Source organism: Salmo salar, chromosome 01 (assembly GCF_965601325.2).
Source record: "Salmo salar chromosome 01, fSalSal1, whole genome shotgun sequence".
Lineage (NCBI taxonomy): Eukaryota > Metazoa > Chordata > Actinopteri > Salmoniformes > Salmonidae > Salmo > Salmo salar.
The window spans coordinates 35266517-35388412 of NC_138291.1; the positions used below are offsets into that span (position 1 = coordinate 35266517).

At 42.3% G+C, this 121896-nt stretch overlaps 6 protein-coding genes and 2 long non-coding RNA genes across 10 annotated transcripts; 3 read left to right on the top strand and 5 right to left on the bottom strand.

Moving 5' to 3' along the window:
* The first annotated feature begins 48061 nt into the window (after positions 1-48061).
* Positions 48062-53923, top strand: LOC106601376 (uncharacterized). Its single transcript, XR_014391949.1, has 3 exons — positions 48062-48893; positions 51206-51261; positions 51660-53923. It is a non-coding gene; the product is annotated as an uncharacterized LOC106601376 (long non-coding RNA).
* Positions 53924-55531: 1608 nt separating this feature from the next.
* Positions 55532-65500, bottom strand: LOC106601354 (uncharacterized). Of its 2 annotated transcripts, none has more exons than XM_045717153.2 (6): positions 65364-65500; positions 58100-58166; positions 57776-57845; positions 57562-57669; positions 57359-57448; positions 55532-56705 (listed from the first exon to the last, which is right to left on the bottom strand). In XM_045717153.2, the coding sequence occupies exons 1-6, from the start codon at positions 65498-65500 to the stop codon at positions 55813-55815; spliced, it is 1365 nt and encodes a 454-aa protein (XP_045573109.2). In that variant the 3' UTR covers positions 55532-55812. The 2 variants fall into 2 exon arrangements, with proteins under 2 accessions (XP_045573109.2, XP_045573104.2); XM_045717148.2 differs by having other exon boundaries at positions 58022-58166.
* On the top strand, positions 62787-65629 carry LOC123742474 (uncharacterized). Its single transcript, XR_006769650.2, has 2 exons — positions 62787-63180; positions 65373-65629. It is a non-coding gene; the product is annotated as an uncharacterized LOC123742474 (long non-coding RNA).
* A 10120-nt stretch (positions 65630-75749) lies between these two features.
* Positions 75750-77143, bottom strand: LOC106600848 (membrane progestin receptor beta-like). Its single transcript, XM_045694699.2, has 4 exons — positions 76903-77143; positions 76467-76705; positions 76166-76381; positions 75750-76061 (listed from the first exon to the last, which is right to left on the bottom strand). Exons 1-4 carry the CDS (start codon positions 77141-77143, stop codon positions 75750-75752), a joined length of 1008 nt encoding a protein of 335 aa, XP_045550655.1.
* Positions 77144-78292: 1149 nt separating this feature from the next.
* LOC106601367 (interleukin-17A) lies at positions 78293-79931 on the bottom strand. The gene is made up of 3 exons (XM_014193546.3): positions 79839-79931; positions 79127-79302; positions 78293-78732 (listed from the first exon to the last, which is right to left on the bottom strand). Exons 1-3 carry the CDS (start codon positions 79869-79871, stop codon positions 78510-78512), a joined length of 432 nt encoding a protein of 143 aa, XP_014049021.1. The 5' UTR covers positions 79872-79931; the 3' UTR covers positions 78293-78509.
* An 18830-nt stretch (positions 79932-98761) lies between these two features.
* On the top strand, positions 98762-100345 carry il17a/f1 (interleukin 17a/f1). The gene is made up of 3 exons (XM_014192555.3): positions 98762-98913; positions 99209-99447; positions 99790-100345. Exons 1-3 carry the CDS (start codon positions 98881-98883, stop codon positions 100028-100030), a joined length of 513 nt encoding a protein of 170 aa, XP_014048030.3. The 5' UTR covers positions 98762-98880; the 3' UTR covers positions 100031-100345.
* On the bottom strand, positions 100341-105358 carry LOC100196046 (stathmin-like 4). Of its 2 annotated transcripts, NM_001141075.1 has the most exon segments (7): positions 100341-100976; positions 101862-101879; positions 102276-102467; positions 102722-102927; positions 103144-103233; positions 103325-103385; positions 105241-105289. In NM_001141075.1, coding segments are annotated over 6 exon segments (528 nt in total). In that variant the 5' UTR covers positions 103338-103385; positions 105241-105289; the 3' UTR covers positions 100341-100967.
* An 11308-nt stretch (positions 105359-116666) lies between these two features.
* On the bottom strand, positions 116667-120650 carry gpn1 (GPN-loop GTPase 1). Its single transcript, XM_014193502.3, has 13 exons — positions 120392-120650; positions 120008-120101; positions 119658-119764; positions 119492-119529; positions 119267-119345; positions 119074-119168; positions 118876-118921; positions 118531-118677; positions 118232-118314; positions 118110-118149; positions 117889-117979; positions 117618-117716; positions 116667-117404 (listed from the first exon to the last, which is right to left on the bottom strand). Exons 1-13 carry the CDS (start codon positions 120569-120571, stop codon positions 117313-117315), a joined length of 1191 nt encoding a protein of 396 aa, XP_014048977.1. The 5' UTR covers positions 120572-120650; the 3' UTR covers positions 116667-117312.
* Between the last annotated feature and the right edge of the window lie 1246 nt (positions 120651-121896).

A 121896-nucleotide genomic window follows, 5' to 3' on the forward strand; every position in this document is an offset into this window, starting at 1 on the left:
ACTCTCCGGACCATTGACCGTCACTGGAAGCTCCAGACCGTTGACCGTCATTGAAAGCTCCGGGCCGATGACCGTCACAGAAGGCTCCGGACTGATGACCATCACAGAAGGCTCTGGACTGTTGACCGTCGCTGGAGGTTCCCAGACTGTTGACCGTCGCTGGAGGTTCCGGACTGTTGACCGTCGCTGGAGGTTCCGGACTGTTGACCGTCGCTGGAGGTTCCGGACTGTTGACCGTCGTTGGAGGTTCCGGACTGTGGACCGTCTCCGGAGGTTCCGGACTGTGGACCGTCGCCGGAAGCTCTGGACTGTGAACCGTCGCCGGAAGCTCTGGACTGTGAACCGTCGCCAGAAGCTCTGGACTGTGGACCGTTGCCGGAAGCTCTGGACTGTGAACCGTCGCCGGAAGCTCTGGACTGTGAACCGTCGCCGGAAGCTCTGGACTGTGAATGCGCACTGGAGGCCTAGTGCGTGGAGCCGGAACACGTGGCACCGGACTGGTGACACGCATTGAGGGCGAGTGCGGGGAGCTGGCACAGGACGTACCGGACTGGGGAGGCGCACTGGAGGCCTGGTGCGTGGAGCCGGCACAGGTGGCACCGGACTGGTGACACACACTTCAGGGCGAGTGCGGGGAGCTGGCACAGGATGTACCGGACTGGGGAGGCACACTGGAGGCCTGATGTGTGGAGCTGACACAGGTGGCACCGGACTGGTGACACACACTTCAGGGCGAGTGCGGGGGAGCTGGCACAGGATGTACCGGACTGGGGACACGCACTTCAGTGCGAGTGCGAGTAGGAGGCACAGGACGTACCGGACTGGGGAGGCACACTGGAGGCCTGATGCGTGGAGCCGGCACAGGTGGCACCGGACTGGTGACACGCACCTCAGGGCGAGTGCAGGGAGCTGGCACAGGACGTACCAGACTGGGGAGGCGCACTGGAGGCCTGGTGCATGGAGCCGGCACCGGTGGTACTGGACTGGTGAAATACACTTCAGGGAGAGTGCGGGGAGCTGGCACAGGACGTACCGGACTGGGGAGGTGCACTGGAGGCCTGATGCGTGGAGCCGGCACAGGTGGCACCGGACTGGTGACACGCACTTCAGGGCAAGTGCGGGGAGCTGGCACAGAACGTACCGACTGGGGAGGCGCACTGGTGGCCTGATGCGTGGAGCCGGCACAGGTGGCACCGGACTGGTGACACACACTTCAGAGCGAGTGCGGGGAGCTGGCACAGGACATACCGGACAGGGGAGGCGCACTGGAGACCTGGTGCGTGGAGCTGGCACAGGTTGTACCAGACTGGTAACATGCTCTTCAGGGCGAGTGCAGAGAGCAGGCATAGGACGTACCGGACTGGGGAGGCGCACTGGAGACCTGGTGCGTGGAGCCGGTACAGGTTGTACCAGACTGGTAACACGCTCTTCAGGGCCAATGCGGTGCCGAACACACCAAACCAACATCTCTCTCCTCTCTCTCTCTCCCAACTTCTCCATTGCCTCCCTGACGGTCTCTGGCTCTTCAGGGCGAGTGCAGGGAGCAGGCACAGGACGTACCGGGCTGGGGAGGTGCACTGGTGTCCTGGTGCACAGATGGTACCGGGCTGAGAAGGCGCTCTTCAGTGCACCTGCACGGCAGCATACTCCTCGCCAAAACCTCTCTCTGGTATCACTCGTTGAACTCCTCCAGAGTTTGCCATTCAGGCTCTGACACTCCCTGCTGCTCTGCCGACCACTCCATGTGCCCCCCCAAAAGAAATCTTGGGGTTTCTGTGGCCGCGGTCCCCAGCGTCGTCGCTGTCCCCCTATGCTCCTTGGCGACTCCCGCCAAGGAAGGGTCTCGTGTCCTCTCATGTCCTCCCAAGTCCAAAACTCCTTTACCTCATTTACACTCTGCTTGGTCCTTTCTTGGTGGGATATTCTGTCACGATCGTGTGGAGAGACGGACCAAGGCGCAGCGTGTGTAGAGTTCCACATCTTTATTTAACGTGAAACTTCTTCAACCAAAACAATGACCAATCAACACAACGTGACCACGTGGTGCAACATGCACCAACTCAAACAAACAATATCCCACAAACACGGGTAGGAAAAACGGCTACATAAATATGATCCCCAATTAGAGGCAATGATTACCAGCTGCCTCTAATTGGGAACTATCCAAAACACCAACATAGAAATATCAACTAGAACACCCTCTAGTCACGCCCTGACCTACTACACCATAGAGAACCAAGGGCTCTCTATCGTCAGGGCGTGACAGATGGTCATGCACTTCAAGCGGTAGCAAACTTTCAAAGAGTGTTGAGGAAGTTTCCTACATTGCCTGTGGTATAGATACAAGCCCAAGCATATATAATTGAAATTGTTCCCCTACTGTACACATCAACCACAACAACAACAACAACAACAACAATAACAACATCCCCACCTTCAATGGATGGCGAGGGAAGTAATGCCTCATTACAGTCTTGAGTCTCAGTACCATCTAAAAATGTACAGTATACATTCATAAACATCAATAGAAAAAACTGATGTCAATATGATGAAAAGGGTTCTGGTCCTTTTGTTTGTTTGGATGCATGGACGGCAGCATCAACGAGTCGTATTGCCTGAGAGTAGGAAGGACAAATGTATACGTAGTACAGTATTGCATAACTTAGAAAATATTTACAGTGTTATATGTCGGCATGACAGCATCCAATGAAATGAAGTGGATTTTTGCAGTCCCTTTCAATAGTGCTGCTAGATAACCGGATGGCATTGTTTTGTGTAATTTTCCTCAATACTTGACTCCACCTTCCCCTTGAAATTAGGTTTGTTCCATGATTGTGTTGTTGTTGATGATGCTTCGTTATACAGTAGTCAACAACAGCAAAGTGTTGCCTTGACTCTTGAATTTAAATTCAACAGATTATCGTGATGTATTTCAAACAGTTTATGAACCACGGAAATATATGTGCTAGCACTAACCATCAAGGGCAGTACAGTATTATGAGGATTATTAAGATACAAACTATACCATCAAAGAGCTTTTCGTACTTAATATGGAGATCAAGCACTGGGTAAATTGAGAAAAACACTCAGTGCATACAGTGAGGGAAAAAAGTATTTGATCCCCTGTTGATTTTTTACATTTGCCCACTGACAAAGAAATGATCAGTCTATAATTTTAATGGTAGGTTTATTTGAACAGTGAGAGACAGAATAACAACAAAAAAATCCAGAAAAACGCATGTCAAAAATGTTATAAATTGATTTGCATTTTAATGAGGGAAATAAGTATTTGACCCCCTCTCAATCAGAAAGATGTCTGGCTCCCAGGTGTCTTTTATACAGGTAACAAGCTGAGATTAGGAGCACTCCCTTTAAGAGTGTGCTCCTAATCTCAGTTTGTTACCTGTATAAAAGACACCTGTCCACAGAAGCAATCAATCAATCAGATTCCAAACTCTCCACCATGGCCAAGACCAAAGAGCTCTCCAAGGATGTCAGGGACAAGATTGTAGACCTACACAAGGCTGGAATGGGCTACAAGACCATCGCCAAGCAGCTTGGTGAGAAGGTGACAACAGTTGGTGCGATTATTCGCAAATGGAAGAAACACAAAAGAACTGTCAATATCCCTCGGCCTGGGGCTCCATGCAAGATCTCACCTCGTGGAGTTGCAATGATCATGAGAACGTTGAGGAATCAGCCCAGAACTACATGGGAGGATCTTGTCAATGATCTCAAGGCAGCTGGGACCATAGTCACCAAGAAAACAATTGGTAACACACTACGCCATGAAGGACTGAAATCCTGCAGCGCCCGCAAGGTCCTCCTGCTCAAGAAAGCACATATACATGCCCGTCTGAAGTTTGCCAATGAACATCTGAATGATTCAGAGGACAACTGGGGGAAAGTGTTGTGGTCAGATGAGACCAAAATGGAGCTCTTTGGCATCAACTCAACTTGCCGTGTTTGGAGGAGGAGGAATGCTGCCTATGACCCCAAGAACACCATCCCCACCGTCAAACATGGAGGTGGAAACATTATGCTTTGGGGGTGTTTATCTGCTAAGGGGACAGGAAAACTTCACCACATCAAAGGGACGATGGACGGGGCCATGTACCGTCAAATCTTGGGTGAGAACCTCCTTCCCTCAGCCAGGGCATTGAAAATGGGTCGTGGATGGGTATTCCAGCATGACAATGACCCAAAACACATAGCCAAGGCAACAAAGGAGTGGCTCAAGAAGAAGCACATTAAGGTCCTGGAGTGGCCTAGCCAGACTCCAGACCTTAATCCCATAGAAAATCTGTGGAGGGAGCTGAAGGTTCGAGTTGCCAAACGTCAGCCTCGAAACCTTAATGACTTGGAGAAGATCTGCAAAGAGGAGTGGGACAAAATCACTCCTGAGATGTGTGCAAACCTGGTGGCCAAGTACAAGAAACGTCTGACCTCTGTGATTGCCAACAAGGGTTTTGCCACCAAGTACTAAGTCATGTTTTGCAGAGGGGTCAAATACTTATTTCCCTCATTAAAATGCAAATCATTTTATAACATTTTTGACATGCGTTTTTCTGGATTTTTTGTTGTTGTTATTCTGTCTCTCATTGTTCAAATACACCTACCATTAAAATTATAGACTGATCATTTCTTTGTCAGTGGGCAAATGTACAAAATCAGCAGGGGATCAAATACTTTTTTCCCTCACTGTAAATAAACCTAATAAAGAAAGAAAAAGTTGGTGTTTGATTTTGGTCAGACACTGGTTATAGAGTCGTTTTTTGAAGGGGGCTTGAAAGATAATTGTAGAATTGATTCAACTAGAGATTAGGTCTAACACATGCCTTTTTCCATATTTGGTCTATTGAGTAATAACAGTGCACATTTCACCATCTGCCTCTACACACTCTACTTAGTTACAGGCTGCTAACCCTCAGGTCTGTTGATCTCTTTCCCCTGTATGTTCATTGGATTTACCTATTAACTTTTTATCATTGAACAAAGGCAGGTATTGTTTCCATAGGAGAAGCATGGTGAATCAACCATTGAAATGCACACAGAGAAGGGGAACAAACATGTTGGTACATCTGTCTTGGATGCAAACGGATGCAAACCCCATCTGCCAAGTCCCTGACAAATGATCCATGTGGTGGAAGATATTAACATATTGAGCATAGGAAACATCTAGCAGTGGGATTACATCAACACAATCCTAGATTGTTCAGGAGATCCGGGAGTATTAAAAATAAAATAAGACATTTCAGAGTCTGTTAGTGGACTGCTCCGGTCCACTCATGGCAGATGATTTAGGTGGTTTAACAATGGTACTGTACTTCACATTCTCTATTCTTCTCTTTTCTTTCTCTCTTTTTCTATTTCTCACCCAGGGATTCGAGGCCATGGGTTTGGCAAGATCTCAAGCCTATCCTCCAGATATCCATCCCATCAATACCTCAGTAGGTTCTGTATCGACTCTAGCACCAGAGACTGGCTGTCTGTGTTTAGCCGGGGGATATTTGGAAAGTTTGGGGCTGCATGGGAGATGGAGTCATGGCAAACAGACCTCCAAACATGGTGAAGAAAAGCATTGAGACACCGTTGAGCAAAGACTCCGCCTTTCCAGTTCACAGCCACTGAAATACAACAAGTTTTTTTAAAATTTCAACAGTGGACATTAATTAAAACCTCACTGATTTCAACCATTTGAGAACTCATACATTATAATTTTATTTTAACAGACACTAACTTCAGAATAATTTTTTGAGATCTGAGAATATTAGTATTGGTATGAAATACAGCATAACATCTCCCTGATGGCTGATAAATGTGTTTTTTCAACACTAGGTGCTCTATGAAAGCAAAAAAGGAATCACCATTTATTGGGTGCTCAATAAAAAAGCCTGATATGTCAGTTTTGAAATGATAAACTTTTTTAATCCCCTGTACTTGACACAGTGCTGAGAATATATGCATGAGTGAATATGCATGATTAAAATAGCCCGTTGGAGCTGCTCTAACGCAATAAGCAGAGGGGTTCTCCATGTTAATCTGCCAGGCATCCCCTAGTGCTGACTGTGCGTGTAGCAAAAGTTAAAGGGCTACATTCAAGTCTTATTACATAATCATGTGCAGCGTTTGCATATTTCATAGCTGGAAATGTACGGGGCTCCTGGTTCTCTCCTTACTGTGTTACTGTACCTGTTCTTGCCTTCCACAATCTGTCCCCACTAATGTCTCCTTCTATGGCTTCCATATCTAGGTATCTTACACTGTAAAAGTGTGTAGGCTATTATCCTCAATTGAAAATGATGAATGCAGCAATAAAATATCACCATCAATGTCATATGTTCCTAATAGGTTATCTTTGTAATATAGGGTAGGTAGATTGATAGATATAACAGATAATACAATGCTCATGTTGATGATAACATTAATAACATGTTAATGACATGTTAATAAACTGTTATAAAATGCATTGTTGACTATATTTAGCAAGTTGTCAAAGTTGTGATAGCATATAGCAGTTATATAGTGGTATTTAACTACTTTTTCATTGTAATTCTTACCAGTACCTACCCAAACAGTGTTGAGTTTGACAGCACAATTTCACAGCATTAAAATTCTAAACTTTTTTTCTGGACAGTTAGTATTGCCCCAGGACAATGTCAACGCAGAGCCCAATTGATGAGCAAATATCTTTATTCACCATCATTATATAATGAATCTCTAATATGTCCTGAAAGTTTTAAAACATCTCCTGCGGTGTTAGAAATGGGGGAGTTTAAATTCTCTCCACGTCTTCTGTCTCTCCCTCTCAGACAGAGCTTTTGAGAGTCTTGAAGCTCACTGCTCTATCTACTAAAAGTGTTTTCATCAGCAGATTTAAAGAATTCATTAAGGTCCTTGGGTCACGTTGACTGTCATATCCTGCTCTTATAATTTTATGGAACACCATTAGGAGTGTTTATCAATTTTCAACCACTTTCTCCTTGGTTAATGAGACTTACTGCTCTCAATGGAATAATCTAAAATGTGTACTCAGTTTCTCGTCTAGTTTGTCAATATCTCCTGCATGAGTTACATGTCAGTACAGTATGTCAAAATGTCAAATGAGTTTAACATTGGCTGTCATAGGTGGACCAACAATAGGCTACTGTTTCCCCAAATTAAGGTACAACTGTTTGTACTGTAAACCAGTGCTCCTATAGGTCTATCAGAGTAGCTAAAGCAGATCAAAATCCACTGCTTCTCTTTACATCCACATTAAAGACTCAACATGGGCACAGTAAGTTATGACCAAAAAGAAGATTAACATCACAATATGGATGCATCACAAACATGACACCATCCTCTCTCTCTCTCTCTCTCTCTCCTCTCTCTCTCTCTCTCTCTCTCTCTCCCCCTCTCTCTCTATCTATATATTTCCCCCCCCTCCCTCCTTCACTCTCTCTCTCTCTCTCCCCCCCCCCCTTTCTCTCTCTCTCCCTCCTGCCCCTCCCTCTAATCTTATTTCTCTCCCTCTTCTCTCTCCCACCTCCACCTCTCTCTCCACTTTCCCACCTCCACAGATAAGATGTTGATGCATAAATATGCATTAAGGGTATTGGCGCACAAGTCAATACATCGCATTCGAGGCAAAAAAGTTGGTGATAGAGCTGCAATAGGTAAATTAGTGAAAGACTCGGACAGACAAACAGACAGACATATCCACTCACAGACAGAGAGACAGACAGGCAGGCAGGCAGACAACCTTTAAACTCAACCCCTAAACTTAACCCTAGCTTCATGTCCACAGCCCTGCTCAACCCTAGCCCTCCACATCTTGGCTAGACATAACCCTAACCTTAATACAATTAACAATTAATTCATCTGCCCCTGCCCCCACTACATAATTGGCACATGCCCCCACTACATGGCAGAAATGTAGGCCTCACTGGAAGACTGACCTAGACTTAATATGCTTTTGAGTGACATCGGCAGAGCAGTTCAACCAGGAGGTGGAGATGAAGTGAGGGTTAAAGTTAGGGGAAGTAGATGAAGGGCCTCCTTGCCAAAATCCAGAATTATCCCTTTAATGTGCTTTTGAGTGACATCGACAGGATGGTTGAGGCTAGAAACAAAATTCATGCATGGGATTGTTGCTCCTGATGAACGCAAGCCTACTGTACATCTGACCATGTGAAATTCACTCTTCACCCTGAAAACCTGGTCCCATAGAGAACAAGGTCTTTCTTTCATTACCTACAGCCCTCACATGACCATGACGCCCTCGTTGACTGTGTTCAATCTAGGTAACCCTCCTTGCACACAACCAATCATGACTTTATAGGGATGCCCGGTGTTGAGGTTCCTGTGGCAACTGGAAATCTTAATTCATCCTCAACACGGTCCTTCATTCTCTCCCTGCAGTAACACAAAAACACTGTCTTCCATCATCTGTAGAATGGTCAATTCTTAACGTAAAGACTTGAAACTCAGAGCATCGTTAAAGGGCACCCCAGGAGGCCGTACATTACTTTTCGAAGGGTTAAAAAGATTTTATCTTACCAAATTTGACCTATTCGTTAGCGGGGAACCCAGTATATAAAATTTGAAGTCAATCGACCCAAAAGCATTTTTGACCTCCATTTGACACAATGGTCTTGCAGTTATATAAACTAAGAGACTTGTTATGAATTCTTGAATGAATTCTGAAGAGGATATTGGTCTTTTTTTATTGACTTGAGGGTGGAAGGGGTGCAAGAATGGTGAGGGAGAGGTAAGAGAATGAGGGGTGAAGGACACTAATGACACTAATCTTTTCCCATTGACTGCAATGTAGAGAAAAACATCAACCCTGTGACACTCATCCCTTCCCATTGACTGCAATGTATTGAGAAAACTTTTCTTATGATATCATGTTGGGAGTAAACGTTACAAGACAGGTCTAGGAGCCAAAGGGAAGCAGCAGTCAATATAATGTCACTGGTGTGTTAGCTTTAAGCTTTCCAGATTGTTTTCATGATAGACAAACTAAAAGACCTTCAAAAATGTGTGTTTACTGAATATTAAGATGCTATGTTTGCCACCTTTAAAAGAGGTTGGAAATAATTAAGCATCATATAAATGTAAATATTATCAAACATGATAAGCATTGCTAGTGATCTTGAAATCACTTAATCACATTTACATTTTATTCATTTAGCAGACGCTCTTATCCAGAGCGACTTACAGTTAATGCATCCATCTTGAAGTATCTAGTTGAAATAACCACGTATCACAGTCATAGTAAGCGCATGTTTCCTCAATAAAAAACGCCATCTATAAGGAAAGTATCTTCTCAAAATAGTCTTCATGGAGGATCTTAGAATAAGTAAAAAGGTTCATTAAAGGAAGCAGAAAACATTTGGGGATTTCCCAACATCACACCAAATAAGACATTATAGATTTTATATTTTCCTCAATTGTCATCATTGACTAAGATATCAGTTTACTGTCATGTATGACTGTGTGCATCCTAACCAAGGAAATAGGTTTTGACATGTTTTGAAAGACACAACAAACCATGACCGCTAAAATGCTACGAACTCATATGAAAGTTCAAATTATTGAAAAATTATTGAAAATTCTTATTGATTATTATTATCGTTATTATTATTGAAAATTATTATTACAAATTATTGAAGTTGAAGCCCCTTATGAACCACATATGTAGATGCATGTAGAGGTCAGTGATGGCCTGGAGGCTTTTTTCTCTCTCTGTACAAAAAGGGGGATTGGGTCAGGGAGGGCGGGTTATGACATGAATAATAAATGAGAGAATAAAAGTGAGGATGTGGGCTTCCTTCCTCTACAGTACTGCAGCCTTTTTCATTTTTTGCTTACTTTGATTTAATACTGTCTTGTAAGCACACCTAAATGTTAATAATTCCAGTGCTTACAGCTGCATTTCTATAGCGTCCACCTTCCTTTTCTTGCAGATGCGGAGGCCTTGGACTGTCAGTGTCTTCCCTTTCAAACGCCAATGTAGCAACTCTCTGATTCAGCAGCTTTGATAATCATCTGACCTCATCGGGTTTGGTCAGCTGGAATATTCAGAAATCCCAAATTTCACAGCAACCTCTAACATGTGAAAGATATCCTCACATATCCAGTCAGGTAGGCCAACACTATGTGTAACGGATTCAAGTACAATTAAACATCTTTTAAGTTCTTTTTCAATAATCTGAAAATTCACACTGGAAAAAAAAGCAGACCACTTGTATATTTTTTATTTTTAAGTTTGAGTGACCAACAAGCGTTGGCCATTTTTTTGTAAGTCAAAAGCTTTGCATGTTATTTTCTCAGTACATCAAGAATTATCTTAACATCTAATGTATTTTCTTATCACACTGTGTCCTTTAGATGAGCCAGCTACATCCTGGATTGAAGCCATCTTCTCCCACTGATCAATACAGGGGCTCCTGCATGGAGCATCGGTCCAAGGCACTGCATCTCAGTGCTAGAGGCATCACTACAGACACCCTGGTTTGTATCCAGGCTGTATCACAACCGGCCGGGATTGGGAGTCCCATAGGGCGGCGCACAATTGGCCCATTGTCGTCGGTTTAGCCGGTGTAGGCCGTCATTGTAAATAAGAATTTGTTCTTAACTGACTTGCCTAGTCAGTTAAAAAAAAGTACAGGCTAACAGAAAGAGTTGACAGTAATAGCAGCATGGCTTGACATGAGATGGCACCCTCCATTCCTTATGCCCTCCGATGAAGACCACCCTGCTCACAACAACATTAGAACAACACAAAAAAACATCACGTTGAAAATGTGTCACAGTGTGCTAACAATGGATATTTTGAGACAATGTATAAGTGTTTAAACATAATCCTCCAGGTCACATTGCCCATTATATTTATTTTGAATTATATGGAATTATCCATTCACCAGAACCTCCAGTTGAACACTACATGCTTTCACTCAGATGTACTTGTACTTGCCTATTCAACAAATTAAATTATGTCAAGAGAAATCTCTGTTGGCCCAACCCATTTCAATGGCCTCTCCTTTAGATACGTAGAAATGATGTAATGATTGTTAAGTCCTGATATATTTCTCTCTCAAAACTTCTTTAGAATTTATTTTGTTCTTTAGAATTTTTAAACAATCTTTACAGCTGGAGAGCCTATATGTTTTCTAATCTTTTACACACGTATTGTACCCTGAAACTCCTTGTCACATCTGTGTTTTATGTAACCCAGCTAAGAGCAGCCTGTAGCTGAAGGTTGTGCCACTTCATCACACCTCTGCTTTGTGTTTCAGCTCTCTTGGCCACCTGAGAGGATGGTTTAACATACAAAGATGTGAATGGGATTATGTAACTCGGTTGAGAGGAATATAACCTACAGGAGTCCAGTCCCAGCTAGCACGTTTTGTTCCTTGTAAGTTGTGGGTACGTTCAGGGAATGTTTATTTTTAGGTTGCAGGGAGGTTCTGAGAACATTTTACTCTGGTTCCTTGAAAGTTTTCCTGAGAGGTTTTATTAACGCTCTGAGAACAAAAAATGATATGTTATTTGGAGGTTTTAGAATAATTTCTTTAAAACATTCACTGAATGTTTAAAAATTACTTTTAATAACACTGCTATCTTATTTTGAGTTAACTTTTATGTAACTCCAAGCACAAGTAGGACACATGGAAATTCATTTTCTTAGGTATTAATCATGCATCGCAAACACATTTATTTTTTATTGTGAACGGGCATCAGTGAGATTCAAACCTATAATATTCTGTTCTTTATCCATGGAATTAGGCCACTGCACCACCCACTTGGAGCTAGCGTGCCAGGTTTTTTTACGCATACAAAATTGTTCATTCTAGTCTATTCAAACAGACCCCATTTCTAAGGAAACAAGCACTCATTAAGAACACACTTAACAAGATAATAGGATAGAGAAAGTTTTGTTGACACTGAGAACGGAATGTATATGTTTTAAAATAACATTCTTGGAACGTTCTCTGGATGTTATTAAAGTTTTCTTGTGGTTTTTATTGAAAGTTTTATTCACGTTCAACTAACAATTTGAGAACATGACATTACATAGAACCATGAGGAATCCTGTAGGAAATGTTATGCTGAAGTACTGAAATTCCCACTGAAGAATGTTGTTTATTAACATTCTCTGAACAATTTAAGAACATAACTTTAATCAGAACTACGAGGAAACCTGTAGGAAATGTTATGATTAAGTACTGAAATTAACCCCAGTCAATATAGCAATGACATTTTACTAGTGTTTGTTTGGAGTGAGAATGTGCTGTTCGCATTCTCTTAAAAGCCAATGGTAAATTGTCATTCTATCATATAAGGAATATTTGTCAGATCAGTGGCCAAATTGTGGATATATATTATTTAAGTGATAATGCCAAAGAAACTGGTGTTTGAGACCATTATCATTTTTATACAACGGGTTGCCAACATATTCAAATAATGATTGACATATTTTCATTAAAAACGTTATTTTTATGAATTTATTCATACTATTTGATCCTTCCGCAAGATAAAGTCCCGACACAAATCCAGGGTTGCTACGCAAGCCGGCTGGTTATTCGTTCTATCAGTTCGGTTGCTAGAGACGCGACCCAGTTGTTCAGTCTTTTTGTTCTGTATCTATGGACGCGACCCAGTCGTTCAGTCTTTTTGTTCTGTATCTATGGACGCGACCCAGTTGTTCATTCTAAATGTTGCATTGCCGTACTGGCTGGCAACATTCTTATCCCTTGCTTCCTAGCTAGCTAACTACGGCTAACTTATGGTCACGTCAAATACCAGCAAAGTAGCTGCATTAGATGTAGATGCTACAGTAGATGCTTTTTATAGTGGAGATCAAGTTTAGAAATTGGATGGGCTGATGAGACAGTGGATTGTGCAGTCAGATGGAACAGAGTATAAATCAATTTTAACGTCATAGATTTAGCCTGTGGTAAATTGTGGAATAGACACCGGCAGGAATGCGGTTTTAACCAATCAGCATTCAGGATTAGATGCACATGTTGTATAAATAATGATAGATATATAATACTGTATGAAGAGATACTGCATCACATTTTGGGTTGGAGTATTCTGTATAGGTATGTTTAGTGTTGTTTTGGTACTGTACATCAGGTTGAATAAAGACATAAGGACAGGTGTCAACGTGGGATTGGGCCTGATGTCATTGACAGTTGCGATCACTATGGAAACACTTCCTGTCGCACCCCAGTGGGTGTCATTGCCATGGAGGTCCCTGGCAGGGTTCTGTGTACCTCAGTGCTACAGTATGGCAGCCTGACTGTTCCAGGCCACCACATTGTTTCAGCTATGATTAATTACTGTCCTGATGAAATGTAATGGCTCTGAAAATGTCACGGGATGACACAGGCTCATCAACGCGGGGTGGTAGGGAAGTGCATATCACACACAGACATCTGGAAGAAACCATCCGCTCGCTGCCTCTCAAAGGCACAGAGTCTCAACTGTATTTTTCTTCCGTTTAGAGTTTATTTCTATGACTCTTCTTTTCTATGACTCTACTTTCAGCTTTATAATTCGTTTTATAAGCAAATGCCAACCTACGTAGTGATTCATTTCTACAGAATGAGCTGAGCTGAGAATCTATAGAAATCAGTATACTGTAGATACCCGGCTGGCCAGAGGTCAATAACTGCCGTAGGTAATTATGTGGCTGATTAATCTATCAGTGGCACATTGGTGTCACAAGTTCACAACTTGTCGGTACATGACATTACTATTATGTAAATATACATACTTCCCTTGGAAATAAGACAATAGAAAGTCAATCTAGTTAGATTGGAGGCCGCCTTAACAATGTGTCTGTTTTTCGTCCATCTGTATTTTTTATTTGGCCATTTCCTCTCTTGTACATAGGATTTATCAATGTCAATTCATCAATTTATCAAGTGTTCCATCCATTTGTGGTCATGAGAAAGCAGGGCAAGGTATCGCTTGATGAAAAACACAGACGACTCACTACATTTCCCTGATGAATTGGTCCATTTACTGAAATAAATTGAATTGATGTGAGAGATCCCAGAGGTACAGAAAATTGTCCAGTTAAAGAACTTACCTTACACTCAGCTTATTTATATTACACATAACACTTTTAAAGATGTGCTGACGACTTCTAGTTTCCGCACCTCTGTGATTCCCTTGGGTTCAAGTAAAACATTATAATTAAAAAACAATTGTCAATTAAAATATCTGATTTCTAAAATATGACCTTACTCATTTTTCTCAGAGTAATGCTTGCTTGGAAAATCAAAGGACAGAAGTGTGTTGTTCAGGAGAAATTCGAATTTAAGGATCCTCATACAGCACCTGTTTATTATTTCATTCCATATGTACAAGGTGAACCCCACACAGGAACACACGGTATCCTTATGCTAAAGCAGATTGGTATTCACTTTATAAGTAAGTAGCGGTGCATTCAATAGTCTTGATGATTGGGCAGCCATATCTTTTAGTTCAGGTAAGCCATATGTTCGTTTCAGCAAAGATGAGTCTGATTAGTGATGTCTTATTAATGTAAATGTAATATCAAGGATGTACAGTACTATTAATATACAGAGGAACTCCAACATCTAGGGAATAGGTCTACTTAGGCAACATATTGGAATGTTTTTGTTTGTATTTAAACAATCCTCCCATTAACAGTAGGCCAGGTTTTGTTTCAGTAGAAAGCATATGGCCCATATCTCCTCCTGATTATTTATATTGTGAGCAGATGTTATTGGTTGATTAAAGTCCAATTGATCTTAACTGATGACTGTCCATCAGAGCATTTCTTTGTTTGGCTTCTTAATTAGATGGGTGCTAATGTGGCACTTTCCCCTCTCCTCTGGCATTGTGGGTAATGTATAACTGGTTCCAGATCAGTGATGTCACCAGCACAGGGTTACACTTTATGGTGTGGGAAAGTTTAAACTACTTTTCATTTTCAATTAGTATGTTCTTAGTTCATGATGCTATGTCCAGTATTTCATCAACATTGTTGTGATTTTTGTAGAATTAAGACATTTGTAAAGTTTTTTTATATATGTTATTTGATATGTATATGTGTAATGTTATTACTCTTGTACAGTTTTTAGCCATGTCATTCAAATGGATTAAAATGTGTTTTCCATTCTGTATTTTTATTGTATTTAAATTTTCTTCCTTTTGATCATAGTCAGACTCTTGTAACCCATGGCCTATTTATGGAAAATTACAGAGAAGAGGTCATTGGAGATCACTTGCTGCTGTGGGTGAATAGATCAAAGACAATAACAAGCAATAGACTAACAAGCTCCCATCACGATCATTTAACTACAGATTTATTTCCTAATTTTCCAGTCTTGGTTACATCAAACGTCTTTGGTGGTATTGATCCAAGCAACTCACTGAGATGTCTTAATCATCTGTGGCTTTGGTCCCGTGTGGCTCAGTTGGTAGAGCGTGGTGTTTGCAACGCCAGGGTTGTGGGTTCGTTTCCCACGGGGGACCAGTACGGGGAAAAAAAGAAGGAAAAAAAAGTAGTATGAAATGTATGCATTCAGTACTGTAAGTCGCTCTGGATAAGAGCGTCTGCTAAATGACTAAAATGTAAATGTCGCTTGTAAGGACATAATATATGAATCACCATTAAAGCACATTAAGCTGTCTATTTGTCAAACCATTGATTTGCTATGCAGTCATCCAATATCTTCTATCAGACCACTTTATGAAACCACATCATTTATGTGGGAAAGTGTCTTACAAAAACCTTCCTTCAGTTTTGGCAGAATTAAAAGATTCTGCCTTTAATCGTGATCATTTCCAACCTTTTACCAACATCAAAGAGAGTGTAGGGGCAGAAGTCAGATAGTTAGCAGTATTCTCAAATTGAAAAGAGAGAAAATATCTGATTTAAGAAGAAGAATATTCGGGCAGAAGGAACATTTGCTATTTTGGCCTCGGATCGGGTGTGACCCCATGGCCCTCTGTTTTGAAATTCTCTTCTGATCAGTGGAGGTCATACAGTAAGCACAGAAGACTGTAGAAATGTTCCTAACACTCAGAAGACTATGCTGGCTCTCTGTTTGATCTCTTAATGAGGTGATACAGTTACTGTATATTTACATAGGACTGTAGCCTTCCTACTACAGGTGTTACTGGTACACAAGGTAGACCTGATATTGGCAGGTGGAATCAGCATACTCTATATCAATTGATTCCCTTTGTTTGAATAAATTATGGGGAAAATGGCCTTTCATTTTTGAGTCAATACGTGAACATCCTGTCTTTATTTTTTATAATATTTAAAACATGTACGTTACAGAGCATGAGTTCTTTAGTCGGAAATGTTTAAACAATTGGCAACTTGGTATTTGGGCTGCAAGGTGAACAAATCAATTTAGAGTGCATCTATGCTGTTACACTGACTTAATGGCTGCTGTCCCCCATGCGTGCATAGAGACATTCAAAACTAGCTGACACACTTCTGTCCTTGGCCATAGTATATGGTGGTAGAGGGAGGAAGGAGGGGTGGAGAGGAAGGGGGATGGCAAAGATTGTGAACGTGTCTTATGAGCTTTTTCATGTTCGTGACGACCATGAGAAAACAGAGGGTGCTGCAGAACAGAACAGCAACAGAACAGAACAGAACAGAACAGAACAGAACAGAGGTCTGCTGCCCTGGTGATTTGTGTTGAAGATCAATGATCATCCATCTTGGCTGAAGAGCTGGAGAGCCCCAATGGCAGTTTTTGGAAGGCAGGATTACTGACTAAAGGATAGGACATCTGTGATTTGACCAATAGGGGCTCTGTGTTTGGGCACCACAGCACTTCTTTCCTCTGATTTTGTCTGGAACAGTGCATATTATGGCGTGAGACTGAGTGTTTGGATACCAGGACTCAACACACACTTATAACAACTGCAGACAGACAGAGACCATTGTCCTCAATACCTTTTGTCGCTCATCTCAATACCTCAATACCTCATCTCCTTGCCGGAAACATGACACTCGAGCTGAGATAGGTTCACTATCATACTGTCTTCCGCATTTATTAAAATGTCTGAGAAACATGAATGCAGAAGTGTATAGAGTCTGTAAAAGTGAGTTTGTAGGGTCACACTAATCTTTCCCTCTCTCCAAGAGAGCTTGAATAAGTTATGTAAATGTCAGACAATATGCAGCAGTTATCATCCTCCACGAGGCCTCAGTGCTTTGTTTTCAGACAGAGTGTTTAACTGTTACCCAGAGTGAACCACAAACAGGCTCAGGTCTGCTTGACTGGATACAAGGGCACTTAGCAACATGATACTAATTGGGGGCGGCGTTGGGCTATAAAATATACAAACGCATTTAACACAGGAAGCATCACAGACCTAATAGGGCAAAGCAGTAACTCCTCACTTACCCATTTAAACTCGCTGCTGAAGAGTAGATTCTAGGGCTATGATTCCAGATGACAGTTTCTTTACATTCAGTTGCAGTAAATCTGTGGTTCTCAGTCCTCTCCTCTACCCTTTCATCCAATATGCTGAAAGATAGAAATAAAAGCAGAAGAAGATATACCATTTGGTAACTATTACAGCCACTATATGTCATCCGTTTTTTCGAAATGTATTAAAAGAAAGACAAGCAAGGTAATACATCCCTTTAATTAGCCTTGTCTTTTTTCCTTCCTCCAAAAAATAACAGTTATTGTCACGAGGGTGTGAGGATCCTCTTATGTGTAATTTTTTGGGGTCTCATTCACCATTTTTTACCAATGTCTATAAATACTGAGCAGGTTGTAGTTAAATACCCCTTTTCGTTTTATTTTAATGCTCAGGCAGATGGTGTGCCCTGCTCCAGAACAACGCTGACTTTATTGAAAATTGCTTTATAAAAAGCTGTGTGGAACTCACTAGCTATACATCCCTGTGGCAAACATGTGAAAGGGAAACAGCTTTGATGTTTAGGGAGAAAAGAGACAGGTGCTTATTATGGAGTCAGCGTTTAATAGCACACCCGCTTCAAGCTAAAATCCTTAATTGAAACAATATCAAAGTGTATACCCCGTCTCTGTTTTGGTAAAAAGCTGAGGGATGGGCCTGGAAAAATGTAACCATTCTCAAATTCATAGACGGAGTTATGGATGCAACGATTGAACATACATGATATCAAAATTATAGTTTTAATAATGTTCTGAGGCTAAACAGTGTTTGTTTACGTTTACATTGTTCACAAACATTGTAGTAAAACAAACTTATATTTTGGGTTCTGATGCGGTACGACAGTTGAACGAAGGCATTTATCAGTCATATTCTTCAAGAATCAATGGGTATTCTGTATATCATTCATTTATAAATCCAACAATGTATATAGCAATTCAGGATTCTAGCTTTAAGTTAAAAAAAAAACAATTTGATTTTCATTGTTGGAAAATGTCAACTCTTGATATGCCAAGATGATATCAGTATTAGTCATGATTTTACTCTGGATCACCATTTCCAGAGTCAAATCAATTAATCCGTGTCATGTGTTTTAGACTAATCTGAGCACTTTTTCTAACAGATTGAGAGGTAATAAAATCACCAGATGGCTCCACCGAGTGTCCTAAAGGTCTGCACTGACCCAATGCCTGCAGTGTAACACTTCAGCTCCACTATACGAGTCGCGCTGTCTTGCCATCAGCATCGACTCAATTTGACTTTCCGCCTGCTACACAGAGCGCGTTGTTTTGAGAGCGGGTAGTAGCAGCAGGGAAGAGCGTCTTTATTCTATTTCCCCCTGCTGTACTGTACCATATTCAGCGATTATTCGTAAGTACAATAGGCTTTGGTCCAGATTTTCAAGAGTACTCATTAAATTGTTGCTAGTGGATGTACTAAATGATCCTCTAATTACACAAGTCGCTTTTGTTTACATTGTGAACATAATCCATAGTACATACTGTAGCTTCTTGACTTCATAAATCACCTTTGGTGCATAGTCGAGACCATATGCAACCAAAATCAAATGTATTTCTCATTCGTTTTATTCACAAGATAGAATGAACGTGCTCGTCAGCCATCGAAAATTGAACCTCGGTCATTCTTGAGCTTGAACGTGATGCAACGCAGGCGCAACATCAGTATAGCTACTCTCATTGATTTCAAAGGAAACATTCCCTCAATGGCTGATGGCTGATGGCAATGCTGGATGCCCAATGGCTGTAGCGTAGCAGGGCCATAACTATACTGAAACAGTTCACCCATAAGTAACTTTTCCTTTCCTTATGTCTTTATTTTAATGTTCAATTGATTCATGCATCTGGTCTCAGCTCAGACTGTGTAGAGAAGTTTCATTATGTATGATGAAACAAACGTCAGTTCCCTGGAGTGTTCCAGAGTGGTCCTCGGGATTCAGGAAGAGAGAGGCGAAATTACACTATTTCAATTCTCAGTGGTCCACTTATTCCAGACCTCTAGGAGCAAAATGAATGACAAAGAAATTAAACTTTTGTCTAAGACTATAGACTGAGAATATGTAAACAAGCTGTTGTTATTGCGTGACGAACATAGACGTTCCCCATGGCAGCGAGCGGCAGTCCTTAAATATGTATTAGTTCTCTGACACTCACAGGCAGACATGGCTGCAAAAGGTCCAGATCTTTTATTTATCAGGAATGATCCTCTTGGTAACTACGATGAATACTAGTTAACTACTACGCTATAAGCTACTTAGAAACAACTCTTGATAGTTTTGTCATGGGTGAAAGAAGGTAACTGTTCTTAGTCATATGGACATCCTCAGCTGGGCTACCCCACACTCCATATTCCATACCATGTGTGTCCATCCATATGTCCCATGTACTGCGGGCCAATGAGAGTGAAAGTTAGACCCAAACTCCAAGGTCAGACCAAGGCCAGCTCAGCCCAGGGAATCACTGTGGACCTCATCTGGTCCATGCTCTGGATGTAAGGAGGAACACAGCTGGACCAGCAGGATGCCAACATCATAATAAGAGTTGCATAAGCTCCATACAACAGGAATGCCCTATACCAACTCCTGTTAAGAAGGAAGTGTTATGGGGAAAGAGACTATGTGTGCGTACTGTGCGCATGTGCATGGACAAAGACCGCCAAGCAGATAAGTACATCTGGTCCCACGGGCACAGTCTTAGTTTTTTAGCGGCTGTTTAAGTTTACAGCATACTGTAAAAGAGAAACTGTTAGCAAATGATTCACGAACGGATCACTTATCTGCATCCTCTCATCCTGGAGGTTGTATGTATGATGACTCAAGCGTTCCCTAAAGAGGTGTGAATCCTATTAAGTTTTTAGGGGACCATTCCTTATGCTAATGCTTGTGTAATACTGCAGGCTTCAGCCCGCTATCTGACAGCCACAATTCCCTGTAATTAAGGCTGACGCTGGCCACCAGTAACGCCTCGCCGCAGGGATTCACTGTGACAGTACACTGAGGAATTTAGGCAGAATGAAACTTATTTAGCCGAATTCTAATGAGGAGCAATGGTCTCTTTTGATAGGTGAAACGTGTGCTTCGTCTTTACCAGGTAGATACAGTATGTGGGCCAATGAGAGTGAAAGTTAGAACTACTATAAAGTTAGGTGAAAGTTGGAAGAACATGTATCTCTATGATGACTTTCATTACAATCTGTCATCTACTTTGATAAACTGTTTAGTGCAATATTACAGCATCTTCTTAGGATCAACAGTTCCAAATTAAAAGATTGTCCTACTTAGTTTCTTCAAAGCAAGCTAAAATGATGGCTATCAGATCACAAGCTTGTGTCTTTTTCTGGGTAGATTGTTAAATATTAGAGAACTTCATAAGAGGGAGGAAAAAGTAAGCAGGTAAAGTAAATCAATCTTTTCTTTCACCAGTTCTGAAGATGAAAGCACCTGTCTTTTTGTTCGATGCAAGGAAGAGATTCTGACAGACAGTATTTTTTTGTATTGATAACTACAGGCAAGATATAAAAGATGAATCAGAGGTCCCTGTCGAGAATGAAATCAGTCAAGTCAGGTTAGAGTAAGGAGTAGATACTTTTGCTCTTTCTCCTCTCTCTCTTTCTCTTTCTCTCTATCATTATTACATGTTTATTTCATCGAGACAGAAAACTAGACATGGTCAATGGTAGACAAAGTGAGTTAAATAAATAATACCAAATTATGCCGAAAATTGGATTATGCAATCTAACATGCAACCAAATCTCTTCATAAAATGTGTGTTGGCCCATGAAGCGGTAGACATCGAAAGGTCAACCACAATAACCTGAGCAGCGTTCCACTAAAGGCTGTCGTGACCTTAAGAGAGCGCCATTCTGGGAAAGGGGGGGCCATTATGACATAACTTAATTGAAACGTAGCCTTTTGACCATTGTGATTACATGTTTTAATTGTTACTTCATGAAAAGGAAAAGGTCAGTGGATGATGACCTGCGGTTCGTTCATAATTATCTGTGATTTATATGGAATACTACCGCTTTTGTTTATGGTGATCCTGTTGTGGACCGAGAATCTCTGTTCCAGCACCATCTACAAAGCACAGCGCAGTGAGATATTATACTCCCGGGACTGACTCCTTTCCCTGCTCCCCTGAGTCTCGGAGTGCTCTCGAGTTCTGGAGCCACCGCAATCTGTACCTCCCATTCCGAACGAGATTCTACGCAAGCCCTGGAAAAGAGGAAGCCGTGGCGGGGTAAAAGCTAGGCTAAGGAGGCGTCCAAACAGACCACCTCTAACCTCAATAATCTTCTCAAATATGTAATCACTGTGGAATAAGATGGATGAACTTTAAGCAAAAGGACTGTATTCAGGGAAGCCTGTGTTATCGCTCTCTGTGAAACCTGGCTGGATGAGCGGTTCTCCAACCAGGCCATACACCTTGATGGCTTCAATGTGTTTCAAGCAGATAGAACTAAGGAGTCAGGAAAAGAGAGAAGAGGTGGTGTATGTATGTACATTAATACCCGGTGGTGTAATAACATTACATTGCATGAGCCCAACATCGAGCTGCTCACTCTATCTGTGCACCCATTCTATCTCCTACGCGAGTTTCCAGCTATCGTGTTCATGTGTAAAAGTCCCACCTAGGGGCAATGACAATACAGCTGCAGAGACCATAGCCAATATAACCCAGTCCATGATTCCCCTGCTCCAATCTTCAGTCAGGAGGAGGTGTATGGGATCAATATCATGCCAAATGTATTGTGAACACACAGCATGCATTTTGTATTTGTGTATCATGATCTGTACAAATAAGTACCAATCCACAAATGTAAATCACATTCCACAAATGTTAATCACTTTCCACAAATGTAAATCGCTTTTCACAAATGTAAATCACTTTCCACACATGTAAATCACTATCTACAAATGCAATTCACTATCCACAAAGAAACACCTTTTGATTTGTATTTGTAAATCGATATATTGCATTAGAATTTTTTTATAACTGCAGATATGCAGGTAAATCCCAAAGGCCTTAAGTAAAATGATTGCCATAAAGATTTGCACATAGGAGAGATATGGGCAAACATGACAGATATTGCAAACCTGCAACTCCATATTTGGAAAAGCTTAGGTCACCTAACTTTTGGGAGGGATTTGACAACAAGAAAAATGCAGCCTTTAAAGGCAGGCATCAACATGGCCGAACGAGAGGCTGCCAGCAATTTATAGAAATCGCTTTCTATGGGTACAAACCTTTTTTCTATGAATACAAATCACTTTCTGCGTGTGAGAACTTTTTGTATTTTTCTTGTCAAAATCCCTGCCAAAAGTCAGGTGACCTAAACGTTCCAAATATGGAGTTGCAGGTTTGCCATATCTGTCATGTTTGCGCATATCTCTCCTTATGTGAGAATATTTATGGCAGTAATTTTACTTAAGGCCCGTGGAAATTACCTGCATATCTGCAGTTATAAAAAAAATTCTAACGCAATATATCGATTTACAGATACAAATCAAAAGGTTTTGCTTGTGGATAGTGATTTACATTTGTGGAAAGTGATTTACATTTGTGACTCACGACCTGGTTTCAGTCTTATGTAGCAAACTTTGAATTTCTGTATTTTTACATTGGATAAAAGTTGAGACTCAGAGCTACAAAATGGTATATCATACACTGCATTTGAGGAAACAATGGGAAAGTAATTCTGCTTTGCAAGTTGATCAACTTGTAAACTCACTTTTGAGAAAACCGTCTTTCAATGTTTTGGTACTACTATTGGAGAGCCCTTCTTTGTCTACACCCATTTAGCATTGTTCATACCTTCTTAAGCCTTAGCCCAACCCATCTCTTTAAGGGTTGATCCAAGCGATCTGTACTAACTTGCCAGCTACTTCCAGATATCTAAGAGAGAGAACAGATCACTGAACATTACTCGCCCTAGCAGAGCTGGTTAGGCTGTTTTCATGTTATCCAGAGCATTGGTGGCTAACTGTGCTGCTGGCAACAATTGAATTATGCTTTGTTGCCAACGTTTACTGACACCGGACATACTCAACGGGTGTTGAGCATTCAAAAATGTATCAGTTATTCTGCGCTCTGGCACACTAAGACGAGAGTCTTTTGTTAAGAAATGTAGCTAGATAGCTAGTTAGGTAAACAATAAATCCCAACGCATGACGTAACATTAGTTAACGAAGTCAGCCAGCTAACGTTAGCTAGCTAGCTAACAGTACACTTTAACTTGAAATGAAAATACTTTGTCAAAATTAGAAATAAGTAATATCTGAAAATGTAGCTAGCTAGACTATCTTACCTGTGGTCTGAAATCGTAGTATATAGCCAGAGCAAATTTACCAGCTAGTACGTCTATCAACAGTTGCAGTGACATTCTATTGAAATGGATAATTGCATAGTGGAGTCTTTTGTTAGACATGTAGCTAGCTAGCTAAACAATGGACCATAATCACAACTCATGACGTTACTACCCTGCATGAATCTGCAGGTAGCTAACCAACCAGGTTCTATGGCTGTAACTAGTCAAGCAAATGTGTCTGAGATACGAAGAATTAGCCAGCTAACGTTAACTAGCTAACAGTATTCTTGAAATGAAAACAACTTTATGTCAAATTAGAAGCATGTAATATCGGAAAATGTAGCTAGCTAGACTATCTTATCCGTATACATCATGGTTGGACGTGTCTACTGTCTGATGCCATGCATGGTTGCCTTTATAAAGATGTAATCCTGACTGGTGTTTTCTCCATCTCCTTAGCTATCATACTCAAATTCCACTGATTTCAAAACTCGGTCCACCAGAAAGTGGAGAGCATACACATAATGTTAGCTAGCGAGCCAACCAGCTAACGTTAGCTAGTTAACAGTACACTTTAACTTGACAATAGGTTTCTGCAGTTTTACTACGCAATACATTTTTTAAAAAGCCGCGTACGACACGATTACCTAAACATACCGACCAGCTCCAATAGACAGACGCGTGCTATATGACAGACCATTCCAAACTCATCTCTTGGCATGTCCAACCCATTCATTATCTCAGCCAATCATGGCCAGTGGGAAGGTTGCACACTTTTTCTGTGGCTAAACCAACTAGGCTCGTAATTTAAAAACGTTATTCGTATTTACAGATGGCATACAAGTTTGATATAAAGGCACACAAGTTCACACAGCATTTCTGGCAAAAAACGCATTTTGATAAAAAAAATATTTTTTACGTTTAAACGGCTCTACGATTAAATCGTGACTTGCGACATACGCCTAATTTCCTGAATCGGGTCACATTTGTGGAATGTGATTTACATTTGTGGATTGGTACTTATTTGTACAGATCATGATACACGTCACCCAAATGCATGCTGTGTGTTCACAATACATTTGGCATGATATTGATCCCATACACCTCCTCCTGACTGAAGATTGGAGCAGGGGAATCCTGTTTGTGGATTTCATCTCTGCCACCATCCAACAGCACACTATGATCCAGAAGCCCAATAACTTGGACGTATCTCCCACCACCATCCGCTGGATCCACAACTGTTTAAGTGGCAGACCTCAGGCCGTGAGGACAGATAACACCCAGTCCTCTGTTCGCATCACCAACTCGGCACGCCACAGGGTTGCATTCTTAGTTCGTTCCTGCACACTCTGCATACAAATGACTGCCAAAATATGGACTACAATACACTCCTTTTCAAGTACTCTGATGACACAGCCATCCTGTCCCTCTTGAACGACGCCCCCCCCCATCCCCTCCTTCCAGCAATATCAATCATCCGTTACTCAATTCAGTGAATGGTGTTGCAATAACTACCTGAACTCAACGTCTCCAAAACCAAATAAATGACAATGACGGCAATATCGTCATCTACAGAGAGGCCGTCGAAATGGTTCCTTCATTCAAATATAGACCAAAGACTCACCTTCGAACAACACACCACTGAAATAACTAAGAAATCACAGCAAAGTCTGTCTGTCATCAGGCATATGCGCAACCTGTCCGTCAAACACAATCCCCTTCTTCTACTGTACCGGAGCATAATTGAACCACTACTCCTCTACGGCAACATCTGTTACCACAATGCGCTCAGTCTCACGATGCAACAAACTTAAAGACCACAAAAATGGCATCAAAACTGATTGGCCTCCCCACTCCTCAACTCTCCCTTCTGAATAACCGCAAAGCCTGCCATATCATCTCCAGCCTGATCCATCCACTTCACCTTTGCTTTGATCTCCTCCCATTTGGTCGGAGATACCAGACAATTCTGTGATGCACTATGCGTTTTGGGAGGAGTTTCATTCCGGGGGCTATCACTATACTATTTATGCCCTGACTGTTGTTTGTTTCTTCTGTGTTTTCATATTTGTTTTATGTATTCATGTATGAGCTGTGCCAAGGTTTTCCTCTTGTAGGACAATGATTCTGATTAATCAAATAAAATAAAATGTTATTAGTCACATGCACAGAATACAACAGGTGTACCTTACAGTGAAATACTTACTTACAAGCCCCTAACCAACAATGCAGTTTAAAAAATACAAACAAGAATAAGAAATAAAAGTAACAAGTAGTTAAAGAGTAGCAGTAAAACAGCAATAGCGAGACTATATACAGGTGGTACCGGTACAGAGTCAATGTGCGGGGGCACCGGTTAGTCGAGGTAATTGAGGTAATATGTACATGTAGGTAGAATTATGAAAGTGACTATGCATAGATAATAACAGAGTAACAGTGGTGTAAAAGAGGGGGGCAATGCAAATAGTCTGGTTAGCCATTTGATTAGATGTTCAGGAGTCTTATGGCTTGGGGGTAGAAGCTGTTTAGAAGCCTCTTGGACCTAGACTTGGGGCTCCGGTACCGCTTGCCGTGTGGTAGCAGAGAGAACAGTCTACGGTGGCTGGAGTCTTTGACAATTTGTAGGGCCTTCCTCTGACACCACCTGGTATAGAGGTCCTGGATGGCAGGAAGCTTGGCCCCAGTGATGTACTGGGCCGTACGCACTACCCTCTATAGTGCATTGCGGTCGGAGGCCGAGTAGTTGCTATACCAGGCAGTGATGCAACCAGTCAGAATGCTCTCGATGGTGCACCCTGCTCCACTACAGCCCCATTGATGAGAATGGGGGCATGCTCGGTCTTTCTTTTCCTGTAGTCCACAATCACCTCCTGAGGTCAGGGTCACATACAATTGTTATTGTTCTCTGGCCACTAAACCCTATAGGGGTCACTTACTTGGAACAGACACCGTCATGAGATTGATCTCATTCTTTTTGTGTTGTACACTATTGTAGTAAAAAATATTAGCAGATCACCCTGACAACCTTAACTATTCATATAGTCCTAAATATGGGGCCGGTTTACTGGACCAAGATTAAGCCTCCTGCTGGACTAAAAAGCATGCTCAATTGAGAATCTAGGCATAATCTGGGTCCAGGAAACTGGCCAATGATGTTTATAATGGGATTCAAATGGTATATAAAGGCCCTCATCGTAAACAAAGTGTCTCCATGTAATCCTTGCCACATACAAATCAAAGGCTGTTTTTGTGGGGGAATAAAACGACAGCGAGGGGAGGCCTGCTCTATTGCTGCTGACACCCAGGGTAATTGCATTACTCCACAGCTGAAATGTCACGCATCCTTTTATCCCAGGTGGGTCATCCCATCAGCTAATAAATGTTATTCCCCAGACTCCCCCTCTCTCTCAGCTCCAAACACTGTTATATTATATAACAGCAAAAATAGAACTCTTAACTACTGTGTAAGATAATAAAATGTGAGGGGATTAACTGTAGGCTAAACATGGAAGGCTGTTTATATGTTCATTAGCTCTTGTAGTAAAACCATATTTTATGTTATGTAAGGACTGACAAGACCGTTAACTTCAACCTTTAGGAGCAAATCTATATTATATCACTGTTGCAAAACTGTGGCGGGATCTCCTACAATTTTACGCCGGTCTCCTTCATTTTAGGCTCAAAAGAAGAATGTAATCCTGTTACAAGCCACTGGTCCCTTTATATTCCCCAGTATTTTCATTTTTTTTTCTTCAGGTAATTTTCCCAGTACTTTCCTCAGATTTTTTTTTTTCAAGAGAAAGCAATTGCCATTATCCCACAGAATATATGGCAGTTTTTTGCTCTGGGATTGAGAATGATAGCGGCATATCCAGAGTCCCAAAAGTTAAACAGATACATTTCCTAGGAGGGGGAAATTGCATTGAATCAAATTAGTAATTTGATTATTGACTTGATTTATCGCCCGCAAGGGCGGGGTGCTGCTAGTAACTTTATATTTCCATGATGTACATATATTTCAGTAGGACATTTGTAATAAAGATACTCTACAGTATTATAACAATATGGCAACTAATGTCAGTTTCAAAACACCCCATGTGGCCTGTAGTAGAGGCAAGTTGTTTATTATATGTGTATATTCTATTTCATTAGTAGCTCCTTGTCAAGCTGGGAAGCCGTAACAATCCTCGGGGATCTAAAACCTGGTAAACACAAGGGCACAAAGGAATCTTATCCGAGAAAATTCAAGACACCGGCGTCTCCTTCCTGAGGGACAACTTTCTCCAATGCATGGCTATTTGGCTTTAATTTGCACCAGCAATTACCGAAGCCCTTATCTCATTTATATGGTAATAATGCCACTGATATCAGCTCAACTGGTGCAGATCGCAAGCTAATCAGGTTTGGCCTTTTGTGGCGAGGGCTTGCTCATTCTCTTGCCTGAATGCCCCTGACTATGAGGCAGTCAACCTGTAAGGGTCCTGTGTGTAGCTGGTGTAGAGAGTCAGGCGCAGAACAGCATATATGAGTAATCAACGTACTTTACTCAAAAAGACAAATTTACAAAGTAACATCACGAGCCCACAAAGATGGACCGAATACAATAAACAATCACTCACAAACACAACATGGGGAACAGAGGGTTAAATAATAAACAAGTAATTGGTTGAGTGAAGCCAGGTGTGTAAGACAAAGACAGAACAAATGGAAAATGAAAAGTGGATCGGCGGTGGCTAGAAAGCCGGTGACGTTGACCGCCGAACGCCGCATGAACAAGGAGAGGGACCGACTTCGGCGGAAGTCGTGACACAACCCTTGTTTAGTCTAACAGATGAGGGGATATCACTGTCTGTCAATGGCTTGAGATACAATGAAGAGCTGAGGTAAAGTTAAAAACAAGCCTTAACACAACAAAGGTTAGCTAGCTGACAAACTAATTAGCATGGGTAATATACATTTACATTTTAATAATTTAGCAGACCCTTTTATCCAAAGAGACTTACAGTTAGTACATCCATCTTAAGGTAGCTTGGTAAGAAAACCACATATCACAGTTATGGTATGTACAACTTTTCTACAATAAAGCAGCTATCAGCAAAGTCAGTGCTAGTAAAATTGAAGACAAGTGCAAGTGTAAGTGCAAGAAAGGCAAGAGTTCATTTTAAAAGTATTTTTTATTTTATACAATGTTCCATGACCTCAGTCAGAGTGGGTTATGTGACCATACAGAATTCAACAGATAACAACTAAATTGCTCTGAGAAACAAGCAATTGAAAACACATGGTAAAGGTAAATATGAACAGTCCTCAACACATCAGAGCAAACTGATACTCTGGGTAACAATTGCATACCTTACTGTGATTGTTTTCAATCAAAATGGTCAAAAAGAAACCAAAATAGCTTCTTAGCTAGAGCAATTTCTCAAGCAAGAATTTTGCTAGGACTGTCTGGGAGTGGTCTGAGTGCTTCCCACAATAAGTTGGGTGAATTTTGGCCCATTCCTCCTGACAGAGCTGGTGGAACTGAGTCAGGTTTGTAGGCCTCCTTGTTTACACACACTTTTTCAGTTCAGCCCACACATTTTCTATAGGATTGAGGTCAGGACTTTGTAATGGCCTCTCCAATACCTTGACTTTGTTGTCGTTAAGCCATTTTGCCACAACTTTGGAAGTATGCTTGGGGTCATTGTCCATTTGGAAGACCAATTTGCGACCAAGCTTTAACTTCTTGACTGATGTCTTGAGATGTTGCTTCAATATATCCACATAACTTTCCTACCTCATGATGCCATCTATTTTGTGAAGAGCACCAGTCCCTCCTGCAGCAAGGCACCCCAACAACATGATGCTGACACCCCCGTGCTTCACGGTTGGGATGGTGTTCTTCGGCTTGCAAGCCTCCCCAGTTTTCCTCCAAACAGAACTCCAAACAGAACGTTTTGGTCATATGGCCAAACAGTTCTATTTCTGTTTCATCAGACCAGAGGACATTTCTCCAAAAAGTATGATCTTTGTCCCCATGTGCAGTTGCAAACCATGGTCTGGCTTTTTTATGGCGGTTTTGGAGCAGTGGCTTCTTCCTTGCTGAGCGGCCTTTCAAGTTATGTCGATATAGGACTCATTTTACTGTGGATATAGACACTTTTGTACCCGTTTCCTCCAGCATCTTCACATGGTCCTTTGCTGTTGTTCTGGAATTGATTTGCACTTTTCTCACCAAAGTACGTTCATCTCTAGGAGACCGAATGCTTCTCCTTCCTGAGCTGTATGACAGCTGCATGGTCCCATGGTGTTTATACTTGCGTATTATTGATTGTACACATGAATGTGGTACCTTCAGGCGTTTGGAAATTGCTCTCAAGGATGAACCAGACTTGTGGAGGTCTACAATTTTTTTCTGAGGTCTTTGCTGATTTCTTTTGATTTTCCCATAATGTCAAGCAAAGAGTCACTGAGTTTGAAGGTAGGTCTTGAAATACATCCACAGGTACACCTCCAATTGACTCAAATTATGTCAATTAGCTTATCAAAAGCTTCTAAAGCCATGACATCATTTTCTGGAATTTTCCAAACTGTTTAAAAGCACAGTCAACTTATTTTATGTAAACTTCTGACCCACTGGAATTGTGATACAGTGAATTATAAGTGAAATAATCTGTCTGTAAACAATTGTTGGAAAATGCACAAAGTAGATGTCCTAACCGACTTGCCAAAACTATAGTTTGTTAACAAGAAATTTGTGGAGTGTTTGAAAAACGAGTTTTAATGACTCCAACCTAAGTGTATGTAAGTTTCCAACTTCAACTGTATATAAAACCACAGGAAAATCATGTTTTAGACTGCACTCGTCCAAATATCTTTGTTGCGTAATGTGTTCTTTTCACTGAAATAAATTTTTTGAGAAACTTGCCATGGTATACTTCGCAAAGTTGAGACGTGATCTGAATTTTGACCCAAACTGCAAAGATGTTAAAGCGATGCTACAGATGACTGAAATCGACCGTGTTTTTTTTTTTAAACCTCCCGTTTTGGACTCAATGTATAGTCCCGACATGCATTATATACCATAGTTATCTTCTAACATATAAATCCACAAAACTCCTTACGTTCAATTCTTACAAGATTTAGTGTTCCTTCATTTAGAGGTGTGTGCTCTGCTTGGAAACAGCAACAGTTATAACCAAAAGCAGACACAAGCCTATGCAACAACCAGCTAAATGAGAGTGAGAGTAAATCAAATACAAACAATTTCATGAATGCATCAGAAATTAGAAGCATTGTCACGGGTACTTAGGGCAGGAGGAAGGAGTCAAATGCAGGAGATATCGTCCAGTAGCTTGAAGTTTATTCACACCCAAACACTAGGTGATCAAAAGGCACTGGGAGTGCACAATACCCAAAAGGGAAACAGGTAATCCACAAAGGGAAAATCACGCACGAGGCGCAGCCCGGCGAGAAAATAAATCCTCCAATATAAAAACGATAGAGAAGACACGGCCACAGCGTAAACCCACTGACAAACAAACAATCCCGCACAACACACAACCCCAAAGGAACAAACTAAATACCCCCCCACTAATGACAGAAATGACAACAGGTGCAGACCTAGACAGACAAAACACAATAAACACAGAAACACAGATCGGCGGCAGCTAGTAGACCGGCGACGACAACCGCCGAGCGCCGCCCGGCCGAGGAGGGGCACCATTTTCTGTGGATACTGTGACAAGCATTACAAATTGGCAGATATAATATCTACAAGACCTCATTACTTGGTTAGTTTCATGTCTCTCTTTCAATGCATTTCACTGATAGTAATGAAAATAGTAATGGAAATACTTCTGGTGCTGGCAAAAAATAAATAAAAAAATCAAACAAATAAAATCATGGTCTACAGATGGAATTTCAGCTGAAAATAAATTACTAGATCAACCAGATCAAAACCATCTTGGTCACAATCGTATTTCTTAGATCTCTTAGCTATCTTGTTGAATTTGGGAACTATATTTCACATTACTTTCAACATACTTTCATAGAAACCCTGCTCGCCACACACACAACTTTTTATTATGTGAGTGTATTCTACAGCAGCAAATGGTTTTCACCCACTTATACCTAACTGTAATGTTTTTTTTTGGTCCTTTTTGTCTTGATAAACTCACAACATGTATTCCAATTATGAAATTATTTTTAGGATGTTTGCGGTCAGAAGTTCTCTGGTGGTTGTGCCATCTAGACTAATAAAAGAAGACATTTGAATAAATTATTATTATGTTTAGCCTATACTGTATGTGTCATCCTATGAAATTAAGATTTTATTTTATTTTGCCATAGTCTGATCTGAACATGCAACAAGTGTGGTAGCCCAGACAATCAATAGCCTACAACCGAACATGATGGACAATGTTGATTGGCAGGTGGAATCATGTCCAATGAGATTGCAAGGTTAAAGTGGGAGACGGAATCAAGTCGGCCCAGTATTGTCCAGTGAGGTAACGGGGTGGTCCCAAGCACATGCACACCACATGCACACCAGAGTTTTTTTTACTCTCTTTGTGCACACTCTGGCTCATGAACAACAACATGATACACATATGTGACGTTGTACTGAATTGTGACCATTTTTGGCTCTTGAGTGCTACTTTCAAAACTACTAGTGTAAAAGTATACAAAACGTCTTTAGCATCTCTTTAATGTCAGAGTTGTTACCTGCTAGTTGGGTGTCATGAATAGGTCAAAAGGGTCTGATAGACACAAAAATGTGATAATAATGAGACAAGAGGAAAGCTCTGTGCTCTGGCCTCGACTTGTCAAGTCTGACAACTTTTGGGTGGCAGGATTTCCACCATCTGTAATGGCAATTGCTAGCATAGAAGGGTCAAAGAGCTGGTGGTTGTCCATCTGTCTGTCTGTGAGTGAGTGAGTGAGTGAGTGAGTGAGTGAGTGAGTGAGTGAGTGAGTGAGTGAGTGAGTGAGTGAGTGAGTGAGTGAGTGAGTGAGTGAGTGAGTGAGTGAGTGAGTGAGTGAGTGAGTGAGTGAGTGAGTGAGTGAGTGAGTGAGTGAGTGAGTGGACACAGCCAGTTAACTATGGAGTCCATTCTCCAGCTAATTCCCAAACGGACATTGACCTTTCACAGGAATCATATCATTCTATGTCATCATCATCACGCAAAACAAGAGGATATTATTCTCTCTGATGATTTATGTATGCTGTAATGGCAACCAACCCTTTATGATCAGTTTTCACCCATGTTTTGAATTAGCAAGTTATCTGACAAAATGTATCGCTCTACTATAGTACAACTACACAAAACATGAATATGTTTTTAGTTCCACATTTTTTTAACGATTTCCGTTTGTCTGGCATGTTGAGAAAACCCTTTCTGTATCTTTTCTGTGAGTCGCCTGTCATCAACACAGAAGTACATATGAGTATGAGTACATTAATGAGAGGGACAGTTTTGATTTCCAATGAAAACATTCCATTGCTGTGTTGCATTTCCTTAACCGTGACTCCTTTTTCTTCTCAAGGTTGCCGGTGTAACCGGTTAGAAATGGTTAGATAGTTAGCGGTGTGCACTACAACGTTTCATCTATGATGTCACGCGCTCTGAGACCTTGAAGTAGTTGTCTAGGAGGATCACGGCCAGTTCAGTAGTAAGAGGTAGAGCTCATGGCTGAGATGAACTGGTGTTCTGTTTAACAAGGCGGAACGCCTCTCCTCTCCTCTCGCCATGGAGGCTGTATAAACAAACACACCTTCCAAAGGGGAAGCCAATGAGCCTTGTTTGATATCTGGAGATCTGCCACAATGACAGTAAGTAGTAAGTCTGTTTGTGCTTTTGAAACAGTCAAGTAGCCAAGCAGGTCAAGATTAAGTTTATTACAGCACCGTAAGAATAATAAACATTAAAACTACCATTAAACATGTGCTAAACCTGTAGTTGATTAATGTGATAATGTGATAGATGCATGATCTTACTGTTTTTCAAAGGATATCAATTACATTTTAACCTCTGCTATCGCAGCCAGAGGTCTGAACAAGGCTAGAGTGTTGCAGCAGTAGCCCTGCCTCTCTGGCTGTGAACTGGGCCCATGTAGAGGAGAGATGCTGCTGGCAGCCTGAATAATTCAAACGCTCCACTGAGCTCCGGCTGACAAGTATAACAACAGGGGTGCAGAACCTGCTGTAAGACGGTAAGAGAAGAGTGAAAATCACTCCACAATAGCAGAGAGGATGATCTCATGGATGGATTGAAAGGGTATTTTTTGTTTCTTAAATTCAGTGATAGCATGAAAAAAGAGAGCTATGAGCAGTGGGTAAATGGTGACAGTCAGGATTGTTCATTTTGGGTTTAACTACTGGCTCAGTGTCCAAAATGTTGTTGATCATACACTACTTCTCATACCACAAAGTTTGTAATACAAACACAATCTACAGTATGAGAAACTGTTGTACCCGACCCGCTTTCTATGTTCAGTGTCTTCAGAAAGTATTTACTTTTCCCACATTTTATTGTGTTACAAGGTGGGACTCAAATTGATTTACTTGTCATTTTTTGCCAACGATCTACACAAAATACTCTGTAACGTCAAAGTGGAAGAAATGTTCTATCATTTATAAAAAGAAAATGTGAAAAATTAAACACTAATATATCTTGATTACATAAGAGTTCAACCCCGAGTCAATACATGTTAGAATCCCCTTTGGCAGCGATTTCAGCTGTGAGTCTTTCTGGGTAAGTCTCTGAGAGCTTTGCACACCTGGATTGTACAATATTTGCACATTATTATTTAAAAAAATATATTCAAGCTCTGTCAAATTGGTTGTTGATCATAGCTAGACAGTCATTTTCAAGTCTTGCAATTTTCAAGCCAATTTTAGTCAAAACTGTAACTAGGCCACTCAGAAACAATCAATGTTGTCTTGGTAAGCACCTCCAGTGTATATTTGGCCTTGTGTTTTAGGTTATCGTTATTGTGAATTTGTCTCTCAGTGTCTGTTGGAAAGCAGACTGAACCAGGTTTTCCTCTAGGATTTTGCCTGTGCTTAGCTCTATTCCATTTCTTTTTATCAACAAAATGCTTGCCGATGACAAGCATACCCACAAAATGATGCAGCCACCACCATGCTTGTAAATATGATGGTACTCAGTGATGTGTTGTGTTGGATTTGCCCAAAACGTAACACTTTGTATTCAGGACATAAAGTTAATAGGTCAAATCAAATCAAATTGTATTGGTCACATACACATATTTAGAAGATGTTATTGCGGGTGTAGCAAAATGCTTGTGTTCCTAGATCCAACAGTGCAGTAATATCTAACAATTCACAACAATACACACAAATCTAAAGTAAAAGAATGGAGTTAAGAAAGTTACACTTAGGTTGGAGTCATTAAAAGTCGTCATTAAAACTCGGAGTCATTAAAACTCGTTTTTCAACCACTCCACAAATTTCTTGTTAACAAACTATAGTTTTGGCAAGTCGGTTAGGACATCTACTTTGTGCATTTTCCAACAATTGTTTACAGACAGATTATTTCACTTATAATTCACTGTATCCTAATTCCAGTGAGTCCAAGTCATGTGACTCGAGTCCACACTTCTGGCTTCCAGCGTCATAGCCAAGAAGACTCAAGGCTGGAATCGCTCCCAAAGGTGCTTCAACAAAGTACTGAGTATGGGGTCTGAATGCTTATGTAAATGTGATAATTCCGTTTATAATTTTGATCAAATTTGTATAACTTTCAAAAAAACGTTTTTTCCTTTGTTATTATGGGATATTGTGTGTAGATTGATGAGGGGGGCAAATGATTTAATCAATTTTAGAATAAGGGTGTAACCTAACAAAATGTGGAAAATGTCAAGGAATCTGAATATTTTCCGAATGCACTACACTGAGTATACCAAACATTAGGAACACCTTCCTAATATTGAGTAGCAATTCAATTATAAACAAAAACCTATTGAAAATGCATGCTTGCATTTTGTTTACTGCAAAGAAAATACCACCTTACATACCACCTGAACAATGTCATAAAGTCACATAAAGAAAATGCTGAAGTTATATAACCCGTAACATATGTTAGATTACCATAACACACATATGTTACAGATATGTAGTCACGCACAGGTTATTGACTTTTGCAATCATTCTGAACGACAGGAGAAGTGCACACGTCCTCACAATTTTGGGGGGGAAATCTATTGAGGTTCTTTCTGTCGTGGACTTTCTGCCTTGTCTGCCAGATCCAGCCAAATTAGGTATGGGTGCAGACGTGCACATAAATCTCACAAACACTGTGCTAACGCATTTTCAAGTTGCTTACCTTGTGTAATTTGTAAAAAAAGTCACAGTTACATACGGTTCTCTTTCTTTACACCCATCCTCCAAGGATAAAGCTCAAGTTTATATGCCATTATGTAGTACATACATTGGAAATCTTACTCATAGCTCAACCCATCACAGGGATATTAATGGTTAGTCACAACATTAGGTCCTTGGTGTAAAGTATCTAAGTGAGTTGTATGATTACAGTGGACTGCTTAGGGGCTTTGGGGCTCATCTTGGCTGATGGATGCCCTCAGGATTAGCGTTATGTGCTGCTAATTTTAAATGGCTGCATTTAAACTGTCAGTAAGCACTTCATTATTACAAACAGCAAGTATGAGTGTGAGGTAATGAAATATTATCGCACTTGACACACCTCTGTCCACATGCACATGGCCCATTATCTAGCCATGCATACGGTGGAAAACATTTGATTCGTCCCTGATGACTTTGGTTCAGGGATGAATCAGAATCGGTCATTAGTTCCCCTGTTGGCTGATGGGAAAGCGTAGTACACTTCCTTGTAAAGGGATCAACAAGGTTAAAATGTACAGTACCATTTAGGGCTTTTTCTAAAACAGAGAAACGCACGCACGCACGCACGCACACACGCACACACACACACACACACACACACACACACACACACAAACACAGCTGGGTGCCGCTGCCGAGCTCTCATTAGGATGCTGGAACAGTGACAGAAACGTTGACCAGGAAAAGCCTTATGGAAGTGACAAATTTAAACTGAGTTCTAGGAGTAGACTTTAACTGCATGTTAATAAAGGAAAACATTTAGTCAATATTGCTGCTGTAATTATAGTGGAGTTGATTTAGTCTCTGGAGCATCAGCAGTATACTACACCACAGAACAAAACAGCATGTTGATTGCTAACTAATTACCTGAACACAGAGATGATGCAATTACCTATAAGAGTCATTAGAGGATATTGAAGAATGTGGTTTGAAGAAATGTAACATATTGCTTTTCATACCGTGTAGCAAGAAAAGGTGAGACTCGAGTGTAACAAACTTACATAAACCACAAACTTACCAGATATAAAAGACTGGGGAACTAGCATGCATACACCCACAGTCACTTCTCTTGTTTCTCAGAGCAGAGAAACAGCTAGTGATCCAATACCCTGTCCTTTCGTCAGTTACATAAATGCCACATTCTGTCAGAGTTTCAAACTGTATTTTTAGACTGGCAGGAACAGATAAGGATGCTTGCCAATTACTGCTCCATTACATAACAGGGGGCAATGTATGGCATACCCCCTATGCTTCAATGAGGTAAAGTGTCCCTTTAGTGTCCTCCTCTCTCTGCCACACTCTCAGAAACATCACAGAGAGAGAGAGAGGGTTGCCTTATTAGAACACAAATGCTACATTTGATTAGGATTACTTAGGGTGCTCCACAAGGTCCTTGGTAAACTGCTGTGTATACTACTACAGTACTGTGCTCATAGCGTTATCTTAGTAAAATGTTTTTATGACCTCTCTGCCTTTAGCCAACTGATTGAAAAGAAAAGCAATGCTGTTTGGGTTCCTGGTACTCTATCAGACAAAATTCCTCACACAAAGTGAAATATCAAAACGTTTCTAAACCCACTTTATTTAATGGTCCATAATACTGTATGTATTTACAGCCTCAAATGTTTGTTTTTGTCAAATATTTGTGATTCTGCATTACTAATTGGGACAGAAAAAGCAGTTTACACCTTCTGGTACCAGCTTTTGAAAAGAAAGTTAGCTGCACACAATACGGTCAACATCGACACATATAACGTGGACAACAATATCAAACTCTTCTTTCCTCCTTGTTCTTTGAGAGGCTATATTATATCTGCATGCTAGCTCCACCTGGTGGTTGTGAATATCAAAGGCATATCTGTCTAACTGGTTGAGTTGTGTGAAATAAATATATATTTTGAAGTAATGCTTTGTTTTTGCCTCAGAAGGACACTATTTGAATGTTGAGGGGTTTAAGCAGCACAGCAATTTTACAAAATGTAGAGTCTTAAAAAGGTCTGTATGTCTGCAATTAACATTATCCCAGGTCAAGATCAAGACGTATAACATGGACAACAATAACAAACTCTTCTTTCCTCCTTGTTCTTTGAGAGGCTATAGTCTGTCTGCATGCTAGCTCCATCTGGTGGTTGTGAATATCAAATGGGGTTTCAGCAGCACAGCCATTTCACAAAAAGTGGAGTATTAAAAAGGTCTGTGTGTCTGCAATAAACATTATCCCAACATCAAATACACTTTTGTGTTCAGTTTTCCTCACAAGGAATGCAAAGCCAACTTCCTCTTGGGACCCCTGTAGAGCCCATAATGTCCCAATGACATGAGTATCAACATTAGAATTACATCAATCGGGCCTCCCGAGTGGCGCAGCGGTCTAAGACACTGCATCACAGTGCTTGAGGTGTCACAACAGATCCGGGTTCAATCCCAGGCTGTGTCACAGCCAGCCGTGACCGGGAGACCCATGAGACGGTGCACAATTGGCCCAGTGTTGTCTGGGTTAGGGGAGCGTTTGGTAGGCCGGGATGTCCTTGCTCCATCGTGCTCTAGCGACTCCTTGTGGTGGGCTGGGTGCCTGCAAGGTCGCCAGTTGTATGGTGTTTCCTTTGACACATGGTGCGGCTGGCTTCAGGGTTAAGCGAGCAGTGTGTCAAGAAGCAGGGTCATGTTTCGGAGAATGCATTGTTCTTGAGCTTCGCCTCTCCCGAGTTTGTGCAGCGATGGGATAAGACTGTAACTACCAATTGGGATTAAAAGTACCACAAAAAAATGCTATTACATCAATCGCCCTCTAATTCACATAGCTGTAATGTAGGAAACTGGGGGAAAGGTCAGTGTCTCTCTTTCACCAAAGCTGCACTGAGAGGGAGGGGGGTTACCATAACAACCTTATATCATGTCAAGGGGATACAATATGTTTCAGGGCCTTGCGTTGCTCCTCCATTCAGCCAATTATGTGTTAAATGTATTGGAGGACTTTCACTGGGACTAAAACCTTTTTTCCCAACAAACTGTAACGTACATACTGTCCAAGCCAGGCCCATCTGTAAAATTAAGTCTATAGAATGTCACAAAGTTTGGCAGTGATGGTGATGGTCACAAAGTTTGACAGTGAAGTGTCCTACTTCTGTGTGGGCCATGAAGGGATTTCAGATAGAGTGCCTTCAGAGAGTATTCATACCCCTTAACTTACTCCACATTTTGTTATGTTACATTATGAATACAAAATGGATTAAATAGATGCTTTTCCTCACCCATCTACACACAATACCCCATAATGACAAAGTGAAAACATGTTTTAGAAATTATTGCAAATGTATTGAGGTGTGAATACTTTCTGAAGGCACTGTATGTCTGTTATCAAGGGTAGATCAACTGAACACGGAAAACACAGCAAAATTACAACTAAGAATACTGTAATTGATTAACATTGAACAACAGATCACATAGCTAGCAAATCTGATCCCAGTAGCAGATCGTTAACAGGCTGTTAGCCAGTATCAACAGCATGGCAGTTCTGCAGGCTGTTGCAGCTTCGTGTTTATCCTTCCTGTGTAATGAACTGTGAAGGGATGGCATTCACACATAAACATACTAAGGGAGAGACATATGGAGACTAGAGTTCAGGCAGGATGGGATAGAGATAAAGATGTCATGTGTAACATTGAATGGGTTTGTGTACCTGAGGAGCTTATGGTGAGAGAACAGGCCCTGTCATAGTTTTAATGGAATACCTGTCAGTGGGCAGCTGCCTTGTTAAAAATGGCCTCAGCAGTTTTGGTTCCATGTGTGAAACAGAAAGAATAAATAATTTATATTAAGACGATCCATCACAATTCCATTGTAATAACATCCTTGTTTGAGGCTGATATATCACAAAAATGGAAAGTAAACATTTGTTTGAATATTTGAGGACAATAATTCTCATTTTGGGGGGACTCTTATTCATATGAACTTGGAGGAGGAATGGGATATAGCATCAAACAAACCATAGAAGGGGCCTCCCGAGTGGCGCAGCAGTCTAAGCCACTGCATCGCAGTGCTTGAGGCGTCACTACAGAGCCGGGTTCGATCCCAGGCTGTTTAACAGCCGGCCGTGACCGGGAGACCCATGAGGCGGCGCACAACTGGCCCAACGTCGTCCGGGTTAGGGGAGGGTTTAGCCGGACAGAATTTCCTTGTTCCATTGCACTTTAGCGACTCCTTGTGGCAGGCCGGGCGCATGCAAGCTGACAGCGGTCGCCAGCTGGACAGTGTTTCCTACTGGCCTGCTTCCAGGTTAAGCGAGCAATGTGTCAAGAAGCAGTGCGGCTTGGCAGGGTCGTGGTTCGGAGGACGCATGGCTCTCAACCTTCGCCTCTCCCGAGTCCGTAGAGGAGTTGCAGCGATGGGACAAGACTGTAACAACCAATTGGATATCACAAAATTGGGGAGAAAAAGGGGTACAAAAAAATGATAATATAAAACTAAAGGATGAAGAAAACAGGAGTAGTTATTCAGAGTTGATAAAACACTGCTTGTCTGCTCCAAACCCTAAGACCCCTATAGCTAGTGTCTTCATGAAAGGGTTTATTTCTAGCACGGCCAGAGTGGAGTAGAGTAGGGAAAACCACAGTTCTGTAGCTGGTTTGTTTGTTCTGTGGACTCCACAGCTGCAGCAGTGCCTCCCCTCTCTCTCTCTCTTGTCTGGAAGCTGTTGAGCTGAGATTCAGATGTTCTCAACCCTTCTGGGACACATAAATGTAACAGTGAATAGCAGAGAGGGGTCTGCTCAAGAACACAAACACGGCTAGAACAGAACATTTAAGGATATAGGAGGAATGTAAAAAATCCCAATATGTAAAACATTTCCACTCAACATTCAATGGGCTTTTCATCCATATTTGACAACCATATGAATCCTTTCTGAAACTTTTGGGCCAGGTGAAGGTCTGAAAAGGATAACGTTTTGTCTCTCTTGTGATAATGCATCAATGTTCTTTAACATTCTCATGTAAAAAAAAAGTGGGGAAAAGGCCAACACGTTTTCTTTATTTTTATTCCAAGCAGATGAGAAGCCAGCAAAAAGACTCTAGGCCAGGTGTCTTTGACTTGGTAACTCTCCAGCAAGCTGCGGACCAAACAAAGGCTTATTGGGGAATCTCCGGGAAGCCTATGTTGTTGGAATGGAATGCCCCTCTATTGTATAGGTCAGCACTGGACATTTAATCACTCACCATAGGATCTCTGAGTCTGTTATTCACACTACTGTTCTGTGACAGGGTCTCACATCTGTCTTGTCTTGTCCTCACTTGCCTCAATAGAATCTATTAGTGGAACACAGACATGACAATGGCTCGGCCATTGTTGCTGTCTTGACTTGGCCAAGATATATCAAACTAATTGCTTCATTCTTTTTGTCACTAATCATCCTCATGTTCGTGCTCAGAGTCAGGAAAAGAGTCAGGCCAACTGGTGGGTACAGTAGCATGATCTGTTTGCACAGTAAAATAAGTGGTGTACATTTAACTCGGAAAGTATTAAATGTACACTATTTTCAGTGAACATATACATCCCACTGAACTGGTATTAAAATAACACTTTTAAAAGTGTTAGAGATTTAACTCTGTGGCAGTGTTTCCCATTCAATTCTTACAGTGTTCAAATTAACTTGATTGTGGTGTTTGCATAGCTCTACTGTAGAGTAATAGGCAACACCTGCAGTGTAAAACATAAAACTTGATTTAGAGTTAACTGAACAGTGGCTGATGCTGCTACACTTTCTCAGTGTACGGAATTAACACCTGTAGTGTTACTGTAAATCATTTTGGGTTTTGTTTTAACACTGTATGGTGTAAAGCCTAATTAGCATTTTCCCAGGGAGCCTTTTCTTGTTGAGTGAATTGTAGGGTTACCACCAATGACTGTTTGTTAGTGACAGAGACATGGTTATTGAATTATTTCATTTTAAAAGCCGGTGGCTTTCACAAAGTGAGTACCTAGGTGAATGCTATCATAAAAAATGTACTCTATGACAATACAATACTTATATCATTAGGCCTTACTTTGATGGCTTAGTTTTTAAACTCCTGGTTTAAAGGCCACATCAGCCCGCAAGTCACAATATGCTGAAATAACATAACAATAACAAGGCTATACACAGGGGGTACCGGTACCGAGTCAATGTGCGGGGGTACAGCTTAGTTGAGGTAATTTGTAAAGTGACTATGCATAGATAATAAACAGCGAGTAGCAGCAGGGTAAAAACAAATGGGGGGGGGGAGGGGGGGTCAATGTAAACAGTCCAGTTGTCAATTTGAATAATTGTTCTACAGTCTTATGGCTTGGGAGTAGAAGCTGTTAAGGAGCCTTTTGGTCCTAGACTTGGCGCAGCGGTATCACTTGTCGTGCTGTAGCAGAGAGAACAGTCTATGACTTTGGTGACTGGAGTCTTTGATAATTTTTGGGGACTTCCTCTGACACCGCCTGGTATAGATGTCCTGGATGGCAGGAAGATTGGCCACAGTGATGTACTGGACCGTATGCACTATCCTCTGTAGTGCCTTGTGGTCAGAGGCCAAGCAGCTGCCATACCAGGCGATGATGTAACCAGTCAGGATGCTCTCGATGGTGCAGCTGTATTACTTTTTGAGGATCTGAGTACTGCCAAATCATTTCAGTCTCCTGTCTTGGTGTTTTTGGCCCATGATAGTTTGTTGGTGATGTGGACACCAAGGAACTTGAAGCTTTCAATCTGCTCCACTACAGCCCTGTCGATGAGAATGGGGGCGTACTCTCTCCTCATTTTCCTGTAGTCCACAATCATCTCCTTTGTCTTGATCACTTTGAGGAAGAGGTTGTTATCCTGGCACCACATTACCAGGTCTCTGACCTCATCCCTATAGGCTGTCTCATCGTTGTCGGTGATCAGGCCTACCACTGTGTGTCGTCGGCAAACTTAATGATGGTGTTGGAGTCGTGCCTGGCCGTGCAGTCATGAGCGAACAGGGAGTACAGGAGGGTATTGAGCACGCACCCCTGAGGGGCCCCCGTGTTGAGGATCAGCATGGCAGATGTGTTGTTACCTACCCTTACCAGCTGGGGATGGCCCGTCAGGAAGTCCAGGATCCAGTTGCAGAGGGAGATGTTTAGTCCCAGGGTCCTTAGCTTAGTGATGAGCTTTGAGGGCACTATGGTGTTGAAAGCTGAGCTGTAGTCAATAAATAGCATTCTCACGTAGGTGTTCCTATTGTTCAGCTGGGAAAGGGCAGTGTGGAGTGCAATAGAGATTGCATCATCTGTGGATCTGTTGGGGTGGTATGGAAATTGGATTGGGTCTAGGGTTTATGGAATAATGGTGTTGATGTGAGCCATGACCAGCCTTTCAAAGCACTTCATGGCTACAGATGTGAGTGCTGCGGGTCTGTAGTCATTTAGACAGGTTACCTTGATGTTATTGGGCATCGGGACTATGGTGGTCTGCTTGAAACATGTAGGTATTACAGACTCGGTCAGGGACAGGTTGAAAATGTCAGTGAAGACACTTGCCAGTTGGACAGTGCATGCTCAGAGCACACGCCCTGGTTATCTGTCTGGCCCCACGGCCTTGTGAATGATGACCTGTTTAAAGGTCTTATTCACATCTGTTATGGAGAGCGTGATCACACAGTCGTCCGGAATAGCTTACGCTCTCACGCATTCTTTAGTATTGCTTGCCTCGAAGCAAGTGTTGAAGTTATTTAGCTCGTCTGGTATGCTCGTGTCACTGGGTATCTTGCGCCTGTTCTTCTCTTTGTAGTCCGTAATAGTTTGCAAGCCCTGCCACATCTGACGAACGTCGGAGCCAGTGTAGTACGATTCAATCTTAGTCCTATGTTGACGCTTTACCTGTTTGATGGTTTGTCGGAGGGAAAAGCGGGATTTCTTATAAGCGTCCAGGTTAGAGTCTCGCTCCTTGAAAGCGGCAGCTCTACCCTTTAGCTCAGTGCGGATGTTGACTGTAATCCATGGCTTCTGGTTTGGGTATGTACATATGGTCACTGTGGGGACTATGTCATCGATTCACTTATTGATGAAGCCAGTGACTGATGTGGTGTACTCCTCAAAGCCATCGGAATAATACCGGAACATATTCCAGTCTGTGTGAGCAAAACAGTCCTGTAGTTTATCATCTGCGTCATCTGACCACTTCCTTATTGAGCGAGTCACTGCTACTTCCTGCTTTAGTTTCAGCTTGTAAGCAGAAATCAGGAGGATAGAGTTATGGTCAGATTTGCCAAATGGAGAGCGATGGAGAGCTTTGTATGCTTCTCTGTGTGTGGAGTAAAGGTGGTCCATAGTTATTTTTCCTCTGGTTGCACATTTAACATGCTGATAGAAATGAGGTAAAACGGATTTAAGTTTCCCTGCATTAAAGTCCCCGGCCACTAGGAGCGCCGCCTCTGGATGAGCATTTTCTTGTTTGCTTATGGCCTTATACAGCTCTTTGAGGGCCGTCTTAGTGCCAGCATCAGTTTGTGGTGGTAAATAGACAGCTACAAAAAATATAGATGACATCTCTCTTGATAAATAGTGTGGTCTACAGCTTATCATGAGATACTCATTTACATTTACATTTAAGTCATTTAGCAGACGCTCTTATCCAGAGCGACTTACAAATTGGTGCATTCACCTTATGATATCCAGTGGAACAACCACTTTACAATAGTGCATCTAAATCTTTTAAGGGGGGGGGGGGGTTTAGAAGGATTACTTTATCCTATCCTAGGTATTCCTTAAAGAGGTGGGGTTTCAGGTGTCTCCGGAAGGTGGTGATTGACTCCGCTGTCCTGGCGTCGTGAGGGAGCTTGTTCCACCATTGGGGTGCCAGAGCAGCGAACAGTTTTGACTGGGCTGAGCGGGAACTGTGCTTCCTCAGAGGTAGGGGGGCCAGCAGGCCAGAGGTGGATGAACGCAGTGCCCTTGTTTGGGTGTAGGGCCTGATCAGAGCCTGAAGGTATGGAGGTGCCGTTCCCTTCACAGCTCCGTAGGCAATCACCATGGTCTTGTAGCGGATGCGAGCTTCAACTGGAAGCCAGTGGAGAGAGCGGAGGAGCGGGGTGACGTGAGAGAACTTGGGAAGGTTGAACACCAGACGGGCTGCGGCGTTCTGGATGAGTTGTAGGGGTTTAATGGCACAGGCAGGGAGCCCAGCCAACAGCGAGTTGCAGTAATCCAGACGGGAGATGACAAGTGCCTGGATTAGGACCTGCGCCGCTTCCTGTGTGAGGCAGGGTCATACTCTGCGAATGTTGTAGAGCATGAACCTACAGGATCGGGTCACCGCCTTGATGTTAGTGGAGAACGACAGGGTGTTGTCCAGGATCACGCCAAGGTTCTTAGCACTCTGGGAGGAGGACACGAGGGAGTTGTCAACCGTGATGGCGAGATCATGGAACGGGCAGTCCTTCCCCGGGAGGAAAAGCAGCTCCGTCTTGCCGAGATTCAGCTTGAGGTGGTGATCCGTCATCCACACTGATATGTCTGACAGACATGCAGAGATGCGATTCGCCGCCTGGTTATCAGAAGGGGGAAAGGAGAAGATTAATTGTGTGTCGTCTGCATAGCAATGATAGGAGAGACCATGTGAGGATATGACAGAGCCAAGTGACTTGGTGTATAGCGAGAATAGGAGAGGGCCTAGAACAGAGCCCTGGGGGACACCAGTGGTGAGAGCGCATGGTGCGGAGACAGATTCTTGCCACGCCACCTGGTAGGAGCGACCTGTCAGGTAGGACGCAATCCAAGCGTGGGCCGCGCCGGAGATGCCCAACTCGGAGAGGGTGGAGAGGAGGATCTGATGGTTCACAGTATCAAAGGCAGCAGATAGGTCTAGAAGGATGAGAGCAGAGGAGAGAGAGTTAGCTTTAGCAGTGCGGAGAGCCTCCGTGACACAGAGAAGAGCAGTCTCAGTTGAATGCCCAGTCTTGAAACCTGACTGATTAGGATCAAGAAGGTCATTCTGAGAGAGATAGCAGGAGAGCTGGCCAAGGACGGCACGTTCAAGAGTTTTGGAGAGAAAAGAAAGAAGGGATACTGGTCTGTAGTTGTTGACATCGGAGGGATCGAGTGTAGGTTTTTTCAGAAGGGGTGCAACTCTCGCTCTCTTGATGACGGAAGGGACGTAGCCAGCGGTCAAAGATGAGTTGATGAGCGAGGTGAGGAAGGGGAGAAGGTCTCCGGAAATGGTCTGGAGAAGAGAGGAGGGGATAGGGTCAAGTGGGCAGGTTGTTGGGCGGCCGGCCGTCACAAGACGCAAGATTTCATCTGGAGAGAGAGGGGAGAAAGAGGTCAAAGCACAGGGTAGGGCAGTGTGAGCAGGACCAGCGGTGTCGTTTGACTTAGCAAACGAGGATCGGATATCGTCAACCTTCTTTTCAAAATGGTTGACGAAGTCATCCGCAGAGAGGGAGGGGGGGGGGGGGGGGGGGAGGATTCAGGAGGGAGGAGAAGGTACTCCACCTCAGGTGAGCAAAACCTTGAGACTTCCTTAATATTAGATTTTGTGCACTAGCTGTTATTTACAAATAGACACATACCACCACCCCGGTTTTCGATAAAAAAATTGTAGACATTAAATGCACTATGCATTATGTGGGTTGAATGTTGTAACAACACAGAATAAAACAATTATTGAAAGTCCCATGATGGTAGTGACTGCCCATTACTGTGTGTCACTTATTAACCATAATTTATTCATATTACTTTACTTTAGTAAAATATTTAAGTTGTTGTGTATATATCTTACATTTGTTTTAGGCCTACTTTATGACTTTATTGTTTTATTCCAAGTCATAATCTCATCTCTATAGAGCTGCTGCCTATGCTGTCTGACAAAATCACTGTTTTAGTAGTTCTTCAAAGTAAATAAGGCATACTTTTATGACTGCGAATACCAACTATCAATAACTTATTTTCAGGTAGAGATACCTCACAAAGCAGCTGATCTCTATCCCTCTAGATTGGCTTTCTTCTGTCTCTTCTCTCCGGCTATGACTGCACCATAGAGATATATAGAGGACTCATCTTAATATCTGTGCCATTATAGCGTCTGTGACAGCATGGGCAGCGCCATTGAGGCTACAACCCAAAGGAATCCGCACCCAGTTGACTACTTTAAAATGGCAGAAGCATGGAGGAAGCCCTTAATGGGGCTACCAATGCTTAAATGGCCTTTTGGCCACCAGAGGCCTCTATCATTTCTATTGTCTGCACCACACAGACCAGACAAGTAGGCACGCAACGGATTATGGTCATTGTAACTAAGTTAATTACCAGGCTTTGGGCGCTAAACTATGTTGAATATTGGCCTGTTGGAAACTACAACTCTCTACTACATTGCACAGTTCCAGCTTGATCTGATTTATCTCTACAGAAACTGTGCATTGCGCTCACAATTTTTTTTCATGAAATGGGATTCAAATAATTTCACTTAGTTGCTTAGCACTAGGCCTCTTATGCGATGCAATGTCATCACACTAGATTAATGATCTACTAGTCGCACACATCTCAAAAAAAGTATACCAGACATTTTTACTGTGATTTTTTTGGACATAGGGGTCAATCAAAGTTTAAAATGTTGTGAGTGCTTGAGTGTGTGTGTCTACTGTATTTGTGTGTCATGACTGTGAACACATTTTGCTTTCGCAATTTAACATTTGGCAAACAGCACCCTGGTAGGCTTCTGCAGCCTTTGCAGCCTCACTCTACCCATAATATCAAAGTCACTTTTGATAAGGCCGAAAATTAATAAAACGAATATTGAATAAATGTGCTTCAAACTGTTTGCTTGGAATAATTTGTACAGTACCTACTGTATCTCTCTACCTGACTGCGCATGAGAGCGCATCCGAATCAGTCAGGAAATACTTGATACCGTAAAGTGTTGTGTACTCGCGCACACAAATTCAGGAGGAGGCTGAAGCGCGGATGGCTTGACTGCGTTTTGCAAGCAACGGGTAGACGTCTAGATTGAATCAAATTATTCCACACTTTTTATTTGCGTTTGTATGATTCCATTGCGCCACAGACAGAAGGACCGCTTTCCCCACAGTGCGTAAGTGAACCAATTTTTTTCGTGATCTATTGAGTGAGGCAAGTTAATTTTTGACCTAACTTCTGAGTTATTGGATTACTTGGTGGGGGGGCAACGGGAACTGGCAATGGGAGCGTGCCTTTGCTGTGCCTTGTACATTTTTACAGCCTGGTGCCAAGGGACAACAAAAACATGGGTAGCGGTAGTAGTCGAGGAAAGAAGGTTGCACCTGCGAGTGTCAACGAGATAAAAGCATTCAAAAGAGATGACAACACAGCCCATGTTTCGAAAGAGGAAAGTCACTTGTTCAAACTATTGAAGAAACCCAAATTGACGAACTTAAATCAGTCACGAAACATAACGCAACAACTAGACTGCCACAGTGAAGGACACGACTCGGAATTTTCAGCAGAGGACGATGACATTGATGTGGAACTGTACCGGGTTCTAGAGGAATATGACAATCGGGAATTGCGTTCCAAAAGGAAAACTTTTGCAAAGATGCTTTTAATCGGGTCAGACTCGAATGGATTCTGTCATTCCAGACGGGTCTACAATGAAAGCGATTTCAATTCAACCCCTCACTTGCAAAGTTCCGAGTTGTCGGAAGGGACGGGGGCACATTGTCCATATAACGGTTCTGTAGGAGTCATCAACAAGGACAAGAATGTCTTTCACCACTTTTCCAAAGATACACACATTCAGTTCCCAAGCGGCACTCAGGAAAATGTAAGAATATTATTTTAGTTCATTCTGATCAGTGGTGATGGACGAGCATAATGAAATTGACAGCATTTGATTTATTATTTTCTGTTATATAAAATGTTAAAATTACTTAAACAATGGCATTGGTAACCGATTAAATGTTTTTATTGTAAAGTTTTCTGCAAACCATATACAGTGCTTTCAGAAAGTATTCACACCCCTTGACAAATGTTGTTGTGTTACAAAGTGGGATTAAAATGGATTCAATTGTCATTTTTTGTGTGAATGATCTACAGAAAATTCTCTGTAATGTCAAAGTGGAAGAAATGTTTTAAAAAAAAAATGTTATTAATTGAAAATATATATAATCGAATATATTTTGATTAGATAAGTATTCAACCCCCTGAGCCAATACATGTTACAATCATATTTGGCAGCGATTACAGCTGTGAGTCCTTCTGGGTAAATCTCGAAGAACTTTGCACACCTGGATTGAACAATATTGACAAATCTTTCTTTAAAAAATTTGTCAAGCTCTGTCAAGTTGGTTGTTGATCATTGCTAGACAGACATTTTTTGTAATTACTTCGCCACTATGGCCTATTTATTGCCTTACCTCCTTACTTCATTTGCACACACTGTATACAGATTTTCTATTGTGTTATTAACTGTACGTTTGTTTATCCCATGTGTAACTCTGTGTTGTTGTTTTTGTCGCACTGCTTTGCTTTATCTTGGCCAGGTCACAGTTGTAAATGAAAACTTGTTCTCAACTGGCCTACCTGGTTAAATAAAGGTGAAATAAACAAAACAATCGCGATATATATTTTTTTCAACTCTTGCCATAGATTTCCAAGCCGATTTAAGTCAAAACTGTAACTAGGCCATTCAAGAACATTCAATGTCGTCTTGGTAACAACTCCAGTGTATATTTGGCCTTGTGTTTTAGGTTATTGTCCTGCTGAACGGTGAATTTGTCTCCCAGTGTCTGTTGGAAAGCAGACTGAACCAGGTTTTCCTCTAAGATTTTGCCTGTGCTTAGCTTTATTCCGTTTCTTTTTATCCTAGAAACTCCGTAGTTCTTGCCGATGACAAGCATACTCATAACATGATGCAGGCACCACAATTCTTGAAAATATGAAGAGTGGTACTCAGTGATGTGTTGTGTTGGATTGGATTTGCCCCAAATATAACACTTTGTATTCAGGACAAAAAGTACATTTCTTTGCCAATTTTTTGCCTTATTGCAAACAGGATGCATGTTTCGGAATATTTGTATTATGTACAGGCTTCCTTCTTTTCACTCTGTAATTTATGTTAGTATTGTTGATGAACTACAATGTTGTTGATCCATCCTCAGTTATCTCCTATCACAGCCATTAAACTCTGTAACTGTTTTAAAATCGACATTGGCCTCATGGTGAAATCCCTGAGCGGTTTCCTTTCTCTTTAGGAAAGATTCCTGTATCTTTGCGGTGACTGGGTGTATGGATACACCATCCAAAGTGTAAAATTAATAACTGCATCATGCTGAAAGGGATATTCAAAGTGTGCTTTTTTTTACCCATCTACCAAGAAGGTGTTCTTCTTTGCGAACCATAAGAAAACCTTATTGGTCTTTGTGGTTGAATCTGTGCTTGAAATTCACCAGTCGACTTAGGGACATTACATATAATTGTATGTGTGGGGTACAGAGATGAGGTAGTCATTTAAAAATCATGTTAAACACTATTATTGCACACAGAGTGAGTCAATACAACTTATTATGTGACTTGTTAAAGCTGAAACGTAACTTTTTGGGCGACCTGACCAAATTCACATAGAAAGTGTGTTATAGATCTGTCATTCTCATTGAAAACAAGTTTATGAAGCGGTAGATCTGTTCTGTGTGTGCTATTTCTATTCTTCCCATTCTTAAGTTTCCTTTTTGCGTCTTTTACTTGCAGTTTTGTACACTAGCTGAAAATACAATATTTTTGATTATTGAAAACATATTTCACAGCAGTTTAGATGGCACAATGATTCTCTACACTATACATTGCTTGTTTTGTCACATAGACTGAAATTAGGCAAACTATTAGGATTTTAGCAACCAGGATATGGCAGAGCAATTTCTGCATATTGCTCTGCATAATTTGTAAAAAAATGTAAGAACATAATTCCACTTTGCCATTATGGGGTATTGTGTGTAGATCAGTGAAACAAAATCTAAATGTTATCCATTTTAATTTGAGGCTGTAACACAACAAAATGTGGAAAAAGTCAAGGGGTGTGAATACTTTCTGAAGGAACTGTATGGTGTTCTCTGACAGCTCTATTGTCAAAACTCTCAACAGGACTTCTTGACAAAGGGGACTTGTGTGAAGTCAGTGCCTAGCACAGAATCAGACTCGTAAGTAACCGCCGATCGGGCAAGATCAAATTCACCTTGAGCATAACAAAATACCAAACTTTTGGGCAGATCAGATTAGTTACATGTCATAAACCACTTGCAAACAACTGCTTTATTGTGGCTAATTTATAAAGATACTTTTCAACATGAGAAAATGCTATATAAAAAGATGATGATTAAATATTGAATTACACTTTGAAGTTATTGTGAAATAGGCCTAGGCTGTATTGCCTCTATGGTGCACATTACACACTGACTGTATTCATTACGCATCACAATTTGGTCCAAAGTTTCATCTATAAAACTATTGCTTTAATCTAGGACCATTTCTGAAACCCTCTCTGCAAGTCAATTTCTTGTTCTAACAATTTTGGACATATCTCTCCGTTCCTTCCCAGAGTCCCTGACGATAGCCATGGCCCCTCTCTTTCCATGCCCGTCATCCTGTATGATGGATCAGAAGTGGACCTGATGGAGACCATAGAGAGAGAGTTTAGTTGACCCCACAGGAGAGACTGGTGGCAACCTGCTCACATTTCCTGCATTCACTTTTGGAGAAGCACATTGCTCATTTTAAAGATGTACTATGTTGCTAAAATTCTAATAGTTCGCCTAATTGCAGTTTATGTGTCAAAACAAGCAAGTTTAGTGTAAGGAATCATTTTACCATCTAAATCGCTGTGAAATATATTTTCCTTAACCACAAATATAGTATTTTCAGCTGTTTGAAGCTGTACAAAACCGCAAGTAAAAGACACGAAAACTAAACTAAAGAACGGGAAGCATAGAATTGGCGCAAATAGAACAGATCTACCACTCCTTAGACTTGCTTTCGATGACAATGACAGATCTATGACACAAATTTCTATGTGAATTTGGTCGGGTCGCCCCAAAATGTACATATTGCCGCTTTAAAGTCTAAAATGGCAGGATAACTTTTGAACCAAAGAGTTGTTTTGTTGTTATGAATTGATGATAGGTGCTGTTTCAGTCAGTTGAAAATCAATACTGCATTTGCAGCACCATGCAGGGCACCCACCACCAACTAATTTACTAAACTATGAATTATCTCCATGGTTATGTCTGTCAATGGCTAATAGACAGAACCAGCCATGTCCATGTGGAATTCAGCATCAAATCGGACCACAATAATGCTGAAGAAACAATTCTTTCCACGGTCTTACAAATATTTGTCATTGAGCAATGTACTTGTGGTTTTGTATTCTTACTGTTGCATAATGTTAGAGTAAAACAGCTGAAGGACGTTGTACTCATTTCCACAAGGCTTATGGGCATGCTATACTAGTAGAAGGAAAGGCATATTTTTTCTCTCCATGCCTACTTTTGAAAGGTATGTGCTAGATTTGTGTATTTATGTTTCATTTCCTGACCACAATTCCTGCGGTCTTTCCACCCTTCCTCAGAAGGAATATACAGCAGCAGTGGTGATTTTAAAATTCAGATATTGACTGGCCAAACTCAATCAACAAAGCTCATATGCATCGAAACCAGTACACTACACTGGCAACACATTGAATGCACTTATAACCAATCCGAGAAATGAGGTTTGAGCCACATACACAAACTTTATAACATTTGGGTTATGATCAGTGTATGGCTACTTCCGATATCTTTAGCTCTTTGCACAGAAGGCCACTGTAGTCGAGTATACTGTTATGGAGTAAACTAGCTAGTCATCGCTCTGCAATATAACAACACTTTGCATGTCTGCCTGCCTGTTACAAAATAACCCGGTTAACAGTATGCAACATTGATAACGCTATTGCTTCGCTTCATCTATTGCACAGTTACAGTTTGGATATGATATATTATATATCTTATTGTGACAGGAAATAACAGATTTGCATGCAAATCTCTTGGATATTGGTGGCGCTCCGCTCCACCTGCCTCACGTGATGAATTGGCAGCAGGATTTTAGAGGAGCTCAATGTGGCCCCTTTTTTGGCAACTCACTTTCCACTGAAAGAGAGAAATCCAGTCACAGATCTTCAGTTCTACTACCCCACTGTGGTGAGATACAGGAATTGCATCTGCACACATACCCATTTACACGCAATATATTGAATTGGAACACTGATATATGTGTTGAATTTGTCCCTTCCACAATGTGATATTTCCAAAGTGGCTTAATTTCAGATTGTGACATTCACTCCCTCAATGGTTGAGGGAATTAATGAGGTAGAGATTTGCAATGTAGTATTTCGTAGTAAATGGTGGTCAACAGGATGTACTAAATACTGTTTATTACATCTGTCCTCTTATAATTCAATCTGCTTATATGTTCTAATAATGAAAATAGACATTTTACAACACAGATTTACATAGTCCATAAATCCCAAGTGGGATGAACTCCCGAGTGGTGCAGCTGTCTAAGGCACTGCATCTCAGTGCTAGAAGCATCACTACAGACCTTGGTTTGATTCCAGGCTGTATCACAACCAGCCGTGATTGGGAGTCCCATAGGGCAATGCACAATTGGCCCAGCATCGTTAGGGTTTGGCCGGGGTAGGCCGTCATTGTAAATAACAATTTGTTCTTAACTGACTTGCCTAGTTAAATAAAATAAAAAACATTTAAATGATTTATTATACCTCTCACATGGAAAGCTTTGAATAAATAAATAAACTAGCTATGGCTATTATATTGTGTTGATGTCAATTTAATGTATTAATATACATGCATGATTTATTAAGAATGCACCTGTCACAGCTGTGTGGAGAGACGGACCAAGGCGCAGCGTGCTCTGAGTTCCACATATTTTATTAAGTGAAACTTTGAACAAAACAAATAAAGAAACAACAAACCGTGACTTCAGAGGTGCTACATGCACTAACTCAAAACAAGATCCCACAAAACACAGTAGGGAAATAGCTGCCTAAATATGATCCCCAATCAGAGACAACGATAAACAGCTGCCTCTGATTGGGAACCATACCAGGCCAACATAGACATAAACATACTAGATCACCCACCCTAGTCACACCCCGATCTAACCAAAATAGAGAAAAAAACGGCTCTCTATAGTCAGGGCGTGACAGTACCCCCAACCCCCCCCCCCCCCAAAGGTGCGGACTCCGGCCTCAAAGCCTGACTCTATAGGGGAGTGTCCGGGTGGGCATCTAGCGTCGGTGGTCCCACAGTTGACAGTGCATGTCAGAGAAAAAACCAAGCCATGAGGTCGAAGAAATTGTCCATAGAGCTTCGAGACAGGATTGTGTCAAGGCAGATCTGGAGAAGTGTACCAAAACATTTCTGCAGAATTGAACGTCCCTAAGAACACAGTGTCCTCCATCTCTTCCTAGAGCTGGCCGCCCAGCCAAACTGAGCAATCGGGGAGAAGGGCCTTCCTTGATCAGGGAGGTGACCAAGAACCCGATGGTCACTGACAGAGTTCCACAGTTCCTCTGTGAAGATGGGAGAACCTTCCAGAAGGACAACCATCTCTGCAGCACACCACCTGCCCAGGGACTGCGGTTGAAAATAACCTAATAACCTGCCCAGGGACTGCGGTCGAAAATTAGCCGGCTGGCTAAAACCGGCACTTTTACTGAAACGTTGATTAATGTGCACTGTCCCTGTAAAAATAAAATAAACTCAATCAATCAACCAATGAAGCCTTTATGGTAGAGTGGCCAGATGGAAGCCACTCCTCAGTAAAAGGCACATGACAGCCCACTTGGAGTTTGCCAAAACGCACCTAAAGGACTCTCAGACTATGAGAAACAAGATTCTCTGATCTGATGAAACCAAGATTGAACTCTTTGGCCTGAATGCCAAGCATCACGTCTGGAGGAAACCCAGCACCATCCCTATGGTGAAGCATGGTGGTGGCAGCATCATATTGTGGGGATGTTTTTCAGCTGCAGGGACTGGGAGACTAGTCAGGATCGGAGACTAGTCAGGACCTCATACTGGCGCAAAGGTTCACCTTCCAACAGGACAACGACCCTAAGCACACAGCCAAGACAACGCAGGAGTGGCTCCGGGACAAGTCTCTGAATGTCCTTGAGTGGCCCAGCCAGAGCCCGGACTTGAACCCGATCGAACATCTCTGGAGAGTCCTGAAAATAGCTGTGCAGCGATACTCCCAATCTAACCTGACAGAGCTTGAGAGGATCTGCAGAAAATAATCGTAGGAACTTCCCAAATACAGGTGTGCCAAGCTTGTAGCTTCATACCCAAGAAGACTTGAGGCTGTAATTGCTGCCAAAGGTACTTCAACAAAGTACTAAGTAAAGGGTCTGAAGACTTATGTAAATGTGATATCTCCGTTTTTTATTTTGAATACATTTACAAGCATTTCTACAAACCTGATTTTGCTTTGTCATTATGGGGTATTGTGTGTAGATTGATGAGGGGAAAAAAACTATTTAAGCCATTTTAGAATAAAGCTGTAACATAACAAAATGTTGAAAAAGTCAAGGGGTCTGAATACTTTCTGAATGCACTGCATATAAATACAAATAGCATTGAGTACATAACACAAATTTGCAGTGCTTTTTAAAAGTCTGAAGGGATATTCTACGATGATCATTCCTCCATCTCTCCACTTCTTTCCGGTAATGGAGGTAAAGATTCCTCCTCTTCCTCGTCCTCTGGCGGAGGCACAGGGGGTGGGGTAGGGCACTTACTAAGCTTCCTGCTCACCCTGGCGTACATTGGATTCCACCCCCTGTCACTCAAACCATCCTCTACCTCCTCCACCAATGAGAGAGGGCTTGTCAGGTCAAGCCCCTCCCCCGGGTCTGTGCCTGTAGTTTTTATTGGCTCATTGTCAGGCAGTGTGGTTGCGCTCAATTGCTGGACCAGTTCACCTATGATCTCATAGTCTGGGCTTGCCAGGTCCGATGGCATTGTGACCATGGTTGTGTCATTGTCAGGCTGTGTGGTTGATTCGTGGACCAGTTCAGCTATGGTTTGATAGCCTGGGGTTGTCAGGTCCACTTCCACAGAGGGTTCATCAGGAGTGAGCTCCCCAAAAATCTCATAGGTGTGCTTGGGTTGGACCCCCAGGAAAGGCCTCTGGTCCTTACCCTCCACCTGACCCTCTTCTTCAAGCTGAGCGATAAAGTTGGAGCTGAATTCTGCAGGGGCCTCCAGGAGGTCAAGGTCGTTCACGATGGGGATATTGAGGGGGTCAGTGTCATTCACAATGGGGATATCAACAGGTTCAAGGCTGTTCCCAATGGGGACATCCACAGATGCAAGGCTGTGCATGATGGGGGAATCCATGATGGGGGAATCCACGATGGGGGCATCCAGCACCAGGGTGTGAAGAACATTCATGATGGGGGTGTCCAGGGTGTTCCCTGAAGAGACAGGTGGGGGTACGGACACGAGGGGGCTGTCATCTTCCACCACGGATATAGGGGCTGGTATAGAGTGGAGCTCGGGTGTGAAGTTCAGGACGTCCCTCAGGTCACCTACAAGGTGAGAAAATAAGTAAATAATAGAGGAGAGTCACTTAACCTGAAGCTTAGCCAAAGAGAGATTGAGCCCCATTAGTTTCTGCCTGTGGCTATGGAACCCTGACCCATTCACCGGATGTGCTACCTTGTCCCGGACCTGCTGTTTTCGACTCTCTCTCTCTCTACCGCACCTGCTGTCTCTAACTCTGAATGATCAGCTATTAAAAGCCAACTGACATTTACTCCTGAGGTGCTGACCTGTTGCACCCTCTCCAACCCCTGTGATTATTATTATTCGACCCTGCTGGTCATCTATGAACGTTTGAACACCTTGGCCATGTACTGTTATAATATCCACCCGGCACAGCCAGAAGAGGACTGGCCACCCCTCAGAGCCTGGTTCCTCTCTGGGTTTCTTCCTAGGTTCCTGCCTTTTTTTCCTAGCCACCGTGCTTCTACACCTACATTGCTTGCTGTTTGGGGGTTTAGGCTGGGTTCCTGTATAGCACTTTGTGACATCGACTGATGTAAAAAGGGCTTTACATTTTAGTTATTTAGCAGACGCTCTTATCCATTTAGCAGACGCTCTTATCCAATCATATCAAATACATTTGATTTGATTGATTGATAGTTTGAGAAGTGCACATGGGTGATTTGACGTAGCCTACCGATGTCGACAGTGGTGGGAGGGGAAGGAGATATAGTCATCATGGCCACAGGGGTTCCGTTGGCAATCTGCAAGGCACCTAGAGAATCACCTGCAGGACATCAAAACACACCTGTAATACTCACCCACTACCCACCACACTTGTGTGAAAGACACATGGGAGAAATGCGTAGGGAGATACAGAGAGAGTGATGAAGGCAGTACCTTGCTGATCTGGTGCCACCCTGTGGCTCCTCCAGGGATTGAGCCTGATGCCATCCTGCTCAGCAGGAAGCTGCTCTGGGACACTGTCTTCAGGAATGGGACTGAAATCTAACCAGGGAGGAGATGAAAACAGAACACATACGGTAAGACAACCCTTCTGGCAGATCTAGAGGTAGCCTCGCTTACGGCTGAAACACAGAGTTTGGTTTCCCACCTCTCTCGTTTTTTCTGATGTCATTGATCATGGGGTTCTCCCTGGCGGCCAGGGTGTCCTCCAACTTTACCTGTCAATCAAAAACACATCACAGTATACTGGGTTCATAATTTCGCTGTCATTGGTCTCAGGACAAAGTACTCTCAAAAGGATTCCATCCACCGCATCCCTCCCTCCCTTCTCTCTTCAACCCTTTGATCCCTTCTACACCTTCCTTGCTTCCTCCCATCCTCCGTATCTCCCTACCTCCTCTCTTACTGACTTCTGTGTAACCCTGGTCAGGACATAGCTGTCGTCATTGTTGTTGCTTGTCTTGTCTCTCACCACTCTCATCAGCCGTGACTGGGTTCTCTCCACCTCCCCACCACCGTCCTGGAGCTCAAAGGATTGCCTGTGGAACACAACACAAACTAGAGAATCCGAACAAGTACAACAGATATCTACTGATGCTTACAGAATTTCAAAGAATTTGGTGCACTCCCCAATATTCAACAATGCATGAAAAATGATTTACTTTTAGAATAAAGTGCACAAACAATAAATGTGGTTCACCATTAACTAATGCATATCAGCAAAAGTATCTCTAAAGAGTATATAAAGTGATTATTTGCTGATAACAGACCTGTATTTAAGGTGTGTTCATGATATATTAGTCTGTGTTTGAACTTTTGCACTCACACTTTGGTGCTATCAAATCACTGTTTGAAGGTGTTTGATTCTGGCTTGAAATATACTTATTCATGTTACTATACTAGAACCTATTGATTACTTTACACATATAAGAAATGTATATGTCAAAACAAATCACATTTTATTGGTCACATACACGTTATTAACAGATGTTATGGTGGGTATAGCGAAATATTTGCGCTTCTTGCTCTGACAGTGCTGTAATATCTAACAAGTAATATCTAACAAATTACACAACATATACCCAATAGACACAAATCTAAGTAGGATTGAATTAAGACTATATACATGTGGACGAGCGATGTCAGAGCAGAATGGACTAAGATACAGTAGAATAGTATAGAACACAGTATATACATATGAGATGAGCAATGCAAGATATGTAAACATTATTAAGTGACTAAGATACCATAGAAGTATAGAAAACAGTATATACATATGAGATGAGCAATGCCAGATATGTAAACATTACTAAAGTGACTAATGTTCCATTCCTTAAAGTGGCCAGTGATTTCTAGTTTATGCCTATAGGCAGCAGCCTCTAATGTGCTAGTTATGGCTGTTTAACAGTCTGATGGCCTTGATATAGAAGCTGTTTTTCAGTCTCTCGGTCCCAGCTTTGATGCACCTGTACTGACCTCGCCTTCTGGATGATATCGGGGTGCACAGGCAGTGGCTCGGGTGTACCTTCTGGATGATATCGGGGTGAACAGGCAGTGGCTCGGGTGTAGGTGTCCTGCAGGGCAGGTAGTTTGTCCCTGGTAATGCATTGGGCAGAACGCACCACCCTCTGGAGAGCCTTGTGGTTGCGGGTGGTGCAGTTGCCGTACCAGGTGGTGATACAGCCCGACAGGATGCTTTCAATTGTGCATCTGTAAAAGTTTGTGAGGGTTTTAGGTGACAAGCCAAATTTCTTTAGCCTCCTGAGGTTGAACAGGCTCTGTTGCACCTTCACCACACTGTCTGTCTGGGTGGTCCATTTCAGTTTGTCAGTGATGTGTACGCCAATGAACTTGAAGCTTTCCACCTTCTTCACTGCGGTCCCGTCGATGTAGATAAGAGGGTGCACCCTCTGCTGTTTCCTGAAGTCCACGATCATCTCCTTTGTTTTTTTGACGTTGAGTGAGAGGTTGTTTTCCAGGCACCACACTCCCAGAGCCCTCACCTCCTCCCTGTAGGCTGTCTTGTCATCATTGGTAATCAAGCCCACTACTGTTGTGTCATCTGCAAACTTGATGATTGAGTTGGAGGCGTGGTTGGCCACACAGTCATGGGTGAACAGGGAGTACAGGAGGGGGCTGAGCACGCACCCTTGTGGGGCCCCAGTGTTGAGGATCAGCAGAGTGGAGGTTATGTTTCCTGCCTTCACCACCTGGGGGCGGCCCGTCAGGAAGTCCAGGACCCAGTTGCACAGGGCGGTGTTCAGACCCAGGGCCTCAAGCTTAATGATGAGCTTGGAGGGCACTATGGTGTTGAATGCTGAGCTATAGTCAATAAACAGCATTTTTACATAGATATTCCTCTCGTCCTGATGGGATAGGGCAGTGTGCAGAGTGATGGCGATTGCATCGTCTGTGGATCAATTGGGGCGGTAAGCAAATTAAAGTAGGTCTAGGGTGGCAGGTAAGGGAGAGGTGATATGATCCTTGTGTAGTCTCTGAAAGCACTTCATGATGACAGAGGTGAGTGCTGCGGGCGATAAGTTCAGTTACTGTTGCCTTCTTGGGTACAGGAACAATGGTGGCCATCTTGAAGCATGTGGGGACAGCAGACTGGGATAGGGAAAGATTGAATATGCCCGTAAACACACCAGCCAGCTCGTCTGCGCATGCTCTGGAGACGCGGCTAGGAATGCCGTCTGGGCCGTTAGCCTTGTGAGGGTTAAAACGTTTAAATGTTTTACTCACGTCGGCCACAGAGAAGGAGAGCCCACAGTCCTTGGTAGCAGGCCGCAACGGTGGCACTGTGTTATCCTCAAAGCGTGCAAAGAATTTGTTTAGCCTGTCCGGAAGCAAGACGCCGGTCTCTGGTTAGGGTAGGTTTTAATAGTCACAGTGGGTACTACATCTCCTATACACTTCCTTATAAACTCAGTCATCGTATCCGTGTATGCGTCTAGATTATTTTTGCAAGCTACCCGGAACATATCCCAGTCCACGTGATCAAAACAATCATGAAGCATGGATTCCGATTGCTCAGACCAACGTTGAATAGTTCTTAGCACGGGTACTTCCTGTTTGAGTTCCTGCCTATAGGAAGGGAGGAGCAAGATGGAGTCATGGTCAGATTTGCCGAAAGGAGGGTGGGGGAGGGCCTTGTAAGCATTCCGGAAGTTTGAATAGCAATGGTCGAGAGTCTTAGCAAGGCAAGTAGTACAGTCGATATGTTGATAGAACTTCGGCAGCCTAGTCCTCAAATTTGCTTTGTTAAAATTCCCAGCTACAATAAATGCAGCCTCGGGATATGTGGTTTCCAGTTTGCATAAAGTCCAGTGAAGTTCTTTGACGGCTGTCATGGTATCAGCTTGAGGAGTGATGTAAACGTCCGTGGTAATGACGGAGGAGAATTATCGTGGGAGATAATATGGTCGGCATTTGATTGTGAGGTATTCAAGGTTGGGTGAACAAAATTACTTGAGATCCTGTATGTTCCTATAATTACACCATGAGTCGTTAATCATGAAACACACCCCTCCGCCCATCTGCTTCCCAGAGAGATATTTATTCCTGTCTGCGCAATGTACTGAGAATCCTGTTGGCTTTACTGCCTCCGACAGAGTATCCCGAGAGAGCCATGTTTCCGTGAAGCAAAGTATGTTACAGGCCCCGATGTCTCTCTGGAAAGAAATCCTTGCATTAGCAAGTAATATACTCGGAAGCGGTGGGTAAATCAAACCAGCAGGCTGCCTTGAGTGCCTCTCCTCCACAGGCGATGTTTTCGGTTGGCCTCTGGAATAAGTTAAATTGCTCTGGGGAGAGTGAACAAAGTATCTGCTCCAGGGAAGTCATATTCCTGGTCGTAATGCTGCTTGTTCTAGTGAGTTACCGTCGCTCAAATATCCAATAGTTCTTCCCAGCTGTATGTAATGACTCAAAACATTTCCTGAGCTAATAATGTCAAAAATAATACATTAAAAACAAAATACTGCAAAGTTTCCTAAGAGCTAGTTGAGATGCTGTCATCTCCGTCGGCGCCATTACGTTTTGTATATGTTGGGGGTCAATGAAGGGTGAATAGGAACTTTGTGTATGGTATGTAAGTTACTGAGTGAGACAAAGTTAATATTCTGTTCAACCATGTTATTGCTGAATATTAATATTTCTAAGGAAGGAGGCAAAGAGTAACAGTCTAGTCTCAGTTCCAACAGGCAGGCCTGTTAGACCAGGACAATGAGGGCAATGAGGACAACGAGGGCAATGAGGACAACCAGGACAATGAGGGATCTGGAACTCAACTCGAGATAAGGACAACAGTTTATTATTATGTTTTATATATGTATTTTTACTCCTTTTTCTCACCAATTTCGTGATATCCAAGTGGTAGTTACAGTCTTGTCCAGTGCTTAATTTGAGCTGGATCCTGCCGGAACATGGCACCTCTCAGATTTGACTTTGTTTGTGCCGGCACCTATTGCCCAGATTTGGTAGCTCTCATGGCATGATTTATTAATTATGTCACTGTTCACACTGTAGACATTCTAATAAAAGCGATCAGTATTAAATCAAGCATGTGCGCGCAAGGAGGCCTACAAATCTGACTCAGTTACACGAGCTCTGTCAGGAGGAATGGGCCAAAATTCACCCAACTTATTGTGGGAAGCTTGTGGAAGGCTACCCAAAACATTTTACCCAAGTTAAACAATTTAAAGGCAATGCTACCAAATACTAATTGAGTGTATGTAAACTTCTGACCCACTGGGAATGTGATGAAAGAAATAAAAGCTGAAATAAATCATTCTCTCTACTATTATTCTGACATTTCACATTCTTAAAATAAAGTGGTGATCCCAACTGACCTAAGACAGGGAATTTGAAGAAGGATTAAATGTCAGGAATTGTGAAAAACTGAGTTTAAATGTATTTGGCTAAAGTGTACGCAAACTTTTGACTTCAACTGTATATATTCTCATATGTGTGTTCTGCTGTAGCCTACATTGATTTATTTTACTTGAACTCGGACTCGGGCGAGACGAAGGTCAAGAGCCATGCGTCCTCCAAAACATTACCCTGCCAAGCATCACTGCTCGCTTAACCCGGAAGCCAGCCGCACCAATATGTAAGAGGAAACAACATCCAGCTGCCACAAGGAGTCGCTAGAGCATAATGGGACATGGAAATCCAGGCCGGCTAAACCCTCCCCTAACCCTGACGACGCTGGGCCAATTGTGCGCCGCCTCATGGGTCTCCCGGTCACAGCCAGCTGTGACACAGCCTGGGATTGAACCCGGGGCTGTAGTGACGCCTTATGCCGCTGCGCCACTTGGGAAGCCTTTAAGGTCAACAGTTGCAGAGAAGACACTGCTGGGAGGGGGGCCAAAGGGGCCCACCTCAAAGACCATCTGATCAAAGTCCTATCTCATACACAATTCCACGCCCAAGAGGGTCCTAGACTTGGGCAGGGCCATGACAATACCAGTAAGAGTAACCGACCGAGTTTCTGCCAAACAACAGAAAATTTGTGTTTATCTTGGACATACAAGGAGGGGACTCCTAGCTGTAAGTACTGCATATGCTTGTGTGACTTGTATGTTGTGTCTGCAGATGAAGCACCTAGTGGGTGAATAAACTTGGTTTAAGCTTTTTCTAGTCATCCGTTTGAGTTTTTACTCTTTGTTCAGAACCTAACAAAAGTATGTATATTCTCTCTCTTGCTCGGAAAAGAAAGATAAACAGAGTGAAGTATCTGAGTGATTCACCGGTGGAGTCGGACTATACATTATGTACGTTATTTGAAGTGTGTCATTTCGTAATGTAGAGAGAGGGGAAGAGAGAGTCCTATGCCTCATACCACAGGAATTCCCGAAGCCACCAAACCTGAACGTTCTGTCTGTCTGGAATGTGTGTGGGTGTGTGTGTGGGGGTGCGTGTGCGCGTGCGTGTGTGTGTGTGCATGCGTGCGTTTGAGATAGACATATTTTGGTTTACGATTATCTACAAGACAAAAGACAATACGACATTCAAAGACAATGTCTCAGGTGTAGAGTATCATGACATTGATCAAGCATACATTGATAATGATCCATAAGTACACTGAAATCAAAATCAAATCAAACTTTATTTGTCACATGCGCCGAATACAGCAAGTGTAGACTTTACGTGAAATGCTTACTTACAAGCCCTTAACCAACAGTGCAGTTCAAGAAGAAGAAAATATTTACCAAGTAGACTAAAATAAAAAGTAACACAATAAGAATAACAATAACGAGGCTATATACATAGGGCACCGGTACCGAGTCAGTGTGCGGGGGTACAGGCCAATTAAGGTAATCATGCAGGTAGGGGCGAAGTGACTATGCATAGGTAACAAACAAACAGCGAGTAGCAGCAGTGTACAAAAGGAAGGGGGGGTCAATGTAAATTGTCCGGTGACGATTTTATGAATTGTTCAGCAGTCTTATGGCTTGTGGGCAGAAGCTGTTGAGTGTCCGGGAGGATGCTGTTGATGTGAGCCATGATCAGCCATTCAAAGCACTTCATGGCTACCGACGTGAGTGCCATGGGGCGGTAATCATTTAGGCAGGTTACCTTCACTTCTTTGGGCACAGGGACTATGATGGTCTGCTTGAAACATGTATGTATTACAGACTCGGTCAGGGAGAGGTTGAAAATAGCAGTGAAGACACTTGACAATTGGTCCGCGCATACTTTAAGTACACGTCCTGGTAATCCATCTGGCTCAGCGGCTTTGTGAATGTTGATCTGTTTAGAGGTTTTGTTCACATTGGCTACTGAGAGCGTCACACAGTCAGCCAGAACAGCTAGTGCTCTTGTGCATGCTTCAGTGTTGCTTGCCTCGAAGCCAGTATAAAAGGCATTTAGCTCGTCTGGTAGGCTCGCGTCACTGGGCAGCTCGAGTCTGGGTTTCCCATTGTAGTCCGTAATAGTTTTCAAGCCCTGCCACATCTGACGAGCGTCAGAGCCGGTGTAGTAGGATTCAATCTTAATCCTGTATTGACGCTTTGCTTGTTTGATGGTTTGTCTGAGGGCATAGCGGGATTTCTTATAAGCGTCCGGATTAGTCTCACGCTCTTTGAAAGTGGCAGCTCTAGCCTTTAGCTCGATGTGGATGTTGCCTGTAATCCGTGGCCACAACAGGCACAATACTTTTCTCGTCATTGTTTAGATGTAAAACCACTCTCTCCTTAGCCCCAGTTGATGGGACAAAGTCTTCTAGAATCTCAGAAAGAGTTGGAATTTTAACCTAAGGTTGTGGTGTACTGTATGGAGGGATGAACTAGTTGTAGCCTGGAGCACTGAGCACCATGCACATTTCATTCATACATTTACCTACACCTCATTCCTGTAAGCATGCCATATAGGGTCATGTACAGTACTCATACATATGTAGCATCTTAATTTGAGCCAGTTTGCTACAGCAGGAGAAAAATCCTGCTGCTATAGGAATTGTGAATTATTAAGTGGATTATAATGAATTTACATGTTTGTAGGAGTCTATACATATTTCGTAAGGGAAAAACAAGTCTGAAATTTCAAAGTGAAAATTACAAACTTCAGAAGCATTTTTAAAGCTGAAATACACTACACGTTTTACATTTCATGCATTGCAGTAAAGTTATCCTGCTACAGGGTGATTAAATTAAGATCCTCCATCTGTAGGCGTCAAATGCTTTCTCTAATGGAACAAAATAAGAATGTTATAAAGTGAATCTATCACTGACCTTCCACAGATAGTGCAGAGGGCGAGGAGGATGATGGAGAGGAGGAGGAAGAGCAGAGAGAAAACAATGACCTCTGGAGAGAATGATTTCGACACTGACACTGCCCATGACCCCATGACCTCTCCCACCGGCGCCATGGCAACTGTTGCTGTAAGGGGAAACAGCAAGTGAGAGAGGTGGAGAGAAAGAGAGAGAGTTTGTGGGTGCATACATGCTTTCGAGTGTGCTTGGGTGAAATAAAAGCATTGGCTCATCTACTGAAAGGAGTGTTTAGTTTGTGCATAGTTGTGATTGATGGTGTCAGTTTGTACTTTTATGGTTACGTGATCAAAGAGAAGTTGACAAAACAAAGCATAGCACACATTTGTGCACTGAGAGGATTAATCTACTTACTCATTGAAAGATAATTCAAGAGGGTTCATGTATGCACATATTATTACAGTATAGTATTGAACTCTTTGTATATTCCCAGCCCTGCCTGCACCCATGTCTACTTAAGGAAGTGTAGGCTGCTTGCTTATCCACTTGAGGGTGAGGGGATCTGGTTATACCCTTACAGTAGATGGTAAGTTAGCAAAAACGTTGCTCCTATCTTATGCAAAACAGTGAGGGATTTCTATTGCTGGCCGTATTGATCACCGATATTTATCAAAAAATGTGCTTATAAGAATAATGCACACATGCCGACAGACAGACAGACAGACAGACAGACAGACAGACAGACAGACAGACAGACAGACAGACAGACAGACAGACAGACAGACAGACAGACAGACAGACAGACAGACAGACAGACAGACAGACAGACAGACAGACAGACAGACAGACTTAAAGCACAAATAAGATAACTCTGACACTGAAGATAGCTGGGATGCAATTTAACAAATAAACCTGTAATTATGAATGCAGAGAGCAGAGACAACAATGCAACTCTGTCACATATGACTCACTCCCTGACCACATCAAATACATCACTTACTGATGATAGGAAAAGTCCTTTTCTCTGAGAGGCTGCTCTTACTTAATTACTGTTAATAAATGAATCACTTACTGCACTTAAATACCGAATTATCAACAAGTGTGCGAAACATTCTAAGAAAAGTAAAACATTGAAATAGAAACAGTGAAACGAAAGAAAACCGACATACATTGTGTGTACAAAACATTAGGAACACCTGCTCTTTCCATGACGTAGATAGACTGACACACCGTGTGTAAAGCTTTTTTGAAATCTGACACAGCGGTTGCATTAAGGAGAAGTTTATCTTTAATTCTATGCATAACACTTCTATATTTTATCAACGTTTATGATGAGTATTTCTGTAAATTGATGTGCTCATTCACCGGTAGTTTTGGAGGCAAAACATTTCTGAACATTACAGCCAATGTAAAATGGAGTTTTTGGATATAAATATGAACTTTATCGAGCAAAACATACATGTATTATGTAACATTGAGTCCTGGGAGTGTCATCTGAAGAAGATCGTCAAAGGTTAGTGATTAATTTTAGCTGTATTTCTGGTTTTTGTGACGCCTCTCCTTGCTTGGAAAATGGCTGTGTGGTTTTTCTTGACTAGGTGCTGTGCTAACATAATCTAATGGTATGCTTTCGCCGTAAAGCCTTTTTGAAATCGGACACTGGGTTTGGATTAATGAGAAGTTTATCTTTAAAATGGTGTATAATACTTGTATGTTTGAGAAATTTGAATTATGAGATTTTTGTTGTTTTGAATTTGGGGACCCTGCTATTTCACTGGCTGTTGGCGAGTGGGACGCTAGCGTCCCACATACCCCAGAGAGGTTTTAAGCCTTGAGACAATTGAGACATGGATTGTGTATGTCTGCCATTCAGAGGGTGAATAGGCAAGACAAAAGATTGAAGTGCTTTTGAATGGGGTATGGTAGTAGGGGCAGGCACACCGGTTTGAGTGTGTCAAGAACCGCAACGCAGCTGGGTTTTTTACACTCAACAGTTTCCCGTGTGTATCAAGAATGACCCACCACCCAAAGGACATCATGATATGACATGTTCATTCAGTATATGGCTTCTACAGATAGCTTGTCACATATTGAATATGAAACTGTATTTCATATAATAAAAGGACTTACCTTGTGATTCACAGGGATAACGTCTTGACTGTTATAATCCAATCAAATGCCTAACCCCGGGCCATCTGTCAACATCCTGTAAGTGTCAAATAGCAGAAAGAAAAATACACAGGCTTTTAATTTACATTTAAAACATCTGATAACTGATATCATTAACAATGTTTCGATTCTATTCTACCATTTTAAGTATGACCTCATGTTAGTTCCATTCTCTGTTCTCTGAAACACTTTCACCTGTTTGGAGAGGTCTCACTGCCACTGCCAATCAATGACCCGTTGATTTGAGCCAATCATAATGGGCTGGTGTTGATTGAAAAGCATTTTGATACAAGCCTGTGCTCATAAAAAGGCATGTGCTAATTCTACTGCTCACTCTGTACACGTTGTTCAAACAATTCAAATGATATTTTGAAATGTAACTTTTTGTTTCAGGTAACCCATGAGCAAATACTGTAATGCTAATGTACAAACACACATTCACACACACACACACACACACACAGTGTATGCTTGCACGGAGGAACAGGTTGTTTTGACCACACCTGAAAACTCACTCTAAGAACAGTGTCAATGAACAGGTTTCCCCTGCCGCCTAAGACTTAGGCTGTAGCCTACGGCAAATGGGTTGTTAATAAAAGTGGAAATGGAAGTTTCTACATTCTGCAGTTTATTCATTGACAGCCTTGAACACACAGGACAGAGGGCAAGGACAAAGGGCAAGTACGAACAGTGCTGCTATGTTTGTGTTATATGGTCATTAATGACTTTCACTGTACAGGTGTTGAAGGCTTTAATACTGAAGCACACACAATCTTTCTCCCTCTTTCTTTCTCTCTCCTTTGAAAGGCTCTTGTTGTGTTGTTTTTTTTGTGTGTATTGTGGTCTGGGAATTGGGATCAAGCCGTTTTTGTTGTTCTTGTACAATACTGTGACAAGGGATTAGTATACAATGATAACAAACTGGCAGCTATTTTAGCAGTGCACAGCAGACCCCAACTGATGATTAACCCTTGATCGGTGGTGCATAGTGTGTTGTGACCCCAGCTGTGTGTGCCACTGAGATGATAGAGGGAAAGAGAGAAAGGAGAAGAGAAAGACCACTTAATAAATTGAAGGAGAGAAAGGAGAAGATAAACACTTAGCAGATGGTAGATATTGTGTATGACAGCGTGAGGAGTTTAAAAATGCAAACAGGCATATACAGTATTCGTGGAGTATATACAGTATTCGTGCAAAGCCCACAAGCGCACACACACACACACACACACACACACACACACAGAGGTGAAAATAAATAAGTACTCACAAAGTAAAGTATTTTGCAGGGTCGGACAGCTGACCTTGTCACAGACGGTCAACAGACAGCAACACCTTCTCACACAAATGTACCATGTCAATATGGTACACCACAGCCACCACCTTTCTCTCTCTCTCTTATCTTTTCACTGATCTCTGTTAGCATTAAGCAGCAAGTAACTTTGGAACTTTACTTCCTCATTCTCTCTCTCTACCTCTTTCTTTCTCACTCAATGTGACACACATACATTTTTACATTTACGTCATTTAGCAGACACTCTTATCCACAGCGACTTACAGTAATGAATGCATACATTTCATACATTTCATGTATTTTTTTTTTTTGTACTGGCCCCACGTGGGAATCAAACCCACAACCCTGACGTTGCACACACCATGCTCTACCAACTGAGCCACAGGGAAACGGAACCATTCACAGGATATTAGCTAAGATTCCCAGTTCCAGTCACGGTTTTATCTAACATAAGGATGATAACATCCTAAACCATTCAAAGAATGTTTTTGATAGCAAAATGTGTTTTTTTTCTTCAGAAAATGTTTTCAATTAAATATCTTCGTAATGTTCTCCTTACATTCACTTACATTCACTAAAATGTTTTGCACAACATTTGGAGCAACTACCTCAGAACATTCCTCATACTTTCTCAGTGTAACGCCCTGGCCATAGAGAGGGGTTTTTTGTTCTTTATTTTGGTTAGGCCAGGGTGCCACATTGGGTGGGCGTTCTATGTTCTGTTTCTATGTGTTTGTATTTCTTTGTTTTGGGCCGTGTGTGTGGCTCCCAAATCAGGCACAGCTGAAGTTCGTTGTTGTTGATTGGGAGTCACACATAAGTGCATGTTTTTCCGTTGGGGTTTTGTGGGTAATTGTTTCTGTTCGTGTTACTGTGTTAAACGTGACAGGACTGTTTTGGTTGTCTGTTTATTGTTTTGTATGTCTGTTTATTGTTTTGTATAGTGTTCTTGCCGTAATTAAATATATGACTAACTCCGCTGCGTTTTGGTCCACTCTCTCTAAAGGCAGTCCTTACACTCAGTAGGTTTTCAGGTAATGTAATAGCACAATGTACTAGTAATGTTTTTAGGTCATACTGCTGCCACAAAATGGCAGAACAATAGAAAACATTACGGGAACGTTCTGCTAATGTTGATTGAAATGTTATTAAAAAGACTGATAACAACAAGCAAGGAATATTCCCACAATGCTCTCAAAGTTATAGTGTGACGTTATGACATGATAGTTCCAATAACATTCTTTTAACATTATTCAGCAATCATGTCTGGATTCAATTACATTTTTTTCTGAGAAAACATAATTGGAACGTTGCAGTAACATTAATGGAGATGTCATCCGAGACATCTACCCAGGTATAGGATCTTAATATGACCACACAGCAAATAAAAAATGGTTCTGTGAATGTTCCCAAAACATTCATTATGTAGCACCATGTTCTAACACTAGAAACTATCCAGTTGTGCTGATGATCATACAATGTTCATATAAACATTCAGCTGATGTTGTCATAACCGTCGAAGGGGACAGACCAAAGCGCAGCGTGTTGAGTGCTCATCTTCTTTTATTAGAGTAACGTGGACACTTAAACAAAAAATAACAAAACGACACACGACAGTTCCGTAAGGTAACATAGACTATACGAAAAACAACCACCCACAACCCACAGGAAAAAAACAGGCTGCCTAAGTATGGCTTCCAATCAGAGACAACGAAAGACACCTGCCTCTGATTGGAAACCACACTCGGCCACACATAGAAAATGAACATAGAAAATGAAAACTAGAACAAATCCCCATGAAACAAACCAACCCCAAAACACACAAAAACAACACCCCCTGCCACGCCCTGACCATACTACAATGACAAATGACCCCTTTTACTGGTCAGGACGTGACAGATGTTGCAAGAACGTTCCCAGAACACATTTTGTCTGTCCTTTACAGGTTCCCAGAATATTGGGGACGTCACAAGAGATATGTTTCCAAAACATAACAACTGACCAGTTGTGTTGATGATTATACAATGTTGGCATTAGGGTTGAAAAAATATTCCTCTGATGTTGCAAAAATATTAACAGAGCATATTTTGTATGTTATTAGGAAAGTTCACAAAACATCATTAGGTTTGTAAGAACAGTGTGGTGACATTGGAAGAGATAAGTTCCCAAAAAACAAAATATGTCCAGTTGTGATGACATTCTTACAATGTTTAAATCAGGGTGCACAAAACATTCCCTCAATGTTCTCAGAATGTTATTCCTATGTTCCCAGAATGAGAAAATGACATTTTGAACAGTCCATGGTGGTTTATTTTTCCGTGTGTTATCTTACTGTCGAGGAAGTTAGTTGTACAACAATCCATGCAGAAACACATATGGCAGTTATTTGGAATCACATGACAATTTATTTGACATTTATTGTACAAACATACAGTAGTTTCACTGTATTCTGTTGATAGCCGCAAGCGGCGATCAAACCTGGGAGCTTTGGAGTGTTATCCTTGGAATGAATCCACTGGTCCACTGGGATGGAACTAACACACATATTTAGCTGTTTACACTTTTTCTCTGACTTCTAGGATGTGGTTATCCAAAAGAGAGGATAACTAAATCTAGAAAAATAAGTGTCTTTTATTATTTCTTACTCTACCAAGTTTGTAGGTAAAATACAAGTCAATACATCCCAAGTTTACAGTATATAAAGAAGATTGGTAGAGTACAAAATAATAGAGATAACGTATTTTTCTAGATTTAGTTATTCTCTCTTTTGCAAAGACAAAGACTAAATCCTGGAGTCAGAGTAAAGGTGTAAACAGCTTTGTGTTGCGTCCCATCCCCGTGGCACAGTGGACTAACTCAAGGGATATCACTCCAAAGTTCGAAGGCTCTATCCCCGCTTGCAACTATCAACAAAGTAGGTTAAAATTGGGGCCTCCCGAGTGGTGCAGTGGTCTAAGGCACTGCATCGCAGTTGCTAGCTGTGCTGCTAGAGATCCTGGTTTGAGTCCAGGCTCTGTTGCAGCCGGCTGCAACCGGGAGACCCATGGGGCGGTGCACAGTTGTCCGGGTTAGGGGAGGGTTTGGCTGGCAGGGATGTCCTTGTCCCATTGTGCTCTAGTGACTCCTGTGGCGTGGTGGGCCGGGCACATACACGCTGACATGGTCACCAGGTGTACCGTGTGTCCTCTGATACATTGGTGTGGCTTGCTTCTCTGGGTTAAGTGGGCAGTGTGACTTGGTTGGGTTGTGTTTCAGAGGACGCATGGCTCTAGGCCTTTGCCTCTCCTGAGTCTGTACTGGAGTTGCAGCGATGAGCCGACTGTAAAGTTCAATTGGATACCACTAACTTGGGGAGAAAAAGGGGTAAAATAAAAAAAGTAGGTTCAAACTATGTTTGTAAATAATTGCCATATGTGTTTCTACATGGATTATTGTACAACTAACTTCCTTAACAGTAAGATAACACTAACACATGAAAGAAATATAGAATGTCATCACAACTGGACAGATTTTATTTTTTGGGAACTTATCTCTTGTAATGTACCCACAGTGTTCCCACAACCTAATGAAATATTCTGGGATCCTTTAAAGAACTCAGAATGGCTGTTCTGTCAACGTTCGTACAACATCAATGGAGTGTGTTCTTCACCCTGATGGAAACATTATCTGAATGTCAGCACAACTGGACAGTTTTAGTGTTTTGGGAACATATTTTGGGAACTCCACAATGTTCCCACAACCTAAAGAAATGTCTAGGAACTTTTAAAGAACATCAAAAAAATGTGTTCTGGGAACATTCTTGTAACATCAGGTGAATGTTTTTGCCCCCTAAAAGAAACATTATGTAATCATCTGCACAACTGGACTGTTTTTGTGTTTTGTTCACATATTTTTTGTGATGTCCCCACAATGTTCCCACCAGACTGTTCCCACAACCTATTGAAACATTCTGGGAAACTTTAAAGAACAGGCTAAATGTGATCTGAGAACATTCTTGCAACATCAGGCAAATGTTTAATACAAACATTCAATAATCATCAGCACGACTGGACAGTTTTTGTGTTATGAGAACATTTTCCGCAACCTAACAAATGTTCTTGGAACTTTCTGGGAACAGAACCAACTTTGGTTTGCTGGGTTGTCATTTTCTGACATGCTTTATCTCGCTCTCCCACCCTGATAAGTGTTAACATGTCTGCCTAGCTTTCAGAATCACAACTATCACAGCTCAAGTTATTAGGTTAAGTGTATGTTTTATATGTAAAGACCTGCACAGATATTGTAATTTTAGGTAACACTTTACATTCAACCCTTACATTAGTGTGTCCTTATTACTGGGTAATTATTACTCTGAATACAGTGCAACAAGCTCTTTAAGTATTATTGCACTGTACTTACAGCAGTGTAAAGTAAGTACTAGTTTAAAAGCAGTAAAAGTCTAGTGTCATTATGTGAGTGGTTCAGTGTCATTATGTGAGCCAAAAAGATAATCAAGGACCTCAGCCACTCAAGCCACGGCCTGTTCACCCTGCTACCATCCAAAAGGCGAGGTCAGTACGGGTACATCAAAGCTGGGACCGAGAGACTGAAAAACAGCTTCTATCTCAAGACCATCAGGCTGTTAAATAGTTACCACTAGCCGGCTTCCGCCCAGTACCCTGTCCTGAACTTTAGTCGCTGTCACTAGCCGGCTTCCGCCCAGTACCCTGTCCTGAACTTTAGTCACTGTCACTAGCCGTTTGCAACCCGGTTACTCAACCCTGCACATTAGAGGCTGCTGTCTATGTACATAAACATCTAACACTGGTCACTTTAATAATGGAACGCTGGTCACTTTAATAATGTTTACATAATGTTTTACTCACTTCATATGTATATACTGCATTTTAGTCGAGGCCATCCTATTTAACTATTGCTGTACATATACTATTCTGTCCTACATATTCTACAGATATACTATATTTTCTATCCACATAGTGTCCATAATGTCTAGACATCCCATCATATATATATATATATATATATATATATATATATATATATATATATATATATATATATATATATATATATATACTCCGGACCTCGAGATTGCTCGTCCTAATTTTCTATATTTCTTAATTCCATTAATTTACTTTTTTAGATTTGTGTCTATTGTTGTGTATTGTTAGATACTACTGCACTGTTGGAGCTAGGAACACAAGCATTTCACTACACACGCATTAACATCTGCTAAATATGTGTACACGACTAATACAATTTGATTTGATTGGATTTATTTGGTGAATACAGGGCTGGTTGTTTGAGGCGGAGTGAGAATGTCGTAGAGGAGTTTTAGCATGACATCACCCCAGGGTGCTGACTGAAACATACTGTTGCAACAGGGTCTAACCTAAAAATATCCTTATCTTCACCGACACACAGTCACTCATGCACCCATGCATGAATGTCCTTTGTGTTCGCAGTGGCCATGGCTCACTAAACCTGTATATGTGTCTGTATTTGTGTGAGGAGGATCACATTGTTGAAAGATGGATGTGTCATAAAGTTTAGTTTATTGTTTGAAAAATGATGTTTGAAACAGAGTGAACCTAAACAGCGTGAACCTAAACAGAGTGAACCTAAACAGTGTGAACCTAAACAGCGTGAACCTAAACAGCGTGAACCTAAACAGAGTGAACCTAAACAGCGTGAACCTAAACAGTGTGAACCTAAACAGAGTGAACCTAAACAGAGTGAACCTAAACAGAGTGAACCTAAACAGTGTGAACCTAAACAGTGTGAACCTAAACAGAGTGAACCTAAACAGCGTGAACCTAAACAGAGTGAACCTAAACAGGTGAACCTAAACAGGTGAACCTAAACAGTGTGAACCTAAACAGCGTGAACCTAAACAGAGTGAACCTAAACAGGTGAACCTAAACAGCGGCCCAGGTGAACCTAAACAGCGTGAACCTAAACAGAGTGAACCTAAACAGCGTGAACCTAAACAGCGTGAACCTAAACAGAGTGAACCTAAACAGTGTGAACCTAAACAGTGTGAACCTAAACAGAGTGAACCTAAACAGTGTGAACCTAAACAGAGTGAACCTAAACAGCGTGAACCTAAACAGAGTGAACCTAAACAGCGTGAACCTAAACAGCGTGAACCTAAACAGAGGGAACCTAAACAGTGTGAACCTAAACAGCGTGAACCTAAACAGCGTGAACCTAAACAGCGTGAACCTAAACAGCGTGAACCTAAACAGTGTGAACCTAAACAGAGTGAACCTAAACAGAGTGAACCTAAACAGCGTGAACCTAAACAGAGTGAACCTAAACAGCGTGAACCTAAACAGTGTGAACCTAAACAGTGTGAACCTAAACAGTGTGAACCTAAACAGCGTGAACCTAAACAGCGTGAACCTAAACAGCGTGAACCTAAACAGTGTGAACCTAAACAGAGGGAACCTAAACAGTGTGAACCTAAACAGCGTGAACCTAAACAGCGTGAACCTAAACAGAGTGAACCTAAAGAGTGTGAACCTAAACAGAGTGAACCTAAATAGTGTGAACCTAAACAGTGTGAAATTGTGAAATGCTTCTCAATAGGAACATAATCACAGCATGAATGTGCTTGGAGTAAAAGTGTTCATGTTTGCTTCACAAATCACAACTCTCCCTGCAGTAGATAGTAATGACAGTAGGCACTGCCTCCCTATGGCCAAAGATGCACACTACAAATGAGACAACAACATACATAAGCGTATGATCACCAGTGAATTATGTTCAAAACAAATAAGTAACCATAAAAGCTAGATATCAAGTCATCGTTATAATGTATAAGAATTCATCTTACAATTCCCAAATCGCTCTCTCCTTCCCCTTTTACCCTCTCTTCCCCTTCTTTCTACCTAACACCAGATATCTCTTTCTCCCACTCTCTATCCTCTCTCTACCTCCTCCCCTCATCTGTCCTCCTTCCTCAGCCTCCTCTCCACCAATCTCCTCATGACCACAGCTGTCAGCACGCTACAGAACACCAGGACAGGAAATGACACGGCTGCCACCAGTAGGCGGCACTCCCCGTACTCCCTCGTCAGGGACGCCCGCCGGGACAGGAAGTCCTCAAACACAGCTTCCTGTTGGGTCAGCGTGCAGAGGGAGAGGAGGAAGTGGAAGAGCTGGTGCCCATGGCCGATGATGTCACAGTGCCCAGGAAAGAAACGCTCAGGCATGGGACAGCAGAAGAAGAACGCTGCCAGGAGGAACAGCAACATCTGTGTGTGACATCAGAGTGTCAGACTGTGCAGAAACCTCTCCCCAACCTCAATCTTTTCTATCTCTTTCTCCCTCATTCCCCCTCTCTCTCCCTCTCGCTCACCTGTATTGTGTGTAGGGTCATAGCAGGGTCGTCTCCCCAGGTCCTGCTGAACAGTCTTTGTGCCACAAGACTGCTGTCTAGCAGGTACGCCAGACCGGTTGGCACGACCTGGCACAGCTTACGATGGAGTGGGTATGGGTGGCGGTAACTGAGTTTGGCAAAGCAGCAGCAGGCACAGGACAACCAAGCCAGGAGAGCTGCTGCAGGGAGGAACACCTAACAGAGGAGAGGTTTGTTCGTAACTTTGTTCCTTTGTCCACATTTATTCACTCATTCACTCCCTCATTCACTCATTCCCCACCTCTCCTACTCGACTGCGTCTCCATGCGGGATCAGAGCTGTAGAAGTATAGAGCCAGGGCACAGCCATACTGGTACACAGCCACTCCCACATAGTCCAGGAAGAACAGGGCATAGTGGGCCAGCTCGGAGTGGGACTGGAGCAGGTGGGCTGTAGCGCTGCAGCACAAGTAGGCCAGAAGAGACAGGACGTAGTAGACCAGTGGTAGACAGGCCAGGTCCAGATAAAGACCCAGCCCGTCTGGTCCATTCAGGGTCAGGCCCACGAGACCCTTAGGAAGGGTGATGAGGTTTAAATACAAGGTTTAAATCTGCAGTAATTGTGTGGCATTATTTTGGACACAAATACGCACATACAAATGCATACATAAAAAATGCATCTAAATCTAATCCTAACACACACTGAATTACACAAAAAGTATTGAAGTACCCCTCCACACATCAAAGCAAACACAGAGAACCTCAGCGCAACGCAGACTCCGGCCAGCAAGTGGCTCCACACGTTGATTGTCTCATTGTGTATCTGGAAGAGGCTGAGGAAGTAGAAGCTCCAGGAATGGCCCACGGGCCGGTAGCCAGACAGGATGTAGGGCTCACGGAAGAGAAGGGGGACCTCAGTGTCTCTGACGGTGTGAGGGAGTAAAGACAGAGAGGAGAAGAAGGAGGAGAGGGAACTCATGGGTTTTAGGGGGAGGGAGACAGATATACTGGGCATGGTGGGATTGGGGCAGAGGGAATGAGGGATTAAGGAGAATGGGGCACCTGTGAGGAGGTTTGAGGTGAGGTGAGGTCTGTCTGTAGAGGAAAGGACAGCAAGTCGGTAACTGTGTTGTCATACTGAGTTTGGTAGAATTTGTTGAGGTGCATGCTTTGCCCCAAAGATTGGTAACACAGTAAGAGGTGTACATGATTTGTACATTTACAGACAGAACTGTCATTGGACAAACATGTTACTAGACTTCTCATGCCTCTGGTGTATCCTCTGCCATATAATGCTCCTCTTTCAAATTACAATCAACATCAACACGCTGCTGACTAATCTGGTTACATATGCTCACAGTGACCATCATAAAGACAAACCAGGAACTCAACCTTGTGCATAACAGTTAGCAAAAGACATACTTTTAGATGTCTACTATAAACTAAACCAGAAAGCCCTGATGAAACACGTTAAAAGTGGATGTAGGAGAAACAAACCTAATAAAACAGAACTTTGAATGCCCCCTTTTAACACATATATAACAAGTATAGGCTGCTGTTCCACAGAGGTGAGAGAAGGAAAAAGGAACTAACCTGAAAGTCTCCCTTTCTGGAATCTCCCACCTCTGACTACTGACTGCAACTTTATGTGTATCAACATTTCACTCCCACCGATCCCAGACATCATTCCCTCATTACAGGGATCTATTTTTCTTGGCCATCTCTCTCTCTCTCTCTCACACACACACATGCACATGCACACATACACTCACACACACACACACAAACACACACACACACACACACACACACACACACACACACACACACACACACACACACACACAAGGGTAACAGACGGTATGTTCTACCTCATAGCTCTTAGTCAGCTTAATAAAACAATGAGTCTCCTTTTCTTAATGAATGTAAGAATTTGTTTCCAATTATGCTTATTTTCCTCCCAAACACAAACTGCAGACCACGAGGATAATCAGTTATGAGACATTCTTTAAATTGTAGTGAGATTTCCCTAGTAACTTCTACTGCTGATTTTTCAATTCTGATGAATGGACTGGACATTCTATTCTACTTCAAAAAATAATACATTTCAAAAAGTCTAAGACAATTGGGTTTTAAAAATGTTTTTATTGCTCAAATAGAACATATGTCAATGGGGATCTTCTTGAATTCTACTCAACTATTCACAGTCAATTCTTCTGGCTAAGTTGAATTAACAAATGTTGGACCTCCCTAGTTGCTTTAAATTAAAATACATTACATTTTCATTGAATTAAATTAATAACCAAACAAAGTAAGGCCATAGATGTAGTGTACTGCAGGCTACATCAAGAGGTCCTTGCCCAGGCACAGGTGCACCCCACGGCCACAGACAGGAAGGTGGCGCTGTAGCACTTCCTGGTGGCTGAAGTGTAGAGTACCACGACCTGCTGGTAGATAGGTACAGAGTTCTGCTCGTACTGGCTGCTGTTGGTGGGGTAGACACAGTACATAGAGCTGCACTCGGCCTCCCACATGGTCTGAGGAAGACGGTTCTCCACTGTAGTGGTTCTAGAGATTAAACAGAGAGAGAAGAAAAGAAATCAACAACAAATATTTAAACCTACTAATTACTGTTTGAAGGGATAGTTTTCACAGGCTTTACATAGAGCTTGTATTAAGATTGTAAGACAGTTACATAACTCAGATCGAGGTACATTTTTTTGAAAATTATTTCTTTAGATACAGTATCAAATACTTTAGTGTGTGTGTTATTGTAAATTTGTGGCAGGTAGCCTAGCGGTTACGAGCATTGGTCCAGTAACTGAAAAGTTGCTGGTTCAAATCCCTGAGCCGACTAGGTGAAAAATCTACCAATGTGTCCTTGAGCAAGGCAGTTAACCCTAATTGCTCCTGTAAGTCACTCTGGATAAGAGTGTCCGCTATATTATGTAAATGTGCTCACTTCCAGGTCCAGGGTGACAGAGAGCGTGTGTGAATGTTCCCATTTCCCTCTGATTCCTCTGTGGGAATCTTGTAGTAGTCTGAAGGTATGATCAGTGTTTCGTTACACCTCTCCTTTGTCCCCTTCTTTCCTTTTGCCATGGTCAGGCCCAGCAGCATAGACACACAGCACACAACCTGAGGATGGGAAGAGATGGAAATACAAGTAAATATATTAGAAGTTATCTAACAAATGAATAGTGCTGAAACTTAAGCACAAACAGACTAAACAAAAACCATTGGACAGAAACGGTTCTATTTTTTTAATTTAGATCAATTAAATGAATCAAATTGTCCAAATCGGATGTGACTCTGCACTATACTAATGAATACATTTGAGATGATGCAGCCAAAGGGCTTTTCATTTATGAGATAAATTAATTAGTACATCACAAGTACATGGCAAAAAAAGTATGGCAAATAAGTATATGTATGGTCATCCTGATTAGGCAGCTAGTAGCCTAGTGGTTAAGAGTGTTGGGCCAATAACCGAAAGGTTGCAATTTTGAATCCTTGAGCTGAGTAGGTGAAACATCTTTGGATGTGCCTTTGAATTAACCTTAATTTCTCTCGATAAGAGTTTCTGTTACATGTAATCAATTGTTACATCCAAATTTCAGTATAACAAAAAAACATCAGTAGAAGCTTTATCACACGCTGACTGTAATACTCACCAGGTACTTCGACACGTTGCTTTTGAGCTCCATCTCTGATCCCTGTCCGTCTATCCGTCACGTCTTTATGTCGAACTTCTGCCTCCGGGTGTGAAGTATTTATCTGAATGCCTTGAGTGGAAAATCTGCACGTAATATGGAAAACGGATAAAAATGAGATAATATCTCTGACCTGACCTGTTTGTAGACCTATTGAAACAAAGGGGGATTCTGCAGATCTGAAATAGTTGGCCTTATCACTAAATCTACTGCCAGGCGCCTTCGGTGTCAAAACACCACGCAAAAAGGTGTTAAAGTTCACCCAAATTACAAAATTAGATATTGGTTTCCTCACCCTGTAAGCAGTCAATGGACAGGGTATGACAGCAATTCATACTTTGGTTTAGTTTCCCTGCACTATTTCCATATGGTAATTTTTTTGCATTTGTGGCACAAATCCCATTCAAGACCTAGTACAAATATCAGCATTAGTCACTAATACAGTTGAAGTCAGAAGTTTACGTACACTTAGGTTGGAGTCATTAAAACTCGTTTTTCAACCACTCCACAAATGTATTGTTAACAAACTATAGTTTTGGCAAGTCGGTTAGGACATCTACTTTGTGCATGACACAAGTCATTTTTCCAACAATTGTTTACAGACAGATTATTTCACTTATAATTCACTGTATCACAATTCCAGTGGGTCAGAAGTTCACATACACTAAGTTAACTGTGCATTTAAACAGTTTGGAAAATTCCAGAAAATGATGTCATGGCTTTAGAAGCTTCTGATAGGCTAATTTGACATAATTTCAGTCAATTGGAGGTGTACCTGTGGATGTATTTCAAGGCCTACCTTCAAACTCAGTGCCTCTTTGCTTGACATCATGGGAAAATCCCCCCAAAAAAAAAAGAAAAAAAAAAATGGAGACCTCCACAAGTCTGGTTCATCCGTGGGAGCAATTTCCAAACGCCTGAAGGTACCACGTTCATCTGTACAAACAATAGTACGCAAGTATAAACACCATAGGACCACGCAGCCATCATACCGCTCAGGAAGGAGATGCGTTCTGTCTCCTAGAGATGAATGTACTTTGGTGCGAAAAGTGCAAATCAATCCCAGATCAACAGCAAAGGACCCTGTGAAGATGCTGGAGGAAACAGGTACAAAAGTATCTATATCCACAGTAAAAAATAGTCCTATAATCGACATAACCTGAAAGGCCGCTCAGCAAGGAAGAAGCCACTGCTCCAAAACCGCCATAAAAAAGCCAAACTACGGTTTGTAACTGCACATGGGGACAAAGATCGTACTTTTTGGAGAAATGTCCTCTGGTCTGATGAAACAAAAATAGAAGTGTTTGGCCATAATGACCATCCTTACATTTGGAGGAAAAAGGGGTAGGCTTGCAAGCCGAAGAACACCATCCCAACCATGAGGCACTAGGGTGGCAGCATCATGTTGTGGGGGTACTTTGCTGCAGGAGGGACTGGTGCACTTCACAAAATAGATATCATAATGAGGGAGGAAAATGATGTGGATATATTGAAGCAACATCACAAGACATCAGTCAGGAAGTTAAAGCTTGGTCGCAAATGGGTCTTCCAAATGGACAATGACCCCAAGCATACTTCCAAAGTTTTGCAAAATGGCTCAAGGACAACCAAGTCAATGCATTGGAGTGGCCATCACAAAGCCCTGACCTCAATCCTATAGAAAGTTTGTGGGCAGAACTGAAAAAGTGTGTGTGTGTGAGCAAGGAGGCCTTTCAAACCTGACTCAATTACTCAAGCTCTGTCAGGAGGAATGAGCCAAAATTCACCCAACCTATTGTGGGAAGCTTGTGGAAGGCTACCCGAAACGTTTGACACAAGATAAACTATTTAAAGGCAATGCTACCAAATACTAATTGAGTGTATGTAAACTTCTGACCCACTGGGAATATGATGAAAGAAACAAAAGCTGAAATAAATCATTCTCTCTACTATTAATCTGACATTTCACATTCTAAAATAAAGTGGTGATCCAAACTGTCCGCTGTCCGTCCTGTCTCCCTGTAGTGCTGTCTTAGGCGTCTCATAAAACAGGGAATTTACTTGGATTAAATGTCAGGAATTATGGAAAACTGAGTTTAAATGTATTTTGCTAAGGTGTATGTAAACTTCCGACTTCAACTGTTGATGATTTGAACAAGATGTGGGATAAATGCTAATATCGGTACGAGGACGTGAATAGGATTTCTGCCACAAATGCTAAAATGTTAGCATATGGAAACAGTGCCAGGGGGAAAAAAACAAAGCATGCATTGCTGTCATACACACTACCCTCTCTAGTGCCTTGCAGTCGGAGGCCGAGCAGATGCCATACCAGGCAGTGATACAATCAGTCATGATGCTCTCGATGGTGCAGCTGTAGAACTTTTTGAGGATCTGAGGACCCATGCCAAATCTTTTTGTCTCCTGAGGGGGAATAGGTGTTGTCGTGCCCTCTTCACGGCGGTCTTGGCCTGATTGGACCATGATAGTTTGTTGGTGATGTGGACACCAACAAACTTGAAGCTCTCAACCTGCTCCACTACAGCCCCGTCGATGAGAATGGGATCGTGCTCGGTCCTCCTTTTCCTGTAGTCCACAATCATCTCCTTTATCTTGATCACATTGAGGGAGAGGTTGTTATCCTGGCACCACACTGCCAGGTCTCTGACTTCCTCCCTAAAGTCTCATCGTTGTCGAGGATCAGGCCTACCACTGTTGTGTTGTCGGCAAACTTAATGATGGTGTTAGAGTTGTGCTTGGCCATGCAGTCATGGGTGAACAGGGAGTACAGGAGGGGACTGAGCACTCACCCCTGAGGGGCCCCCGTGTTGAGGATCAGCGTGGCAGATGCGTACCACCTGGGGGCAGCCCGTCAGGAAGTCCAGGATCCAGTTGCAGAGGGAGGTGTTTAGTCCCAGGGTCCTTAGCTTCGTGATGAGCTTTGAGGGCACTATGGTATTAATCACTGAGCTGTAGTCAATTAATAGCATTCTCACATAAGTGTTCCTTTTGTCCATGTGGGAAAGGGCAGTGTGGAGTGCAATAGAGATTGCATCATCTGTGGATCTGTTGGGGCGGTATGCAAATTGGTTTGGGTCTAGGGTTTTTGGGATAATGGTGTTGATGTGAGCCATGACCAGCCTTTCAAAGCACTTCATGGCTACACACATGAGTGCTACGGGTCTGTAGTCATTTAGGCAGGTTACCTTGGTGTTCTTGGGCACAGGCACTATGGTGGTCTGCTAGAAACTTGTTGGTGTTACAGACTCGGTCAGGGAGAGGTTGAAAATGTCAGTGAAGACACTTGCCAGTTGTTCAGCGCATGCTCGGAAAACACATCCTGGTAATCCGAATGTTGAATGTTGACCTGCTTAAAGGTCTTACCCACATTGGCCATGGAGAGCGTGATCACACAGTTGTCCGGAACAGCTGATGTTCTCACGCATACTTCAGTGTTGCTTGCCTCTAAGCGAGCAGGGAAGTTATTTAGCTCATCTGGTAGGCTCGTGTCACTGGGAAGCTCACAGCTGTGCTTCCCTTTGTAGTCCGTAATAGTTTGCAAGCCCTGCCACATCCGACGAGCGCTGGAGCCGGTGTAGTACGATTCAATCTTCGTCCTGTATTGACACTTTTCCTGTTTGATGGTTCACGAGGGCATAGAGGATCCTTGAGCTCAGTGCAGATGTTACCTGTAACCCATGGCTTCTGGTTGGGGTATGTATGTACGGTCACTGTGGGGACGACGTCATCGATGCACTTATTGATGAAACCAGTGACTGATGTGATGTACTCCTCAATGCCATCAGAAGAATTCCGGAACATATTCCAGTTTGTGCTAGCAGTCCTGTAGCTTAGCATATTGCGTCATCTGACCACATTATTGAGCGAGTCACTGGTACTTCCTGCTTTAGTTTTTGCTTTTAAGCAGGAATCAGGAGGATAGAGTTATGGTCAGATTAGCCAAATGGATGGCGAGGGAGAGCTTTGTACGTGTCTCTGTGTGTGAAGTAAAGGTGGTCTAGAGTTGTTTTTCCTCTGGTTGCACATGTAAAATACTGGTAGAAATTAGGTAAAACGGATTTAAGTTTCCCTGCATTCAAGTCCCCAGCCACTAGGAGTGCCACTTCTGGATGAACATTTTCTTGTTTGCTTATGGCCGTATACAGCTCGTTGAGTGCCGTCTTAGTGCCAGCATCAGTTTGTGGTGATAAATAGGCAGCTATGAAAAATATAGATAAACTCTTTTAGTAAATAGTGTGGTCTACAGCTTATCATGAGATACTCTACCTCAGGTGAGCAAAATCTCGAGTCTTCCTTAATATTAGATTTCGTGCACCAGCTGTTACTTACAAATAGACACATACAGCCACCCAATGTTTTACCGGAGGCATTTGTTCTATCTTGCCGATGCATGGAAAACCCATCCAGCTGTATGTTATCCATGTCATCGTTCAGCCACGACTCGGTGAAACATAAGATATTACAGTTTTTAATGTCCCATTGGTAGGATAGTCTTGATCGGAGCTCATCCATTTTATTATCCAATGATTGCACGTTGGCTAATAGGACTGATGGTAAAGGCAGATTACTCACTCGCCGTCGGATCCTTACAAGGCACCCCGACCTACGTTGCCGATATCTCTGTCTGTTCTTCATGCAAATTACAGGGATTTGGGCCTTGTCGGGTATCTGAAGTAAATACTTTGCATCTTACTCATTGAAGAAAAAATATTTGCCCAGTACGAGGTGAGTAATTGCTGTCCTGATATCCAGAGGCTCTTTTCGGTCATAAGAGATGGTGGCAGAAACATTATGTACAAAATAAATTATTGGTTAGTAGCCCGTAAAACGACAGCCATCACCTCCGCCGCCATATTAGAATTTAACCAGGACACCCGGGTTAACACCCCTACTCTTACAATAAGTGCGATGGGATCTTAAGTGACCACAGAACACCCGTTTAACATCCCATCCAAAAGACGGCACCCTACACAGGGCAATGTCCCCAATCACTTCCCTGGGGCATTGGGATATTTTTTTAGACCAGAGAAAAGAGTGCCTCCTACTGGCGCTCCAGCACCATTTTATAGACCATATACTACTTACAGGGTAACAAAAACAATGCCTCATTTTGTAATTTTGGTGAACTGTCCCTTTAAGACTGGTTTACTGACATTGTGCATCCTCAACAAAAGTGAAGTCTAGATTGTATAATTTCTTGATTATAAGAGCATATCATTTTGTTTATGTGTGGCTCTGTATGTTCTTCATTGCTGGTCCCGGGGACCTACATGGTGTACATGATTGTCGAAAATGAGTTAATGTAATTTTTGCTACATTAAATACATGCTTAGTCATGTGGACAAGTATCCTGCCTCTATTGTGTTGTGTTTTGGAGAAAATTGGGGTCATATTAGTAACTGAACTTACTGGCTTTTAGCTTGGTTTCAACCTGCCCTTGGCTACAGTTACTGCCTTTTAGCTTGGTTTCAACCTGCCCTTGGCTACAGTTACTGCCTTTTACCTTGGTATCATATCATTTTATTCTAACGGTGATGCAATCAAACCTGTATGACACTAACTGACAGCTCTAGGGACACAACAACATGGCACAGCATTCCCGAGGGGAAATGGTGGTTGAACTTTCTCTGAAACGCAGACACCCAGACACTAGCTAAGTAGATCTGAGAACAAAATTAATTAGCTAGCTAGCTAGTGAGCATAGACTAACAATGCTACCGGCTCCCATTAGAGGAGAGCTGCAAATGATACTAACTTCAATCTATTAGCCCTATAATGAATTATATTCTGACATTTCATCTGAAGGTTTCTTTGAATCAGTACACCACACACACGATGTCTAGCCTGTGACAGCCACCACGCTAGAACTGACGCGCCCCTACCACCCTTGTTTTCCAGTTGAGCGCACACACAGCATTGCTACCTCATTAATAATATATCTAGTCACATGTCCAGGGTTTCTGGTTCTCTTTTATATTCCAGTATTGAGTGACTGTCCTGGTCAGGAAAGTTAAAATCCAAAATTGTATCCATCACCTTTGTTGGTGGCGTATGTTATTAACACAACAAGCTTTGGCATGCCAAACGTGTGCTCAATGTGTCTGCTTTGGTGCCATCATTACTTGAATGCGGGAAGAAATTGTTTTGCGAAAATGACTTCCACCAATCCCTGTGGCCTAGATGATTATAGTATCTATGGGGATCAAAGTTGCTATGTGAGGGTGCATTAGGACTGCTTTTCACATGTATTCTTATAACAAGACATGGGCTACTTGTAAAACATAGTATGTCATGTGACTGACCAGAACCTACATCTCCATATAAATGCAACTGGTATCTTAGTGGAAGACACACAAAGGATGCAGTTTCAACTCCGTTACACTGTCAGTAACTCCACTGCTCTTTTATTAATAGCATAAATGAGAAGTATAATAAACTAACAAATGAAAATGGCAGATGCTGCTTTTTGCTTTGGTATTAACCTGCAATTTGTAACATATCATGCCAAGAAAAAAGGCAGTAACTGCCGTTTAAGGGTCAAAGGTAATTTCAGAGGTCAGGGACAATTAAAAACTGAAGCCATTTTTCTCAGTTCCACGCTATGGACAGTTACTGCCTTTTTGCTTGGTAGGACATTATAGCGCAACACATTACACCCCTTTGTTGATCATTGTTGTAGCCTGTTGCATGCATCTCTTATCTCAGCGATCAACCGAACAGATAACAGAGAAGCAGCGGTTGTGAGATACTCCTACCTCCTCCTACCCAGTTGTAGTCTAGTCATTCTGTACACTCTAGACTACACAACTACACAACAGTTTTACTATCTCTCCATCGAGATGAAACTCTGTTCTAAATAGATGCCTCCAATGATAGGCCATCCTCGTGTGCTCTTTACTACCCAACCACTGCACAGATGAGTGAAAGGCTGACTGTATCTAGACACTGTCCCATTTTAAAACAGGTTACATACACCACCCTCTCAACCCTCTCAACCTGGGAAACGTTCACATGCACACAGTCAGATGCTGCCCCATGGAGGGAGAGAGCGAGAGAGAGGGAGATGCTTTAGTGGAGGCTATGCACAGGTATTCTCCCACTCACTTATTTTTCAGTGGGCATTGCGTATACTCACTTCTTAATCCCCATGATGCTTATCAAAGTAGTGTAGTGGAGGTATACGTGTATCACTTAAATAAGAATGATGAAACAGATCATAATGCTTAGCTTAAAATTTTGATAAAGTATTATTTCACATTTTAGGCCCAGCAATGTGCACACGGCGGTAGGCCTATGAGAGAATGTTCTAAAATGCAATTAGCAGGTATTAGGTTCTAATTCTCAGAGTAAAAAACTCTACGGACACTATGAAAGCTTAACCAAGTTTATTCTTCCCAGAGGATCAATACAGCTGCATTAGACAAAACATGTTTCCACCAACACAAGTATATATACTCCAATTTAGATGCACTCCTCCTTCTCTCCAACCCTGACATCTGTTATGGTTCGACAGGAAGACGAAATGATGGGGTAATAAACCGTTCCTCCTCCCTTAAGGTGACCTGACCTGACCTCAACCCCCTTGATGCCTAATCCAAAGCTCTCCACCCATATCACCCATAGCACTCCCTTAACACCCTCCCCTCTACCCAGCACATTCCAAAGCATCTGGCTCCAACAGATAACCATTTAACTTCTGATGTAAAAACCAGTCTCTATCACTCCTCAGATACTATAGTATTACTCCTGGTGTATCATGTCTCTAGTATAACAATGTTGCAAGTTTAACACAGATTCTAACACAGGAAAACATAGTTCTAAAATGCGTTCCGCACATGCAAGAGGACAGAGATGGGAATATCGGTTAGAAATGTAGAAAGAGGAGAGATAAAGATGCAACAACTATCATGGGTTGCTCATATGATTAGGATCATGCCTTTCACTGCAAGACAATTAAGTACATTTGAAAGAATAGAACAGGAGAACGCATATGAGGATGTCTTCGTAAAAAATTATTGCCTCCACGTTTCTATGGTGGGATTTTGGCTATAGACTACTTTGAGCAAGATAACACATGCTTCGTAATATGAAGTAAAACGTCCAGGTTTCAAACAATTTATTAAGGACATAAAAAATATAGACATGCTAATGATAGTCCTAACCTGGTAAAACCTTCCCAATTAAATGTTAACTGGCTACAAAGTAACCTATGCCTACACTTTTTTCATTCAAATTTTTCACCCCGGAGGTTTTATCTGGACATGGTTCGCCAGGACTTCAAACAGCCGAAGCTAAGTAACATTAACATGATGCCTTCTAATTGCAGTCGTTGTACTTATAATATACAGGAGAACGATCGCCTTACGGCAAGGATAGCTGTGCTGCAAGCCCAGCTTCAGACGCAATCGTTAGGCAAGGGCAATTTCAGTGTAGGAAAGGATGAAACAGCGTCTGTGCCACCAGTAAGTACAGATAGTAACGTTAGTATAAACCCCCTCGCACGGTCCCCGCAGCCGGACAACTTTCTCATGGCTTCTGGAGGGAAACGCTGTAGGAATGCTCAACCGGTGTCGCTTATTCAGCCGACAGAAACTTTCAACCGGTTCTCCCCATTAAGCGAGTCGGAGTCGGAGGCCGAGACTTCTCTGGTCTCTACTCCTCCCATTGTGGGGTCTGAGACGCCGACGGCTCCCACCATTAGCTCTGACAAATTGAAAACCCTAGTCATTGGCGACTCCATTACCCGCAGTATTAGACTTAAAACTAATCATCCAGCGATCATACACTGTTTACCAGGGGACAGGGCTACCGACGTTAAGGCTAATCTAAAGACGGTGCTGGCTAAAGCTAAAACTGGCGAGTGTAGAGAGTATAGAGATATTGTTATCCACGTCGGCACCAACGATGTTAGGATGAAACAGTCAGAGGTCACCAAGCGCAACATAGCTTCAGCGTGTAAATCAGCTAGAAAGATGTGTCGGCATCGATTAATTGTCTCTGGCCCCCTCCCAGTTAGGGGGAGTGATGAGCTCTACAGCAGAGTCTCACAACTCAATCGCTGGTTGAAAACTGTTTTCTGCCCCTCCCAAAAGATAGAATTTGTAGATAATTGGCCCTCTTTCTGGGACTCACACACAAACAGGACCAAGCCTGGCCTGTTGAGGAGTGACGGACTCCATCCTAGCTGGAGGGGTGCTCTCATCTTATCTACGAACATAGACAGGGCTCTAACTCCTCTAGCTCCACAATGAAATAGGGTGCAGGCCAGGCAGCAGGCTGTTAGCCAGCCTGCCAGCTTAGTGGAGTCTGCCACTAGCACAGTCAGCGTAGTCAGCTCAGCTTTCCCCATTGAGACCGTGTCTGTGCCTCGATCTAGGTTGGGCAAAATTAAAAATGGCGGTGTTCGCTTTAGCAATCTCACTAGTATAAAGACCTCCTCCATTCCTGCCATTATTGAAAGAGATTGTGATACCTCACATCTCAAAATTGGGTTACTTAATGTTAGATCCCTCACTTCCAAGGCAGTTATAGTCAATGAACTAATCACTGATCATAATCTTGATGTGATTGGCCTGACTGAAACATGGCTTAAGCCTGATGAATTTACTGTGTTAAATGAGGCCTCACCCCCTGGTTACACTAGTGACCATACCCCCCGTGCATCCGGCAAAGGCGAAGGTGTTGCTAACATTTACGATAGCAAATTTCAATTTACAAAAAAAAAACTTTGACGTTTTCGTCTTTTGAGCTTCTAGTCATGAAATCTATGCAGCCTACTCACTCACTTTTTATAGCTACTGTTTACAGGCCTCCTGGGCCATATGCAGTGTTCCTCACTGAGTTCCCTGAATTCCTATCGGATCTTGTAGTCATAGCAGATAATATTCTAATTTTTGGTGACTTTAACATTCACATGGAAAAGTCCACAGACCCACTCCAAAAGGCTTTCGGAGCCATCATCGACTCAGTGGGTTTAGTCCAACATGTCTCTGGACCTACTCAGTGCCACAGTCATACTCTGGACCTAGTTTTGTCCCATGGAATAAATGTTGTGGATCTTAATGTTTTTCCTCATAATCCTGGATTATCGGACCACCATTTTATTGCGTTTGCAATCGCAACAAATAATCTGCTCAGACCCCAACCAAGGAGCATTAAAAGTCGTGCTATAAATTCTCAGACAACCCAAAGATTCCTTGATGCCCTGCCAGACTCCCTCTGCCTACCCAAGGACGTAAGAGGACAAAAATCAGTTAACCACCTAACCGAGGAACTCAATTTAACCTTGCGCAATACCCTAGATGCAGTTGCACCCCTAAAAATTAAAAACATCTGTCATAAGTTACTAGCTCCCTGGTATACAGAAAATACACGAGCTCTGAAGCAAGCTTCCAGAAAATTGGAACGGAAATGGCGCCACACCAAACTGGAAGTCTTCCGACTAGCTTGGAAAGACAGTACCGTGCAGTATCGAAGAGCCCTCACTGCTGCTCGATCATCCTATTTTTCCAACTTAATTGAGGAAAATAAGAACAGTCCGAAATTTCTTTTTGATACTGTCGCAAAGCTAACTAAAAAGCAGCCTTCGCAAATGGAGGATGGCTTTCACTTCAGCAGTAATACATTTATGAACTTCTTTGAGGAAAAGATCATGATCATTAGAAAGCAAATTACGGACTCCTTTTTAATCTGGGTATTCCTCCAAAGCTCCATTGTCCTGAGTCTACACAACTCTGCCAGGACCTAGGATCAAGGGAGATACTAAAGTGTTTTAGTACTATATCTCTTGACACAATGATGAAAATAATCATGGCCTCCAAACCCTCAAGCTGCATACTGGACCCTATTCCAACTAAACTACTGAAAGAGCTGCTTCCTGTGCTTGGCCCTCCTATGTTGAACATAATAAACGGCTCTCTATCCACCGGATGTGTACCAAGCTCACTAAAAGTGGCAGTAATAAAGCCTCTCTTGAAAAAGCCGAATCTTGACCCAGAAATTATAAAAAACTATCGGCCTATATCGAATCTTCCATTCCTCTCAAACATTTTTGAAAAAGCTGTTGCACAGCAACTCACTGCCTTCCTGAAGACAAACAATGTATACGAAACGCTTCAGTCTGGTTTTAGACCCCATCATAGCACTGAGACTGCACTTGTGAAGGTGGTAAATTACCTTTTAATGACGTCAGACCGAGGCTCTGCATCTGTCCTCGTGCTCCTAGATCTTAGTGCCGCTTTTGATACCATCGATCACCACATTCTTTTGGAGAGATTGGAAACCCAAATTGGTCTACATGGACAAGTTCTGGCCTGGTTTAGATCTTATCTGTCGGAAAGATATCAGTTTGTCTCTGTGAATGGTTTGTCCTCTGACAAATAAATTGTAAATTTCGGTGTTCCTCAAGGTTCCGTTTTAGGACCACTATTGTTTTCACTATATATTTTACCTCTTGGGGATGTCAATCGAAAACATAATGTTAAATTTCACTGCTATGCAGACGACACACAGCTGTACATTTCAATGAAACATGGTGAAGCCCCAAAATTGCCCTCGCTAGAAGCCTGTGTTTCAGACATAAAGAAGTGGATGGCTGCAAACTTTCTACTTTTAAACTCGGACAAAACAGAGATGCTTGTTCTAGGTCCCAAGAAACAAAGAGATCTTCTGTTGAATCTGACAATTAATCTGGATGGTTGTACAGTCGTCTCAAATAAAACTGTGAAGGACCTCGGCGTTACTCTGGACCCTGATCTCTCTTTTGAAGAACATATCAAGACTGTTTCAAGGACAGCTTTTTTCCATCTACGTAACATTGCAAAAATCAGAAACTTTCTGTCCAAAAATGACGCAGAAAAATTAATCCATGCTTTTGTTACTTCTAGGCTGGACTACTGCAATGCTCTACTTTCCGGCTACCCGGATAAAGCACTAAACAAACTTCAGTTAGTGCTAAATACGGCTGCTAGAATCCTGACTAGAACCAAAAAATTTGATCATATTACTCCAGTGCTAGCCTCCCTACACTGCCTTCCTGTTAAGGCAAGGGCTGATTTCCAGGTTTTACTGCTAACCTACAAAGCATTACATGGGCTTGCTCCTACCTATCTTTCCGATTTGATCCTGCCGTACATACCTACACGTACGCTACGGTCACAAGACGCAGGCCTCCTAATTGTCCCTAGAATTTCTAAGCAAACGGCTGGAGGTAGGGCTTTCTCCTATAGAGCTCCATTTTTATGAAATGGTCTGCCTACCAATGTGAGAGACGCAGACTCAGTCTCAACCTTTAAGTCTTTACTGAAGACTTATCTCTTCAGTAGGTCCTATGATTAAGTATAGTCTGGCCCAGGAGTGTGAAGGTGAACGGAAAGGCTGGAGCAACGAACCGCCCTTGCTGTCTCTGCCTTGCCGGTTCCCCTCTTTCCACTGGGATTCTCTGCCTCTAACCCTTTTACAGGGGCTGAGTCACTGGCTTACTGGTGTTCTTCCATGCCGTCCATGGGAGGGGTGCGTCACTTGAGTGGGTTGAGTTACTGACGTGGTCTTCCTGTCTGGGTTGGCGCCCCCCCTTGGGTTGTGCCATGGCGGAGATCGTTGTGGGCTATACTCTGCCTTGTCTTAGGACGGTAAGTTGGTGGTTGGAGACATCCCTCTAGTGGTGTGGGGGCTGTGCTTTGGCAAAGTGGGTGGGGTTATATCCTGCCTGTTTGGCCCTGTCCGGGGGTATCATCGGATGGGGCCACAGTGTCTTCTGATCCCTCCTGTCTCAGCCTCCAGTATTTATGCTGCAGTAGTTTATGTGTCGGGGGGCTAGGGTCAGTCTGTTACATCTGGAGTATTTCTCTTGTCTTATCCGGTGTCCTGTGTGAATTTAAATATGCTCTCTCTAATTCTCTCTTTCTCTCTTTCTGTCTTTCTCTCGGAGGACCTGAGCCCTAGGACCATGCCTCAGGACTGCCTGGTATGATGACTCCTTGCTGTCCCCAGTCCACCTGGCCGTGCTGCTGCTCCAGTTTCAACTGTTCTGCCTGCGGCTATGGAACCCTGACCTGTTCACCGGACGTGCTTGTTGCACCCTCGACAACTACTATGATTATTATTATTTGACCATGCTGGTCATTTATGAACATTTTATCATCTTGACCATGTTCTGTTATAATATCCACCCTGCACAGCCAGAAGAGGACTGGCCACCCCTCATAGGTTTCTTCCTAGGTTTTTGGCCTTTCTAGGGAGTTTTTCCTAGGGAGTTTTTCCTAGCCACCGTGCTTCTTTCACATGCATTGCTTGCTGTTTGGGGTTTTAGGCTGGGTTTCTGTACAGCACTTTGAGATATCAGCTGATGTACGAAGGGCTATATAAATAAATTTGATTTGATTTGATTACATGGCAAAATTATATAATCTACCTGGCATTTGCATCAATCCAAGTGGCCATTTGTTTTTCAAACTTAATCTCATGTGCTACAGAAACACGAACCAAACAACAGTGCTACTGTAGGTGCCTGCACACATGAATTAAAGGGTAACTACACAAAAAAAATCTACATTTCTTAGTTTTTTCCCAGACCTCAAAACTGGTCTCCTGATGTGGTTTAAACATTGGACTAATCTAATTGTGTTGTGTTTCTATATAAAGAAGTGTGACTTTGAGAGTAAAAACCTTCCGACTCAGTTGATAACCTCATTTATCTGTTTCAATAGTATTACACTACTTGCACAGTACAGCATGGGTTGGCCTGACTGTGAAAAACCAATATGGGATTCATCATTTTAGATCATTTAGAGTGTATGCCACTGTTTCTCATAGAATGTTTCACACAGGGCGCATTTCCTTCGCCGGGCAGGCCATTTAGGAAATTTTGGGAAAAATCTGAGTATACCCACTTCTCCAGGCACCACTACACCACTGACTACAACCTTTTAAAACAGACAAAGCAGCATATTACTGTTCATTATCCTTGGACTTTTGGAGCTGACGGGTATTGTACTGTACATTACATTGCTTTCCTTTTATGGACCTACCAACTTCCTGTGTCTCTCCTGCTGGCCCCGCCTCTAACTGTTATATCACAATCTGTGTGATGTGGTTCCAAGCGTCCTCTTGTGTGGTCTGGTCGGACGGTGTCGAGGTTTCGTTCTTAGTCTGCTGCTGTGACTCAAGAGAGACTTATTTGTGGGAAGTGCATCAGCACTTCTGTGACCCCATTCTATCTAGAGAGAGGAGGTGTGTATGTAGACAAATACAATGCTTCTGATATAACTGCCACCCATGATACAACAAAATACAACATAGAAAAATAATATGATATACACTACCGTTCAAATGTTTGGGGTCACTTAGAAATGTCCTTGTTTTTGAAAGAAAAGCTATTTTTTTGTTCATTAAAATAACATAAAATTGATCAGAAATACAGTGTAGACATTGTTAATGTTGTAAATGACTATTGTAGCTGGAAACGGCTGATTTTTAATGGAATATCTACATAGGCATACAGAGGCCCATTATCAGCAACCATCACTCTGTCACGTCCTGACCAGTAAAAGAGGTTGTTTGTTATTGTAGTTTGGTCAGGGCGTGGCAGGGCGTGTTTGTTTAGAGTGTTTCGGGGTTTGTTGGGCTATGTTCTTGTTAGTCTATTTCTATGTTAGTTCTAGTATGTCTATTTCTATGTGGTGTTTATTGGGTTGACATTCAATTGGAAACAGCTGCTCCTCATTGCTTCTAATTGAAGGTCCTATTTAAGAGGGGTGTTTTTCTATGGGATTTGTGGGTAGTTGTTTCCTGTTTTGTGTACGTGCACCTGATGGGACTGTTTAATGTAATTTGTTGTTTTTGCATACGTGTTTCTTTTGTTTTCCTTCTTTAATAAAATAAGAAGATGAGTTTACACGTTCCCGCTGCATTTTGGTCCAATCCTTATGACACCCGTGACACACTCCTGTGTTCCAATGGCATGTTGTGTTAGCTAATCCAAGTTTATCATTTTAAAAGACTAATTGATCATTAGAAAACCCTTTTGCAATTATGTTAGCACAGCTGAAAACTGTTGTTCTGATTAAAGAAGCAATAAAACGGGCCTTCTTTAGACTAGTTGAGTATCTGGAGCGTCAGCATTTCTGGGTTCGATTACAGGCTCAAAATGGCCATAAACAAAGACTTTCTTCTGAAACTCGTCAGTCTATTCTTGTTCTGAGAAATGAAGGCTATTCCATGCGAGAAATTGCCAAGAAACTGAAGATCTCGTACAACGCTGTGTACTGCTCCCTTAGTACCTGCAAAACACCAGTCTCAACGTCAACAGTGAAGAGGCAACCCTGGGATGCTGGCCTTCTAGGCAGAGTTGCAAACAAAAAGCCATATCTCATGCTGGCTAATAAAAATAAAAGATTACGATGTGCAAAAGAATGCAAACACTGGACAGAGGAACTCTGCCTAGAAGGCCAGCATCCCAGAGTCGCCTCTTCACTGTTGACATTGAGGCTGGTGTTTTGCGGGTACTATTTAATGAAGCTGCCAGTTGAGGACTTGTGAGGCGTCTGTTTCTCAAACTAGACACTCTAATGTACTTGTCCTCTTGCTCAGTTGTGCACCGGGGCCTCCCACTCCTCTTTCTATTCTGGTTAGAGACTGTTTGCGCTGTTCTGTGAAGGGAGTAGTACACAGCGTTGTACGAGATCTTCAGTTTCTAACCAAAAGTCAGCAAAGTGCAAATATATTTGTGCCCTGTTCTAAGCTCTTGATTGACCAGTGTCTGCCACAGATACACACGTGTAGCCTTTTCCTGCAGTCAAATGACCTAGTAGCCTTATGGGTGGAATGTTCTTAATATTTTTCATAATTTCACAATTAACTGTGTTTTTATGTCAAACGGTTTAGTTAAATTTCAGTCTTCTGTGATGTATATAAAGTGTAAAATTGGGATGTAAACTCAAAATTATGGTATAGGTGTCTTCTTTTTTTAAGCCCATAACCATGTGTGTGAGGTGTATACTTTTGTTTCAAAGTAGATTTGTTTATGACTACCAATAAACACTCTGTGTGACGCTGATTTAGCCCAGTGCAGTAAAAAGTTAATCGATAAAATGTTTTTGGGTCTCCCCCCGTGGTTCCTGGATATTACTTAGCCCACACTGGTTGGCTGTTAGCGGAAGAGGAGGAAACAACTTCAGAGATTCCTGGATGTTTAAAAAACCCCATGTAGGTTAACCCTGTGCCTGACATCCACATTTTGACTGACAGTGGTGTCCTAGATTGTGTTGACAGAACAAAGGGGGGAAACTAAGTCCTAGAAGATCTGAGCCACATCAAAGCCAGTCAAGCCTTACTGAAGTACCTGAACTCGCGCCGAGATCCCTCGCTTTCCATTGCTTCAGCTCTGAGATAGCGTAGCATAGCTTTTTATGTATCACGAACTGGATATCAAATTGTTTTGCAACTAAGAGAATATAACCCTTTATTTCAGAAAGGGCTGTAAATGACCCACCTAAAGATTTTTCTTGTCTCTTAAAATGAATCAAACCAATGTGACTGGCCTGAACTCAGTTCTTTGCTGTGACCCTAGTGGAACTAGTCATGTCCAGGCCCGCTATTTGGGACGTACTGTGTCAGTGTTCAACCTTGTACGGTGAAATTAATCATTCAAGACACATCTACCGATGTAGGATCTAAATTTGAGCCAATTCTTCTACAGCAGGAAAATAATTCTGCAGCAACAGGAAATGTGAATTATAATGTGGATTATAATTAATGGACATATTTTGCAGGGGTTTTCGTTAAGGAAAATCAAGTCTGACATTTTAAAACGGGAATTACAAACTTTAGAAGCCATTTTAAACCTCAAATATATTACAAGTGTGCATTTCCTGCTGTCCAGGAAAATTATCAGCAGCAAAAGAGTGATCAAACTAGGATCCTACGCCTGTAGTAGATATGATATACCATGAATAGTTGGGAATCTACCCTTGCTGCCATTGTGTAAATGCAAATAATACAAAATGTAACCGCATTGTCTCGATATCATGGTCATCATCTCATCATGTTCATCATCTCAAGAGGAAAAAAACAAAACCATGACAAGGCAAGAAATGTGAGGCTGAAAACTCACAGTGCTGTCTATCTGAACCCATGGTTACATAATGATCGGCATGACAATCCAGGCCAGTTGCTGGTTCTATTGGGTTCTGAGTGTTGAAGCGTGGGAGTATCAAGTGCGAGGAAGTATGCAGTGTCTATATACATATAGTTGTATTATTACTGTGATACGATTTTAACTTTGGGTGTGCTATTTTCCCAGGACAGTGAAAATCTCACAAAGATTTTGATGTCAAATTTCAGAAAAACATTATCTACACACATCATCATTTTAATCACATTGTTTTAAGCACACAGTTTGCCACACACATCATTTTAAGCACATTACCAAATTAATTGAGTTGATCTAATATAATATAATCAACAACATAAAGTCAGTAGACTCCTATGGCCATGACAATCACATGGCTTGACAATGGCTGTTTAAACTGACATACTGTTGCTGTGACATAGACATCTTCCTACCTATCAGAACTATTGACACGATCTGGCCCATAACCATACAGCTTCCCACGGCTGGCTGGTTGGCTAATGTCAGTATCAAATGACTTGGCAAACGCATTGTTGAGCCCTACATAACACTAATGATAATAATGATAATACTTGTCATTAACAGTCTTTTGCAACTGACTTTGTCATGGAACAAAGTTATCTGGCCTATTATGGACCCCAAAATAGACTTGAAATTCCCAGAATATGACAATAAGATTTCAGTAACACTTTACTTGACACTCAGTATTCTAACACATTATGACACAGTCATAACCATGTCATAATATGTCATAACAGCTGACATAACTTGTCATAAAGTATCATAATATGGTCATAACACTGTCTTGACCCATATATTCACAACTGTTGTAACATATATTGCGTTATTTTATGTCTGGTTATGACACCTATATAAGGGTGTCAAAACCCACATTTATTTTAAATAATATGTTTCCCTACCAAGAAGTTCCCTTTTGTTTGCAAGTTTGTTTCTTAAATCCTTTCTTGTTGTTGTAATGAATTATTTACAGTCAGGTTTTCTTTCATCCTATTTTAAATAACTTGTAGGAAATACACTTTATGACACTGTCATGAAGCATTATGACCATCCTGTGTCACTTTACTTGGACTAAGTATTATGACCATCATATAATCATATAAGCCAGATAGGTCTATCATGTACATGCCCTTATGTCAATCATCAGTCAAAAAGAGGGTGTCTTGTCCTGCTCCTGATTCCTGCTCCTGCAATCATCCCAGTCATCAGCCACAGAGCATTGGGGTGTGTGCAATAATTTAATATGGTCAATTAATAATAAAATTTATATGACATAAATATATTTTTGACATGTAGGCTATGGTGTAAAGCCATGTTTTGCCTTGTGTGGTAGCTTTTGTGGGTTTTGACACTCTTATGTAGGTGTGTGTCCTAACCAATCATAAAATAACACAATATACAGTATCTCACAACAGGTCTAAAGATCTGTGTCATGACAGTATTATGAACATATTAAAACAGGATATGACAAGTTATGTCACTGTTATGACATATTATGACATGGTTACGACAGTGCCATAACGTTTTATGACGCTGGGTGTCAAGTAAACTGTTACCAAGATTTCCATAGATGACAGCAGTAACTACGTGTACCACTTTTCACGCTGTGTGGTTGGCGAGTAAGCATTAAGCAGAGGATGAAAGGCAATCGCAGCATTACAGGAAGTGAAACTCCTGAGTAGACACACAGCCATTACAGTATAAAACCTACAGCATCACCTCAGACAACCTTAACAGAACCAGAACACAGCAGCAGAAAAAGACGAGCAGAACACTGTGAGACAACCAGACAACCAGACCAAGGCTACAACACAGCAACGACCTTCCACTGAGGACGACAAGACTAACAAACAAATCATGGGTTCTACTTCAAACGTACACTTTTTGATGGTAAGTGATTACTTGAGTATCTTCAAGATATCAGCAGAGTTTGCCACTGGTGTCTGTATCTGCTGAGCAAGAAGTTGAAATTGTTTTGAAGTTCAGTTCTTTCATTTTGATTATCCATTTTACGTTATTGGGTTCATAATTGAGTAAAGATTATGTTTTATGTTTTGCTGTTGAATTTGCCTGGCTCATAGTGTAAATCAGCAAACATATTTAGCAACAAATTTAGCAAAACTGTCCTATATATGCCTTCATTCAGAGGTGATACCAGGCCACCAACAGTCCCTCTGTTCCTCAGGTGCTGTGTTTAATGGGGTTATTGGAGATGATGATGATGGGTGCAGAGGCAGCCCCCCACGTTCATCCAGGGATGACAGGGAGATGCTCACAGAGAAACCTTCAGGGACACAATAAGCCTGTAGAGCCTTCAGCTCCAAACACAATAACTGTCCCCCTGCACCTGGACCCGAGCGACTTGATTCCTTCCCGTCTCGTCAGATCCATTGGGAACCACTCGATCTCCCCATGGACTACCAAGTGAGGACCTGCAACGAGCTTACATAGACACAATAGAAATACCACAATACACACAGACAATTTTTGGGGGGATATATATATATTTTTATATGCCTTTCAAAATAATAATAATAATACATTTTATTTTAGCCTTTCAAAATACCTAAGAACACTTACAGAGTAAGGAATAAAATAAAATAGGAACATGCTATATGCTTATATGAAATATGCCTTTCATACTTTAGGAAGCTTGCTTAAAAAAAGGCTGAATTCCCAGCTGTGCTCTGTTGAATACATTGTGATCTCTAATATCATCCTCTCCCCCTCTCTTTCTATCTCCTCTCTCTCTCTCTGTCTCTCCAGCACCACCTATGATGAGTCCCGCTTTCCCCAAACCATCTCGGAGGTCAGGTGCTCTCTGGAGGGCTGTCTGAACGTCGCGGGTAAGGAGGACAGAAGCCTGGAGTCCAAACCCATTTACCACCAGATCCTGGTCCTGAGGAAGGTGATGGGGAGCGTGGACAGATACTACTACCGGCTGGAGTCAAAGATCATCGTGGTGGGCTGCACATGTGTCAGGCCTAGCATTGAGCACCAACAGTAATGATATCAGTGTGGTGAGGTCAAACCTGGTGGTGCAGCTTGTTGGGCCATGAGTGTTGGCAATACCAAGGTTGTAGGTTCGATCCCCACATTCATTGAAAGTATTTGTGTGTTCGTTTTATGGAGCTTTGGCTCTATGTCAATGAAATATCGATTTGAATAATCAAGTATGGATATATTTTCTATTGAGCTTTAAATCACAAAATTAATTATGTATTTATTCAGTATGTGGTTCTATTTATTTTTGGGTTATTTAATGTATTGGATGATATTTTGGTATTTATTGAATAAAGAAATGCACATGATCAATTCAAAACAGAACTCCTTTAATTCTCTTTTGGCATCTAAAATAGAGCACAATTTCTGTACATCAACAAGCAGCCACATCATTCCCTGACCTCCATTTGCTTCAGTAGATTTACAATGATGTTGGCTCTGACAGACTCAAGTTTACAAACCAAACTCATAAGGACATTTAAGTTAAAACCTTGCCTGCAGGTGTGAGCTCAAAGCAAAATGTGTGATATCAAAGTGTTTTTACTGAAGCATACACGCTCATGCTCACGCTCATCCTTACGGAAACGCTCACACTCACACTCACACCCACCGTTGGCACTGTTGGCACGTCAGCAAAGCACAGAGAGAATCCTGAGCAGAACACTGAAGAAGGGAGCAATGACGTCATCCTTTGTCATATGTTTCAGCTCGATCTTTTAATATCTTTTTGGTTGTACTGATCAGTTCCTAAAGCAGGGCACACTGACCAATCCGCTTCAGTCGTTGACTTAACCACCTCTCTCATGTGTCATCATTAGAATCTCATAGTCTCAGTCTTTTCTCCAAACGACTGAACCCAGAGGGCTACAGTCTGAACAGGCTGGCGAACGCCCTTCAAAATGGCTTCCAAAATAAGTTCAGCTCGTGTTGTGATCAGGCCGTCATGACACCTACAACACAGAGTTCAGAGATAGGACAGTTAGATAAAGACACAAGCGCACACACGTGACTAGTGCACATGTAAGTAAACATACAAACAACAAGGGTCTCATATACAGATGTTGTACTTTTTTAAATTGATATTGAGTGATACATCACATACATCTGTAACTGATACATATTAGTGCAAACAGTCTATTCCTCTAATATTCAAATCTACTATGTCTGAAAAAACACCAAAGAAACTAGCCGTGCACAATCAACACTACACTACACACCGCAGTGAAACACAACAGCCATTGACTACAGAATAAAGACGGAGATAATTAACACTTCAGATCAAGGAGCTTTCTTATTTGAAATAGATATAAATTGCGAAGCCGGTAGCATCAGTATCCCATTCAATGACTATTTATGTACTGTACATAAGCTAACATGCCAAAAAGTGGCGGAAAGTGTGACAAACACGATGTGTAGAATGCTTTAAATTGAAGTGTATGTGTCAGTGATTTTATTGACCAGAACTTTAAAAGGGTAAGCTATGTTTTGATTTCTTGCAAATAAGGATGTGTTCAAGGTCTATTATAAATACCAAGCCTACAGAAGGTGTAATTAGCTACTAAATGATGCATAGCGCTCTTATACTCCGCTACACTCAAGAGCAATACAAAACTACAACTTGATTTTCTGTCTCTCCAGGAAACCGCCTTCTGTGCACTTCTCCTACTTCAACTCCCATGTCCATTTTGAGAACCTGTCATGCTAGTCTCTTTATTTTGTCTCTTCTCTTCCCTCCTATTCTCACGCAACAAAACAAAGGCACCACGGGCTCTCTTTCTTTGTCTCCATCTCTCTCTCTACTCGCTCTCCTCCTTGTGCTCTCTGTTTTTCCTCACCTCCACAGCGTGCTTGTCCTGAAAGAGAGAAACACAGACACCTCTCTTTAGACTTCCCGTCCGTTTCATATCAACAAAATAATGGTCAGAGGTAATGATATTCTATGGATGACTAGTCAGTAGAGTGTATCTCAAATATGTCTTGATTGTTTTTCAAACCACCTCCATTACATAGAGGTAATACACAGCACTCTGAACTTTAACATCACAAAAAAGAAAATATCTTAACCAAATAGAACTATTCTGACAGAATATTGATGATATTATCCATGACAGATGAAAAACAAACAAAAAACAAAGGAGATAGAGTTAGGGTTGGGGTTAATTCCATTTCAATGTTCATCAATGCATTTCCTGTATTGAAATGGAATAGACCCCAATCCTGCCTTGGGTATCAGCTGAGTGTAACTCTACCTTCTCCTGCAGGCGTTCCAGCATGGCGGCCAGGTGTGCCTCCCGTTTCTCCTTGTTGTGCTCCATGCGCAGCTCCATGCGCTCCTTGGCCAGCCGAATGAAGTTGTTGTGTTCCTCCAGGGCCTTCTGGGCCACCTCACGCTCGTGTTCCCGCTTCTCAGCCAGGTGTTTCAGCAACTCAGCCTCCTGGCACTAGGGTGCGATAGAGAAGGGTAGAGGGAGGGGTGAGTGGATGATCAGAGACCAGAGTCCCTATCTCTTCAATGATGCAAAGCAGTCTTGCTCAACTCTGTACACCTGACTCTAAGGATTCCATCTCCCCACCAAACTGGAAAAATTCAATTCTGACCAACATTCTGTGAACATTCCCATCTCCACCATACAAATCTAGAAACAGTCAATGTTGGCCTTCTTTCCCTCTTGACCCCTGACCTCTGACCCCTCACCTTTCTCCTCTCCTCAGCGGCATCCAGCTTTCTCTGGATCTCTTCCAGGGAGGGCTCCCTGCGTGGAGGTGTGGTGGCGAGAGGGTTCGGACCCCCGTCAAACGAGGGGGGCTTCAGGATGACCTCGAAGGCCTGGCCGGACCTCCTCTTGTTCAGCTCAATCACCTCCATGTCCCTGATGATGCACAGATTCAGGTCCACCACATCTGCAGAGGGTAGAGATTAAGAAAAGTGTGACATTGTATAAAGGAAGGACCCAAAGGAAATAGAATACCAATGAGGGGGCGGGGTTCCATTTGTGTAGCTGCATCAAAAACAATAATTTTAGTAAGCTGATTGCTGGCTCATTGAATGAAATGGCGTCTATGGTGTGTTGTGGGACTTGCAGGTGGATTGTGGGAAAATTGTGTAAAGATATTTGCCTTTCTTGGAGGGCTTTTCTTTGGCTTCAGGTAGGATGCAGGAACAGAAGATGGACACTAGAGGGAGCTCCCGTATCTTGTCTCTGTAGGCTGCAGGGGAGAGAAGACTATTAGCATGAATCTATGTCTCCCTCTCCCTCTCCCTCTCCCTCTCACACACATGCAAACACACATACATTACCTGCGAGAGTCATTCTGCCTCTTGTTTATCTTCTAAAGACACTGTGGTGAATCAGATAGTCCTAAAAGGGAGACAAAAAAAGTTGATTAACATCAGACCTTGCAATCTGCAAACACATGTTAAATCCCTGTACAGCAACAGAATTCCATTACCATTACAATAAAACGGGCCATTGTGAACTACTGTAAAGCCTTTATTCAAACCCACTTATAGAGAGCATTTGAGCCCTTTATGCTTGTCACAAAAAGAGAGAGGGAGGGGTGAGGAAGAGATAGAGAGGAGGATGGGGATTGGGTGAGAGCACCATCTGCATTCTGCTGCAGAAGTGACCTAACCACTAAGCTCTCTCTCTCCTCGTGATAATCAGGTGGACAGATCACACATTACCAGAGCATGATGGTACGCTTTTGTTATATAATTAAACAAGGCAGGGCCTATCTATCCTGCTCACATAAGATACAGGCCTTATTGTCTACAGCAAAAAGGAGAAAGTGATGGATGGAGAGAAAAAGAGATACTTGATAATAGCATCATAATAATCTTTCCATTTGTGTTAGCTCCTGCTCTTCAAGCAATTGCTGTGACTCAATTGTGGTCTATTCACTTCACCACAAAGACAACAAAAGAATCCACCCACAGGGAATATGAATATTCTCTCTCGCACTTTCTTTGCTTTTCTCTCCTCTCTCTTTCTCTCCATCCACTCCTTTCTCACTGGCCCCTAATCTCACACACTTACACAAAGCTACCTCACAACAGTAGCTAGGCCACTAGACCACACAATACATTCCCCTTACATACTCAAAACCTTCAGTCATGACTAACTGCAGGACTACTGTTCCACATTGAACATTGCTGTTGTTGAACCTGCCTACTGTGAGGCTTGACTGTAGAAAGAGTCTGCAATATATTCAATCCTTCACCTACTTGAATTCAACATGCTTTTATGACTTACAGCGGCTTAATTTTTCTATGAAGTGTGTTGCCTGTTATTTTGTTTCCTCAATATTTCTGAGTGAGTATTCATGCCGTGTTGAAAGAACAGGAAGGCACCACACAGGGAGAGAGTAGGAGGAGTAGGAGGGAACCAAAGGCCCACACACACACACACACACACACACACACACACACACACACACACACACACACACACACACACACACACACACCGCACGCACGCACGCACGCACGCACGCACGCACCATGAACGCATGCACAAACACATTTCTTCCCACAGTGTAGATGAATACACACATCGTACAGATTTCATTATCACCAGTCAATCCCAATAAAAAAGGAATCCCATAGTTAGCACTGATATCTCGATCCTAATCTTAGACTCACAATCTCCTCATTGCATAACCAAAGTCATCTCATAGTCATCTTGTACTGATCATCAGCATCTTCTTTCTCACTTTAAGCTATTTCTTCAACAAGTAAAGCATTTTGTAATAAATGCATAGTTAGTAACGCACACTGTATGAATTGCATAAACTGTACGTCGGTGAACCGAAGCCACTTTACAAAATCATCTGGGACAGACTGTTTCTTGTTGTTTCACTACGTTTCAATCTATCTGTGGATAATCTGTGCAGCCAGACACGGTGCACGTGCACACACTTGAACAACTGAGGTGAGGTAAACTCCCTGTGCAACTCTGGTGATGTCATAGTCAATGCTGCACAGAGAATGTCCATCATCTGTGGCAGAGAGGCATCCCATGCATACACTCTGTTTTCTGTGGCTAAAGTCTTTTCAGATATGAAACAGAACAATCTTTAGAGAATGCACAACATACACACTTAAATTAGCAAAATATACAAGAAAACAGCTTTGAAATGAATATAATAGGACTATATCCTGGATGCAACATCTCATATTTTTGTTTGTTATTTCAGTAGCTTAGATGGACTCACCCTGTGCTGAGCAATGTTGGTGGTACTCTCCTTTTGTTTCTTTATCTCTCTTTCTTTCTTTCCCTCTTTCTCTGTTGTTCTGCTGCTGTTTGGGCTGCTCTCTCAGCAGCATCAGCACCACAACCAGCTATTACTGCATGACATCACCTCCCAGCCATCCCATTGGCCCAGAGGAATCAAGGCTCCTGATTGGCTGGAGAGATGGTGGAGGGAAGGGGACGGGGGTAATGTGGAGGAGGAATGAGCTGGGGGTGAGGTTGTGTTCTTTAGCGTTTACTGAGTGGAGGCAAGCTGCAAGGATGGATACATCCTAAATGGTGACAGAAACAAGATAATAGCAATACAGTAAATAGGTGGATAATAGCACAGTCACCAGTCACAAAGGATATGTAAGGACAGATGTTTGTCACAGCAGTTCAATGCATATAAAGATGGGAAACATGAAAAGACAGAAATTAGGGGGGTTGCAGGAAATTAGGTTTAATACTGCAACATTTTCTCTCAGCCTCATGGCGAAATGTGTAGAAAATCAGGAAATTTGCTTTAAAACTCCAATATTTTCTCTCAGCTACATGGCAAAATGTGAACAAAAGCATGTGATGAGCTATAAAACAGCTAAAGAAAATGTCTCTGTCTCTGTCCCATAACAAAAAGTGTAATATTGCAGGGAATTAGCATTTATCTCTCTGCACCTTGGCAAAATGTGTTGAAATGTAGTAAGTTCGCTTATTTTCCCAAAACAAGCAAAAACCTTGGAGGTCGGTCCCCCAAAAGCACTCGTTCCGGCCCTGATTCATGAGTTCATAATTTCTTGATAATTGAGTGAATGAAAACACTGGTCATGTCTACTCATGTTGTATGACACTGAGCTGAAGTACTGAAAACAGAAACTATGAATGGAGCACAAAGTGTAAGTCGCTCTTTCTGATGAAACAAACGTGTGGTTGAATTTATTCAGCTACTGTGACTGCTGTCTTTTTGTCGTCTCGGGCTTATTATATATCACGGTGGCGTGTGAACTAACGGGTTATAGAGCAAACAACTCAATTATCTCAACACAGGATGTAATATGGCTTTTTTCCTGGCTTGGCTTCCCCAGTGATTTTACTCACGCACCGCTACTGGTCAGAGAGGACTTTTGTAGTGCTTTGGGAGTCTGATGGCGGTCACTGACTGAAACGTTTCAGTGATTTTGCATGAGCGTTGCATGGAGTTTTTCCTTTACTACGCATACATAGCAATCTGAACGAAAAGTTAGTTGCAAAATCAGATGTGAATAATGTTGAATTAAGGGGCTGGTTGTGACTGGTTTGAGTCAGTCAGATTTTAGCAGTAAATGTCAGATCTATTACTGTCAGAACCGAGGGATCTGTCTCATCATTTTCAGTTCCAGAGCTCTGGATGACTAAACAACACTCACCTCGCAAACAGCCTTGTGTGGATCTGCTACTACCCACCCACGCACACACACGCACACGCACGCACGCACACACGCACGCACGCATGCACACATGCATACACACACACACACACACACACACACACACACACACACACACACACACACACACACACACACACACACACACACACACACACACACACACACACACACAGCCTGTTGACGGCTCTTTAAAACGGTCCACCTGTTCTTCTGGTTCTCCTACAAGTGTCTCAGTTTTAATGTTATTTCAATAACAGGACCTGAAATGAAGTTGAGATGTAAAGGGTCTTTTTAAATAGCGATCAATAATTAATTCCGTAATATAATGGAAACAATTACTTAACATGCAGAGTGTGCAGGTTTTATTCCACCCCAGCACCATTACTATTAATCAGATGTGTTAGTAAGTGCTGGGATGGAGCAAAGACCTGCAGACCCTGCAGCACTGTGGGACCAGGACTGTCCAACCCCGTACTGACAATCTTTAGGCTAGTGTGAGACTCCACAGAGCTAGATCCCCTTAATAAACTACATGTCCCATGATGCCATGCATGGAAGTGATATCTGGAACAGAACACTGAGTGCTCTAAGAACATCAGGAACACAGACTCCCAGCACGGCCATGGCATCCATCAGTGTTCGCAGAATAAACAGGGAGAGACTAGTAGCTGGAGAAAAAAGGGATAAAGGCAAATGTGATACAATAGGATGAAAGGAACCTGAGCCATCCACCAATTTACGTCAAATAAATTCTCTAGACATAAAAATCTGTATTTCTGTGTGAAGACTCACAAGCATTAATAGCGGGAAACATTCATATTAATGATCGTGCCCTCAAGGCGAGAAGTCAGGTGCATTCGAATTGATGTCATAATACATTAGCGTTGCAAGGCAGGGGGATAAGGGCAGGGACTGTGGAGTGCAGCAGCTCAGGGAGGCAAATAAAACAAACACATTAACAATACAGCATGCAGTAGAGAGAGGTGGTTTTATTAGCTCAAGGTGCATTGTTATTAGACACAGAGGGGGGAGGGATCGCACCAGCCCAAATGATGTCATGCAGCTGCATGCCAGCAGCAGAGTCGTGTGCAGAGAGAGAGAAAGTGAGAGAGGAGGAGAAGGGGGTGAGAGTGGGTGCTGATGAGAGAAATGTGTGGGCTATGAGTTGAGGAGAATGGTACAGTACAGGATGCAGAGAGAAAGAAGAGAAGGAAAGAGAGAAGGAAGGAAAAAGAGGGGGTGGAGGAGAGTGGTAGAGGTTATGAGTGGAGGAACAGAGCCACAGCATTGGAGGCATTAAAGAGATTGAGGGAGAGAAGAGGGAGGACGTTGCTTGTATAACACTTCTCCATTGTCTATCACTGCATTGGACTGTGCAGTCTTACCCCTGCAAAAGCTGAAGAGCAACCCCATATACCTTGAGTCAGTGTAAAACAATGACATAAACATTCCTAGGAGAGGATGGAGAGGGGGATGGGAGGACGAGCAGAGGAGAGGAGGGTAGACGACGATGTGTTTGCAAGGAAAGCCTCATCACCAGTAACCCTTCAGTGATGTCATTTCCAGCCAATCACAGGAGCTCCCTTTTCTCTCTCTGCAGATGCAGTACATGCATCAGTCTAATCGTCCGCATAGATCACATAACGAGACACAACAAACAATAAGAGGACAATGTCACGAGGAAAGCAAGGCGTTACGTCACTAAAATGTAATAATCATAAATAACAGACGATGCAGCAACAGTCATGTTTGCACGAGGTGGGGTGGGGACGCACATGGTTTTACAGTATATCTATAGGTGTTGTGAGGGGGAGGGGGACACACATGGTTTTACAGTATATCTATAGGTATTGTGAGGGGGAAAGGAGACACATGGTTTTACAGTATATCTATAGGTGTTGTGGGGGGGATGGGAGACACATGGTTTTACAGTATATCTATAGGTGTTGTGAGGGGGAGGGGGGGACACATGGTTTTACAGTATATCTATAGGTGTTGTGAGGGGGTGGGGACACACATGGTTTTACAGTATATCTATAGGTGTTGTGAGGGGGAGGGGACACACATGGTTTTACAGTATATCTATAGGTGTTGTGGGGGGGATGGGAGACACATGGTTTTACAGTATATCTATAGGTGTTGTGAGGGGGAGGGGAGACATGGTTTTACAGTATATCTATAGGTGTTGTGAGGGGGAGGGGAGACATGGTTTTACAGTATATCTATAGGTGTTGTGAGGGGGAGGGGAGACATGGTTTTACAGTATATCTATAGGTGTTGTGAGGGGGAGGGGGGACACATGGTTTTACAGTATATCTATAGGTATTGTGAGGGGGAGGGGACACACATGGTTTTACAGTATATCTATAGGTGTTGTGAGGGGGAGGGGATGCACATGGTTTTACAGTATATCTATAGATGTTGTGAGGGGGAGGGGACACACACATGGTTTTACAGCATATCTATAGGTGTTGTGAGGGGGAGGGGGGACACATGGTTTTACAGTATATCTATAGGTGTTGTGAGGGGGAGGGGGGACACACATGGTTTTACAGTATATCTATAGGTGTTGTGGGGGGGATGGGAGACACATGGTTTTACAGTATATCTATAGGTGTTGTGAGGGGGAGGGGGGGACACATGGTTTTACAGTATATCTATAGGTGTTGTGAGGGGGAGGGGACACACATGGTTTTACAGTATATCTATAGGTGTTGTGAGGGGGAGGGGAGACACATGGTTTTACAGTATATCTATAGGTGTTGTGAGGGGGAGGGGGGGACACATGGTTTTACAGTATATCTATAGGTGTTGTGAGGGGGAGGGGAGACACATGGTTTTACAGTATATCTATAGGTATTGTGAGGGGGAGGGGACACACATGGTTTTACAGTATATCTATAGGTGTTGTGAGGGGGAAGGGGACAGACATGGTTTTACAGTATATCTATAGGTGTTGTGAGGGGGTGGGGACACACATGGTTTTACAGTATATCTATAGGTGTTGTGAGGGGGAAAGGAGACACATGGTTTTACAGTATATCTATAGGTGTTGTGAGGGGGTGGGGACACACATGGTTTTACAGTATATCTATAGGTGTTGTGAGGGGGAGGGGGGGACACATGGTTTTACAGTATATCTATAGGTGTTGTGAGGGGGTGGGGACACACATGGTTTTACAGTATATCTATAGGTGTTGTGGGGGGGATGGGAGACACATGGTTTTACAGTATATCTATAGGTGTTGTGAGGGGGAGGGGAGACATGGTTTTACAGTATATCTATAGGTGTTGTGAGGGGGAGGGGAGACATGGTTTTACAGTATATCTATAGGTGTTGTGAGGGGGAGGGGAGACATGGTTTTACAGTATATCTATAGGTGTTGTGAGGGGGAGGGGGGACACATGGTTTTACAGTATATCTATAGGTATTGTGAGGGGGAGGGGACACACATGGTTTTACAGTATATCTATAGGTGTTGTGAGGGGGAGGGGATGCACATGGTTTTACAGTATATCTATAGATGTTGTGAGGGGGAGGGGACACACACATGGTTTTACAGCATATCTATAGGTGTTGTGAGGGGGAGGGGGGACACATGGTTTTACAGTATATCTATAGGTGTTGTGAGGGGGAGGGGGGACACACATGGTTTTACAGTATATCTATAGGTGTTGTGGGGGGGATGGGAGACACATGGTTTTACAGTATATCTATAGGTGTTGTGAGGGGGAGGGGGGGACACATGGTTTTACAGTATATCTATAGGTGTTGTGAGGGGGAGGGGACACACATGGTTTTACAGTATATCTATAGGTGTTGTGAGGGGGAGGGGAGACACATGGTTTTACAGTATATCTATAGGTGTTGTGAGGGGGAGGGGGGGACACATGGTTTTACAGTATATCTATAGGTGTTGTGAGGGGGAGGGGAGACACATGGTTTTACAGTATATCTATAGGTATTGTGAGGGGGAGGGGACACACATGGTTTTACAGTATATCTATAGGTGTTGTGAGGGGGAAGGGGACAGACATGGTTTTACAGTATATCTATAGGTGTTGTGAGGGGGTGGGGACACACATGGTTTTACAGTATATCTATAGGTGTTGTGAGGGGGAGGGGATGCACATGGTTTTACAGTATATCTATAGATGTTGTGAGGGGGAGGGGACACACATGGTTTTACAGTATATCTATAGGTGTTGTGAGGGGGAGGGGACACACACATGGTTTTACAGTATATCTATAGGTGTTGTGAGGGGGAGGGGAGACACATGGTTTTACAGTATATCTATAGGTGTTGTGAGGGGGTGGGGACACACATGGTTTTACAGTATATCTATAGGTGTTGTGAGGGGGAGGGGACACACACATGGTTTTACAGTATATCTATAGGTGTTGTGAGGGGGTGGGGACACACATGGTTTTACAGTATATCTATAGATGTTGTGAGGGGGAGGGGACACACATGGTTTTACAGTATATCTATAGGTGTTGTGAGGGGGAGGGGGGACACATGGTTTTACAGTATATCTATAGGTGTTGTGAGGGGGAGGGGACACACATGGTTTTACAGTATATCTATAGGTGTTGTGGGGGGGATGGGAGACACATGGTTTTACAGTATATCTATAGGTGTTGTGAGGGGGAGGGGACACACACATGGTTTTACAGTATATCTATAGGTGTTGTGAGGGGGAGGGGACACACATGGTTTTACAGTATATCTATAGGTGTTGTGAGGGGGAGGGGGGACACATGGTTTTACAGTATATCTATAGGTGTTGTGAGGGGGAGGGGACACACATGGTTTTACAGTATATCTATAGGTGTTGTGAGGGGGTGGGGACACACATGGTTTTACAGCATATCTATAGGTGTTGTGAGGGGGAGGGGACACACATGGTTTTACAGTATATCTATAGATGTTGTGAGGGGGAGGGGGGACACATGGTTTTACAGTATATCTATAGGTGTTGTGAGGGGGAGGGGGGACACATGGTTTTACAGTATATCTATAGGTGTTGTGAGGGGGAGGGGACACACACATGGTTTTACAGCATATCTATAGGTGTTGTGAGGGGGAGGGGAGACATGGTTTTACAGTATATCTATAGGTGTTGTGAGGGGGAGGGGACACACATGGTTTTACAGTATATCTATAGGTGTTGTGAGGGGGAGGGGGGACACATGGTTTTACAGTATATCTATAGGTGTTGTGAGGGGGAGGGGGGACACACATGGTTTTACAGTATATCTATAGGTGTTGTGAGGGGGAGGGGACACGCACATGGTTTTGCAGTATATCTATAGGTGTTGTGAGGGGGGAGGGGACACACACATGGTTTTACAGTATATCTATAGGTGTTGTGAGGGGGAGGGGACACACACACATGGTTTTACAGTGTACAGTGAGGGAAAAAAGTATTTGATCACCTGCTGATTTTGTACGTTTGCCCACTGACAAAGAAATTATCAGTCAATCATTTTAATGGTAGGTTTATTTGAACAGTGAGGGACAGAAGAACAACAAAAAAATCCAGAAAAACGCATGTCAAAAATGTTATAAATGGATTTGCATTTTAATGAGGGAAATAAGTATTTGACCCCCTCTCAATCAGAAAGATTTCTGGCTCCCAGGTGTCTTTTATACAGGTAATGAGCTGAGATTAGGAGCACACTCTTAAAGGGAGTGCTCCTAATCTCAGCTTGTTACCTGTATAAAAGACACCTGTCCACAGAAGCAATCAATCAATCAGATTCCAAACTCTCCACCATGGCCAAGACCAAAGAGCTCTCCAAGGATGTCAGGGACAAGATTGTAGACATACACAAGGCTGGAATGGGCTAGAAGACCATCGCCAAGCAGCTTGGTGAGAAGGTGACAACAGTTGGTGCGATTATTTGCAAATGGAAGAAACACAAAAGAACTGTCAATCTCCCTTGGTCTGGGGCTCCATGCAAGATCTCACCTCGTGGAGTTGCAATGATCATGAGAATGGTGAGGAATCAGCCCAGTACTACACGGGAGGATCTTGTCAATGATCTCAAGGCAGCTGGGACCACAGTCACCAAGAAAACAATTGGTAACCCACTACGCCGTGAAGGACTGAAATCTTGCAGCGCCCGCAAGGTCCCCCTGCTCAAGAAAGCACATATACATGCCCGTCTGAAGTTTGCCAATGAACATCTGAATGATTCAGAGGACAACTGGGTGAAAGTGCTGCGGTCAAATGAGACCAAAATGGAGCTCTTTGGCATCAACTCAACTCGCCGTGTTTGGAGGCTGCCTATGACCCCAAGAACACCATCCCCACCGTCAAACATGGAGGTGGAAACATTATGCTTTGGGGGTGTTTTTCTGCTAAGGGGACAGGACAACTTCACCGCATCAAAGGGACGATGGACGGGGTCATGTACCGTCAAATCTTGGGTGAGAACCTCCTTCTCTCAGCCAGGGCATTGAAAATGGGTCGTGGATGGGTATTCCTGCATTACAATGACCCAAAACAAACGGCCAAGGCAACAAAGGAGTGGCTCAAGATGAAGCACATTAAGGTCCTGGAGTGGCCTAGCCAGTCTCCAGACCTTAATCCCATAGAAAATCTGTGGAGGGAGCTGAAGGTTCGAGTTGCCAAACGTCAGCCTCAAAACCTTAATGACTTGGAGAAGATCTGCAAAGAGGAGTGGGACAAAATCCCTCCTGAGATGTGCGCAAACCTGGTGGCCAACTACAAGAAACGTCTGACCTCTGTGATTGCCAACAAGGGTTTTGCCACCAAGTACTAAGTCATGTTTTGCAAAGGGGTCAAAAACGTATTTCCCTCATTAAAATGCAAATGACTTTTTATAACATTTTTTACATGCGTTTTTCTGGATTTTTTTGTTGTTATTCTGTCTCTCACTGTTCAAATAAACCTACCATTAAAATTATAGACTGATCATTTCTTTGTCAGTGGGTAAATGTACAAAATCAGCAGGGGATCAAATACTTTTTTCCCTCACTGTATCTATAGGTGTTGTGAGGGGGAGGGGGGATACAGGTTTGCAGTACTACAATCTGTTTGTAAGGGGTTGGCACATAGTGACATTGGTTTACGGTAAAGCTATTAATTTACCTTAGTATGGTGGGACATAGACTCTTGTGACAGACTTAATAATAAAAATGTTAAATTGTGTGTGTGTGTGTGTGCAGGTGGGGGCTTGTAGGGCTGCAGCAAATCTCTAGGTGCTGTTTGGGGAGTTGGGGTGGGGGCTTGTAGGGCTGCAGCAAATCTCTAGGTGCTGTTTGGGGAGTTGAGGTGGGGGCTTGTAGGGCTGCAGCAAATCTCTAGGTGCTGTTTGGGGAGTTGGTGTGAGGGCTTGTAGGGCTGCAGCAAATCTCTAGGTGCTATTTGGGGAGTTGGGGTGGGGGCTTGCAGATCTGCAGCAAATCTCTAGGTGCTGTTTGGGGAGTTGGGGTGGGGGCTTGTAGGGCTGCAGCAAATGTCTAGGTGCTGTTTGGGGAGTTGGGGTGGTGGGCTTGAAGGTCTGCATTGAGCCTCTGTGCAGTGGGATGAGCTCACTGCGTCTGTCCTGTGCTGTTGACCACTCACCCATACCAAACAGCACCATCCATTATTCATTACACCCTGTCGTCATTCCTCTCTCTTGCTCATTATACAGCCTCTGTAGTGATATTAGAATTCAGGGTTTCAATCAATCAATCAAATTACCATTTGAAAGACCTTAGGGCAGGAAGGAGTTGAAGAGAATGGAACACAATGAGACCAAGCAGAATGTATGCAAATGTTTATGCCATTGTCAGTAATCCCTAGCATTTATTTTATGTCCATCAGATACAGTAAGAATGACATCATGCTGTATTCCAGAGGGGCAGCACACATCCTGAATCCACTTACCCTCCTCACATCAAGCCCAGAGGATGACGTCATAAGAACAAGACTCAATGTTGTAATGGCGGCATGAGTCATCCTGCTAAGCGAGACTGCTGGACCAAAGTTACCCTAACAATAAATCAGATGAAATCAGTTTCTTATTTAATCTTTTCTAATATGCCTGCACGCCCATATAATGATGTCATCTTGAAGAATGCATGTCGTCATTGGACTTGGACACCACAGATCCTCTTGAATGAAAACAACGTTTCATTAAGGTTAGGTCTTTGTTATGATGTGAGAAAGGAAACATGAAGGTCGGTAAATGTATCAAGTCACAGCTAATGAAAAGCAGCAGGTAGCCTAGTGGTTAAGAGCATTGGACCAGTAACTGAAAGGTCGCTGGTTTGAATCCTCAAGCCGACTAGGTGAAAAATCTGTCGACGAGCCATGGAGCAAAACACTTAACCCTAATTGCTCCGGTAAGTCGCTCTGGATAAGAGCGTCTACTAAAACGTCAGATATGATATTGCATGAAAAAGATAAATCAGCCATGATTTGCACAAAAGATCATGACATTTGACCTTATTCACTACCTCCCAGAGTTCAGTTGCATGAAAATGTGATTTCTCAATTGTAGTTATAACATTCTTCTCATACTTGTGTTCAACTTTGACACATTATTCTGCTTTTTACTGTAGATATGTAATTGACACTTTCCCACTGAGCTGTGAATTCCTCTCCCGCTCAAGAGATCCTATTTGTTCCTTGTGTGTCTGGCGACATTTCTAGCCCACGGGCTGAGAGGAGGGGCGCAGAGGGTGTGTGAATGTTCTTGTAAATGCCATCGCGGAAGTGAGTCACCATCACTGAAGAACACAGCGACACAGGAGGCGTCTGGCTGCTGCCATTGTTTGTGTTGCCGCGACAACACTTTCATCTCATCAGAGACACGGTTTGTGTTTATGTGAATCTGTGTGGTAAGACCCACTCATCTTGAACAAATGGAGGGAAACGTTGGCCATTAAGACTGAGAACGGTAATAAAATACTCCTCTGTATCTGTTGGGATTTCTGTGCTGCTGCAAACACGACTCAGCAGGCATGACTCATGCATTTGCATTACACATATAGCAGGAACATACAATAAGCAGCCACAGCAGCAGCTATCAGAGCAGATGAAATCTGCATCTACCGTACAGATCTGTAAACATTGAGTGGTTAGGGCCGAATGAAGGGTAAGTGACTTGGGACAAGAGGACTCAGCGATGCAAAGCATTGAAGGGAAAGCTCACCCATTTTTACATGTGGCCTTATTTTCATTCTTTCTGTGCTTGGAATTGATCCCCCCCCCCCCAAACTGTTATACGATATTTTGTTTAGACAAGAGAAAATTGATTGCGACATTTTGCTGAGTGATCACTTGCCATGTACTACAATGCATTATACAAATGTGTGTAAAGCATGTTATAAAACAACTCATAATACATCAGAATCTCATTCTGCATAATGTCTCAGGACATCCTTGTTTGAATGATGTCATTTAAAACTACTAAAATATGCATTTATGGGACAGTGGAACATTAAAAAAAAATCTAAATAAATGTAGCACAGAAACAAAACCCAGAATGCCATTCTGATGTAATAACATATGGTTTGGCGTGTTTCAGCATTTTATATAACATGCCTAGACACATTTTCATAATGCATTGTAGTCTATGGCAAGTGATGACTCTGTAACGAGACAAAATATGGAGATGTTTTTTTGGGTGCTATCACCTTCAAGCACAGAAAGAGTAAAAATAAGACCACGTAAAAATGAGTGAATTTCCCCTCTAACAAATGTTTTTATCTGTAAACTCATATGCAGTCATTCTGTAGGCGAATGATGCCATACCCATCTGCAGCAAGGTAAAATAAATACTGTATTTTCAGTCTTCACAGAATACCATTCTGCTGTATTTGTGAATGCCAGTTTGATTCTTAGGCCAGATGGTGAGAAGGCGTAGAATCCAGAATATTCTGGCTATCCACCCCCTCATCCCATAGTTTCATTCACATATGGCAGTGTGCATCACGAAGCCACACACGACTAGGCTGAACACATTCATAACCAATTTATTTAGCTTTAAAAATGATCGAGAGAAACACTACAGGACTTTAACAAACATGAGCACATTTGCACTAAAACAGAAAACAAAACTGTTACATTGTGATACAAAAATATACACTTCCAGGACTATGTGACTGTTAAAGAGCATTCCCAGATAGGAATGACTTACAGATGTGATTTTCCACTGAAGGAAAAGCTTCATAGAATGAACTTACAAACAATATGCAATAAAACAACTTAGGATAAAAAAAATGTATCGGATACAAGTACATTATTCCATCAGCCATTACCTCAATAACCCTCCCTTATAAACAAAATGAGTCTCGAGCTTCTGACAAAGAAATAGGAAAAAAAGTGGTTCACTTTTTCCAACCCGTATGCAAAAATAGTCCTTAACTTGATAAGTTGCCATTAGTAAGATCAAACAAAAAACCTACATAACACTTGCATTCACAAGGAAGAATATTAATTGTCAAGTCAGAGTTGAACTGCAACACTGCATCAGTCCAATGAAGTTCAGCACTTCTGAACAGGGGACCAGTAGGCATGCAGGTAGGGATAGAAGTCCCAGTAGCCAACACACCTAGGTGTATCTTCATAATCTAAAGTGGCATCCTTACAGGGTCCTCCAGACGTCATTGAGACTTTCTATTTCGTACCTGCACCACTTCTTTCCTCTCCTTCAGGAAGTTCCCGAAGGCTGTACCCTCCTTGCTCTCCTCAGTCACTGAAAGGGATGATATGTTAAGTCAACAAGGGAACTTATATTGCCAGTATTTTTGTGTGTTTGATCATATTTTTGTAACAAATCTTCGCTTTCCACGCTAGAATCATTCACGAATCATGATTAGGCTTGTTGTTAGGAATGCAAGGTGATTTGATGTTATGGGTTAAATCAATGATAGCACATTGAGGCCACTCAAAAAGTTTCTCCCCTTACCGTTGTGATCTATGTCATCCGTGTCGCTGTCCTCCCCCTCTTCCTCATCCTCATCAGGGTTACCACGGTTGAAGATGAGATCACTTCGGCCCGCCACATCTTCCTCAGGAGGACAGGAAGTGACATTTCATTATTTATTTCACAGAACACCTGTCTCATGTACCTGATCCAAGCATATAATACACAACATGGGATCTCTCTTACACTCACACAATCAAGCACGTAATGCATCGGGGGTCACTCTCACAGGCACACAAACATGGACACACACCTGTCCGTGAGGTCGTCTCCATGGCAACAGCTCCCATGTCCTTCCGTAAATGCTCCATCTGCTCCTGCTGCTTCCTGCTCTGAGCATCGGCCTGGAGGGCATACCAGGAACATCAGAGAATGACAGACAGATGTCCCGTGCACACACACACACTGGCAAACGTACATACAGATGTTCTCAGTATTGTGCACAGACGTAGCATTGGTATTTAAAACACTCACCAGTTCTTTATGAAGTCTTTCATATTCAGGACGATAATCCCTGAATAACACAAAACAATTCATTTTCATACAAATATTACAGACAGTGGTGTGCGTGTTTGCAGAGCAGCACCCTCACTCACGTCTCGTACTCCTTTGCGGCCTCTGCCACCTGAACAAAGAACTCGTCCAATCCGCTGCCTGTGACTGCAGACACACCCACAACCTGCACATGAAACACAGACGTGACCGATCAGAGGGAACACTGGATAAACCGTCTCTCAAATTCACAGAAACACTTCCCCATAGGTTGATGTAAAAGTCCAACAAAACTCATGGAATGTTGTCTCACATACACACACGCAGATCACACACAAATAATACTACATACAGTTCTCAGAAGTGTGCACTGAAATAGCATAAGGTATTGAAAGTCACATACCCGTAAGTTGGTGTAGAACTCGTCCAGCACAAGGCTCATGGAGCGCGTCAGGTTGCTGACGTAGGACGTCTCCTGGTTCAGAGCATCCTGGAACACCTCAAAGTCCTGCATCCACTCCACCGCAAAGCTGTGGTCGATTATGTCTGTCTGAAACCACACAACACAGACATCTACCAAAATCTGTGGTTTGTTATCTCTGTATTATTATCCCCTCCCAAAAAACATATTTCCTTTGAGCATGTCAACACTTACGACTACAGACCTATAGTTTTCCCCCCCCCCATTCAGTAATTCACTGTTACCAAGTTAAAGTGGTTTGATGAAAGTGTTCCAATCATTTCCTACCTTGTTCATGATGACAATGAAGGGCAGCTTTGTCTTGTACAGAATGCTGGGGGGTAGGGGACACACAGTCAAAGTGAACAAGCAAAAGCACCACACTAGTTCTTTATTGCCTATATGTAAAATATTCAATTTGTTCGAACCAATTTGTAGTTTTATTTGACCATCGGAAAGTAGCTAGTGCTCCCTTCAGTGTCAGACCTGCAGGCGTAGAGCATGTTGGACATGAAGGTGACTGGGTTGACGCTGCGAGACGTGTCCATCACGTAGACCACCACACAGGGGAAGGAAGAGGCCTGGAAACACATTCACACAGACACCAAATAGATCACAATTATGTTGCATCTAGTCATATCTTTAGGCCTAAATGTTATAACACATTACTACTACACACCAGAGTTTCAGTGATGATGGTTCCAGACGCTGACCAGGTGAACACTTCTATCTGTCCAGGAGTGTCAATCAACACATATCTGTAGACATAGGTCAAAGGTTAGGCCAGGTAGGTATGCACCAGAAGAGGGGATGGCAAAACAATACAATGCTGTACTAACTATGCTTCTTCTATGCTTACCAGGAGTACATCCACTAACTTTCAGATTAAAAAATATATACTTACTGGTGATTGTACTGTTTCTTCTCAATGAATTTCATGACCTGAGAAGGCAAAACGGGAGATTTTGATTCATAATATCCAAATTGTGCAAGCAATAATAGTGACATCTAATGGACAGTCGAGGTGTCAAATACACGTCCTGTTATAAAGGAAAAAGAGTTGGGCCTACCTGATCAAACCTCGTAGCAAAGAGATTCAACGAGGTGACGATTCCTCCATTAGGACCTAGGCCATATTGCTTCATCACTTCTTTATAATTCACTGTGTCACGGATATCTACAAGGGGACAATAAGCAGCTTTCAGTTACTTATTAGCCATGATAGCTAGCTAATACAATAATAGTGTCGTGGGATATCAACATATTTACAATTCTTGAATTCTATCAATAGAATACCAAGGGGAAAAAAACATACCTTTGTGAACATTCAACAAATTAATGATTGGCAAGAAGTATTACAGTATCAGCATGATGCCAGACACATGCATGGTTATGCATGGTGGTCTGAATGATTTCTTACCGATGTTGGCTGGGAAAGGAACTTCGTGCACTGCAGGGTCTAGGTTGATAACATATGGAGGAGACTTCTTGGTGTGAAGATGAGCATTGAGTCGCTGAGAAGAAACATCAACAACGTCAGCTCTAGCTAGGTAACGTTAGCATAGGTAGCTAAGTTAGAACCCAGATGGCCGTGACTTAGCTAATATATAACGTTACCGCTTCCAAACTGCTTGACTAAATGGCAAAGAAGAAAAATACTAAATTCCAGAATACAAGTAGCTTAGTTTGGTTGAGCTAGCATAACTATGTCTCATACACCGAACTGGTAACGTTAGCTAGCTAACTTACCTAGCTACTATAGTGCGAACAGTTAGTTAGCCAACATTAGCTCGTTTTAGCTTACCTGCACAAAAGTTGTTTTTCCAGACCCTGCCATGCCAAGCACTATGAGACAAACGGGTTTCTTCTGCGAAGCATTTCCCGAAGTAGTCTCTTGTGCTGAGTCGCGAGTGTCGTCGCCTCCTCCATCGTCGCATTCACTCCTTTCTCCTTCTTGACAAGTGCTCCCAGACGCAGTAGCCATGCTGGTTGTTGGTCGAGACTGTTGCTGTGAAGTAGTCGAGTCTGTTGCAAAGGGCCAGCCTGTCTTTCTTATTTCCACCACTAAGTGATGCTCTTACCCGATCTTTTTGTTTCCGTTTTTCTCCTTCAGCGTAAAAAAAGGGGAAAGGGTATTCAACGGCGTAAAGTACTTAAGTAAAAATACTTTAAAGTACTGCTTAAGTTTTTTTGGGTGGGTATCTGTACAATTTATATTTTGACAACTTTTACTTCACTACATTCTTAAGGAAATTAATGTATTTTTTACTCCATACATTTCCCCTGACACGCAAAAGTATTTGTCACATTTTGAATGCTTAACAGGACAGGAAAATGGTCTAATTCACACACTTATCAAGACAACATCCCTGGTCACCCCTACTGCCTCTGATCTGGCGGACTCTCTAAACACATACTTCGTTTGTAAATAAATGTGTTGGAGTGTGCCCCTGGCTAGCCATACATAAAAAAAATAATAAAAAAAATGGTGCCATCTGGTTTGCTCAATATAAGGAATGTGAAATGATTCATACTTTTCCTTTTGATAGTTAAGTATATTTTAGCAATTCCATTTACTTTTGATACTTAAGTATATTTAAAACCAAATACTTTTAGACTTTTACCCAAGTAGGATGTTACTGGGTGACTTTCACTTTTACTTGAATAATTTCTATTAAGGTATCGTTACTTTTACTCAAGTACGACGACAATTGGGTTCTTTTTCCACCACTGTTACTATGGGACATCTGGGAATATAATTTGAATATTGAAACAATGTTGCAAATGTCAGAGACAGACAACAAAGTTTATTCAAATCTCTGCAGTTGAAAACTAAATGTTAGTCTAAAAGAAATGTGAGATAATGTCAAGATGCTTTTTATAGTGGAGATCAAGTTTATAAAGTTGTCAAGCCCTGATCTGTTTCACCTGTTCCTGTGATTGTCTCCACCCCCTCCAGGTGTCGCTTATTTTCCCAAGTGTATTTATCCCTGTGTTTCCTGTCGCTCTGTGCCAGTTTGTCTTGTATGTTTAGTCAAGTCAACCAGTGTGGTTTTCCCGTACTCCTTTTGCTATTCTTTTTTCTAGTCCTCCCGGTTTTGACCCTTGCCTGTTTCTGGACTCTGTATCTGCCTGCCTGACCATGAGCCTCACTGCCACTCTGTACCTCCTGGACTCTGATCTGGTTTTGACCTTTTTGCCTATCCACGGCCATTCTCTTGCCTACCCCGATGGATTATTAAACATTGTAAGACTCCAACCATCTGCCTCCTGTGTCAGCATCTGGGTCTCGCCTTGTGCATTGATAAA

What these genes read in the sequence shown, in the direction of transcription:
- LOC106601354 (XM_045717148.2), bottom strand. Translation starts at nt 65,500, where the DNA reads ATGGCGCCGGTGGGAGAGGTCATGGGGTCATGGGCAGTGTCAGTGTCG. An exon ending in GGTGGCACCAGATCAGCAAG is followed by an intron (nt 57,449 to 57,561) that starts GTACTGCCTTCA and finishes GATGTCCTGCAG; the next exon opens with GTGATTCTCTAGGTGCCTTG. An exon ending in TCCCACCACTGTCGACATCG is followed by an intron (nt 56,706 to 57,358) that starts GTAGGCTACGTC and finishes CTCACCTTGTAG; the next exon opens with GTGACCTGAGGGACGTCCTG.
- LOC106600848 (XM_045694699.2), bottom strand. Translation starts at nt 77,143, where the DNA reads ATGAGTTCCCTCTCCTCCTTCTTCTCCTCTCTGTCTTTACTCCCTCAC. An exon ending in GACGCAGTCGAGTAGGAGAG is followed by an intron (nt 76,382 to 76,466) that starts GTGGGGAATGAG and finishes CTCCTCTGTTAG; the next exon opens with GTGTTCCTCCCTGCAGCAGC. An exon ending in TGACCCTACACACAATACAG is followed by an intron (nt 76,062 to 76,165) that starts GTGAGCGAGAGG and finishes TGTCACACACAG; the next exon opens with ATGTTGCTGTTCCTCCTGGC.
- LOC106601367 (XM_014193546.3), bottom strand. Translation starts at nt 79,871, where the DNA reads ATGGAGCTCAAAAGCAACGTGTCGAAGTACCTG. An exon ending in GCAACGTGTCGAAGTACCTG is followed by an intron (nt 79,303 to 79,838) that starts GTGAGTATTACA and finishes TCCCATCCTCAG; the next exon opens with GTTGTGTGCTGTGTGTCTAT. An exon ending in CTGTCACCCTGGACCTGGAA is followed by an intron (nt 78,733 to 79,126) that starts GTGAGCACATTT and finishes TTTAATCTCTAG; the next exon opens with AACCACTACAGTGGAGAACC.
- il17a/f1 (XM_014192555.3), top strand. Translation starts at nt 98,881, where the DNA reads ATGGGTTCTACTTCAAACGTACACTTTTTGATG. An exon ending in CAAACGTACACTTTTTGATG is followed by an intron (nt 98,914 to 99,208) that starts GTAAGTGATTAC and finishes TCTGTTCCTCAG; the next exon opens with GTGCTGTGTTTAATGGGGTT. An exon ending in ATCTCCCCATGGACTACCAA is followed by an intron (nt 99,448 to 99,789) that starts GTGAGGACCTGC and finishes CTGTCTCTCCAG; the next exon opens with CACCACCTATGATGAGTCCC.
- LOC100196046 (XM_014192519.3), bottom strand. An exon ending in AGAAAAGCCCTCCAAGAAAG is followed by an intron (nt 102,928 to 103,143) that starts GCAAATATCTTT and finishes TACCCTCTGCAG; the next exon opens with ATGTGGTGGACCTGAATCTG. An exon ending in CCGCTGAGGAGAGGAGAAAG is followed by an intron (nt 102,468 to 102,721) that starts GTGAGGGGTCAG and finishes ATCGCACCCTAG; the next exon opens with TGCCAGGAGGCTGAGTTGCT.
- gpn1 (XM_014193502.3), bottom strand. Translation starts at nt 120,571, where the DNA reads ATGGCTACTGCGTCTGGGAGCACTTGTCAAGAAGGAGAAAGGAGTGAA. An exon ending in TTGCTACGAGGTTTGATCAG is followed by an intron (nt 119,530 to 119,657) that starts GTAGGCCCAACT and finishes TTGCCTTCTCAG; the next exon opens with GTCATGAAATTCATTGAGAA. An exon ending in GCCGCAAAGGAGTACGAGAC is followed by an intron (nt 118,150 to 118,231) that starts GTGAGTGAGGGT and finishes TGTGTTATTCAG; the next exon opens with GGATTATCGTCCTGAATATG.